This window comes from Caloenas nicobarica, chromosome 3 (assembly GCF_036013445.1).
Source record: "Caloenas nicobarica isolate bCalNic1 chromosome 3, bCalNic1.hap1, whole genome shotgun sequence".
Lineage (NCBI taxonomy): Eukaryota > Metazoa > Chordata > Aves > Columbiformes > Columbidae > Caloenas > Caloenas nicobarica.
Genome location: NC_088247.1, coordinates 108575482 through 108681243, shown reverse-complemented (window position 1 = coordinate 108681243; position 105762 = coordinate 108575482). Strand labels below are relative to the sequence as shown.

Genomic DNA, 105762 nt, shown 5'->3' with positions numbered 1-105762 from the left:
TTTCAAGGCACAGACAAGCTTCTGGGGCAAGTCAGGCTTTGTCAAACCTCTGCCACATGCCCACAGGCAGCACGTTGCGTTTCTGGATATTGTGATCTTCCCTGGATCTCTCCTCACCACAGGGTCTGTGTGGGAATGGCAGGACGTACCGCTTCAGCCACCTGGAAGATAAAGATCAATACTAACATGACCATCTGGACGGTCAAAGTAGACTAATACTAAAATGATTAAATCACAGCAATCAGTCAAAACAAGGCAGCCTTGACAGGTTACACAGGATTGTGTGTTTGTGAAGGAGTGATATCTCGGGCTGGAACACCGCCCTGAGGATGTATGACGTGTGAGTGTTGGGCCTGGGTGTGTGTGTTTGGAATAACAGTTTTTGAAAAAAAGATCCTGTTTAACCTCTTGGTCCAGGCCCGTACCTGTAAAGCTGTAACTGGAGAAAGGCTAATTAAAGAAGGCTCAGCTCAGCCTGGCTCTGCTCTCACTGCTAACAAGAACTCTGTGTAAGCGTCTCTATATGTGTCGTTCTCACCGCTGCAGGCCTGAGCACTGAGGTTTTCCCAGCAGGCTGGGGTACAGGTTTCCGCACGGGGTGATGAATCACTGTGCCCTCAAGCCAGCTGTGAGGGAAATGCAAGCTCCCGCTTCTTTTCTGGGAACAGCAAAGGAGGAAAATCCAACTTACTGGAACTGGGCATGTTTGAAAGCAAATGCCAGCAACGAGGTGTATGAACAGCAAGAGCTGTGCTGTCAAAGGGTGTGTGTCCTCAGCCCAAACCCAACCAGGAAAATGGTGCCAGTTGGTCCTTTCCAGTTTCCAGCCAGGTCTCTTCCTGGCTCCTTGCCCCAGCCAGCCCTGCCTTGTCGCTGGCCTGGGTGGCCTCACAGTTTTGTGGGGGGCTGAGAACTGCGGCAAAGATGAGGCCACTTGCGCCTTGCAGGTTTGTTTTGTTTTGGTGCCTGTATTATTAGTAAGTTGTTATTGATAACCTTTTCCCAGGAGTTTCTACACCTACAAAGGCAACCCTCCCTGCTGAATGTGATAGCACTCCCCAAAGCCGCCGAGCACCCTGAGGGCAGAGCTGGTTCCCTCATCCCGTAGCTCAGCACTCTGTTCCGGTGGGGGAATGTGACTCCTCCTCCCCCCTATTTAGTAGGGGCATCCTGTTTGTTTCCATTCCAACGCTGCACCTGGCGCCCTTAGTCAAGATGGCTTCTCTGACGCCGCTGCCTCGCCATGTTTGGTAGGGTCACTCCGCTTCCCCGCCTTCAGAGCGGCGCGGAGGGTGCCCTTAGCCAAGATGTCGGCGGAGCCTCGCTGGGGGAGGGTGGGGCGTGCTGGTGCAGCCATCTTGCCTGCGGGCACCCCGCACGGCTGAGCTGGCCTTGCCGGGCGCGCGGGGCCTGCCGGGAGAGAGCGGCGGCAGCGGGGAGCGGCGCGGCGGGGCCGGTGGGTGCTGCGGGACGGCCCCGGGGATCCCTGTCCTGTGGCCGGCGTGGGGACTGCGAGTGGTGGTGTCCCCCCGGTGTAGCGGGGCTGGGGGTTTAGTGGTGTCTCCTATATTAGGGGGTGTAGGGGTCAGTGGCGTCCCCTGTGAGGGGGAGCCTGGGGACGGGGGTTCGGTGGCGTCGCCTGTGAGGGGAGGTGGCGGGCCGGTGGTGTTCCTTATGGGTGGGGGTTGTGGAGGTCAGTGCTGTCCCCTGTGCGGGGGGCTGCAGTGGCCCTTACAGAGGGGCTGGGGACGCTCAGTGATTCCCCTGTGGGAGGCACTGGGGCGGGTCAGTGCTGTCCCCCCACAGCAGCGCTTGCGTGGGGATCAGCAGCGTCCCACAGAGCAGCCCGGGGGCTCAGCCGTGCCGCTGTGGCGCTGCCTGGGCCGCGGATCGGCACTGTTCCCTCCGAGGGCGCCGGGGCCTGGCAGTGTCTCCCGGGGCAGGACTGGGCTCAGCCGGTGCTGGGTCAGCAGTGCCGCCTGCAGCGGTGGAGGGCTCAGTGCTTTACCCTGTGGCAGTGCTGGGGACCCACGACGTAGCTGTCAGGGGCGGCCCCTATGGCTTCACTGGGGATCCGTGGTGTCCCCTGTAGCTGTGCCGGGTGCAGCAGCTGGGGGATCTGTGGTGTTACTGACAGCCCTGTTAGGGAGCAGCAGCATTGCCTGTGGCTTTGCTGGGAGGGGCGGGTCAGCCGTGTGCCCTGTTGGCAAATCCTGTACAGAAACTGCAGTGCTGCCACCATTCATCTGCTGACGCTTCGGTAGGGTCTGTCCTCTCCTGGACAGGGGCTTTGGGACCTCGCCGTTGCCAGGATGGGCCCTGGAGACGACTGCATGACTGGGGCTGGAGGGCCCCGCTCTGATGGGGAAGCTGGCACATTGGGCAGGCACTTGGCCCTAAACTGGCCTTACGTAGTTCTCTTTGAGTTGGGGGCACCTCCCCTCCTGCTCTCCTGACCCCAAAATAGGGCTGCAGCCCATGCCAAACCTGGCTGGGGCTTGGCCTGGGACAGGGGAGTGGTGTTGGGCTGCCGTTGGAGGAACATGGAGTAAATTTGCATTGCAGTTGCACTGCATACCTGAGATGTCAGATGTTTATCTTGGTCTTCTGCTATGAAGGATCTTTTACAGACAAGCTCAGCTCTGACTTTTACCCTGACAGACCCATTTGTGGTGGGGATAAGTTGCTGAACCCTTCTGTTTTTCTGTCTGGAGGTGGGAGTGGAAATACAGGGCAATGCCCATGAGTTCGATTTACATCCTTCTTAGCAAGGAAAAAGAAAACTTTGATGAGTTTGGAGGTCTGTAGGAAAATGTTACATCAAAACTTCCTCTGGGGGAGGTGATTCTTCTGATTTCTCATGCCTATGGCCCTCCCAAAGCTCCTGCTTGCAGCGTGGACCAGGAGTAAGGTAATCCTGGAGCATCTGCAGGCGAAGGTGAACCTCTGAGCTTCCTTGTCTGGAGTGGGTCGTGGTGCTGCTGCTTTTGGCTCTGTCAGTTGCTGCTAGTGCTGTGTGGTGTTTGTGGGCTGGATTCAACAAGTGGGTTTTTTTCTTAGGCTCGTCCTTCCCTTTCTTAGAGACAGGAAAGGTAATGATGGCCTGACTTTGAAGAATTCAGTAAGGCAAGTGACTTCTCTGATGTGTTGGGGATACCCCTACTTGAATGGCATGTCTTTTCTGAAGTCTGCTGGACTCTCAATTCCTCCCTTACTGGGAGTGGGACATGGTGCCATGCACAGAGGGTGTCTAAAATCACGAAAGACCTTTTTTGACCTTTTTGTCATGTGCTCCTTTCCATCTGTAAGCAAGGCAGGCTGTCAACCAGATGACATTTGTGATGAGTGTTTTGGTCTCAGATTTGGCCTCCTTATCTCCCCATGAGGTTTTAGCTGAAGGCTTCAGGGTGTCCTGCAAATCTGACCCGAGTCAGGCAGGATTGCCTTGAGGCCAGCCTGAGGCTGAATGAGTACTGGGATGTTAAATACAAGAAAAAAACCTTGCATTCTGGCCTTGATGTCAGATTTCCTTGTTTCTTCCTTGGATTTGGTGGGGTTTTAATTGTCTGGGGTGTTGATGAGAGCACTGGCCAGAAAAGATTAATGCAGTCACATGGTTCAATTGATAATGGGATTAACTCATTATAACATATTGGCTTTGTCCTGCAATGTCTTGTGCCTACATGTAGTTGATCTGCTGACCTCCTTTGCAGGACTGTTGTCCAAACAGGCAACCACTGCCTGAATGTGTGTTGTTTATGTCCTTTCAGAGCTTCTGCAGTCCCATGGCAACATACCTGGAGTTCATCCAGCAAAATGAGGAGCGTGACGGAGTGCGTTTCAGCTGGAATGTGTGGCCCTCCAGCAGGCTGGAGGCCACAAGGATGGTTGTCCCCCTGGCCTGTCTTCTGACCCCGCTGAAGGAGCGTCTTGATCTGCCACCTGTGCAGTATGAACCGGTGCTTTGTAGCAGGTCAACTTGCAAAGCGGTGCTCAACCCACTCTGGTATGAATTTCTTCGCTGGGGATGTTCAGAGAGGCTGTTTTTTATCTGAACTTCATTACTTCCTTATTTCCCTTTTTCTCTGTCCGGCTTCTGGCAGCCCCTTTCATTTAGATGTGGTCGGTTTGTTAAAATCCATGCATGCCTAATGAGATATGCTGAATGCCAGCCTGTTACTAGAGATGCCAGAAAGAGATGAGACAGGATATGAAAATGACCAGTCCTCTTACCATCCCAGAGAATTTTGTGGTGAATGATGAAACTTAAAATACAAAGGTGCCAATTGTAGTGATATTGTTCTCTGGGCTTAGATGTTTGCTTGGTTTCCTGCTTTATACTACACACCTTGCTACTTGTAGGTCAGTTGCAGTAGGAGGGGCATGGTTTTCTTCGAAGTTTTGCTAAGAATTTAAGAGGAATAATCAGGGTCCCAAAATCATGTGATGATCCTACATACTCAGAGTGTAACATTGGACTGAGAAAAAGCAGGGAAGGCCAATAAGAGGAATTAAGAAGAGATGAAGCTCATGAAATAAGAATATGGCCAGGCTTTACTGTACCAGCAGTTACAGGATGCCCTAATGAGATTAGGAGAGTAAACTCTTTGGGGCAGGGAACAGCCTATTTGTTCAGTGTTTGCGCAGGATCTGGGTGAACGGCTCCTGCTGCTCTGTGACTGGAACACTTGTGTGCTACAGCTGTACAAACAATAAGATGACTGAGATAAGGCAAAGCATAGTGAAAGAGTGATTAGACCCAAGTCTGGTGACAGAACACTGGAACAGGCTGCCCAGGGAGGTTGTGGAGTCTCCTTCTCTGGAGAAACCCGCCTGGACGCCTTCCTGTGTAACCTCACCTAGGTGTTCCTGCTCCGGCGGGGGGATTGGACTAGATGATCTTTTGAGGTCCCTTCCAATCCCTAACATTCTGTGATTCTGTAAAGTCTTTATCTGACAAAGGCTAAGCTCTGGAGAGCTGTCAGTGGTCCATCATGCTGACAGGCCTGGAAATGGCAGGGCTGGATGAGCTAATGGACTTTGTGGCAATAGAACATGAGCCTGAATCCCTAAAACTCTTGTCATTCAAGTTGGACTGTCCGATATTCTGTTTCTTCCTCAGTGCTGTGAATGAGCATAGATAATTGTGAAGCAGTGCTGTAAAATTGTTCCTGTAGCTATACTAATGCATTTTCTTTCACTTGCAGCCAAGTTGATTATCGGGCCAAGCTTTGGGCTTGTAACTTCTGTTTTCAGAGAAATCAGGTGAGCTGGAAAAAGCATTGGCCCTTTCATCTTTCCAGTCAAGATTTTATTGATTCCCTCCCCTGGCAAAGGATGTTAAGCATAAATTCCACTTTTCTAGATTCCTTCCCTTGGCCTTTTTGTCTTGTCAAACCCAGGCCAGAGTACTTGTTAATGGGTCTGTTCTACCTGATATCTTGTCTGTTTTCAGTTCAGTTTTGCCAGTGATTTTACCAGCATGCAGGGCTTAGGAAGGAGATAAAAAGGTTATTTTGTCCCACGTGTTTCCAGCATGGTTTTTGCACTTAATGTTTACTGTTCTTGCTGAGTATGAAATTAATCAGATTTGCGTAGACTTTTGCCATCAGAAACTCTTGCATAGTGAAATGAATTTCAGCTAATGCATGGTCGCTACTTTAGTCCCACCTTTTATTTACACTGGACTGAGCAGCTGTCTGTACTGCTGGCCACTTCTCTGTGCTTAGGGAAACAGCAGTATGGGTCTCTTGTCATGAATTAATAAAGTTGGTGCAGTGGCAGTAAATAAAGAGTTGAATAACTGTGTCATGAGCAGGGAAGCCTCTGTACTGCAGAAGAGGGTCCTACATTTCTGTCCTGCAACTTCCTTGTCTTATTTTTTTGTTCTCTTTTTCAGTTCCCTCCAGCATATGCAGGCATATCTGACATCAATCAACCAGCAGAGCTTATGCCTCAGTTTTCAACAATTGAATATATAGTACAGGTAAGAGAATCATAGGCAATTTTCAAGCTCCCAGAATTGTCTTGTTTGTGACAGCTTATGTATGTATTAGATTTACTTAAGATAATGCAAACAAATAACGTTTCTGCAAGGTGCCTAAGACAGGGCTCATTTTATTGCTTGTCTGGAGGTATTATAAAGTGTCACCTGGCATATGCACGTGCCTAGTAAATACATCTCTTTCCACATTAGCGAGGTCCGCAGACGCCATTGATCTTCCTTTATGTTGTCGACACATGCTTGGAAGAGGAGGACTTGCAGGCGCTGAAGGAGTCCCTCCAGATGTCCCTAAGTCTACTGCCTGCTGACGCTCTAGTGGGGCTTATCACTTTTGGCAGAATGGTCCAGGTTCATGAGCTGAGCTGTGAAGGGATCTCCAAGAGCTATGTGTTTAGGGGCACGAAGGACCTGACAGCTAAGCAGATACAGGTATGTTCTGCCACGTCTTAGGCCAGTGGTTTGTTCCTGTTAGCTCTGTTGACACCACTGCTGGTCTTTCAAGCTCTGCGCTCTCAGGGAGGAAGGAGGGTTCAGTGCTCTTAACTGTTAGTGTGTTTCCCTCCCAATATCTGTCCTGTCATTTTGCCTTTGTAAATTCCGTGGAAGCTTGTCCAAGATAGAGTTTCTGTACCTCGCATAAAGGACCCTAATGAGAGTTCAAAGATTAATGTTAATAATTTCACAGATTTTAGTGTATTTAATGCTATAGTGTTGCAGGCCTCAGTGTATATTGCTTGACAGTAAATAATACATTTAGTGTTTGGATAGTACATCTCCTCTGCTTCCTCTTTGCTATTTTCTAGGATATGCTTGGGCTTTTAAGGCCAGCTGTCTCCATTCAACAGGGAAGACCTCTTCAAACTCCAGAGCAACCTGCTATTTCAAGCAGGTAAGCTGCACTTGCATGGCAGAAGAGCAGGGCAGATGTTTTATGCCTGTTTGGGGTCACGCTTCTAAACCTGGGTTTCCCAAGAGGAGTCCTTGTAAGAAGATTCAGATGGTATTGTCTTGTCACGGTTATTTCCCTACATCAAGTGATATATATGGATGGGATTTACTAGAGCTGCAGGCGGTGTATTAGAATTCTATCGTATCTTGATTTCGCAGTTGCAAGAACATGATTTCCATTCAGGCTAGATTTCTGCTTGAAAAACATAGAGTAGCTGTCTTTGGAAAGCATATCGCTCAGGAATTGTTTAGAGCAAGGGTCTGCCTTTTTGATTCACCAGCCAATGGGGGACCTCGTCTATGCACAACAATCCTACATACCACTTTCTACCCCCTGACCCAGCAAGTCCGAAAAATGATTGACAGGCAAGCAGTGACCCCTGAACAGTAAAGCTGTATTTGCCTCTGTTGAATACCGTTTTCTCTTTCTCAGCCTCTCTTTTTCAGTGGCAGCTCTTGTGTGTTTTGGTAGACTAAATAACAATTGAAGTTCTTTCGTACGTTTCATGTGACTTTACCTTCTCGTGAGTTCCTGATGTATTGCTTTGATGATTTTTGTTATTTTGCACAGGCCTGTTATCTTGTAAAGTTTGGATGTAAGAAGGGAACATGCCATGTGACTTTTTTGCTTCTGATAACTATCTCTGCAATTTTTGCATGCTAGGAACAGAGGCACTTTCTTCTCTAAACTGGAAGGACTTCCAAGCAGGAAAATGTTTTATTTGAAATTTTGCAGGTTTCTGCAGCCAGTACATAAGATTGACATGAATTTAACAGATCTGCTTGGAGAACTGCAAAGGGACCCGTGGCCAGTCACACAGGGAAAGAGGCCTTTACGTTCCACTGGAGTAGCTCTGTCAATTGCTGTTGGCTTATTAGAGGTACTGTTAGTGCTGTTGTGTGAGATGGGCTGGTGTCAGTCCAGCTTGGTATGTGGTCCAGTTATGTTGAGCTGCAGAGGTGCAATTTGTCTCTGTTGATATTTGACATGAATTAGCACCAACTAGTGTACAGTGGGCTGGGAGTTTACATCTAAATGGTAAAATACGCAGGTGTTTAAAGGTCTCTTGATTTTTGTGTGTATTGCCACGTGGAGGTGATACTATGCACTGGGTTTATCTGAGGAACATCTAAGATGTAAGTAAAAAGAACAGAAAGTGCCTGCTTCCTCTTTTGAAGACATGAGGCTTGTTGTAGCTTGTCTAAATTTGGGAGTGCTGTGACTGTCAGGAAATGCATCGCTATTTGTCATGGTGGCCTCTAGCAGAGACAGATCCCTAATGATGTTGCAGAAACATATGTAAATGCTTCTCTAAAGAAAGCGTTGTTGCCATTTAATAAGTCTCCCTTTTTTCCTTGTTTTTTCACTCTCTCTGATATATGTCTTTCTTTTTATTTTAGGGCACATTTCCAAACACAGGAGCCAGAATAATGCTGTTTACAGGTGGGCCACCAACACAGGGACCAGGCATGGTGGTAGGAGATGAACTGAAAACACCCATCCGTTCTTGGCACGATATAGAGAAGGACAACGCAAGGTTCATGAAGAAGGCCACCAAAGTAGGTGCTAGAGCTGAGCCTGGCTACTGCTGTAAAAGGCAGCAAGAAATGTTTCTATAAATGTATTATCAACAGAAGGAGAGCTAAGGAGAATCTCCATCCTCTGGTGGATGCAGGGGGAAACATAGTGACGGAGGATGAGGGAAAGGTTGAGGTACTAAATGCCTTCTTTGCCTCAGTCTTTCATAGTAAGACCAGTTGCGCTCCAGGTACCCAGCCCCCTGAGCCAGAAGACAGGGATGGGGAGCAGAATGAAGCCCCAATAATCCAAGGGGAAATGGTTAGCAACCTGCTACACCACTTAGACGCTCACAAATCTATGGGGCCAGATGGGATACATCCGAGGGTGCTGAGGGAGCTGGCTGAGATGAACACCAATACACTTTCCATTATTTATCAGCAATCTTGGCTAACTGGGAAGGTTCCAGTTGATGGGAATTTGGCAAATGTGATGTCCATCTACAAGAAGGGTCAGAAAGAGGATCCGAGGAATTATAGGCTTGTCAGTCTGACCTCAGTGCTAGGGGAGGTCATGGACCAGATCATCTTAAGTGCCATCAGGCGGCACATACAAGACAATCAAGAGATCAGGCCCAGTCAACATGGGTTTATGAATGGCAGGTCCTGTTTGACCAACCTGATCTCCTTCTATGACAAAGTGACCCGCTTAGTGGATGAAGGAAAGGCTGTGGATGTTGTGTACTTCAACTTCAGTAAGGCCTTTGACACTGTATCCCACAGCATTCTCCTGGAGAAGCTGGCAGCTCGTGGCCTGGATGGGTGTACTCTGAGATGGATAAAGAACTGGCTGGAGGGCTGGGCCCAAAGAGTTGTGGTGAACGGAGCCAAATCCAGTTGGTGGCTGGTCACGAGTGGTGTTGCCCAGGACTCAGTATTGGGGCCAGTTCTGTTTAATCTATTTATCAATGATGTGGATGAGGGGATTGAGTGCACCCTTAGTAAATTTGCAGATGACACCAAATTGGGTGGGAGTGTTGATCTGCTGGAGGGCAGGAAGGCCATACAGAGGGGTCTGGACCGGTTGGGTCATTGGGCTGAGACCGATTGTATGAGGTTTAACAAGGCCGTGTGCTGAGTCCTGCCTTGGGTCACAACAACCCCAGGCAGCGCTACAGGCTCGGGGAAGAGTGGCTGGAAAGGTGCTGGGAGGAAAAGGATCTGGGGGTGTTGATTGACAGCGTCTGAACATGAGCGAGCAGTGTGCCCAGGTGGCCAAAAAGGCCAACAGCATCCTGGCATGCATATAAGAATAGTGTGGCCAGTAGTACTAGGGAAGTGATTGTCCCCTTGTACACTGGTGAGGCCCCACCTTGAATACTGTGTTCAGTTTTGGGCCCCTCACTGCAGGAAAGACGTTGAGGTGGTGGAGAGAGTTCAGGGAAGGGCAATGAAGCTGGTGAGGGGCCTGGAGCACAAGTCTGGTGAGGAGTGGCTGAGGGAACTGGGGCTGTTTAGCCTGGAGAAAAGGAGGCTGAGGGGAGATCTTATCGCTGTCTACACCTACCTGAAAGGAGGTTGTAGCATGGAGGGGGTTGGTCTCTTCTCCCAAGTAGCAAGTTATAGGACAAGAGGAAATGGCCTCAAGTTGCACCAGGGAAGGTTCAGATTGGATATTAGGAAGAATTCTTCCTGGAAAGGTTTGTCAGGCATTGGAACAGGCTGCCCAGGGAAGTGATGGAGTCACCACCGTGGAGGTGTTTAAAAGGTGCATAGATGAGGCTCTTAGGGACATGGTTTAGTGCTAGAGTTAGGTTATGGTTGGACTTGATGATCTTGAGGGTCTCTTTCAGCTGAAATGATTCTATGATTCTAGCGCTGACTGGGTGTTTTTCGAAACAACAACTGAATTTCATGTCAGAACACTAAATGGAGGCAAAGGACATAACACAAAGGACATTCACTGCTATGTTGATAGCTGGCTGTTGTCCTTCCCCAGGAACTAACATACTCCGTTCTCTTGGTGTGGGAACAGTATCTCCAGGTATTTGTGTGGCTGTCCTTGAAGTGCCTGAGCCTTTTGTGTACGTTAAATTGTGGCAATGGTCAATGGAAGAGTAAAAAAAGACTTCCTTCTAGTTACTTCTCCAGTACAGTCTTGTGCCTTCTCAGATAAAGGGTACTTGGAGGTAAAGGGGCCTAAGATAGCTGTTTAGCATTCAGGGGCTGCTTCTTCCAAGCTCAAGATCAGAGTGTCCTGACACATAGGAAGTCAAGGAAGGGAGCCAGGAGACCTGCGTGGTTAAACAGGGAACTGCTGGGCGAACTCAAGTGGAAGAGCAGAGTCTACAGATCATGGAAGGAGGGACTGGCCACTTGGGAAGAATATAAGGCTGTTGTCAGAGAATGTAGGGAGGCAACTAGGAAAGCTAAGGCCTCCTTAGAATTAAACCTTGTGAAAGGGGTCAAGGACAACAGAGTTTCTTCAAATACATGGCAAATAAAACTAATGCTAGAGGCAGTGTAGGCCCACTGATGAATGAGGTAGGTGCCCTGGTGACAGAAGATACAGAGAAGGCAGAATTACTGAATGCCTTCTTTGTCTCTGTCTACACTGCCAGAGGCTGTCCTGAGGAGCCTGGTACCCCTGAGGCCCCAGAGGAAGCCAGGACAATGGAAGTGTTTGCCTTGGTTGATGAAGACTGGGTTAGGGACCAGTTAAGCAATCTGGACATCCATAAATCCATGGGTCCAGATGGGGTGCACCCGCGGGTACTGAGGGAGCTGGCTGAAGTCACTGCTGGACCACTCTCCATCATCTTTACTAAGTCATGGGAAACAGGAGAGGTGCCTGAGGACTGGAGGAAAGCAAATGTCACTCCGGTCTTCAAAAAGGGCAAGAAGGAGGACCTGGGTAACTATAGACCGGTCAGCCTCACCTCCATCCCTGGAAAGGTGATGGAACAACTTATCCTTGGTGCCATCTTAAGACATATCAAAGATAAGAGGGTCATCAGGGGCAGTCAACATGGCTTCACCAAGGGGAAGTCGTGCTTGATCAACCTCATAGCCTTTTATGAGGACTTAACCAGGTGGCGAGATGATGGCAAAGCAGTAGATGTGGTCTACCTTGACTTCAGTAAAGCATTTGACAGAGTCTTCCACAGAATCCTTGCTGCTAAACTGAGGAAGTGTGGACTGGATGATCGAGTAGTGAGATGGACTGAGAACTGGCTGAAGGAAAGAAGCCAGAGAATTGTGGTCAATGGGGCAGAGTCCAGTTGGAGGCCTGTATCTAGTGGAGTGCCTCAAGGGTCAGTACTGGGACCAGTATTATTCAATATATTCATCAATGACTTGGGTGAGGGAATAGAGTGCACTGTCAGCAAGTTTGCTGATGACACCAAACTGGGAGCCAGAAGGCTGTGCTGCCATCCAGCGAGACCTGGACAGGCTGGAGAGTTGGGCAGGGAAAAATTTAATGAAATGTAACAAGGGCAAGTAGAGAGTCTTGCATCTGGGCGGGAACAATCCCAGGTACCAGTATAAGTTAGGGAACGACCTGTTAGTGGGCAGTGTAGTGGAAAGGGACCTGGGGGTCCTGGTGGACAGCAGGATGACCATGAGCCAGCACTGTGCCCTTGTGGCCAAGAAGGCCAATGGCATCCTGGGGTGTATTAGAAGGGGGGTGGTTAGTAGGTCGAGAGAGGTTCTCCTCCCCCTCTACTCTGCCCTGGTGAGACCACATCTGGAATATTGTGTCCAGTTCTGGGCCCCTCAGTTCAAGAAGGACAGGAAACTGCTGGAGAGAGTCCAGCGCAGGGCCACGAAGATGATTAAGGGAGTGGAGCATCTCCCTTATGAGGAAAGGCTGAGAGAGCTGGGTCTCTTTAGCTTGGAGAAGAGGAGACTGAGGGGTGATCTCATTAATGTTTATAAATATGTAAAGAGTGAGTGCCACGAGAATGGAGCCAGGCTCTTCTCGGTGACAACCAATGATAAGACAAGGGGCAATGGGTATAAACTGGAACACGGGAGTTTCCACTTAAATATGAGAAGAAACTTCTTCATAGTGAGAGTAACAGAACACTGGAACAGGCTGCCCAGGGAGGTTGTGGAGTCTCCTTCTCTGGAGACGTTCAGAACCCGCCTGGACGTCTTCCTATGTAACCTCATCTAGGTGTTCCTGCTCCGGTTGGGGGATTGGATGAGATGATCTTTCGAGGTCCCTTCCAATCCCTAACATTCTGTGATTCTGTGATAAGTATTTCAGTGTTGTTTCTTAGCTGATGGTGAGAGGAGAGTTTCTTCGTTGACTCATTGTATCTCCTTCTGGGGAGGGAAAAAAAAAAATCTGTCTTCCAGAAAGCCTCCTTTGTCTTCCTGGCCTATGAAACAACAGTTAAAACAGAAAAAATGTCAGGCATGAAATGTACCTGTCAGATTAGACAAAGCAGTATGACACTTGTTCTCTTAACTGTCACCGGGAAACCTTTGGGTTTCCACTAAGTTGTCACAGACAAAGATCCCATGCAATTTATGCACTCTCTGTATTGGTGACATGCAACTCAAGCTCATCCAAGTGCAAACATCCTCGGAGGGAGAAGTGTGCTCCAACAGAGCAGTAGGAGCAAACTGCTGTTCAGTTACCACAGCACTGGTAATTGCTTCATTTTACTTTGCGTTTCATGTATTGCCTCAGCTGGAGAGCAGTAGAAAAATTGCCCATTGTGGCATCCTAAATGCTATGTGTGTTTTCCCCAGTACTACGAGACTCTGGCGAATCGCACTGCAGCCAGCGGGCATTGCATCGACATCTATGCCTGCGCCCTGGATCAGACTGGACTGCTGGAGATGAAGTGTTGTGCAAACCTCACCGGGTATGTTCATAGCAGGAGAGCACAAAGTTGGCACCTGTTTCATTGTGTGGTTTTTTGGTGGTGGGGTTTTTTTTGTTTGTTTGTTTGTTTTTTTTACCGGGAGAATGGTTCAATGGTTCAGAAAGCAGTTAAGTTCGCTGTCAGGGTGAGGTTTTTATCATTCTATTCTAAACTGTGGTTTGAATTTGCCAGGAATTATACGGCAAACCTCCCCTGATCCCAGACCACATTTCTGAAGTCCCAAAACAGCATGTGAATTAGCACTGCTGGTAGAAAACTCGGTGTCCTGCTTTGAGAAAGGTATTCTAAAGCATGGTGCAACAAGTCTTTTGCAAATGCTTTCTGCCTTCTTGGGACACAGCAAGTATCCTTTCCTGAACTGATGAGATAGAGATGCTGTGCTTTGTGGTGTGTGCATGACTAAGTTTCATCAGAAGAGCAGAGCTTTGGGCATGGTGGGTAGAAGCTTTCCTTGTGTGGGCCAGATTTTCTCTGTTTAGTGGCTCACTTGCACTTTCTCCAGGGATTCTTGGCTTCCCTGGATCTAGCTCGAAGTGACATCTCTAAGGGGTAAATATCTGTATTCCATATTGATGAAAACCTTATAGAATCATAGAATAGTTTGGGTTGGAAGGGACTTTCAAAGGTCATCTAGTCTAACCCCCTGCCATGAGCAGGGACATCTTCAACCAGATCAAGTTGCTCAGGTCCCCGTCCAGCCTGGCCTTGAATGTCTCCAGGGATGGGGCATCTACCACCTCCCTGGGCAACCTGTGCCAGTGTTTCACCACCTTCAGTGTAAAAAATCTATTCCTCATGTCTAGCCCGGATCTCCCCTCCATTAGTTTAAAACCATTACCCCTTGTCCTGTTGTAACAGGCCCTGCTAAAAAGTCTGTCCCCATCTTTCTTATAGGCCCCTTTTAAGTACTGAAAGGCTGCAATGAGGTCTCCCTGGACCCTTTTCTTCTCCATGCTGAACAACCCCAGCTCTCTCAGCCTGTCCTCATAAGAGAGCTGTTCCAGCCCTCTGATTTTTGTGCCCTCCTCTGGCCCTTCTCCAACAGGTCCATGTCTTTCCTGTACCGAGGCCTCCAGAGCTCGATGCAGGACTCCAGGTGGGGTCTCACTAGAGCAGAGAGGCAGGATCACCTCCCTCAATCTGCTGGCCACACTCCTTTTGATGGTCTCTGTGAGGAAGGATGTGTGCTCAACTGGGCCTTTTAGGCACTCATAATATGTTTTATTGGCCATTTGAAATCTGCTGCCTCTAGGGACCAAATTATAGTGTGGGCAAATGCAAGGTATTTGTAAATAATCACATAATGCTCAGTAAGCAGAAGAGAGATTGTTTGACCCTTTGGTTGTGTTATTGAGCCCCATCCGATCAGGCCTGGCTTTACCAAGGCACTTAGGGGAGACACAGCACAGGTCCATGCACCCGTCCTTGTGCTGCAGCGGTGCAGCCATGCACTCTGTAGCATGGGTGGTTCCAGATGTGCACCAAGCCTTGCTCAGGGGAAGCAGGGTGAGCAAAGCCTTTTCTGGGTTGAGATGTTTCTAACATAGGCATTTTTAAGGCAGCTAAAGGGATGGCAAGAAATATAGTTGAGAAAGCAAGCTGGCAAAAATGGAGCATTAACTTGTCTGGCTTTGGAGGAGGTGTCCATGAATCTGCATTCCCTGATGTGAATTCTACCTATTCAAAGGCATGCTTTAAAACAGTTTCTGCATGTGTTTGCATGCACGAGAGTTAGTGGTACGTATCCTTTATGCTTTACTTCTGGTTTCCAGTTGCTTTAGTTCCCTTGTGTATTGTTTTTTCTTTTGCAGAGGACACATGGTGATGGGAGACTCCTTCAACACTTCTCTCTTCAAGCAGACGTTCCAGCGGGTATTTAACAAAGGGTTCAATGGGGAATTTCGGATGGCTTTTGGTGCAACTTTGGATGTGAAGGTGAGAGATTAGTTTCATTGGATGACATTAACTGGGAAATGCAAGTGCTGTTCATTCACAAGTCGATTAAGTATCTGGGGTGTAGAAAATTCTATATGTTTGAGGTCAGCTGTAGTGCCTGTTTTTGGAGAAGCACTGTTTGGAGTGGAGGGATCTTTGTTTGAAGGCTTACTAAATTTGTGTTGTGATGGGTTTTTATTTACTTATTTATTTTTTAAAAAAGCAGCAGCTGAGCTCAGCCTCTCCTCACTCAGCAAGGAGCATTTCACACTATCTTGTGGTCACTGTAACTGTGTCTTCATTATTAAAATGTGACTAGGTAGATTCTCTTACCTTCACTAATTGTAGCAGTAGGTGATCTGGGAAACTACTGAGAGATACTTACCCTGACAGTCGTGTGTACACATCATCTGATCAATGCTGATTTAGACTGTGTGTATTCTATTGGACTGACTTGATCGGGAAAAAAAAAAAAAAAATCCACAACTTTTTTTACCTTGTTCTAGACCTCTAGGGAGCTGAAAATTGCAGGAGCTATTGGACCATGCATATCCCTGAATGCTAAAGGGCCATGTGTCTCTGAAAACGTAAGTTTCTGATGTGGAAAAACCTTTAACAAAGAAGTAAATAAACAGTGCAAAGTTTCTGTCTGGACCTCAGCTCAGCTAGAGTGTCAGAGTTTTCAGGGAGAAAAACAATTTGGAAACACCCTTAGTCTTTCCTAGACTAAATTCTTGCCCCGTAAGGCTTTATTTTAACTCTGTGTCCTTCAGTAACTTCATTCACAGCCAAAAGATAAGAACTCTAGAAGGCCTGCTGTAACTTATACTTATGATCAGAATTTAACATAAGCTTGCCTTATGTGCTCTAGAGACAAAAATGCTTTCTTTTCAATTATGTGCAGGAGCTTGGAACTGGAGGAACATCTCAGTGGAAAATTTGTAGTCTGGATGCCAGCACAACTCTGGCCATTTATTTTGAAGTGGTAAATCAGGTCAGTCCTGGCTTCTTTTTTTTGTTGTTGTTGTTGTCTCTTTTACACACCAAGGTACTTGTTTATAACAGGGCCAGGAAAAGCAATGACATCCCCTGTGTTGCAGATGGATGGTTGCAAAGCAACCAAGTGTTTTTGTGCCAAATAAATAGTCTCAGAGTTTCTGTTAATATGCATAAGTTGTCTAATATTTTTGTTCTGTACAAAACATGCATTCTTTCCTTGTCTTCTTCCTGTGATATTTTTTTTAACAAAGAAAAAATTGTCTTTTTCCCAGTACATGCTGTGGATAATGAAAGTATGAATACCTTCAAATTCTTGGAGAATCGATCCTCCAAGTTGTAATAACTTGATGGTTCAGGAACAACTTTCGGTTGTGGAAGTTTCTAAGCATGTGGCATCTAGAAGCCAGGAAGGCCACCCCAGAGGAATTCTATTCCACATGTCTCTCATTGTCTTCTCTGCTGTGTGGGCTGGTTACTGTTGGGAATAGGATGGTGGGCTCACAGGACCTTAGCTCAGACCTTGTACTTCTTATGTTCATTGCTATAGAGATAAGTTGCAGCTGTCCTTAAATGGACAAGCTGATAAAGTTTCAGGCACAATATTAAATGAGCCCAGCACCACTTGACTCTGAGGGCTGCTGGAAAACACACTAATAGATGTGTCTTCCTTCTCTGGTCCTTCTCTAGCTTGTACATATTCTATGACTGCTCAAATGATGCTCTGGAGTTCTCTGTAGTGTACAGAGTTATGGAAAAGCCAGCCCATTCTGAAGGCTTACTTTGTTTCGTTTGCAGCACAATGCACCAATACCTCAGGGAGGCAGAGGGGCAGTGCAGTTTGTCACTCAGTATCAACACTCCAGTACGCAGAAACGCATTCGTGTCACCACTATAGCCAGAAAGTGAGTATCTCATGCTGGTTCTTTGGCAGGATGGCAGAAACTTAAGCTGCAGTCTGTGCTGGAATTTTTCTAGCTTTTTGTTGCATGCATTTGCCACAGAGTATTTGGCACAGGGAGGATGAATTTGGTTTGGGTTTTGCTGAAGGTGAATGTACATAGCACTAACCCTTTACTAAACCTGTAGCTGGGCAGATGCACAGACTCAACTCCAGCACATAGAAGCTGCGTTTGACCAGGAAGCAGCTGCTGTGCTGATGGCACGACTAGGAGTATACAGAGCTGAATCTGAGGAGGGACCTGATGTTCTGCGATGGCTGGACAGACAGCTGATCAGACTGGTAAGACCGATAGACTGCAGTTGGATGCATTCTTCATTCTAGTAAAAATGGTCTCTGAGAAAGAAAACACCATTCTTTTTCCAAATTGATTTGCTTCATTTGTGCTGTGATCACAGTAACATAGTTTAGTATGCAATAGGTCAGAAGCCACTTTGATCAGGATATGTAAACGTCCCATAATGCTGAAAGGGTTAAACCTGCAATTAAAGAAGTGACAGCAAAATACAGAAGGGACCTCTGGAGGTCTCTTGTTCAACTCCCCTGCTCAAAGTAGGGCCAGCTTTGACGTTAGAGCAGCTTGCTCCAGGTCTTGTTGAGTTGAGTTTTGAAGATCTTCAAAGATGGAGCTTCTCTTGCTTCTCTTCAGAGCCTATTCCAATGTTTGATCACAGTTACTATAATTTTTTGTTTTCTTTTCTCCTCCCCCCATCAGAACTTCCATTTTTCCAGCTACCTGTAGATGTAGACAGCAATATGACTCCCTGATCCCACTCTTGATCAGGCTGAACAAACCCAGCTTCTTCAGCCTCTCTTTTTACATGAGGTACTTCAGCCTCTAACAGGCTTGGTGGCTCCTGCTAAACTCACTCCAGTATATCCCTGTCTGGCTTGCACTGGGGAGCTCCAAACTGTGCACAGGATTCAGGTGTCGGCTCACTGATGCCAAGTTCAGGGCAGTAATCACTTCCACAACTTCATACCATCTCTTTCTTGGAATTTCACAAGCCTGAATTGCCTAAATTGGTTCTGGCTTTGTGCAAACACCCCAGTGGAGTTGATACCAAGGAATGTGGCACGTCAGACACTGAAAAACAGGGCCAATATTGAAGAAAGGTTTGAGTACCAAAACACACACGGGCATGCTGCATGCTGAAATGGTTGTGGAGCCAGTTATAGTTAAATTGCTAAAACCATTGATGCTTCTTATTTTCAGTTAAGCAGTTAGTGAAATGCCAGTCTGGTGCTGCTCTAGAAAGAAATAAAGTAGCTGCAAAAGTGGTTCATAGTGTACAAAGAAGCTTAAGTATAACATAGTATCCCTGATTTAATGGAAAAAAAGGGTACTACTAGAAGCACTATTTCCTTCATTCTTAAATAATTTCAAATCTAGATTTAATATATGTATATAAAATAGATAAATAGATCATCAAATCATCATTCTCATTCCAGTAAGATACAGAAACCACAGACTTAAAGAGAAATAACCTGTAAATTTTATATTACTAGTTATTTTCATGTTCATGCCTTGGTTGCTCTGTTCAAAAACAACTAGAAGAACACCCTTCAAAAAAAAAGTGTTAATTTGAAAAAAAAGGAGAAAAAAAGAAAAAAAGAGAGAGATAACCAAAGTATTCATTTTGCTTCTAACAGTGTCAGAAATTTGGACAGTACAACAAAGATGATCCCAACTCCTTCAGATTGTCAGAATCATTTTCTTTGTATCCCCAGGTAAGAACTTCGCTTCCCACAGGTGTGGGAAAAGTGCGCAAGGGTGAGTGAGAGTGATGATAAAACATCTTGTGCCATTTATCAGATTCAAGAGGGAGGAACAGATGATTTTTTAATTTGGTGGACTAGTCTTCTAGTTCAGTGCTGCAAATGTCTGATAAGGGAATAACTCGGAAGAGTTAATAAAGGGTAGACTTTTTTTTTTCAAAGAATTTGCTGTTCAGAAAGATTGGACTTCGCTGCAGAATTTTTGGCACCTTACTGATGTTTTTCTTCTCACTCTTCTTTCTGGTGCAGTTCATGTTCCATCTGCGACGCTCCCCATTCCTGCAGGTCTTCAATAACAGTCCAGATGAATCTTCTTATTACCGTCACCACTTTGCTAGGCAAGATTTGACCCAGTCTCTCATTATGATCCAGCCCATCCTTTATGCTTATTCTTTCCATGGACCTCCTGAGGTGAGTGCTTGTTCAACAGGACGGGGTGGATCAATCCAAAATGAGTATTCACTCAGAGTGACATGATTTCAGCAAAAAGGCCTTTGTATATATTTTTTTAATCAAGGTAATTATTAAATGATGCGATGTAGCAATGTGAAACATGAATTGTGTTTTCATTAAACTTACAGCTTTGATTAAATAAAAGGCAAAACAAAACAAAAAACCCCACCAGAAAAGCCACAACCCCTGCCTCCAAACATCTGGTGAATCTTGCAGCAGCCGTCAGTTGTGCTTTTGCTTCTCTGCCACAGGCTGTCATCTGCACTTTGCAATTCAGCAAACCTCAGCACTTTCAGGTCATATTATCTCTTACCAGCTGCTTGGTTTCAGTTGTTTATGCAGCAGTGTTTAACTATGTGCAACTATTCAATGGACAGACTTGGATTCCCTTACACTGACAGCTTCCTTGAATTAGGAGCATCTGTCAGGAAAGAAATGCAGAAGCTGCCAGAGTAACATTTTGCAGTGAGCTGTTTGGCCAACCATGAAAGTTAATACAGTTCCGAGGACTTAACAGTGACTGACTTTCTTCTTTATTTTCCCCAGCCAGTGCTTTTGGACAGCAGCAGTATTCTTCCTGACAGAATCCTACTGATGGATACTTTCTTCCAGATCGTTATCTACCTTGGTGAGGTATGGCGAAATACATTCTCTTTCTCTGTTTGCACTCCCTCCCGCCAGCTGGGTATGCAGGCGCTGTCACGGTTGATATGAAAAGAGCTGCTGGCAAATCCCACACTAGCATAATGACATCATATACGTGCTTCCAGTTGTAATACAAGTACCACACAATCTGACTTAACAAAAAAATCCTACCGGAGTCACTAAGGATGTATTTGGCACTGAGGAGTAGCTGTCATGTTAGCTTGGCAATGAAGATAGTCCCTTACCATGCTTGGAAAAGGCCAGAGAAACTTGAAACTTCCTTAACAAGGGCAGAGAGCTGCAGTTTGATTTTCAGATAAGTGATATACTGGTTGCTGGGTTTTGACACTTAAAAACTGCTGCTCTTAAAGAAATCAGTTACCAATTTTTCCGGTTTTCTTTTATATATTGGACATTTTTGACAGTTGCTCCTATATTCCTTCAATCGTGACTGAGGTAAGTGCTTAGGGACTGGCTTCTTCTGAACATCCAGATTTATACCAGTATCTAAAGCCTTGGCTTCCATAGAATCATTTTGGTTGGAAGAGGTCCTCAGGATCACCTCAGCACTAAACCATGTCCCTAAGAACCTTGTCTAAACACCTTTTAAACGCCTCCAGGGATGGTGACTCCACCACTTCCCTGGGCAGCCTGTTCCAATGCCTGACAACCCTTTCCGTGAAGAATTTTTTTTAATATCCAATCTAAACCTCCCCTGGTGCAATCTGAGGCCATTTCCTCTTGTCCTGTCACTGGCTGCCTGGGAGCAGAGACCAACACCCTCCATGCAACAGCCTCCTTTCCAGTGCCTCCTCAGTACGCAGACATGTAGATCTGTATTTCAGTCCTGTCAGGTTTTGTAAGTGACTGGTGTGCTCCTGTAGCTGCAGAATGGAAATGTCTCACACCCTAAAGCAGCTATGGGATGAGGAATGTAGAGGAAGCTGGCTTTCCACTTTTTTCCTCTGGAAATCTCCCTGTTCCTTCATGCCCTTTTTTCCCCTTCTATCTTTTATAGTCCTGCTTGGGGAGTGGCCTGCATCCAGTTTCTTCTACCTGAAAATGGCACCAGATTGAAGTATTTTAAATAAACCCATCTTAGTTTATGGACAAACATTCCTGTTTGTGAAAACTTTTTGTGACATGTTTTAACTCTTCCCTTTCTTTTTGAACTAAGCTACTTCATTTAATGACTTCTATTAGAGTGCTGGAAGTTTGGTACAACAGTTTGCAGCAGTTCTGTTATTAGCTCTCGACTTCCCTCCATATAGGATTTGTTCCCTTTGAGAAGTGAGCAGGGATATCCAACTGATGTGAACAGGATTTGAACGCTTGAGTCTCAACAATGACAGTAAATCTTCCAGTTACCTTAAAATGTTCCTACCTACTCTTGCAGAGCAAGACACTCAGCAAGTGGGTGAAACTTAGACAAAGGAAGAGCTAAGTGTGTGACCTGCATATGTATAGAGCAAATGTATAGGTACATAGGGTCAGGTAGCTTGAAAATACTGTAAGGCAATGGCTGCTTAATTTAAGACCAAGTCAGATATAAAATATCAGTGATTTATAAATGCTTTGTGTTTCTGTGTTGACGCAGGCTGAAACATAAAGGCTTGAAGATCACTTTCAACTAATTGCTCTTGCACTGCACGAAGTGCTACCAGCTTTTGTGTTGAATGCTGGTTCTTAAATTCAGGGACAGAAACCAAATAATGTGATTGCCAGAGTAGTGAAAGTGTGCGTTTGCCCTGTGATCTGTAAGCAGAAGTACATGAAATGTTCTGCTGTCTTCAGATGTGCACATTAAAAAGCGGAAGCTTGCAGACATCTCTAGTATCTTTTCATTTCCTCCCTGTCCCGTCAATAGACTATTGCACAGTGGCAGAAAGCTGGCTACCAGGACATGCCTGAATATGAAAACTTCAAGCACCTACTGCAAGCCCCACTGGATGACGCCCAGGAAATCTTGCAGACTAGATTCCCGATGCCGCGTTACATCCACACTGAACATGGGGGCAGTCAGGTAAGGAGGTTTATCGAGGAACTCCTGTTGTTCAATAGAGCAAATACCTGTCTTTTTCTGCTTTACTGAAAGTATGGTTCTGTAAGTTAAATACCGTGGCTTCATATTTTCTCATTAGCTGTTACTATAACATTGTCTTTTAGTAAGTCAATTACTGGATATGCTTTTGAAACCTGAGGATGGAAAAAACCAAAACAAAACAGAAACCAGTGAAAAAGCCAGCTTTAATTATCTTTTTATTCTCCAGAGAGGTGGGAAAATTATTTGGCTGTGTATCTAAATTTACCCAAGCCAGGGAGTGCAGTTAGCTTGCTAGGACAGTAAGTTAAGCTGAATGATTGACCATCTCTTCCTTTATTCTCAGATGCTGAATGAGGATATAAAATAGTTCCTATTTTTCCTCTTCCTGGAATAGCAGTTGTGCAATGCTTATCTGTCTGGCTTGTTTTTAGACGCAGAGAGGCAGGAATTGATGCTCAAAACCAAAAATTTGGTATTAATTTCTGATGAGACCGTCTTATGCTGATTCTCCAATGACCTCTTTTCTAAAGAGGGGGTGGGGACATGCAAAGGACCATGCTGGTGAGATGCCTCTATCATATGGAACTAGAGCTATCCTGCCAGGCGAGTGCCACTTGCTGTAACAGAGTACTCTGTGCCCTTTGGAGACAAGTCATCTGTGGAGCAGGGCTGTTTCTGGGCTTGAAACCTCTTTGAGTTAAATTAGTATCTTACAAAACCAGAAGAACATCACTAGTCATGTATCTAAAGCGATAAGAAATCTTGAGGGAGCTGACAGGTCTGTAATTTTACGTAACTACTTCTCAAATGTTTTCTCTGAATAGGCCCGGTTCCTCTTGTCTAAAGTGAACCCTTCCCAGACTCACAATAACCTCTATGCGTGGGGACAGGTAAGCGAGGGAAGAGCTGCTTGTGTTTGGGAATACTGTAAAATGTATATTTACATATTTGTCTATGCAGTAGCCATTCTACTTCACCACAAGGCCACAAAACATGAGGTTACATTTGTCCTCTGTTTCTTACCCAAGAGCTTTTTTCAGACATGTGACTGGATTTGAAAATCTTACAGTGCTTTGCAGTGCAAAGAAACGAGGTTATTTCTGTGTATCAAAGGATCTGATAATGGAATTGCCAGCGGAGACAGAAATACTTGTAGGATTTTAAAAGACACAACTGTGATTTATTAGATTTGTCTCTAAAGCTTAGGCAGGTTAGATTTTTACTCAAGCTGTTTATTCAAGTCCATGGATGTTGATAAGACAAACAGTACTGGTGGGGAACACTAGATGACAAGATGGTCAGAATACAGTTTTTAAGCCTGGATGACTGAACTCAGGTTATTGTTCTTGTACTGAATGCTCCCAAATTTTTAGCAAAATCCAGTTGACTTTGGGGCTTTTTCTGAATGGATCCCAGGAATGGCTGTCCAGATGGAGGTGCTACCAGAACAGCTCAGTACCTCAGCAGCTTGATTGCAGATGAGTGATCTCCTCAAGGAGTTCTTTGCTCCTTGTATCTGCTTCCTTGTATCCTAGCTACACACGGGGCACAGACGGACCAGGAGAATTTTCTCTGGTGGCTGCTATTGAAGGAAGCAGCTAATTTGATGTAGAATATGCTCTTACAGGTTTCAGATGACCTGATGTAGAAATGTATCCCTGCAAATATGATTTAAATCTCTTAGGTCCAAGTGTATTTAGTATTCTGGAAAAAGTAACTAGCATTTAGATACATGTAGATCTAACTTATCTGAGAATACTAGACCTTTATATTCTCTTTACCTTGTTTGAGTAGAGCTTTAGGCAGCAAAATTCCTAATGCCTTAGAAATAAGAGGCTTTATTTTTTCCAGTAGTTTAGATTGCACTAGAGGATAGTGTCAGAGCTGTTGCCAAAAAGTAGCATCTTTCTACTAGATCTGTCCTTTGCAAGGAAAAATTGTGGTTGATTTAGCAGGCAATTAGTTCAGAGTGCTGACATCTGATTTGCTTCCATTTAGTCCCCAGTGTTGCCACCACTATTTTAGGCCTTTTTTTGTTTGTTTTCAGGAATCGGGAGCTCCAATCTTGACAGATGATGTCAGTCTCCAGGTATTCATGGACCATCTGAAAAAGCTGGCAGTTTCCAGTGCATCATGACTTTGATCTAACCCAGAAGCAAGAACAGAAGAGTTACATAGATCATGTTGATGACAGAAGTGGAGCAATTTATTTACATTTCCTTCTGTCTCTTTTAGACTAAGGTTTTTAAGTATGAAACAAAATAAATATTTGGGGAGAGTTTTGTACTTGGCCCTTCTAGCTATTAATTTATTGGTATTCCCTTTTGTCTATATTCTGTTTCCTCCGCTTTATCATACATTGTAATTGAACCTAAAGGATGTTTTAGCCAATATAGATTTTAACAGTCTTTAGCTTAATTTTTAATCTTACGTTTTCTTAAAAGGTATATTTTATCAACCAGGGACTGTATTAATGAAAAAATAAAACAGGATAAGAGCATTACTATTTAGTGCTATCCCTAACTCAGGTGTATGAGTAGTGAACTTGGTCTACCTCCTTTTCATTTACGAAAACATAACACTGGGGTACATATATGCTATATAAAATATTTTCAGTTGCTGTTACCTGACACTCATCAGTCTCTTTTCACCACGGGTCAAAGAGGTGTTTCTAAGGGTAAGACAGTGCATAACAAGTATTAGAGGGTGGGAATCCTTTGACAGACGGAAGGAGGGGGTGAGTTTTACAACCCGGGCTTTGAGAATAACAGCAGCCCGGTGAGAGCGTGGCCTGTATCACCGTCACGCAGGGGCTGACAGCCAGACCCGCCCTTCTCTCACATTACCACAGCATTAATAGGCTTGAAAACCGACAAGAAAACGGGCGATGCAGCTGCCGCTGCCTCGGGCTCTGCGCCGGAATGAGACGATTTCCCGGGGGCGCCCAGGGCCGGGCCGAACCGCCTCAGCCTCCTCCGTGGCGGAGCTCCTGCCCAAACTCAGTTCTCAGCCGCTGCCGTGCACGCCGCTCGCCCCCTTCCCTGCCGGGACCTTCGTAGCGCACCCAGTCGCCGTGTTCTCCGGGAGGAGCGCGGCCCCGCTGTCACCGCCGCCTCCCTCCCCCGCCGCCATTTTCCGGCGGCTCCCGCCCCGCACCAGGGCGCGTGCGCGCGGCGGCACACTTCCCTGCCCCTCCCCGCCGCATTGGCCGCGGGGTTCGACCAATGAACGCGGGCGTTGCTGGAGGACGATGCGGGCGGCTGTGTGGAACACACGGGCGGCGCTGCTGTACTCGTTGGGCGGCTGGACCATGCTGGGGGCCATGATCCACTACAACCGCACCAGCGGCGGCGACGTCGAGGGCGGCGGTCAGCCCGGTACGGGCTAACGCGGCTCCGAGCCCGGGGACACCGCCCGGGGTCACCTCGGCGGGGCGTGGCGGCGGCGGGTCCGTGCGGGGGCTGTGGGCGGGCCTGGCTGAGAGGACGGGGCTTGGCTGAGGGAAGTTGGCTGAAGGGCGGGGCTTGTCTGGGGGCGGGGCTTGGGCACCTTCCAGGGCCCCGTGGGGCGGGCGCTGCTGGCGGTCGGGCTCTCTCAGCCCCGGTTCGGCTGTTCCCTCGGCCGAGGAAGGCAGCGGTGCTGCGTGCGGGGGCTCTGCACAGGACGGGTGAGCAGTCAGGGCCCGAGGCGAGCTCCTGCTGTGTCGGCGTGCCTCCCGGCATCCCGAGGAGGTTCCCCGTGAAAGAAGTCTCGTGCTGATGGGGAAAAGCATCTGCTTTATCTCTGGTGACAGGAGGGAGGTCTAGACACTTTCCAACTTGTTGCTTTTATTTGCACTGTGGGAATGGTTCAAAGCTGCAGCAGGTGGGGTTCAGACTGGACATTAGGAAGTGTTTCTTTACCGAGGGAGTGGTCAAGCATTGGAACAGGCTTCCTAGAGAGGTGGTCAGTGCCCCAAACCTCGCAGTGTATAGGAGGCATTTGGACAATGCCCTTAATAACATGCTTTAACTTTTGGACAGCCCTGAAGTGGCCAGGCAGTTGGACAAGATGGTTGTTGTAAGTCTCTTCCAACTGAAATATTCTCTTCCATTCCATTTGCTCTGCATTCCTCTTGCTCTTCTTCAGCAGCCTGCTGTTTATTAAGGTGTAGTAATGTGGAGCTAGCTGTAAGGTGGATAACTTGGAAGCCAGCTGTCACTGCTGCTGCTGTACTACTCATACTAGTCCAGTACCAGCACAGCAGCCTAATTTACTGTAATAAATAACTTTTTTTTTGTCTAAACACTCACCAAATCTTTGCTATTTGTCAGAAATTGAGAAAAAACAAAAGAAAACCTATGTAGCTGCTGTTTTGCCATGATGAAGGGATGAAACCTTTTTATTGCTATGCTCTTTTTTTTCCTCCCCCTTTACCCCTTTTATTTATTTATCCCCCTCTCTCTTTTATTCCTTAGAGAATGAAGGTGATCCTCAGGCACAACAAGGACCCCATCAGGAAGTATTTGTTAGAGACACAGCTTTAGGACTTCGAGTGACAACAATAGTAACATACAAGGAAGTTCAACCTCCTATTACTCGGCTGCTCAGGCGTGTGAAATCATTCTTTTATCCTAATGATGTCCCTCCTTCTGAAAATTGAGTAGTCCAGAAGCTCAGGACTTTGTGCTGGAGCTGGCTTGGCTTAGAAAGTCATCCCAGTGCCTGGCACCATACTGCCGGTGGAAAACTTACTCTTGCATTGCTGAAGTGACAGCTCCATCTCTGACAACTTCACAGAACTTGCAGACCTTATCATCTGCTTGGATCACTGCTATTCTTTGCACATGTATTCAAATTACTAAAACGTGAACTGGGTTGTGAGATGTTAATGAGTCTGTGTGCTGCCCTGGTATCTTGTGTCTGGTAGTCTGACTAAAGCTGACTTCGCTTTTTATGAAGTTGATTTCCCAGCTGGTGTGCAGGATGTATCTCTGTGATCCAGGATGTATCCAGATGATCCAGGATGTACCCGGAATGGCTCCTCAGCTGATCAGCTCTGAAACTGATACTTTCAGGACGATTAGTGAACAGGAAGTAATGTAGTTTAATCTTTCGGGTACGAGAGTCGTTAATTATCCTTCAAATAAAAGCTTACGAGAGGTGAATTACAAGTGCAGAAATGCTACTGTAAGCTGAAAACTTACTAAGTTTTCTGCTCCAGGCCCTCCAGCAGGCACTTGTTTCTACTGGGGTTCTCCTGGTCCTTATACATGCAGCCTCCCCTTGTAGGGTACCACCTGCCAGCTGCTGTGGCTGTGAGTAACTTCCATTCTGCAGGGCTTTCCTTACTCCTTATGCACATCGCCGCCTTTCACAGTAGGCTGCTTCTGGCTGCTGTTGTCTATAGGTGTTTCTCCCAGCTTCTCACTGCTGGCCCTTGTTGATATAGGGGCTCCCTGCAGTTACCACTTCCAGAAGGGTACTTCTAGCCCCTGCTTTCTACAGGGAGCTTCCCCCTATAGCCGTAGCCTCCCTTTAGAGGAAGCTGTCCCAAGACCCTGTACAAGCAAACTTTCCTTTCTGTAGGGGCTTCCCCCTGCTGACACCTCCCAGTTTCTGTAGGGGCTGCCCACTCTCTATACAGCCTTCTCTAGGACACTCTCCCCCACCATGCCACCACCTGTTTCTGTAGCATCTCCACACTGCCTGCAGACAGCACCTTATATGGTGTATAGGAAGCTGTCTTCAGCTCCTCTGCCTGCACGTCGTCTTCTATATGAGCTTTTGCACGAAGAGCCTCAGCCCATCCTCCTACAGACCCACCTTTCTATATGTGCTCCTCTGGTCTCTATAGCCACAACCTCCTTTTGCAGAAGGCTCCTCCCATCCACTAATTTTCTATGAGCACATCTCCATGCCCCTATAGTCATTCCTATACAGGACGCTGCTCCGATTACCTGCAATTGCTCTTTTCTGTAGGTGGACCCTATAGGCACCAACTCCCTTTAGAGGAAGGGACCCCCTCTGCACGCATAACATTTGCAGGCACCTCGCCTGCCTTTACTCACACCTCCCTTTCCTACAGACGCTTCCTATAGCGGAAGCCCCGACGGGCACCGCTTGTGCCTGTTGTACCGCACACACCCCGCGGGCCGACAGCGGCTCTGACCGGGAGGCTGCGGCAGCACCTCCTAGCCGCCAGGGGGCGCTGTGAGCAGCGCGCCCCGCCAGGGAGCGGCCACCGTTGCCAAGCGCCGCCGCTTTCCCCCCGCACCGGCGCCGAGCCTGCGCTGCGCGGCCGCGCCACCATGAAGGCCATCGTTCAGCGGGTGGCCCAGGCCAGTGTCACAGGTCAGTGTATCGCCACCGAGGCCAGAGGAAGGGGGATGGCGGGGGCGGGCGGAGCGCGGCTTCTCCCGCCCCTGCCTTCCATCTTGCCCCGGCCGGGCCTTCCCTCCCCGCCTCGGCCTCCAGCGGCCCGTCAGTGCCGTCCCGCGGTGGTGTCTGCGTGTGCGTGTGCGGGCAGCGCTGTCCCTCTCGCTTTCTCCCACGGCTGACGTGCGCGGGCAGTCGGGCTGCCCCCACGCTCGGGGAAGCGTCTCGTCGCGTAGCTGTGTGTGCTGGCCGGGCTGTCCTGTCACAGGCGTGCGGGGCTGTGTCCGTGTCGGCACTGCCGTCCCAACCGCGCCGTGTCGTGGTTTGCATGTGCTGCCGCGACAGTCACAGTCATTTGCATTGCTCGTTTGTGTCGGCAGTGCTATTGTGATCACCTTTTCCTATGGCTTGCATGTATTGGGCACAATAAGAGTTGCCTCCTGGCATTGCTTCCATGTGTCAGCTGTCCCAGTTGCCAGGGACATAGTTTGCATGTGTTGACACTGTAACCAGAATTGCTTCTTTCATTGCTGTCATGTGTTGGCAGCGCAGTTGCAATCGCCTCCTTGCATTGTTTGCATGTGGTGGCACTACAGTCACAGTCATCTCCTTGTATTGCTTGTGTGTGTCAGCAATGCTATCCCAGTGCCTTTGCCCATGTGTTGTCTCTATAACAGGAGCTGCTTCCTTGCATAGCTTTCCTGTGTTTGCACTATGATTGCAGTCATCTCCTTGCATTGCTTGCTTTGGCAGAGCTGTCCTAGTTACTGTTGTACATTGCTTGCTTGTGTCAGTGGAGCCATCCCAGTTGCCTCCTTGCATGGCTCACACGTGCTGGCACTATGGTCACAGTTGCCTCTTTGCGTTGCTTGTGTGTGTCAGCAATGCTGTTGCGATCACCTTCTCCCATGACTTGAATGGTTGGCACTATAATCAGAGACACCTCCATGTGTTGCTTGTGTGTGTTGGCAGTGCCATTCCAGTGACCTTCTCCTATGTCTTGCGTGCATCGGCACTACAATTGCAGTCTCCTCCTTGCACCACAAGCATATTGGCAGTGCAGCCTGACTCACCTTTTCGTATTGCTTGTGCATGTGGGCAGTGCTGTGCCTGTTACCACCATGCATTGCTTGCATGTGATAGCCCTGGTGCTTGCCTAGCTGCTGCTAGGAACGATGTGTCTGATGGTACATCCCTGCTGTTGCACTGGTTGGATCTTCTGTGTTCAAGATGCCTGAAATCCCCGAGAAATTGGCATGTGAGGCAGTAAGTGTGCCTGCTCTGGGGCCCAGGGGTGAGGTGGTGTGCAGCAGGATAGCCTGTGCCTTAAATAAATAACCTCTGCTTGCACATGGATGGTCAGTAAGCATTGGAAGAGTGTGGCTGTGATAAGGAGAGCAGCTTTTGTGCACAGCTGGTACTGCGTGTACAATAATGGTCAGACCCCATTAGCACTGTGATTTATTGCCACATTTCTGGGTAGAATTGAAACCGTCGTTTCTGGCTGTTGAAAGAGTTTGGCATGTCACAGAGGGAGATAGTGCTATGCTTAGTGGGAGTATAGAGTTCTGAACTGGAGGGCTCATACCCAGATTGGATGGAAAGGAGGATGTTTTGAGAGGAGTTTTCCTCCCCTGGTTTGCTTCTGCCCATTGGAAATAGTCCAGATCTGGCCACTGGTGCACAGACACAGGCCTTCAGCTTTTGCTGGGGGACTGCTTTCCTTCCCTTTTACAGAACTTTTGAGGTTTTTTTTTTCCAGTTGCATAAGCCTGGATATAGTTTTAACAGCTGCATAGCTGGCACTTATCTCAGTTTTAAGACCTCATTTAAATCTTACTACAGTCATCGCAGCCTTAACCATGTTAAGATAATTCAAATTAAGATAATTTAATTAATTTGGGATAATTTCAAACATTTCTTAGGAAAACACAGTGGATCTGTGATGATTTGTGTTTTATTTAAATGTCATTAAAGAGATTGTGTTCCCAAGTAGGAAGGTAGAATTTGCAGGTTATTCAAAGTGGTGTTTGAAAAAATCCAAGAGGACTATATCCAATAGAAATCAACCTTTTCACAACTAATGCAAAATATGTAAGGAATAGTGGAGTAGAGAAATTGAATACACTTATTGATACCAGGTGGATAATTTTTACAAGGACTGGAGAGAGTTCTGCCAAATCTCTGTTTAGTGCTTATGATCCAGTTGTAATAAAGAATCTTTATACATTGTTTTTAAATGCTGGAGTAAGCATCTTGAGCTAGTCCCCCACAAATAAGTCACAATGTTGGGAAGACTTTTGAAAGGGGGCTTCTACATGATCTTTACTCTCTTAAGACAGAGAAGAAGAGTTTAGAATGATGTTTTCTTTGGTGGTTGTACAGTTGCCAGCTGAAGTCAGTACTTCCTTATGTCATAAAACAAAACAGTGCGTTTAGCCTTACTTTTCTTTTTCCTTCCCTTCCCCAGTGGGTGGTGAACAAATAAGTTCAATAGGACGAGGCCTCTGTGTGCTGCTGGGCATTTCTTTGGAAGATACGCAAAGAGAGCTGGAGCACATGTAAGTCAAAGATTTTCTTTTGCCTTGTACTCTTTTATTTGTGCATTTCTGGCACTGAATCAGTGATGCCTGTGCAATAGCCAAACAAATGGGGAATTCCTCTTGGGAAACACAGGTTTGCCTGTTAGTTTCTCTTCAGATTTTACCTTGAATACAGGTTTATTAGTTAGAGTTTTCTTTTTACGTTCCATTGAGAAAAATCTGTTTCCATTCCCGATCTCTGTGTTTTTTTATCAAGAACAGACTCAAAACCAAAGAATCAACATGTTGGGTTTTTCTGATCTCACTTTTTAAATATCTGTCCTTTTGACTGTATGAATTTACCCTGAAGAGCTCCATCCTTCTAGGATGGGATGTATCAGAACCTCAGACTCCCATTTTAGTTTGCCCATGAGAATTTTTGTTCTTCCAAAAGGCTGGATGGTCTTATGAGTTACTTTTCTGTAAAGGTGAATCAGTTTTGGCAGCCTGGAGGGTTAGCTCTGGCTATCTTTTCCACAGCCACAAAATATTGTCATTCAGCTGGCAAACACATGTAATAGAGAGTTCTCCAGGGTCATCTTGTGTCTCATGTGGACTGTTTGTTGTTCTAGGGCTGACCTCAGTTCTTGTGAAGGCAAAAAAGAAATGGGTAATAGAACTAACTGATGTTAGGAAGAGCAAAGGCTCAAGCAGCAAAGAGAGGAGAATGTGAGTGAGAGTGAAAACAGCATTTAGCAGATGCAGAAGAGAAAGTAGAGAGTGGGACTAGGTAAAGAACTGGCTGGAGGGCTGGGCTCAAAGAGTTGTGGTGAATGGAACCAAATCTAGTTGGCGGCCAGTCACAAGTGGTGTTCCCCAGGGCTCGGTATTGGGGCCAGTTCTGTTTAATCTCTTTATCAATGATCTGCATGAGGGGATTGGGTGCACCCTCAGTAAGTTTGCAGATGACACCAAGTTGGGTGGGAATGTTGATCTGCTTGAGAGTAGGAAGGCCATACAGAGGGATCTGGGCTGGCTGGATCATTGGGCTGAGGCCAAGTGTATGAGGTTTAACAAGGCCAAGTGCTGAGTCTTGCACTTGGGTCACAACAACCCTGGGCAGTGCTACAGCCTTGGGGAAGAGTGGCTGGAAAGCTGCCTGGCAGAGAGGGATCTGAGGGTGTTGATTGACAGTGGCTGAACATGAGCCAGCAGTGTGCCCAGGTGGCCAAAAAGGCCAACAGCATCCTGGCTTGTATCAGGAACAGTGTGGCCAGCAGGACTAGAGAATTGATCATGCCACTGTACTCAGCGCTGGTGAGGCCCCACCTTGAGTTCTGTGTTCAGAGAAGGGCTGTTCACTACGAGAATGACATTGAGGTGCTGGAGAGAGCTCAGAAAAGGGCAACAACGCTGGTGAAGTGTCTGGAGCACAAGTCTGATGAGGAGCGACTGAGTGAGCTGGGGCTGTTTAGCCTGGAGAAAAGGAGGCTGAGGGGAGACCTTATTGCTGTCTACAACTGCCTGAAAGGAGGTTGTAGCATGGAGGGGGTTGGTCTCATCCTGAGTAACAACTAGTAGGATGAGAGGAAATGGCCTCAATTTGTACCCAGGGAGGTTCAAACTGGATACTAGGAAAAATTTATTCACAGAAATGGTTGTCAGGCATTGGAACAGGCTGCCCAGGGAAGTGATTGAGTCACCATCCCTAGAGATGTTTAAAAGACATTTAGATGAGGTTCTTAGGGACATGGTTTAGTGCCATGAGAGTTAGGTTGTTGTTGGAGTTGATGATCTTAAGGTTCTCTTCCAACCCAAATGCTCCTATGATTCTATGATTCTCTGATTCTATAAACATGTGAAACTTGTAGAGAATTGCAGCAAAGCTGAAAGTGTTTTTATTATGACATGTTCCATTGGCTTGCCTTAATGTTAGCTTTCTCAGTGTGTAACATTTGCTCTATTGTCATGTCTCATTCCTGCTTTGGTGAATGTGAAAGATACTTCAGAATATTGCAAGTGGGTGATCTGTAGCAACTGTGCTTGCAACACCAAGTTGTTGGAATGACTGATGGAGGAAAGGCAGGAAGCCAGCATCTGAAAAAAAAGGAATGAAAGAAATCAGCTTAACCAGCTCTTCTGCTGTAAATGAAGCAACAAACATCCTTATTGTTAAAACATAGCAGTGGCAGTGATTTAAGCCTATGCGCTGGAATCTTCCAGGCTTTTAACTGTCCACTTCGTTCAGGAGTCTATTCTGTTTGTCTTTGACAAGCACAAATTGGCAAAGATGGTTGCTGTTAGTCTGCCTCAGGGACGTTGGACTAGATGACCCTTTAAGGTCCCTTCCAACCCAAACTATTCTTTGATTCTATTCTATGACCATAAAAAAGTCTCACCTTTATTTTATACTAACTGCCTCACCTCTACTGCAGTGTAAAATGTCTGACTGATGGCTGCAATTGAAATGCTTTTTACTTGATATGCTCCCTTGTTCATAGATGCTGCAGATTTGTAGAAGCTAAAAGAAGAAACCAAAGACAGGAGAGTGGCATGCATGCAGTCTTGTTATCAATCAAAGTCCAGCCATAGACTACGTTGCAGGTCTGCCTGCTGCTTTTCAGAATCTATTTGTGAAAGTCTCCTTGTCTTCTCTGAGTATTCGAACCAGTCAGTTCTGCCCCCCAGATCCAAACATCCACCTTAATACAAACGCGAACATGTCCCAGTCACTGCTTTGCTGCCACCTGCAGTTCTGGACTGTTCCTTGTCTTCCTCCTCTCATCTGTGACCAGCAGGTGGATGCAGGTGATTCTGCCCCTCTACTCTGCTCTGGTGAGACCCCACCTGGAGTCCTGTGTCCAGCTCTGGAGCCCTTAGCACAGGAAAGACATGAACCTGATGGAGAGGGGCCAGAGGACGGCACAAAAATGATCAAAGAGTTGTTCAGCCTGGAGAAAGAGAAGGCTCCAGGGAGACCTTATTGCAGCCTTTCAGTACTTAAAAGGAGCCTATAAGAAAGACGGAGACAGACTTTTTAGCAGGGCCTGTTGCCATAGGACAAGGGGTAATGGTTTCAAATGAAAAGAGGGAAGATTTACATTAGATATAAGGAAGAAATTTTTTACTATTAGGGTGATGAAACACTGGCACAGGTTGCCCAGAGAGGTGGTAGATGCCCCATCCCTGGAGACATTCAAGGCTGGGTTGGACGGGGCTCTGAGAAACCTGATCTAGTTGAAGATGTCCCTGCAAGAGTTTGGGCTAGATGACCTTTGAAAGTCCCTTCCAATGCAAACCACTCTATGATTCTATGATCCAGATGAAAAAGTGCTGTCCTCATCTGGCCTGTGGGGCCTGGTTCAGGGGGAGTCCTAGGAGGTCACAAAGCTGGAGGAATATATGTGAATCATGTTTGGAAACAACCATGATCATCTCATCTTGTTTCATACTGAGTGTGATTTCCCAGTGTGGTGGGAAGATTAAATTTCTCAAAGCTATTCACAGGTTAAATAATGTTGTGACACATAAAATCAGATAGTACAGAGTAAGTTTCTTACTTTCTATGCCATCTTCGTGTCACCCTGTAACTTGCAGTTATTCTGTCCTGATCTCATGCTCTGTAAAATGATCATATTAATGAATGGTCTGACAGTGTTGTGTGTGCTTTCTTGGTTATCGCTCTGCCTAATGTGCTGAGATTCCCATGGTTTAGGAAGGAAGGGACAAGGGCATCCTTTGTTATGTGGAGACAGAATGAATATTCACCTGCCTTCACTTTTATCTTATCCTGTGTAGTAGGCATTAACTTGTACCTGTTGATCCTACGTGGGACAATTCAGGAATTATCTTTTTCTTCTCCTAGGGTTCGAAAGATCTTGAACTTGCGAGTATTTGAAGATGAAAGTGGGAAGCACTGGTCCAAAAGCGTGATGGATAAACAGTATGAAGTGTTGTGTGTGAGCCAATTTACTCTGCAATGCATCCTGAAAGGAAACAAGCCCGACTACCACATGGCAATGCCCACAGAGCAGGCGGAATGTTTTTATAACAACTTCCTAGAGCAGCTAAGAAAAGCCTACAAACCAGAGCTTATTAAAGGTAAGGGCAAAAGGTTGGTGAGGTCCTTGATGTGACCAGTGGGCTTTGTTTGTATGTGCTCTTACCTGATTGTTACTTTTTTTATTCTGTGATTTTCCGTCTATGTTGCAAAGGAGCTGTCTTTACATGGCAGTAGATGAGGGGATATTATGGTATTTTTACTAGCAGTCTGGCGAGGTGATGACTCCAGTCTTCCTCTACCCAAGCTGTTTCCAGGTGTTCCTCTGGAAATTTTGACATGTAGATGCTTTTGTATTGTTATCGGTTGTACAACACGAGCAATGACTCTGACGACGTAACCCAGAGGGCCTGCAGCCATGAGAACAAGCTTTGGGGTCAGGTTCCCTCGAAGGCTGGATGCTTTGTGCTGTGTAGCCAGATTAATTAGATTAGGAGCATTTTTTCTGAGGCATATGTGGTTAGTCAGGCTCGGAGGCGTTGCCAGTGTGTGTTGGACAGTGTAGCTCCATCTGTCACTTTAGTTCTACATTCTGTTAGATGGTAATGACGACAGTGGGAGGTGTAATGTACTACTTGAGAACAGTGTTTGACTTAGACTGTCTTTTCTCAACTCTATGCCGTGTACGCAACCGTTTTCTCTTTACCAAAAAATGCTTGGCTTCCCTTTGCATTTGTGCTCTATCCACCTTAATCTTTTCTGTTTGCTTCTCTCTTTGCTTTCTGGCCATTTTCGTATTTAAACTCTAATTTTTCATACACTTGCCCAGAAAACAAGTGTCTAGAAGACTATTTTTTTAATAGGGGCTATTAATAGGTAATGGTCAACCTTACCTTCCTTATGAGGAAAAAAAGGAGAAAAAGACAGAGAACTGATAGCTATGGAAAGACTTAGAGGTCAATTTCCATACAGACTGTAGATGAAGCTAATTAATTATACCAGTGCTTTCCAAGGAGGTACAGTGAAATGCACACATGAAATGTCCATCCTGTGTCAGCTTTCCAGCAGCTTGATATGTTCTTCCAGTTGACATTTTTTGATGATAAGGAATGTGTTTCTGATATCCCTTCTCTGCATCCCTTTCAGTCTGTAACATAGCTAGCTTCTAGTGAATTCAGAGTATGTGCTTTTTGAATCTTTATCTTTGTTATGACTAAGTTAGGACCCATTCGTGTGTTTTTGAATCTTTATCTTTGTTATGACTAAGTTAGGACCCATTCCTGTGCTTCTGAAATTGATAACAGAACTTCTGGGAAATCAATGGGAATAAGATTTGCCCTGATAAGATTTGATTGAGTTGAATCTTTATGTCCTGGTAAACTAAAAGCAAGTATGGACTTTCTTCTTTCACTTAAACGAGATGTTGAAACATTGATATATCTCTGTGTATCTACATCTTTTTGCTTGGGCTTTGGAAAATACTCTATTTCTGAAATACTTTGAATCAGTTTATATTTTGACAGCAGCTTTTTGAACTTCTCTTTTCAGTGAATAATAGTTATGCACGTGAAATGAATAGCCACTCTTGTTAACTGCCCATATTTGAGCACTTGTTTGCCAATGCTTCTGGCAAAACCAGCTTTCACTTCTGCATTTTTTTTTTCATGCTGAAAACATAGATTTAGAAACCCAAGAGTGACTGCCTGTGCTATTGTGTCAGATAACATATGCATTTGAAACTAACTGACAGCACTGGAGCCACCTGTTCATTTCTAATTTTGCTTTTTTTTAGACTGTGCCAGTCTACGTTGTGCTGCATCCAAATCTATTAGACTCTTATGATCGAAGTTTCTGTTGTGCCAGTTGCTTTGCCAGTGTTATTTTTGTTTGTTTGCTTGTCTTATCTATTTATTTTTGTGCATACAAAGTTTCTGAAGCTTGTCAGTTTCATGGATAGTAGACCAAGTCCTGTGGTTTCATCAGCAGAGTTTACAGTTTCCCTGAGCTGAGGTGTATTAGAGCACAGAGCCTTTACATGCTGGCAGGCTGTATGTGAGCAGGACTGCTTGAGTGTAAGAATAAGTCTAGGAAATTGTCATACCTGGGCTGTGATTTAATGTGGCGTGCAAACATATTGAATTCTGCCCTTACTTTGAGGGTGACATAGCCCTGGAACAGGCTGCCTGGGGAGGTGGTGGAGTCTCCTTCTCTGGAGACATTCAAAACCCACCTGGACACATTCCTGTGCAATTTGCTCTGGGTGAACCTGCTTTAGCAGGTGGGTTGGACTAGATGATCTACAGAGGTCCCTTCCAACCCCAACCATTCTGTGATTCTGTGAAAAAGTCCTAAGGAAATCAGAACCTGACCTGTGGGAGGCTGTCCTACATGTTACTGTGTTACGAAGGGTCATGGGAGGGCACTGGAAAGGAGCACTGGTGAATCAGCTTCTGGACTATTAAAATAGGTTTAGTGTATCAGCATGAGGCTCTGCTTTCTACCTTCAAAGTCTGTGCTCATGTATTTCCCCTACACATGCACACACACCTACACACAATTGCAGTTATTGGGAGATGAAAGTTTGGTTCTCTGGATTTCTGTAGGTGCCCTTCCCTTTGATCGTGCAAATTGCTTAATGCATTTTAGAGGAATAATTTAAAGTGGAATTTGTTTAGCCAAGTCAAAGACAGATAAATAAATGTCTTGCCATATTGCTTAAGAGCCATGTTTTTTCTAGTCCCTATGTTTTGTCAGTACATTAATTCGGCTGTTGGAAATTGAGCTACTACGTGTGCCACTGTTGTAGGTGCTGGGCAGGCACTTCCTCCATCTCGTATCTGGTCTATCTGGAGCTTGCCAGCTTGGAGCTCAGAATGGTAAGTGTTCCCCAAATCGAAATGCAAACCATTCTTTCACACCCGGAGCAGGGGGACGTTTGACAAAACAAAGTCTTGGAGAACTCTCAGAGCTGTGGCTCCTAGATTAACGCAGATGTCTTAAGACTGCAGATGGACACCCATGTCTAGGAAAGAGAAGGCTGTATCACAAGTCCTTGCTTGTCTTGCATTCTTGTTGTTAAATTCATTCTTAAACACCTCACGCCATTCTGAGGAGCAGAGCTGGTGAATGCAGGCCTGTGTACTCTGTTGTGCAAGCTAATATCCAAAACCTAGGCCTACCGACGCTTCTCCTTGTGTGTCAGGGCCTTCACTCTCTTTCTTGAATGTGCATTTAGTCTTCTGAAGCAGTAAGGATTAGCATGACAGAGAGTGTGAAATATCTCATTCCCTTAATATCTGAGTAAATATGAGAGGACTGCTCCACAAGGCAGAGTTTAATTCAGATTAAGGTTTTAGTTAAAAGCAGTGTTATTCTCTCTTACTAAGTGCCTTCGAGAGTGTCGTCACTTTGGAATAAGTACTCTTATGTGGAGCAAGAGTACCGGCATGGAACTAATTAGGAATAACTTTCCAAGGAGACAAGCTTAGAAATAACTTCTGAATAAAACCAGTGTGAAATTTCTAGCTCATGAAGCTTGAGATATATCCAAAAAATATTCTGAAAGTAAATTGTATCTCATTTTCAAGTCTTTACATCTTAGATCTGGCTTGTCTGTCTCACCTCAGATCAAGATCTTCTTGCCTCTGAGGAAGATATGTATGGCAGATTCTAAAGGGAAAAGGAATGTGAAGACATAGGTGTCCAGCAGAATAAACTTCTCACTTTAATTATACTTGTAGGATCCTACTTTATTGCAGAGGTTATTGCAAGGAGGTGCCTTGGTCAGTCAAGAAGTCTTAAAGTGGGGAAAGGTACTTACTGCGTTGATGAGCATTGTGATATAAGAAGCAGGAAAAGAAACAGTATTTAAGGGTAAGTTACTGGTGTCTCTCATGGACAGTACAAGTTGCTGGGGTAACAAGCAACATCCAAAGAGGGTGGATTCTTTCTCCTCCTTTCCTTCTAACTGAAAAATGAAAATCAACCCAGACAGACTCTTGGGACAGAGAGATGGAAGAGATGATGTCTTCAGTTTCTTTGCAGTCCTGTGCAGAAGAGGGATTTGTCTGCATCAGAGTTTGAGAAGTTGCACTCAAGGGCAGGATAATCAACTCCTTTGCAGCCTGTTTGCTGCAGAGGTGATGTATTCTACCGGTATGCTCTCAGGTGAATGCAAAATGGGGAGTCAGGCTTGTCTCTTAGCTTGCCTCTGCAGGATGCCATAACACACAAATGAAAAGTGCCTTCTCTGGCAGGTTATATGAATTGCCATATACTGAAACTATGGTAGACACTGGGGCAAGGGAAGGAAAGCAGGAGCGTGTTTTTAAGGCAGGCAACCAACACTAGGGGAAATTCTGCTGAAAAAGCATCTCTTTCTAAGGAGGGTTTAGGCATTGATTAGGAAGAAATTGTGAAACTAGGTTTAACTGTCCCAGTGGACCACTGGAACCATTTGGTTTGTTGTATAAGGGAGTGGCCAGTACAAAAATCAAGAAGTGTCCCGTGAGGAAAGCACATACTGTGCAGGGACCATGGTCCCTGAAACTACAGGACAGCTCAGTTTGTTATAAGGGAAGACGACAGCTGCTTCTGTGAATAACATCACCTTTGTGGTATGTTTGAAAGCCTCAAGATGAAGGTGTGTGGTGGTCCAGACCAATAAAGGGATTTTGGAATCTGTGAAGAAATTCTCCCTCAGTTGGCTTTTAAAATCCTTTGAGACAATGAAGTTGCTGAGACAGAAACTCACACTGCCTTTCATATTGTGATGGTTGCAAGGCATTGAGACCCTTTCTGTCTTTCAGAAGAAGGTCTGGAAGATAGAGGCTATAGAGGAAGGCATTAACAGACATGTCTGTTTTTAAGTACTGTTTCCATTAGTTCTAAATCTTAAACTTTTTGAGCTGTGATTCACCTTGACCTTGCATCAAAAGGCTGGAAATTTAACTGAGGAGAATGGGAGAGAGTGGTTATAGAAAGATGTCCCTTGACAGTAGTTCTGGTGCCAAAGATAGAAAGTGCTTGTGACATTGGAGTGCTTTGAGTGTTCTGGTAAAGGTATGGGCTTATTTGACTAGTTTATCAGCCTTTGAAAAAAGGGGTCTGTTTATTTTTTTTAAGGTCCAGACATTTATGGGAAGTGAAAAAGGTACTAGTTTTCTGAGAGTAAACTACAGCAGAGGGATGACACAATGTGTAGAGATCTGTTTGAAAAGCTGTGCTCCCGCTAATAAAGTTTAAGATGGTATTTTTAATTTATTATTTTGTTAAAGAAAGATGCATTAGTTTTGACTGGTTTATGTGATCAGTGTATAGGTACATCTCTTTCCATATACACTCTAAATATAACAATGATCTGCTTGATCTTCCTAAAGAAGCAACGTAAACACTCTATAAGCATGTCAGTAGATCCTTCCCTCATGGTCTGTAAGAAGGTATAGAGTCTTGTTTTATTGTGCTTCTCAGATGCAGAAGCTCTCTGTTTCTGTACAGGAAACAATTCTGTGAGATTCCTGTGCTGTAATTGGTATTTCTTCTCTAAGAAACTCTTACACATTATGGTAGATAAGACTTCAGAGGTGCAGATACAGCTAACGAAACCCAAACATTCTTCAAGCTTTTCTCAACTGAGAGGCATCTTTGAAAATGTGTATCTACATGATTCACCAGTGAGACCATAAACTACGGGTTTAGGGAGAAGCTACCTGGGTTTTCTCTGCAGGTTCTCATCTGTCATGGGTGGCAAAGGTTTTGAAAACTGTGCTGGAAAATTAGAATCACTAGTATTTTGATTGCTCTGACATCTTTTCTCAGTGTGACCCTTTACATGTTCCAGGGTCCTGCAAATTTATAAAATGAGAACAGGTATTTTTGAATTTTTTTACTTGCTTTGTAATACTTTTGTCTCTTAAATTTTCTGTCATTTTCTGTAGTTATTTAGTAACTCTCTTCTTTTTTCCTTCTGCACTGTTAGCTAGCATTCAGAACACACTGATCCTTTCCTGAAATACTGACAGCTTCATGGTATTTCTGTTTACCCAAGTTACCCAGTCAAGTCAACTGCACCTTTGAAAAGCAGTAGCTGTTGATGTGGCAGTAAATTGTAATGTGCCATTCTTTGATGCCACTGCAGCCTCAGTTGTCCCCTCTCTCCACAGAGTACTGACCCTACATTGGAGCTGTCAGATGAGAAGACATTTTCACTTCTGCTGCAGTTATTCTCCTCAGGTTATGTGATGCAAAACTGGTTTTCACACACAGAAAGGAGCACAGAAGCAGGCAGGGAAACCCAAATTCTGGACTTGGAGGATTGTAAACCCTGTTCAGGCCCTTCCCAGGGCTGTCCTGGGGGACCCTCAGTCCCATGGTCCAGGTGTGATGCCCATCCTGGGGAGTCTCCAGAGCACCTTGTGGACTGAGGGGATCAGTGCCTAGGGATACGGGGGCACATGCAGGGGGAGAGCATTTTGGGGTAGCACAAGACCTATTATGGGATGTTTAGGTGAGGAACCGAAGCCAGGGAAGGGAGTGGGTCTAGGTGATTTTGGGAGGAACAAGCATGGGAATGTAAAGGGCTATGGGTATAAAAAGGGCCAGCCACATGCAAGCAATGACTGGTCAGTACGCTTGTGTCCATGCCCTGCACTTGATCAGCGCAGACTGCCTTGTCTTCTTACATTTCTAACTATTTGAGGGACCCACTGTTTTGTCCGCGTGTGTGTGAATGGGAGTTTGAGTGCAGCAACTGGAGTGGGACCATGGGTCTGAGGCTTGTGTCTGTGAGTGAGCAAATACGGAGCAGGATGAGCTGGCAAGGAGCTGTGGTGACCAGAGCTGGGTCTGGGTGTGTGTCTCCAAGGGTAAGACCACAGCAGGAACTGGCTCCTGGAAGGACTGGAGGAGTCCTGGCAAGCTAGTGGAGAGAGCAGGGGTCTCTACAGACGAGACCTGTGTGTGTGCATGAGTGTGTCTCTAAGGGTAAGAATGGGGAGAGCCAGGAAACTGCCAGAGAGCTGGAGGGAGGTGTGTGTGTGTGTGTGCGTGCATGCCAGGGGGTCTGTACCAGCAGCAGGAGCAGGGCTGCAGGCCTCAGGGACTCGTATAGCCAGGTGCCAGCACCTGAGGAGGCCAGGATCCATGGGCAAGCTACTGGACAGACTGAGTGTCTAAGCCTAGGTACTGGAGGGGTCTGCATTGTATATATGTACATATTTCCCACTAATGGACCTTCATCCTGATCAACCAGTAGGGGTTCGAGGTGAGGCTGTAGGTGCTGTTTGTGTTCCTTTGGGTGCTGAGTGTGTCTGTGTTGGTATCTGTGCACTGGCTGTGTGTGTTGTATATATGTATGTGTGTGTGTACCATGTATGTGTTCGTGCATGTGTGCCTACTGGGAATACATGCTCAGCCTTGCTACTGTTTGGACCTGGCGGTGTGCAGCTACGGTAGCTGTGCCTTTGTTGAGTTTCTAGATTCAACACCCGTAACATCTCTGCACCCATGGGAAACATTGAAGAAGATCCATTTGATCAAAGGAGCCTGAGTAGAGACAGTGAGCTGGGACACTGGGTACAGGTTCTCTTCTGCTGCCTCCTCTGTGGGGCAGAAAATGGCTGAGGAGTGCAGCTGGTAAAATTCTGCAGCTCTCTGTTTAGTAAATCACATTCCTTTTCATAAAAATACTTCCTCAGATCATGCTCTTGCACCTTTCCATTGATGTTTCTGTTGTAATGACTCTTCAGTGGTCAGTCCAGGAACCTTTTCCTTGGCCGCTGGACCATTGCCAGCAGACTCTTGGGCAGAGCTTTAGTTTTTGGCTTTTCCAGAGCTTATGTCTCTAGGTCATGGGGTGGATTGTGGCATGCAGCCTTTGGAAAAGCACTTGGGCAGTAGGTCTCATAGAAACAGAGTCATAGAATCATAGAATGTCCTCAGTTGGAAGGGACCCACAAAGATCATCAAGTCCAGCTCCTGTCCCTGCACAGGACAACCCCACAGTTCACACCATGTGTCTGAGGGCGTTGTCCAGTCTCTTCTTGAACACTGTCAGGGTTGGGGCCGTGACACCTCCCTGGGGAGTCTGTTTCAGTGCTCCACCACCCTCTGGGGGAAGGACCTTTTCCAAATGTCCAACCTAAACCTCCCCTGGCACATCTTCCTGCCATTCCCTCAGGTTCTATCATTGGTTGTCAGAGAGAAGAGATCAGTGCCTACCCCTCCTCCTCCACTTGTGAGGAAGCTGTAGACCATGATGAGGTCTCCCCTCAGTCTCCCCCAGGTTTAACAGACCTAGTGACTTCAGCTGCTTGTCATATGGCTTCCCCTCCAAACCCTTCTCCAACTTTGTAGCCCTCTTCTGGACACTCTCCAGTAGCTTTATATCTTTTTTATCCTGTGGCGCCCAGAACTGCACACAGTGCTCCAGGTGAAGCCGCACCAGTGCAGAGCAGAGCGGGACAATCACCTCCCTCACCTGGCTGGCAATGCTGTGCTTGATGCACCCCAGGACATGGTTGGCCCTCTTGCCTACCAGTTGAGCCAACATGAGCCAACTTTTCTATCTGTTGCACATTTATCTCCCTAAAAATCATTATTAAATATATCTGAACTAACTTGCCTTCTTGATGAACTGCAGTCATCCTCTCTGGGCAAGGGGCTAAATCGTCATGAGCTGCAGCACACGCTGTTCTGCACTTGGAGAACGTGTTCAAAGAAGTGAAGCCATGACTGAAAATGACTTTGCCCTGGAGCTTTACTTCCACCTTACTGCACAGTGAATATCAGAAACTCACCCACAGATGTCAGAGACTTTCACTCCAGAGAACGGGAAACAGCCAAAAGTTGGCTCAACTGTTGGCTCATATTCAACTTGGTGTCGACCAGAACCCCCAGATTCCTCTCCACAGAGCTGCTTTCCAGCATCTCATCCCCCAGTGTGTATGTACAGCCGGGGTTGCCATGTCCCAGGTGCAAAATCCAGCACTTGCCCGTGTTGAACTTCATGCGGTTGGTGATTGCCCAGTTCTCCAATTGTTCAGATCCCTCTGCAGGGCCTCTCTGCTCTAGAGAGTGTCAACAGCTCCTCCCAATTTGGTGTCATCAGTGAACTTGCTTACTATTCAAGTCCTGTGTCTAAGTCATTTATTAAGACATTGAAGAGTCCTGGCCCTAAGATGGATCCCTGCAGAACCCCGCTAGTGACTGGTCACCAGCCCAACATAACCCGATTTACTAGAACCCTTTGAGACCGGCCCGTCAGCCAATTGCTCGCCCACTGCACTGTATGTTTACCCAGCTGTGTGCTGGACATCTTATCCAGGAGGATGTTGTGAGAGATGGTATCAAAGGCTTTACTGAAATCCAAAAAGATCATGTCGACAGGCTTCCCTTGGTCAACTAGATGGGTAACCTTGTCATAGAAAGAAATTAAGTTGGTCAGGCAAGACTTTTCCCTCATGAACCTGTGCTGGCTCAGACCGATGATTACATTGTCTTTCAGATGTTTTTCAGTAACTCCCAGAATAATCTTCTCCATGATTTTGCCAGGCACAGAAGTGAGGCTGCCAGGCCTGTAGTTGCCGGAGTCATTCCTGTTGCCCTTCTTGTAGATTGGGACAACGTTTGCCACCTTCCAGTCACCTGGGACCTCTCCAGATTCCCAACAGCATTGAAACATCATGAAGAGGTCTCGCTATGACGTCAGCCAGCTCTTTAAGCACCCTTGGATGAATCTCATCAGGCCCCATTGACTTGCGGGGGTCTAGCTGGAGTAGCAAATCCCATACAAGTTCTGGATTGATTGGGTGTTTATCATTCGTGCAGGCATGCCTCTCTAACGCAGGGCTATGGGGGCTCCCGAGTCCATCTTTGGTGTTGAAGACTGAGGCAAAGAAAGCATTAAACATCTTGGCTTTGTCTGTGTTGTGATATGGTCCATGTGTGCTGGCCAGGCCTGAATATGCCTTTTCTTTTTCCTTTTTCTTTTAAGCAAATACCAGACTTCTGTCTGATTCATGTGTGCCAGGGGGAGACTGAAAACTCTTCCAGAGCTCGTTGTCCCCGATAACACATTCATGAAAAATCAGTACAGTTTGGTTTGACCTGTCTTCGGTCAGGAACATTACATGTTGCCATGGAAAGCTGCTGTGTAGCTCTACAGTGTCTTATGCAAATATTCCTAGTGGGTGGTTGCTCTGCTGCAGTTTGAATTTACTGCTTTCAGCATGTTCTTGCTTACTGCTTGAGGTGGTACTGGAAGAATTTTTGGTTGTGTTGCTGAGGAGGCTCCAGATCTGCCTTCCCAGTAAGTGATGCTGTTCCAGTCTTTTGGTACCTGCTTTCTGCTTGCTGCAGCACACATTTTTTAATTCCATGCATTTGTATTGATATAGTAGTATCTGTTCGTTTTGCTGTCCCTGACAGGAAGGTCTTGAAAGGCTACTCAGGCGTGCATGGCAGGAGTAGAGAATATGTAGGAGCAAGCAGTCAAGTTGGCTCAGCCAGGGGTGGGGTGAGTTTGAGGAGTAGAAAGCTGTACTAGAAAAAATGAAGCCAGGAGTCTTGCACAAAGAAAAATGAGATTGAGGAGAAAACAGCATACAAAGAGATGGCTTTTCTAGACTATACAGGATAAAAATCTTAGGAGTCTCTCGTGATGCAAACTTCTCAAATGCTTACAAAAAATGTGGTGTGTGCTAATAAATGCTATTGATGAAAAATGGCATAGACATTTCTGGTTTCAGAAGTACATTCCTGTGAAGTAGGCAGGGTTGAGGGAGTAGGCACTGTCTTTTTTGGCAAACTCTGACAAAGAATGGCCTGGTTTGCCATTCTACAGGAATGTAGAAATTACTGTAGCAGATTGGGACTGAACTGTACACCTGTATCCCCCGCTCTAGACTATTCAATGTCAAGTGCTTCAGAATAGACTTTGAATCTTATATAAGATTTATTGAAAAGATCAACTAGTTAGCTGGACTGGATCCCTAGACTTAGCTGTTACATCCTTTAAAATTTCATCTCCTTGCCTGTGAGAACTATCCTGCCCATCCTAAACTGTGAGCACCTTAATTATCTATAGACTTGTTTTGTGGACGTCACTGTACTTAGCTGCATATTTATTGTCTCTGAATGTGAGACCACAAAGCTGAGTGCATATAGACTTTTTTCCTTAGTACTTTTCTGCAATTTGTTAGTTGGCTGTCCTTCTATGCATTTATTTTTCCCTTTTTAGTAGCAATTTTGGGAAAGATTGCAGTATCTGTTATCCTTCCAAGAGCCCTCAGAACTTCTTGTCTCTTCCCTTTTCAGATGGCAAGTTTGGTGCCTACATGCAGGTACACATCCAGAATGATGGTCCTGTAACAATAGAACTGGAGTCCCCGGCTGCCACCGTTGACCCTAAACAGGTAGGTGAGCCAGAGGGCCTGTCTGGGAAGGGTGAATCTATAAGCTGTGCCTCCTCTGCAAATTTGTATCATTCCTGTTATGAAGCAATCTAGCTTTCCTTAGGCATGAGGACCTTGCGCTTCCTGTGCAGCCTCTGAGAAATTAAATAACTGCGTTGTTCTCTTCAGTTCCCTTGCCTGTTGATAGCTGCCTGCTGTCCTGGTAAAGGTTCTGTGTGTGTAACGCAAACCAAATTTTTACAGTTTATTCTTCCTTATCATTAAAGTTGCTGTTTAATCATGACTCATTAACTATATTTTTAATGTGTCTGGATCTGCCCCGCCCTCCCCCTTGTTTTAGTGAAGTTTCGTGACGTTTAGGGGTTTTTGCATGGGGGTAGCTCAATGGAAGGATTAGCTGGAGAGCTGTGTCTTTCTTAGAAACAAGAGAACAGCAAATTTAAGTCCTGAATTTAAGTCTGGAGTGGAGAGGAGAGTTAGCTCTGCTGAGGAACAGCACAGGCTATGCTGAAAGCTAAATGCAGTGATAAGGTTTTCTCATTCTCTAAACACAACAGTGACCAACTTTTACAGCCTGAAATAGAAGCGGGGGGGATTGTTATTACCAGCTGTGCTTCAGCAAGGTCACACCAACTCTATTTGTATAACACTTCACTTAACCTTGTTGAAATTATTATTCCAGTTTATAAGAAGGCATAAGGAAAGAACCAGGAAACTACAAACCTGTTAATCTAACCTCAGTACCTGGAAAAATTATGGAAAAGATTATACTGTGTGCTACTGAAAGGCATTTAAAGGACAATGCAGTCATCAAGCACAGTCAACATGGGTTCACGAAGGGAAAGTCCTGTCTAACTGATCTGATATCCTTCTACAATAATGTCACCTGCGTAGATAATGAAAGGGAGGTGGTAGATGTTGTTTTTCTGGATTTTAGTAAGGCTTTTGATATTGTCCTTCACAGCATCCTTCTGGACAAGGTGTCCAGCTGTGAGATGAGCAGGTATGCAGTGTGCTGGGTGAAGAACTGGTTGAAAGGCAGAGCTCAAAGGGTTGTGGTGAATGAGGCTACATCTGTCTGGTGACTGGTCATCACTGATGTTCCTCTGGGCTCAATTCTAGGGCCAGTTCTGTTCAATACATTTATGTGTGATCTGGATGCAGGAGTTGAATGCACCATTAGTAAGTTTGCTGATGATACTGAACTGGGAGGTGGTGTTGATTCTCTTGAGGGACAAGCTGCCTTGCGGAAGGATCTGGATAGATTGGAGCACTGGACAATCATCAATGGCACGAATTTTAACAAGAACAAATGCTGGATTCTGCACCTGAGATGAACTAACAGTGGGAACAGGTATAAATTGGAAGAGGAGTGGCTGGAGAGCAGCCCTGCAGAAAGGGACCTGGAGGTGCTGATCAGCAGCAGCTCAGTACGAGGCAACAATGTGTGCCCTGGCAGCCAGGAGGGCAAACTGCATCCTGGGGCGCATCAAACACAGCATGAACAGCTGGTCAAAAGAGGGGATTGTCCTGCTGTACTCAGCATTGGTGTGGCCCCACCTTGAGTACTGTGTGCAGTCTGGTCCCCACAATTTAAAAAGGATGTGGAAGTCCTTGAATGCATCCAGAGGAGGGCAACAAAGCTGGAAGGAATGTCCTGTGAGGAGTGGCTGAGGACTTTGGGCTTGTTTAGTTTGGGGAAAATGAGGCTGAGGGGTGACCTGATTGCTCTGTATAGCTTCCTGAGGGAGAGGATGTGGAGAGGGAGGTGCAGAACTCCTTGGTATCCAGTGATAGGATGCATGGGAATGCGTCAAAGCTGTGCCAGGGGAGGTTTAGACTGGACATTAGGAAGCGTTTCTTTATCAAGAGGGTGGTCAAACACTGGAACAGGCTTGGTTGATGCCCCGAGCCTGTCAGTATTTAGGAGGCATTTGGACAATGTCCCTAACAACATGCTTTAACTTTTGGTCAGCCCTGAATTAGTCAGGCAGATGGACTAGATGATCATTGTAGGTCTCTTCCAACTGAATGGTTCTGGTCTAGTCTGTTCAGTTTTTCTAGCTAGAGTTTCTCCCATGTACTGTGATTCTACAAAATTACCTGACCAGTTGACCAGCAAGATAAAATCACTTTGCTGATGGGGTCTGTCCTTGAGTCTCCATCTGACCATCACTTTTCTGAATTAAAAATCAGACATTTGTTTTTTTCAGCCAGCCATGTATATTTACACCTGCTCTTTAAAAGCCTGCTTACAGGTTCTGTGATGACTGCAGTACATATGGTGGCTGTATTTGGTGGGAATTCTGCGTATCTCAAAATATCATACTAAAGGTGTTTGGAGCCTAATGGGAAGAGAGCATGAGGAAGCCAAAGGAAGCATCTCATATTGCCTTAGAGACCTAAGGTATCTTAGTTTGGAGTTGGTTTTGTTTTACCTCCAAATTTTGTTCTGTATACTTTTGTGATGTTTTAGCCCCTGAAAGAACTACATCTGCTCCTGGTCTTTCTTTTTGTACCTGCACTGCTTTAGCGCAAAGAGTTCTCAGCCCAAAACGTGAAAGATTATCAGCAGCAGCTCTGTCTTTGGAGTAAGAACTGCTTGTAGATGTAAGCACTCACATTCCCACCTGGAGTAACTGAGCTGCTGCCCGATTTGCCTGGGAAATAGTCTGCAGAAAGCTGGATGGCAGAGAACAGAGTGCTTTGATGTCCTCTTTGAACTGTTCACCAATCCTCCAGAGAGTTATAGCCCACTATTTTCAGGTGCCATGGTTATGATATAGACTTATGAAGGCTGAGGTTTAGTTCTGGTACTTGTGACAGTATCAACCCACTGCTTTTACCACTCCAGCTCTTTGTGGAACAGGAAAGGACGTGTTCCCACCATGCCACCTCCGTGCACAAATTCTCCATGCTTTTGCATGGCTCTGTCTCAGCTGCAGGAGGCCATCTCCTTTGTATAGCAGCATATATTGTAGCCTGCAGTTGAGGGCATTAGTGGCAGGATGGATAGCAGCATTGTGTCTTGCTGCCTGTGACTATGAGATGGAGCCTCATGGTGTCTGGTCTCTGGTGACCAGTCTTTTTTTGCTCAAGCAGTCAGTGGGAGTCACTGGAGTAAGGGTAGGTGGATCACTGGAGGATGGCACGGTGCAGTTTCTGACTGAAATGGAAAGCCACTGAGAGAGCTTTTACCCCTGCTGTCCTGTGTGCGAGTGTAAAATAACCCAGGAGGAACCACCAGGGCTCCATCTTGTTCTTGGGGAATGTTGGCTTGTTTAAGGATTTTGTCCTCAGAGTTCAAGGCTGCCTGCTTTTCTCATCTGACAACACCTTCCTGCTGGCCACAACATGGGCTGAAGACTGGGAAGGATGCCTGTTTTCAAACTATCTAGCATGAAATCTTTATTTAATGTGAATGTCTGATTCTGCTTCAGTCTTACGTGCCGATTGCCTTCTATTCCTCCTGGATGGTGGATGTGAAGGTGGAGATTTATCTGGTGGATGTGAAGGTCTGGATTTATCTCTGTCTATCTGCTGTTTTGTTTGCCCTCTGCACTACATTGTTCTCAAACTAATTAGCTGCAGAATTAGGTAGCATGAAATCATTTGTGATAAATAATACATGTCATAATTTTGGAGACCATCTGTTGCATACTGTTTAGGCTATAAATGCCACTCCTATATGGTCCCCTTGTACATCAGACTATATGTACACATATATATTTATTTTTATAAAACTATATATACAAGAACTGTATATACTTCAGAAGCCTTAGTGAGAATGCTATTTGCCCCCAAGACCATGTTGGAAAATGGCCAGTGTAGGCATGTTTGAAGTGGTAGTATGGCATGCTATCATATATTGAGCCATTTCTGTATCTATATGTAAATTATATATAACAAATATACATTATGGATGTGGATTCTTTATTGAATAGCACAAGGTTCACAGTGTGAATACACTACTGTTTTTCATGTTTTGAAAATCCAGGGTTAGCTTTATTTGGTTAGCTCACAGCCTTCTCAAAGATAAAGGTAACTCAATTTAAACTATTGGTGTTGTGTCTTAGGCTTTTTCTTCTGTAATAAGAAGCACTAGTTAGAGAAGAGGGGATATCATGCCATTCAGTAATCACATTATTGTACAGAAACAATGAAGTTTCATGGAGTTACAAATTTCAGAGCTATAAGGTAACAGGATTTTTTTTCAGCATCATTATTGTTGAAAAAGATTTGCAAAAATAAAACTCAACTGCATAGAGACTATGGGAGTACCATTAATTAAGTTTTAATACCTTTAATACTAGGAGCTCACAAGCTTCTGTTTCCCTTCCTGCAGATGCATTTGCTTTCTTGATTACCTTTAACATTCATGTGCTGTGTATAAAGGCTCGTTGACAGAAGAGTAGTGCACGTGTTGTCAGACATGGGAGTTAAAATATTGCCTGTATCACATCCAATGTGTTTGTTACATCTATGCACGTGATTTGCAGACTGGATTATGCTAGACAAACAGGTACATCATATTCTGTCATTCCACTTAGTAAAAATAAACTATTTTTAGTTTTGAAATAGCCAGCTAAGAATATTCTGTGTTAGGCTAGAAGCAGATGTTCCAAGGAGGGTGTATGTGTGAGATAAGGTACAAGTGGATGCTGTGCATCCTTCCAAGCCTCTGCAGTCTGCACTCTTAGCTCTTACTGACTTGGAGCTCAGATTTACGTCTTTGTATGCATCTTCCATGAGCCTATCTAATTTGTAATCAACATACATGATCTAGTTTATTTTATTCTATGAACATTTCACCTCAGAAGAGACCTTCTGGCCATGAAGCTATGAGTTATGACTAGTATGCTTTATCTTGGGGAAATTGTGGAAGCAGTAGAGAAAAACAGTAGATTACAGAAATTATCCAAACAGATAAACTGCACAAAGTGTAGTGATTTAAATAGCTATCAATATGTAGTGTCCCCAAAACTTACTGCAGCCTGCATCTCTGGCAAATGGGAAAGAGGTGTACAAGTGACAGCTACGAGCAACTTAGTTTGACTCTTAGTAGGACTGAAAGCATTTCTACTGAGAGGTGGCAAGGCAGCGTTAGCTGAGGGTTTTGTCCAAGCTGATTTGAAATGGTTATTCTGTATCCTAGGTGATGCTAAGGCTCACATATCTCTTTTTCTGGATAAAGAATAAAATAAAATTATTCTTGTGTGCCGGATGGATGAACATGGGATACATCTGTTGTCAGCAACTTTGAAACCACAACACTGCCATTTAAGACCCAAAACAGAAGACATGGAATCCAGCTCTCCCTTTTGGTCTTTGTGTTTTATTCTTTTCCAATTTTTCAGATTCTGTTGGGTGGAGAAGGAATCCTGGAAAGCAGAGAATGGTCCTTTGAATATGTACACTTCTCTCTTATACTTGGGGGTGATCATGTTAGCCTATGATGATAGTTCGTAGTCTTCTCTAAGTTTCTGAAAATCCAAGCCTCGGGCTTTTTTTTTTTTTTTTCTGTTTTATTGATATGTCTATTGGTGGTGTGAATTTTAGTTGCAAGTTTTATACAAATGCTCATATTTACAATTTTTAGACATAGTCTTCTGAAATTATTTTATTCCATGAGGTGTTTTCTCATTCTGCTTTGTGAATAGCTGACAAAACTTGAAAAACAGCAACAAAGAAAAGAGAAGACTAGAACCAAGGTGCCCTCTGAGTCAAGTAGAGAAAGAAATGCTCCCCGTAACAAGGATGACCCCAGCGCAAGCAGTGGAGCAGAAGGAGATGTGTCTTCGGAAAGAGAGCCTTAGCACACCCAAAGCAGGCCTCAGGTTTGGCTTTTCCACTCTTCTGTAAAGCTGTGTCCTCCTGCTTGGCAGCCTCTAACCCTGGGCGCTTTACTGAAGCAGCACATGCAGAGAGTTGCATTAGAAGTGCTGAAAGGTGAAATTCTGATAATCTTGCTGGTGGGTAACCTCCGCTTATGTCTGCAGTTGGCACACCAGAATGTAGAAGTGGACGAAAACCTCTTCCCAGCTGTGTGCTCCGCTGGAGGTGTGTGTGAGTCTGGCCCAGCACAACTGTTTCCAGGTTGACTCAGGAAATCTAAAATTTTGATCTTATAACACAGCAGTCACTTAACTCATAATCCTGCTTTGTGTTCTTCAGAGAGGGGATACATGGTTGTATCCATGCCGGCAGGTAGCCCTGGAACAGCCGCCACGGTTTGTAATACCCAAATAACACATAGTCCTCAGCAATGGAAGCGGAAAACATTTCAGAAGCTGGAGACAGGCCAGAACTGCAGCTTCCTGTCATCATCCCTCCCTCCCCCTCCTCAGTTTGTTCTTTCCCAGGAGGATTTGATAATAGGCTATTTCATACACCTTCACTGTCTAAGGAGGACATTAGGCCAGGCCTAATGCTGCTTTAATTCAATGTGAGAACTGGGATTTCTTCTCCCTTTAGGACACACTTGGACATGAGTGAATCAATTAGACTCAATGTAGATCTGAATCCTCTGTCATGCATTATCTACATGTGTAGATATGTATTTATCATACTCTTCCAGTCAGTTTTAAGTCTTCAGGACTTCCTCTCCCTCACCCTCCAAAAAGCTACATTGCTGATTTGAACTTTCAAACATGTCTAAGTTCTCCCTCATCTGCACACTGAAACCCTGATCTGGCTATGCAGTTAAATTATTAACAGCTTTGTAAAATTAAAGTCTAACCTTTCTCTTGTTTTCCCATCCCTAGAGTTCAGTCTGGCTTGTTATTTATACAATTCAATATCACACATTGCTCAGAAATTTGCTTTAAAAAAAATCCATGAATTACCCTGGTGATCAGACATTGGTGATGATTTCTGTTTTATAGAAGTTTGTATTACCTGTCTGGCACTAATACAAATGAACTTGCATAAAGCCTTGAATAGATTTCTGGAAATATGCTTATTGTTTTTGGATTGACCTGGAAAAGGGATCAAAGAAAATTTCAAGTCCACGGGCTTTTTTTAACTGGCCTTATGGAGATAAGCTTCAAGACTGGTGTGAAATGGTTCCATTCATTAATTGGGTTGCAGGCAAAGGTGGATTGTCATATTGTACAACAGCTGGAATCACATGAGTTCTGCTCTCTTCAGCTTTATGCATGGTGCACCTGCCTGTTTTAATCCTGGAGATGAGTAGGGGCATTGGAAGGAAAACATATTTTTAGAAAATAACACAAAGGTGTACTTTTTCTCAGCAACTGTTGACCTTGCTTCTGTGCTACAGGAATACAAGGCTTCCCCCACTTTTTCTGGGTTGTGCGTTGAAATAAGAACATTTTAGAGAGCAGGAGTTTGCAGGCCTTCTAGAGCACTTACGGTCAGTCTGACGTTTCCAATAGCATTTGAAATTCTAGGGAGCTGCACATTTCTAAAATTGATGTACTGATAACCTAGCATTAATTTTCATGCTGTGACAACAAGTGAAGATACTTTTCTCTATGAAATTTGAAGGAATCATACTCTATTTTTAGACTACTCATAGTAATGTGTCTGTTTGCTTGCCTTCCACAGTTTCTCATACAAAAGCTACACTGGATTCTTGAAGAGAGAGACCCAACAGAAATTCACCTCAGCACCATTCTTCAGTGACTTTGGAAAATAATGGAAAATGGGAAAATAGAACTAAGGCATTAGAAACTTACATCATTCTGTATTGAAACAACCAAAGCAATGCTATCAGATTCAGTTGTTAATGTGTAGTATCAGTAGTAAAAAGGACTTGTACCACTTTTGTGTATGTGTTTTCACTCGACTGCTGAATAAAAGGTGACTATAGACAGATTGTAGCAGAACATTCACTATCAGTACATAAGCTCCATTTCAAAAATAAATCAGGGGTTTTCCTTAAACTTACACTTGAATTCTGAAAAATGATCCAAACAGGCTTGTATTTTGATTCTCACTCTATGGTGTCATGTACTACCTGTTTCCATGGCAGCGTGTAGATCTGTGTATATTTTGGTATATTGTTTAGATGCTATGTAGCACCAAGTTAGGCAGTCCAGTCTTTCTGCATGGATTGTTACTAAAAGGAAAAATCAGCCACTAGTTGTTTATCATGTGGAACATATCTGTCTTGTAAACTTTTTTAAAAACAGAAAAGACTTTATTAAACAAATTATGCTAGCTGAGTGCCTGGTGGTGTTTGTGTATTACATTCCCTCATATATAGCCATGTGTGTAACAACGTGTGCAACACAGAGGAAAAGCAACAACCCAAGAAGCACCTACTAATGCTACCTCTCCTTTGGAAGTCTGGAAGTCAAGTTGATGTCCTGAAATCTTTGCTCTTTCCAAAACATCTAAGTCCTTTAGTGACTCTACGGTGGCCACAGAGATGCCGCAGCAGCTGCTCCACATACCACATCATGTGCCTGTTGACATTTCTGTCACATTCATCAGAGGCAGAACAGCTTATGGAAGCTGCAAGCAACCAGGAGCTGAGATGCAGCTGTGAAACTGCTCTCCTATGGGTGTTAAAGCTGGGGAAGTTTCAGGGGAAATGCAGATCATTCCAGGTTTGACTTCTTTCAGAGGTGATGGCAGTGCCTGTGATAGAGGGTGTTCTTCAGGCCTGCCTTGGCCTTATGGTCGTCACTAGCCACCTGCCATGGCCACCAGCAGAGCCAGGGTGCTTGTTGCATGGCTGTCCTTGCCTGATTGTAGGGCTAACTCACTGATGATGGCTGTTCTTAATCCAAATGTGCATCATATTTACAATACTGCAGAGTGTGCAACCACTGGGTTTTTTTTTGTTGTGTTGTGTTTTGTGTGTGGGGTTTTTTTGTTTTGTTTTGTTTTTAAACTTTCCCATGTTGCATTTTGCTTGTAACTTTATTTAGTAACGTATCAGTCAAACCAAGACAGGAGAGTTTCAGAAGTGCACCCTGACATGGCTTTTTAAAATACATGAAGCTTAAGTAAAGTTTTGGCAAGCCACATACCTATTATAGCATTTAAACAAAAATGGTGAGTAACCAATGGAGGCAGAAATGTTACACTTAGTCTTGCCTTTAATAATTTCATAATTTTTCATCTGGCCATTATATTCAATTTAGCTTACCTGAAGTCATGGCCTTATTGCAAGCAGTGCTTTTCACTTCTGGGTACATGTGTTGTGTCTTGTCCCTTCAGAGTCTCCCTCACCTGGGCCTAGAGGCTCTTGTCAGGTTAGTGCTTAATTGGCAGCAAAAGGCAAACTTGGTTAGGAAGAGAGCAGTGTCTACCACTTAGGTGTTGACATGGCTTGCTCCAGCGTCTTTGTAATGTCGTTTGCTTTGCAACTTGTTCTTCAGAAGGTAAAGGTGTGAAGAGAGTCCTGTAGCCTCTCTGCACCCTGAAAGTTAAGTTAGTAGGAGCTAAACTACAAGGAATAATAAAGGTTGAAAAGTAGAAGTATCATAAATATGTCTCAGGGGAGGCAAGAGGTGATATTCCATCTGTGTTTAAGGAAAGATAAATGGCAAAGTGGCTGTTGGCCAAAGATGGGGAGAACCTGATGCTTGGCTCCCTGCTCAACCATGCTTTCTCTGAGTGACTGATCTACGTGGTCTTTCTGAGTCTCCTCTAATCAATAACATTTTCCTGCCTTGTGTGGGAGATATGAGGACAACCTTACCATAAATTGGGATGTGGTCATGGTCTGCAGTGATGGAGGCCTAGGAACTGGAAATACCCAGGAGAGCTGTGTGTTTTGGACACATGCTGCCTGTTGTCCAGTGCCCGGCGTATTTTCATGCACCATGGTTTGTTTCAGGACTCAAGAAAAACCCAACCAACTCACTTTGTTAAAAGTGCTGTTTAAAAAGCTACGGCCCTGTTTTACGGGCAGCAAAACTTGGAAAAGGCTGCTTTTCCAAGTGCAGTTAAATGGTTTAGAAACTCGGTAACTGTTCCGTGGCTTTTCCTGCTTGTAGCAAGCTGTTGGCAAAAACCAGAAGACTTGAATTCCTGTCTCTGTTCCTCTGCCTGGTATTTCTTAGGCTTGGTTGGTCAGCTTTTGTTGTTTATTTGTGAAATAGATGAGGTTTTTAGTTGCAAGGAATGTTACTTATTTTTTCCTAAATGCTGAAAATGACCTTATTTAACAAAGAGGTGCATTTGTTTCATATGTATATGAAATGTTAAGAGACAATATTAATGAATGATAAGTGACTGATTGTTATTCCCTTTTCTACAGATTTAGACTTACAGACTTTTCTCCATTTTCCTGTCCCAGTTCACAGAGCAGTTTTGCTCATGTTTGCTTCTTTGTGGTTTATGGGCTGGAGTCAGAAGATGATAATGCAGGAGGGCCAGGGACAATGTTTGTAGCTATAATAAAGCAGCTCCTGATTTAAAGACCCTGCAATGTCTGGTCTTTAGCTGCATGTTGCTTGCCCTCAGGTTAAAGTCCTGCAGGCAGAACTTACAGGGTGGACATTTTGGGAAGCGCTCCAAAATCAAATGTCATGGGGCCGTTCATCTTTGTGATGTTGCTGAATCTTTCAAATGCCTTTCTGCTTCCTCCTGTGCTGTTGTCTCTTTACTTTGTGCTGTCTTGTGAACTTGGGCAAAAATTGTCATCTTCAGAGAAATGCCTGGGGAATCTCTGAGTTCCGTTAAAATAATAAAGATAACAAGCAAGGTTCAGTATGACAGTCTTTCAGCAAAGAAACTTCATTAGTCTTTCATTTTGTTGTGGCTTCAGTTGTTCACAATTCAATGTATTTTTTACAGTCTCTATAGACCTATGATGTGGTCAACAAGTGATTCTGCCTTTATAATAAACATGCACATAAAACTACAGAAAATATTATTGGTAGGATTTCTGCAAATTGCTGGTAGTGTTTGTATGTGAATGAGATCTGCAAGAGTCACCCAAGTCACGTTGGGTTTTCCCATTTGAAAATCCCAGCAGGTGTCTGGGAGACAATCTAAATCTGAGTACAGATACTTTCTGTAACTGCTCTTTGAAGTACTAGCTAACAAGGGAGTGTCTGCAAGTCATTCTGTATTGAAACTCTCACTCAGACACTCCGCTGCAGGTCTATTTTCCTTCCAACCTTCTTTTCTCAACAGAAGACTCTCCAAGGAAACCTCCCTGATAAGGAGAAATTATGCTAGGACTCCTTTGAAAATTTGCTGCTAATTTTCATTGACTGCTATAATGAGGAAAGACAATAATTATAACAGTAAAAAACCTCTTGTAGGTATTTTGCAAACATCTCATTCAGATACTGAATCTATGGGCTACATTGCTTTAAAGAGTGTGGTTTTAAGAATGGAACAGTCGGAATAAGCGATGGTCCTACAAAGCTATTTGGAAAAATGATAGGATTATTTTAATTTGGTGTATAAATACAAATGAATTAAAGGCAAAATAACTTCTGACTATTGATGGAAATGCTCAGTGGATAAGCTCACAGTTCCCAATTGCAGAAGCTAGTGCAGACAATGAAATAGGAGTGGCCTGATTTACTGAGACGCTGGTTCCTGGAGAGTCCTTGTTTGATATGTTGATGGTAGCTCCCTCTCTCTGCTCCAATCTGATGGCCACATGATGATGGGTTTCAATCTCAAAATAATTTTCTACACTTTGTTAAAATACATCTTCCTATGGTTCACCCACAGGACTGGGGGAATTTCAGTCAATTGCAAACCACACTTCAATAGCATGCCAAGGTAGTGGTGCAAGGATAAACACTCAGGCGCATTTAGGGGCTTGCAATTAAAGCAGATCTGCAATCCTTTCAGTGGCCACAGTGCTATCGACTGAACAGAGAGAGATGGAGTTTGCAGAAGAGGAAGGAGGGCAGAAGCACCTCTTCATGGTATGGTACAAAAAACATAGGGTTCTAATAAAGAGGGAAACCTGCTTTGCTGGCAGCCCGGCTGTTCCTGTTTGCCCCCCAGCACCCCCACTCTGGCTAACGGAGGGTTTCCATCTTGCAGCATGTACCCAGCGAAGGGGAGCCAGACCTCCTGGAGCAGGTTTTCAGCTAATGAAAAGTGTCTGCTTTTCGCTGGCTGCTGGTCCCCCCCAAGCATTTGATTTTGCACTTGTGTGGTTAGAAAGGATCAGCTGTCAACTCAGCTGCATGTAACTATGAACTCTGTAGGCCACAACAGTTTGGTGACAATTAAAAAAGAGTCTCCTAAACTTTTTGCATTTATTAGTGATTTTTTTAGTGAATTTTTTAGTGCATTTTTTTGTGAAAGTGAGATTGCAGACCCCTGGCAGGAAACAGAGCAGATTGTGTGACAATGCAACCTAGTTGTCTGAAATAAGGTGTGAAATCCTAAGTCTGGTCACTTTTCCATATTCTGGAGAACCCATTCTTTTCCCTGCCCACCTTAATTTTATCACAAGTAATGCTATTCCCAATGCCATAAGAGAAGAGCGCACTGTCTCCTCCACTGTCCATGATTTGCTAGGCTAAGTCATGTCTTAATCTTTCCTATGAAAACTGGCCTCCTGTTATCCTGTTCACCCTGGCATAAATAGCTCCAAGCTGAAGCCTTTTAAAGGGATAAGGAGGCAGGGTGAAGCTTGAGTGGTTGATGACAATATCTCTGTCCCTGAGAATGGATCATGGAAATCCTGAGCTGTGGCTGATCCTGGATTCCCACATCCAGCATGGAAGGGCTGATGGGGCAGGTATAAACCCAACCAAAAAAATCCCCAAACCATTTCCCTCTTAACATCGTGCAAGTTATTGGCATGGGATATCTGAGGAAGCCACAGATGTAAATGGGACTGAGATCAGAGCAGCACAGCCTTGGTGGATACAGGATATCAGGGGCTGGAGAAAGCCCACAGCTTAGCAGGGTCTGAGCATCTCTGCTTGGGTTGGCTGGGACAGACAGTGAGGGCAGGATGTCCCTGTGTGTGCTGCAGTCATTCCATCCAGGCTTCTGTGTTCACCACAGCTCCTCAAGAGTGAGGCTTGCTGCTGGACACCTGGATTTTGGGGCAAGCTCAGTGAATAGATGTTACTTGTGCCTGTGCATCCCCATTATCTCACATTCCTGTTGATGCTCTGTGTTTGTGGTACCCATTGCAAGGACCTTTGCCAGGCCCTCTGATGCTGAGATCCACTACTCTTCCTCAAAATCTTCCAGGTTTTATCATGTGCCAATCAAATCACTTCCAGTGTTTCTACAGAGACACGATACAAATTCAGCACAGCAGGGACAGCTTCAGTATTTAGAGTCAGAATAAAGGCAGTGAAACAGCAGGAATTCAAGAGAAGTGGATCTGTGAGTGAAACACTGGTGACTTGGGTGCCATGAGCAAGACAGTGCTGCCTGCTCTGCCTCCCACCCTGTCTCAGCACTGGGTTTTCAGGGGAAGGAACCAGGAAAGCCAAATGCCTTTGTCAGGGAATTCCCTCAAGCTGGCTCTTCACAGTTCTCTGAAGACTTTTCATTTCTAATTTGTTTACGCTTCATGTTTGTTATTGTTAACCTACTAATCTTCATTAAAGGAATGCTTGGTAATGGTAATTAACACCAAGTGCTTACACAGGCCAGGCTGCACCAGGGAATGGTGCTGGGGCTGCATTGCTAAGAGATTTTAACAAAGGAAAATGTGTGTGGTCAGGTTTTCTGGGCTGTGGCACGTCTCTGTTCCAGACACCAGAGCTATGAGCTAGGGGTGCTCACTGTGTGAGCTGGTGCTCTGGGGCTCTGGAAGTGACACGGGCGGGTGGCTGCAGCCATTGTCACAGCATTCACCTTTACACAAGGAATGTCTCCAATGGCATCCTGGGGTGTATTAGAAGGGGGATGGTTAGTAGGTCGAGAGAGTTCTCCTTCCCCTCTACTCTGCCCTGGTGAGACCTCATCTGGAATATTGTGTCCAGTTCTGGGCCCCTCAGTTCAAGGACAGGGACCTGCTGGAGAGAGTCCAGCGCAGAGCCACGAAGATGATTAAGGGAGTGGAGCATCTCCCTTATGAGGAAAGGCTGAGGGAGCTGGGTCTCTTTAGCTTGGAGAAGAGGAGACTAGGGGGTGACCTCATTAATGTTTATAAATATGTAAAGGGTGGGTGTCATGAGGATGGAGCCAGGCTCTTCTCGGTGACATCTAATGGTTAAGACAAGGGGCAATGGGTACAAACTGGAACACAAGAGGTTCCACTTAAATTTGAGAAGAAACTTCTTCTCAGTGAGGGTGACGGAACACTGGAACAGGCTGCCCAGGGAGGTTGTGGAGTCTCCTTATCTGGAGACATTCGAAACCCGCCTGGACGCCTTCCTGTGTAACCTCACCTAGGTGTTCCTGCTCCGGTTGGGGGATTGGACTGGATGATCTTTTGAGGTCCCTTCCAATCCCTAACATTCTGTGATTCTGTGATTTGTGGCAAAACCTTGAGGATGAATCAAGATGCTACAGGAGGCCCTGTCAAGAAATGTCATAATGAAAAAATTAGTGTACACATAAAAAAGTAAATCCAAGATTAGTGTTTGAAACAAGCTTAGTGAATAATGTCGGAGCTGCTTATGAACTCTTATACTTCCAAAGTCTCAATGAGACTGCTGAATGACAAGTGTCTGTTTTGTGGTCTGGGATGTGCTGTTGAGGATCACACAAAAATACACTGCAAATATCCTTTTAAAATATGTATTGGATAAATGCACTGTAGTGTTACTGAAGGCACTTGTGTAGCAAGTAAATATTTTTTCAAAATATTCAAGTATTTTATTTTTCCATGCTAATTTGTTTCAAAGAGCTCCTCTGATTTAATAAATACTTAAAACTTGCAGTCAACATCACAATGTTTTCCAGTTGTTCCATTTATTGCATTGACAAAAAACTATTCCTGTTGATATAATGAATATATTGTAATGTTGATGTGTGGGGATTGCAGCTCAGTCGTGATGTAAGGAAAGGAGATTTACTCTTTGGGTAACAGAGTACTTTGCTATCCATGCCTATTTAGTTTATTTTTTTTTTCCTCTTGTGTTTTTGTTACGTGGACAACCTTAACCAGTGCCTGCTGAGGTAAGATGGCAAACTTTTTTTTCCTACTAAGAGCTGGGTGGTTGAAAACCTTATGGCTCTATACAGTGAATATGTAGCTTTTTGTTATTTCTTTTGTACTAATACGAATGTATGCAAAAGATTGAAGTAAGTGGGGGTGAATAGTTCATATGGTAGTTGTTACTATTTCAAGGCTGAACGTGTAAAAGACTTCCATAGCAGCTTTTCTAAAACTTTCAGTATATTGGCTTGCAGTGATAGAAATGCCAAGACAGTTTTTGGAGAGGTTAAGGGATGATGTAGCTGGCAGAGCAGGAACACGAGTGTCTTTATTGTTTTAAGGCTCTTCTCCTGTGTGCCACCAGGTGACAGCAAAACCTAAGAAACCGAAAAACACTGCAGTCGCTTAAGGCTATTTTCCTTAAAGTCTCCTTCCTTAAAGGCAAATGGTAACGTTGGCAATAATTGAGATAGTTGTTTTCTTTAGAGAGTGTGTATTTGCCTATAAGTGGGATTTGTATCCTTTTCCAGATAGCTGCTGTGTTCAAAAACTGTAGAATACAATAATTTTTTGCGTATTCATGAGATGGTTTGCATTACATTTGTGCAAAACCTTCAGCTTTGCAGTGAGGCTGCAGGAGAAATGAGCAGTAACTGGATTAGAAGTGTCCACTGCCGTAATTTACACTGCCCTGGTGCTGGCACCACTATTTTCTCTGCTGCCTTTATGGAAGCCTTAGTCTCTGAGTTTAAAGCATTCATCAAAACAGGCGGCAGTGATTTCGGCAGTGCCAATATATACAGCACAGTTTTAAAGGCAGAAGGTGTTCTTTCCTGAGATAAATTCAATGCTTACAAATACTGTAGCCACTTCTTGTGACTGACAAATTACCTACCTACAAAAATTGGAGTGTGCCTTTTGAATAAAAACAGAATAAGATTGTACTCAAATACATGGGTACAAGTTCTCTGTTGAGGAGGAGGTTGCCATTGCTCCAGGTAATCTTCTCTGGACATTTTATTTTTCCGCTGCATGTGCAGATGCATTGCAGTTTAAATTAGGCGATGAATACGTCTTTCCTTATGTTTCAAGAGTTTGTTTGAGATGCCCTTGCTGCTCAGAAGCCAGACACTATTCATTGTACAATGGATTTTTGTTTGTATGTGCAGAGAAATAAAAGGCTTGTGACAGCTGCAAATAAGTGATTTCTTGTTTTGTTTTGTTTCATCTGCGTTAGGAGGATATGAGACAGATTTGTTGTTAATCCTAAAATACATTCACATTTTAAAAGTTATCATTTCAGGATAACACTTCAAAAGGGTGGTTAGATGGAAACTTTCCAGTGACTCTCTTGAGAATTAATTGGTGTGTTCTTTGGGATGTTTTGCTATGGCCTCCCAACTTTGGGGCACTATGCACAATCAAATGAGTGTTGTAGGGCTGTTGAGCAGTATTAGGAACAACTTTGTGAAGCCTGGCACAACAAATAAACTCCCAGCAAGCGTGGAAAATTTCAAAGAAGCTGACAAATGTTCTAAAAAAGTGACCTGAATGAAAAAACCCAAACCTGCTGAAATGGGTTCTGATATGCTAATGCATAATGAGGGTTCCATGGAAGGGGAAGGAGGGTGGAGCAATGGGGATGTTTATTATTTATTATTGTAAAGAATAACAATGAAAAGTTTAAGTTTTAGGGAATTTGTTGGAACACAGCCGGTGGGCTTCGTAAGCTCAGTTGTCCACTGCAACCATCAAGTGCTTGTTTGCCTGCTGCAAAACTGCCTCTGTGTTTCCAGGGGAAGAGACAGGCAAGAAACTCACATTTATTATATTTCTCTTATTTTAAAGTAGGTAGATTTTTAACAGGTCTAACTGAAAATTTTATGACTATATTTCCATTTCCCCATCCCTATTTTGGGGAAATCCATTTTTCTCTACTATGAAAACTGATTAGAAATATTACAGATGGTAGGAGGAATTGTATATTTTCAATTATGTTCCTTCGTTAAAAGTATATTGAGCTAACCAGAATGTTCCTATGAATAATTATAGTGAAATACAATGCATTATTGATTAAAAATCCATAAAGAAAATCGATCAGAGTATTTATCTCCAGACTAATGCCTTCTCTCTGAGATAAACCATTGTTGAGTTCACTGAGCATGTAGTTGGCTGCTGATAAAACTATCTTGAAGAGCAGCATTGTGCATTTTTGCAAGAACAAATATGCTGAGATTAAAACTGAAACTGATTATGTTGAACATGATTTAGGAGAAAGGTTTCAAAATTAGCCCAGAAATTGTGGCTACAAACTCTTATCTTCAAAGCTTTTTTGCCATGGTCTGCATTGGCATTTAAACTGTGCTCTGCATTCATGTGCTTTCACTTTTTCTTCGCTTGTTTCTGCTGCAGAAACCTTTCAGGGACAGGAGAAGCGGTGCTGCTCCTGATGCAAGCACCACTGTTGGTTATCCTCTGGTCTATGCTGGAAACGGCAGAAAGATTTTGCATGTTTTAATATGAGGGCAGTCAACAATTTTTTGCAAGTATTTCCTACTTGAAATACTTGTATTTTAAAGATAAACACAGAATAGATTGAATTCCTGTTTTATGCCTAGTGCCTCATAAGGAAGGTCCCAGCTACATTGGTTTTGAGTACATTTTATTTGCCTTCCAGCATCCTCTTTCCCCATGATCAGGCTGATCGGCTCCTGTTCGTCCATAGTGCTGCATCTATTGTAATATTGTGCTGAAAGATGGACCCATCCCATCAGGGCTTCCACAGAAGCACGATTTCCAGCACAGTTTTGTGTTGGTTTTGGAAATATTTAGAAGGATATAAAAATAACATAAAAGTTACTGTAAAGGCAGAAAAGCTACTTACCGGTGCAGTTATGAAGCATTTTGGTGCCCCGGTGGGGTAATGGGGAGGAAAGGGAAAGGGAAGCAGCTGGAAGCTTGAGTGGTATCTATGAGGTTTTTCTTCGGAGGGCATCAAGTGGAGTAAAAGGTGCCTTGTGTACAAACTTCATGTTTCCAGACTAATGGCAGCGTGCCCAATAATGCCAAGTGTAAAGGCCATAGGAGATGAATTACATGCACTGCAGAGATGTTCCCAGAATGGCTGTTGTAAATAAAGTATAAAATACATTGACCTGTGGACTGAAGATCTCTGAAGTGGAGGCTGTAGGTTCACCATCTGCTCGTGTCTAAATGTACATGTAGCAAGAATCTGGAGTATCGACATTTTTTTGTGTCTTACTAGAATGCTAATTTAATGCGATGCACTCATTTTCACCAGTCAGTCCCCAGTAATTGTACATCTCTGAAGTGTAACTGAGCTCTGAGGTTCGTCTGCCAACCCACCTATGCTGCTTTTGTTAAGTCTATTTTATACCAAGCCCCAAACCTACTTTGGACATGTGTGCTTCCTGTGGAGGCCAAAAAACTGGTGGTGGATGATGGTGGTGATGCCAGGGGGATGAGGAAGAACATATCCTGACCTTTCATCCCCAGTGTCCTGTACAGGTTCTGCTATTGTTCCTCTGTTCAGAAAGCACAGGAGATGCTGATAAAGACCTCTTGGGCCGTGATTTTATTCATATGATAGTGATCTATCTCTGCTGCTTGTCCAATTCAGTTGCTCCAGTTTTCTTGTGTCACCAGCATCTAGGCGAAGTAGAGATTAACTTCATGAGTGTGGGTTGGCAGAGGATTAATTTAAATTAAGATGAAAATGTTGCTCCTGATGGGGAAATTCAGTGGTGCTGGTGAAACTGCAGGCACTCTTTGTACTCAGGAATTACACTGTGCCTGTATCAAATCAGCTTGGGTTATGGAATGTAGAGTATCGGTATCTCTTGGATATTCAAAGTAGCAGGGTTTCATATAGCATTTATCTTTGTGATTGGTTTGAGAGTTGCCAACTTTTCTCCTTCCAACAGATTGTGCTGGAAGATGCATATATAAATATATGCATCTGTCACCTCCAGGCAGGGCTGCTCTGGCACTTTCTTATTAAGAACAACCTTAAAGGTCACTTGGCAGCTTCAGCTTGTGCTGATGGCATTAGAGATGTGCTTGTATAATAGCCACGAGCAGCTCCAGCATGTTTTTGCTTCACACTGTGTGCTGAACTCTCTCTGTTTCTGTTTTCCAGTCTGTTTGGATCAAAAAATCCTCTCTCAAAGAGCATTTACTTCCATCCTTGCTTCAGTCTCCCAAGCTGTGCTGCTTAGCACAAGGGTTTCCCTGAAGTTGTACTGCTCATTTCTTGGGACCACTGGCTTCAACTCACCCCACCTTGTCTGCTTCTGGAAGAGAATCCCAAAATGCACTGTATAACATATAACACATAACAGATAACAGATAACGCATAACATATAACATATAACATATAACATATAACATATAACATATAACATATAACATATAACATATAACTTATAACATAACAATACTCCAAGAGATTTTGACCTAGACCTGTATTATCACCTATAGAAACACCGTTTACAGAAATACTAAATAGCCTTTTCTGTAACAAAGTGGAATACATGGAATATATTTAGACCCTTTATGTTTTGCTGTAGTAGCTTCATTTATCAGAGCTGATAGGAGCAGTTTTATGTGTTCCTTCACTCCAAAGGCTCCAGAACTTGGTCTCCTTGAGGGGTGCAGTGTACATCAAAGTTTACAACATCTCTTTTTATTTTATAAACATTCCGGTTGTCACTCATTAAAACGCTAGCATTGCTCAGCTGGGTTGCCAGCTTTTGACTCTGTGTTGTGAACCATGCTGGTCCCTTGCTTTCCCCGTTCAACAAGACAGATTAAAAGGAGAGATTCAAAATGACTGAGGAAACAGTTGCGTTTTTCGTATAAAAATGGGTGTTTTTTGCATGTTGACTTTCCAAGACGGTTGTGTGGGCCCTTGGGAGGCTGTGGTCCATCGTTGTGGATGCTGGCTACCAGGCTGAGCTGCTCATCAGGGCTGGTTGGGTTAGACTCAGCATTGTGCCAGGATGATATAAGGATTTGGGATCAGTGTTTAGTCACTTTTGCTGACTGATGCCTCTTCTGGTATCTCAGTAAAGCTCAAATAAGACTTGTGGGCTGAGGGTTATGATGGTTTCATGCAATGGATGATACCTTTAATCTTTATTGGTCTCTCTGGGGAAGCCCTCAGTGTCTAGGAAAGGTCTTATCAGACACTAAGAAGTCTGTGGCTTTATTGAGCCTGATCCCTTGCCTCAACTCTAAGGTTTTGCCTTTTTAATCTCTCCTAGTAGGTCCATGAGAGCTTTACTGGCTGTGGGACAGAGCAGTCTGTCACTGCCACAATTGTTAATACACCTTGTGTTACACAAGGCACATTTTTTTACAGACTTCTGGGTAGCAGGATGTAGTTTTTCCTTCTTTTTAATTTTTTTTTCCCTGTTAACTGGTCCTTGGTTTTACGTGTTTGTGTTAGCGAGCACATGAGCAAGCAGCTTTGCTAGAACACCTGCAGGAGCTCCAGCTATTGGGAGGAGATGCTTCTGAAAGCAAAATTGAAGAAGGAGAAATGTTACATCAGGAGAGATCAACTTTAGATAATTTCTGGACAGTTATGCATACATTTGTATTTTTTTCTAATTCCTCTCTGTTGATGCCACAGTGAAACCTAAGCCCTCTTTGGCACCTGTCCTGGAAACTTTTTGGAGTTCCAAGGCTTCTTCCATGCAGATATTTCTTAAGTTTCCTCATGGACTACTTCTGGTGAATTCCTTGCTGTTTACTTTGGCTGCCAGTACTTTGAAATATTTTTTCTAATTTAAATGTGTCTACTAGATTTTTTTTTCCAAACGTGCTTATATAAATTCCAGAAATGCAGCATACCAAACCAAAACTGTAGCTAGCTTTCTACTATTTTAACAGCCCCACTGAAATATTAGTTTTCCTTTGGAGTAATCCATGCTAATAAGCTGAGGTACAAGAAAGGTGTCTCAGCATTGTTGGGGTTCAGAGCATTTTAAGACAAAGGCACATCTTGTGGAATAGTGTTTACCAGGGCAATTCTGTGATGTCCAACATGGACTTCTTACAAGTCCTGTTGCTTTCCACTTTCAGGCCTTCTGAAAAGCTGCACGAAGTCTATTAAGCCTTATACACCAACAAATATATCTTAAACTTGCAAAATGCAGATATGTTTAATGTTCACAGTGTCTGATCAGCAGTAGATCTAATGAGAGAAGGGTCTCCCTTTCTTTCAGTGATAGCTTTTTGGGGACTTAACAGAAGGTTTTCTCATATATTGATTGATATCTCAATTTGTATCAGCAGCAGATGTAGTTACATTTTGCACATCCTCTTTAGTATGAGGGTAAATAATAATAATTTCTAGCAGTAATAGGACTGATTCTGTGCTCACCACCTATGGTGTAAATCAGAAGTAAAACACCTTGTCACCTGCGGTTTGCATTGGCAAGATTTGGGTCAGGCATGATGGACGTGAGGAAGGTGGCTGATCTGAAAGGTTATGTACATATTCAGACCATTACATCCCATGCCTAAACCTAAGAAAGTTCCTACAGTTTCAAATGGCTTTTTACACTGGTCTGATGAAGTTCTAATTAAGCAGAAAAATAGCATTTTTTTAATGAACACAAACAGATAATGTTCTTCTAAGTACTTCTCAAATATAATCAGATGGTATGCTTAACACGAATTCTGACTGCTTTGCACAAGTGATTGCCTGTTTTTATTTGCAGTAACCTCCAAATATAAATATTGTGTGTGTGGGTAATGAGTGTTTTTAAAATAAAGTGCCTTAATTCTAAGAGTAAGAATTTAGGTACTCATACATTTACTTGACTGTGATTTCTATTGCTATGCCTCCTGAAGAAAGGGGAATGTCTTTTCTCCATTCACTGACCAGACCTGAATTTTCTTCTCAGAGCCTGAAGAATTTTGTCCTGTCTCTAAACAATTTAGAAAATAATTTGTTTTCATGAAACACAACAGAAGGCAGGATGTCTGTGTGTTTGATTTTTAGGCCAGACTACAAACAACCTGGTATTCAGCACTGCACAGTCGTTTAGGACTAATTAGTTTTGGTTTTGAGAGGGAAGAGTAAAAGCAGAAGAATTATGATTATTACAGTGAGAATTTAGTGATGAAACCATTGAATTATGCACTCACTTCTTTAACTATATCAATTATATCTCCTTATGAACAATCATTGGTTTTTTCCTTGTTGTGTTTGAAGATGCTTAAAATAGGCATGCAGGCATTACTAATTTTCTGTTTCAACGCGGAGCGAGTATTAATGCACACCATCCTTGGTGCAGACGAAATTCTTTGCACCAAGCTTCATTTCAGGTAACCTGTTAAGTCTATAATCTCGTTTCCACGTACTGCTGTATTCTGAATGATAATTTGTATACTACAGGTGATTTTTTTCCTAACTTATCCTGACAGCTATAAGGCAGGCTAAATGCTAATGGAGTTGAAATGCACTTAAAGAGAGTATTTAAACTACATCAGCTGTTAATAAGCAATAATTATTTAAGTATTATAAATATTGCATGTACTTATGAGTTCATTTATTATATTTGGGAAGTTAATATGTTATGAGTTTTTTTGAAAGAGTTCTGTTCAGTATCTCTTAGTGAGATACATGACCTATTTCCAGAACAGAAATATGTTACCTTAAAGGTTCTAATAAACTAATTTAATTTCCATGTCTATTTATTGCGTAAATGAGCAAATACAAAAAATTAAATTAAATTAGTCTAATTTGTTCCACCATTAATATTTCAGTTTATATTTAGAGTATTGAATATATTGCACTTTTCTAGTTTCTGGTTTGAATGTGTGGGAAAAAATAGGCTATATAAGTTCCTCAGTGTTTTTTAAGAGCAAAAGTTATTTATTTTAGGGATACACTGATAATATAAAAATATTTCTGGAGAAAGGAGGAAGCAAGGAATGTGGATTTTGAATTACACCTTTCTTTGTTGCTGCTCAAGCTGGAGAACTTATGAAAGCTTCTACCACATGGTAATGCTCATAATTCGTTTAACTTGGGGTTTCAAACTTGCATTGAATTGTCATCGGATATAGTTTTACAGTTTTAGTTCTACTTTTAGACGTTGTAATGTCAAATTTCAATATTTTCAACTTAATTTTAGTTGCAAGCAGGTATGCAAAACCATTATTAATTATTTAAGTAATTTGATGTATTTCCCCTTAAGTAATAGCAAGAAATAGTAAATAAAACCTGTGAATAGATCAAAGACCAAATTTCACAGTATTATTAATTACCCTTAGTAGCACTAGAAAAGCGGTTTGATTCTGATGGCATTGCTCCTGTAACAGGATATTGTTCATTGAAGATAGTATCTCTCTGGTCTTTAAGTGACAGCAATAGTTTCATTCATAGACATATAAAACTTGTTAAGTGCAATTATTCCTTTCAGCCAGAATTAAATGTATTACTATTAAACCTGAGGCTGCCCTAACCTTACCAGAGAAATCATATTAACTGGTCTGTCAATACCTATTGGGGTAATACATATATATTAAAAAACCAAGGTGTGGCAAAGAAATACCATCCCTCCCTTTGCCGTTCATCCAGCAGTTGTTTATCTGCTGTTGACCTGATCTTTCATGGAGCTGGACTGGTTGCCCCCTGGTCTTTCTTCTTTCACAGTAGGAGTAGAAAACCACACGTAATGCTTTAGTAGGACTGTAGAGAGTAATAACCAATGAATGTATTTTATGTTTCCACTTCTTACATATTTTTTTATTATTAGCATGCAATATACTGCTGGTAATTTGTGGTATATGAGCCTAATGCTCTGTCAGCTGAGGAAGATTACTGGTATGTTGAATAATGGCAGTGCCCACTGCAGTGGAGAAAGTTGTTCTCCTCTGTAATATGTTATTTTAGCACAATTTTAATAGTGCAGCATAAATAACTAATATCTAAGGATTACTCTTTTTTTTGCTGCACTGCATTTTTTAATATTTGTGATTAATTTAGAAACAGAGTGATCAATATGGTGTGTCTTCAGCAGACCACTGTGCTGGTCTGAAGAAGGTGCACAGCCCCAAATCTTCTTTAAAACATTGTTTTTTGAAGACAAGTTTATTCCTTCCTATGTAGAAAAGAGAAAAACCTGTTGCCCCAAGCCACACATGTAGAAGTTGGGAATGTCACCTGTACCAGTAGTGAACTACCGTGCAGTGTATCAGCTGCTTTGTCAGGTGCAAGTGTCAACTGCCAAGCCAGGGAGAAAGCGACCACTCTCCGGATGACAGCACAGGATGGCCATGCCAAGGGGCAGATCCAGACCCACCAGGCCTCTGCTGTATTTATAGATGTGCCCACTCTCCATGAAATAAGTAGCTTTTGCAGGAGAAAACGAAGAGTGGAAAGCAATTCCCAGAGTAACAGGTCACCACAGAGAATCTTCTCCTGGGAACCCCATGGTTTGCACATGGCTGGCAGCCCTTACTGACAAGAATATTTAAGGCAGGCTAAAGATATCTGTAACTGCAAAATTATGAGCAGATGCTTGATCTTAACTGTTAGCAAAAGGGGATCATCAGCTGAGCTGTCATTGAAGCTGTGTGTCAGGCTGAGGACTCTTCTGAGGACGTCAGGCTGCAGCACATATTGAAGAGAGCTGGTTTTTTTCTTCAACATTTCAGGAATGAAAGATGGGTTGGCAGAGCTGTCAATACTAGAAACATCCTTAAATCAAATCATGGCTTTGTAGCTCTTCTAACAATATGTAGCTTGCAATCTCTGAGCAGCATCGATAAATCCGAGTAACAAAGGAACCGATGTTGTCCACTGATCCTCATTAGCTGGGAAGGATGTGGGTCAGAGGGATGAGTTATGAAATTGTAAGATGATTTTTCTGCTTCAGCATCTTGGTGGATGCTGTTGAACAGAAGGAAATATTCATTTTGTCTGCAGCTCACATGTTCACTTCACCTCCGGACTCAAGAGAAGCCTGGATCTAAATGTGCACTACAGGCATCCAGTATTTCTGTAAAAGGGATTTCTGGGTAATATAAACTATCTGTCTCCAGGTCTAATTAAAACACATTTATTGCTTTCCTACTTAGAATAATGGAATACAAGACTTCAGAGGCACCTGAATCTGTATGTGGCAATGTAATTTATACAGCCAGTCAGTGATGTAAATCAGTGCTGAAGCACACTGTTCTGAGCATGTTATTGAGTGATAAATGCTATTCTTTTAAGAAAACTCAGTAGAGGAAAAAACAGGTAGGTTTTTGTTCTTAAGGTGGGATTTCTGTTCTTAATGGCCACATGAGACATGGCCAGAAAATTAAAATGTAATTGATCCAGAATGCCTCACAAATAATTAGTGATTTTAAATATTTGCATTATTCTGGAATTGCTAATGCCAATGAGACCTGTGACAAAGGATCAGATGAAGTGAGCCCCATGTGTTCAGCAGTTTATGGTGGTGATGAAGAAAGCTTGGAAATGTTACTTAAACTTTCTTTTTGGTTTGATGTGCAGAGTTTTCCTGCCCTCCTTCCTCGACTCTTGAGATGACAGAGTTATACCTTTAGTACCTGGATGATGCGCAGGAATGTGGTCACAAGCAGGACCTAAAGAACTTCACTGAAACCTCCTCTGGGAAGCTTATCTCTTTGAAGAGGAGCTTCACAGAACATAATTGCAGTCTGAATTTTGTGCTTTCAAAAGTCCTCATCAGCACTTCTCTGTCTTCTGGGAACTTGGCATGATGCTGTAATTGAATCAGACTCTTAATTAGATTATTTTCAGTAAGGATGAATTACTGGAAAATACTGATTTACTTTCTCTGCATGCCAGCGTTGTGCATGAAAACAAAGCTGTATGTATTTTAGACATACCTTTATAACAAAATTTCCCCCCCCAACACATTTTGTACTTTCTCTGCTTCGTTATTCTTGCAACAAGACCACTGTGCCATGTGAGAAGATCAGTTCAACACAATAGCTCTAATGATGACCTGAAAATATTAAATGATAAATTCTTTCAGATCATGACCCAAGTAATTTTTTTGCATGGCATGTAATGCACACATGCTTGCTTTACAACAGGAAAAAAAAGTTTGTTTTATAATGCAACATCTATAATTGCAGAGGAAAAATAATAACATATAAACCCCTTACTCCTGAATATACATGTATACATGGTCAGAGAGTTGCCTTCATGTCCTTATCATTGATTTTTCCTCTAATACTACAGATTCTTATTCCTAACTCTACAGGAATTAATTCATGGCAAAGTACAGTATTACTCTTAAAAAAATTATGTTACTGTCTCTGAGCTCTCCTTATCCTCCTACCAAACAGATTCAATGTATAAAATACTATTCAAAGGATTAATTATCATCACAGCTCAGATCCAGATGTAGCATCAAATCTCAGCCACCTCTTGGACGTTTTGAGCTTTGCAAACTGCCTAGAGCTACACCATCAGTGAGTTCACAGATTTTGATGGTGACTCAAGTTCAAGCGCATCAGACTGGTTTATGCTGGAAGACAACAGAAAAAGCCAGAACTTTGATGTAGTAGAGAATACATTTGAATTTTTTTTTTTTTTGGTCTTTGGTTACCTGCTGTTTTTCATGTAATATTTTGCTAGGATTCAATTTAGTTCATCTTTTACAGACAGTTCTCCTCAGCATTATGAAGTAACATAGGTGGCTAGTATACCTCATGAAGGAAAACATCTTCATAAATCTGCTTTAAACTCAAATTCTAACACAGTATCTCATGAATTTTTGATAGCATTGAATATAGTTTATCCCCCATTTATAAAATATCCAACAAGTTATGCTCTTGATCCAAAACCAGAGCTCTTGGGGCTGGCTTACTCTTGCAAAACCTGATTTCAGTGTCTCATTTTTTCTTCTTGTCTTCCAGATGTGACTGGCTCTGATTTCCTTTATTTAAGGAAGAAAAATGAAATTAAGCAATAGTTTAACTGTTATTAGATTTCAGAACATTTTTATCTGTAAAAATTCTTAGCCAAAATTCTGAAATTTAATGTAAGTGCCTCTGCATCCCGATTCCTGCCATGAAGTGAGGCCTGAATGCAATAGATGTGGAGAAGCTATTTGAGAAATTAGCTGGTATAAGAAAAGCCTGTTCTTGTAAAAAATTGAGGTCTTGAGGTGATGCCCTTCTTTTCCCTGAGGAAAACTTTTGAAAGAATTAGCATGTCTGTGATATTCTTTGCTGAAGTTTTCAGTTGCTTTTGAAGTTCCTTTAGTGGATGTGGATATTGAGTGTATTGATCTCAAATGTTAAGTGAGCTATAAAGCACTTACAAGTAAATACGTGTTTAAAGTGATTGTATTTCACTCAAATATTCTTGAGAATTACCTGCTAGCAATTAATAGGAATGCACATTCTTACAATTGGTTTAGGAAGTATTTTAAAAACACTGCCACATGTAGGACATCAGTCTAAGGATGGTAACTGAATGCAATAAATAACCTGCCAGTTTTGCAGTTTTTCTAAAGGGAAAGAGACCATGGCAATGTTTTGCTTCAATTTATCCTACTTCAACTAAAAGTACTTATTTCAAGGGAGAAGATCAGCAAGAGGACAGTTGTTTTCCTTTTGTTTGTTTGTTTGTGAGTGGCTTTTCTTAAATTATTTTTTTATTTTATTTTTTTAATGAAGCATGTCTCCTTGACTGTGCCTGTAGCAGCCTAGCATGTCTTGGGCCAGGCTGTGAGTGGCATTGTGTTGCTTGAGGCAGGAGCTCATCCACATCATGAACTGCAGATGTGCATTCACACATCTGCATAATAACCAGAATGGGCTTTACAGCATCTCCTATAAATTATATGTAAGGTTTGCAATGAAGTGAAGGCTTAGGATTTGTTGCTAATGATTTTCACTGCAAACTCCTAGATGGTGTCTTTAAACATCTCTAGACATCACATCCTGTCCTACTCTTAGTGTTGATAAAATAATTTAGAGAGACCTGATAACTGTGCTAAAAATGTGCTATGGGTGAGGCAGGTAGTTCCCAAATCACTTCACAGAAGTTATGTGCAGTCAAATTATTAAATAAAAGTGAACATAAATTACTGCTGATAAAATTAATCCAGTGTTGTATTATAATTAATGCAGAATAATGAAGAAAATGTTGAAATATGATTTGCTGCCAATTGCAATGAGGACAAAGGGAAGCAAATTATTTTGGCAACATCCTTCTTACTTTTACTGGGCACAAAGGAAGGAGTTACAACATGAGTTGATATAGACTCTGTGGATTCAGTGACCTTGTGGGTACATACAACCTTCTGGTCTGTAGGCCTGGTTATAAAATTGACGGTAGAGGAAATAGTACTTAAAATCAACCTCTTGCCTGACAGCTTTTGAGTGCTTAAACACCATCACTATCTTTGCACCCTGTAAAATTATTTCAATATTCTTAAAAAATCTAAAATTAGCTTTTTTTTTTTTTAATAAATGTTCAGTGGGTTACAGAGCCTCCAACAAACACTGCTCAATGTAAATCTTAAAAAAGTTCCCACTATTAGGGTAGTCCCTAATTCTGAGATGCAGTGCTTTGATATTTAATGTGACACAGAATTAAGGTGAAACGTAAGCAAGCAGGGACAGTGTCTGTTCAGGACAAGCCTGCAGCAGGGAGGATCACAGGAGCATCCCTGGGTTGTGGACACAGAGTTTTGTTGGTTCCCTTCTTCAGGCATCTGAGGTGGAGAGTGGGAATTTCGGTAGCTCCAGTTCAGCCAGACAGCTCCACTCAGACACTGGGAGAGCACAGCTGGTGGCCTCAACCCTGCCAAGGCAAAGAAACAAAGGAATTTTTTTTTTTAAAAAAACCCCAAAACAAAACCAAAACTTAAAAAAAAAAGAACGTGTGTTCAATGGCATCTTCAAAACTAGTTTTTCATTTTAAGCTGATGCTGCCTAGAAATATCTGCAGTCATGAGGGCTTGGTGGGTCTTTCTGTGCTTTGGAGAGACCTTTGGAAATTTGCTTTCTTGATGGTAACTAGCAGAACTGAAGTAGCAGATGTTGTCTATGATACACCAACAGGATGTCCTGCTCCTTGCATTTCTAGGTTTTTGTTTTAGTTAATATACTCTTGAAACATGGAATCCCCCTACTTTGGATTAATTCTGGATATTCCTTGTAACGACAATTTTAATCTATTTTGACACTTCTTATGCAGCTGAAGCACATGAGCAGCACAAGGAATGGCTCTTGTCTGCTGTTGGGTGGTTTTGAGCTTGTGAATTTACTGTGCAGATACTGGTAAGCAGACAATTCTACGTTGCTCATTTAAATACAGTATGCTGATCTCCAAAGCTCTTGCCTGGCTAATTTAACATGTGCTTTCAAAGGATATTACATGATAATCAGTTACCATGATCAGGAATAGTAAGGGTTATAGAAAATCTGGAATAAAAAATTAATGGGTAAAGAATAGATTCAGTAAAACAAATTTCTTCCTACTTTTTAGGAAGACAGCTGTAATTAAACTTGTTTTATTACCATCCCAGAGAAAAGCATTCTTTGTCTGTTCTTAGGTTGAACACCTCATATTAGTCCCCAAACTTTGTTGAGCAACAAGAATAATTTCAAATGCCAAGAAAAAGGTCTGAAGATATAGGCGATCAAGGTAAAGTGAAGCTGCGCTGAGGTTATGAGGGAAGGAAATGGTTATGGTTGGAGACTGTGTGAAACAAAACAAGGCAAAAATACCAGTCTGATTTTTGTATTTTTCTACATAAAAATAACTGCATGGTGACGATTAATTCTTAAGGCACTGTGAAACTAAGTGGGTATTTAAAATTATGGAGTAATTGTAGGGTTTTTTTCTTATTTTTTAAAAATAATTTTTGGTTTTTTGGTCCATGAAGAGATGCTTAGAATTTACTTCTATATTTATGAGCCTTTACCGAAATAATTTGAGATGCATAATCTCATTAAACTTATCAATTATATGAAAGGAGCAGGATTTAAAATTTAATTTAGTTTTAAATACCGATTTACATTTCAGATATTGCTAGGAGTTCAAAATGTATTTCAATAAAACATTTTAAAATCTAAAAGTAATATTTAAAAATGCTTATAGAAGTTTAATGTTATGATTTTAGTGGTTTTAATTGCATTTGGTTTTCATTTAGTGAAATTCTGTCATTCATTGGCATTCATGCCTTCCTAAGCAGCAGTTAGAGCAGCATACTTAAGGCCTGGTCTAACTGTGGCTGTGTATTTATATACAGAGCACTAAGTGTACTTGCAAAATTAAACATTCTGCACAATTGCAATTCAGGGACAAACATACCTGGCTGTCCATTTATATCATATATAAAATGCCTTTAAATATTTTGTTATGTAATGTACAAATGCTTTTTATACAGATTGCTTGCCTTGTTGCAAAATCCGCTTTTAAAAATAGTGTTTATCACATCATAATCTAGAAAACTGATATTTTTGTAAGCTCAACTGCAATGTTAGCTGTTTCACCCTGGAAAATTGCAGGACATAATTGACATTTATGCATATGGTTGATTAACTGTCTCTGGCTCACTGTGCAAAGCTATTGTACAATCACGTACTGGTCAATCTAGTGCACTGGTAATTTTAATGGCACTGTTACCAGCGGGAAAGCAAAATCACCACTTGCTTAAACAGAACTAGGCATTTGGATCTCTCCCCTATATGTTTGTTGGCAATCGTATAAAAAATTATTTTCTGCTGGTTGTAGTCACCCATGAAGTCCCTTAATGTTTAAAAATGAAATAATTTTTAAAAAACACACCAGTAAGTGCATAAAATAAGCTTTGTCATGAATCTCTTGAAAAAACCAAATTATTACAGATTTTTAGCCTGATATTTGTGTGCACTTAGAGCATTTAGTTTCCTATTTAGATGAAATTCAGGCATGTATACATCTAGGCGAGAAGTTATTCTGGGAAATTACACAGCTTTTTATCATACATAATACTGTAACAGTTGCTCGTACCTTCTCTGTTACCCTCTTACCCAATTAAGCTACTGTTAAAAGTTCTTCACATGTTGATTTGACGATAAATAAAGATTTGAAATGTAAGTCAGATTGATTTCTGAATATACATAAATGCAATCTCTGGTCAAAAGAAAGTTTGAAATACTTCTTAATTCTGTATTTAAAAAATTCTAAATATACTTAATCTGGCTTTTTTTTTTTTTTCCTTTCCTTCTCCAAATGTGATGGAGACATTTATAAGTCCTGGTAACAGGAGACCTTATTAGAGCTTAGGTGGAGGAGAGGAGAGTGTTGCCTATTGCTAAGGCATATACATTTGTAAGCAGATACCTCTTCTTCCAGTCTAACTTACTTTAAAGAAGTAACGGGAAGATCTAATTGCATTAGCAAGGGTTATGCTGTCAAAATTACTTTAGAAATGTCTTTGATGTTTTTCTATCCTTAGGATGTAAGTTGGTAAGGATTTATTAGAAAATAGCAAAGCCTTCTATGTATTATCCCCATTATTTTTCTGCTATTGTGTAAAATGTTAACATTTTGGAGTCTCTTTTTATGTAAGATTTACCCTACGAATGAGAATGCCCTTAATTTCATTCTGGAATTAATGAGCTAGGAGGGACTCCCTCCAGCTGTGGAGCAAAACCTTTCAGACCACACAGAGAAAGCCGCCAGTCCTTTTGGTAAGAGGTACAATTAGCAAAAAAACCCTCTATATACACTGTTTTCCAGAATTTGTGTGGTAAACAGCTCTTTGTGCTATGCACAATAGCAAGAGAAGTGAATAGTAATTTTATGTCCAGAAACTGGATGCATTTGAATGCATTTCACTCATTGTGGTGTTTAATTAATACTTGGCATTTTTTGAGGAGGTATTTTGATATGGGCTATTGTGTCCACTTCAAATCAATGTGTACATACCATGTTGAATGCTACAGAAAGTCACTGAGATAATCTCTCACGAGCCCCCATATGCCTGAAGACAAGGGGATGGTGGTGTTGTAAGCATGTCTGTACAAGTATGTTCGAAAACATATGCTCCCAAGGTCAGTTCTCCGAGCTTAGATGAGGTGAGGAACTAGGAGATGGTGAAGTGACCTTTCTCTTTTTTGGGTTCCTTTGATACCCAAAGGGAGCTGCTACAGAAGCACGCCAGAAACTAGGAGGAGTTCAGATGGGAAACACAAAATATGGGCAGGGAATGTAAATTAGCACTGCACCTTCCCAACATGATTTGTTCAGCCCCTTGAAAGATTTAAGAGAAGATAATGAATAGTATTTGATTACATTTTCTAGACAATATCACACTGACTTTGCTTATTAGTTCTGGAATTTGATTTGTATTTCCAACAAAGTGTCTATCTTGCGATCTTAGCACCTGATAGTTATTAAAATACAAACCACATAAATTATCGTAATAAATATTTACAGGTTATCGTCAATCCTATAATCAAAATGTCAGCCAAGAAGATTCAATAGCTGTTTGTTTGCAAATGCCACCCTCCAGAAAAGCAGCTTTAATATATTGACTTTGTAATATGACTTATGTATTGCTATTGAAAAATTGTGCTCAAATGTTTTTGGTATTGATTCAGTTCTAATAAAATTCTTCTTTGAAAGGTGCAAAAATTGTGTTAATGTTATTAAAGAAGAGTTTCTATTTAATGCTAAGTAGCTTTTTTTTTTTTGAGTGACAAAGGGAGTTGCTATGAGAGGTTTAATTGGAGTTCTTTCTTTTTCTTTCTTTGTTTCCTTTACTATTTGAAACTCAACATGTGAAAAGTATGGATATATGCATTCATTTTTTTGTGTGTGTGCAAGTCGCTCACCTTGGTGGACAAAAGCCATGAGACTGAGTCTGTAATTAACATTTTTGAAGCAATGTGTTTCGTGAGAAGCAAGGACGTGGTGTGCAGGCTTTCGGGAACCATGCTTGGTATTCTTGCTGAAATTACAGCAGAGGAGGAGCTACATCCTTCCACAGCGGGCTCAGTATCCCATAACCAAACATGAAGAGAGGAGGCAGAGAGGAGACGGGGGGGAAAAGTCAGAAGTTTTCTCTTTTTCATTATTTCAGACAGTCAGGGTAGGCAGCCAGCTGCTGTGCTGAGATACAGCCTTTCCTACTTGAAAAATACAAAGCACTTGAGTTGAGATAAACTCATCACATGGCTGAGAATAGGAAATTAAAAATGAAGGCTTCGTGCTGACAAGTTCAAGAATTGGCATTCTCACCTCCAGCTGATGTGTGTCTCTGACATACTGGATTTACAGCACTGTGGAGCTGTGCATCTGCCATCGTGACCCCTCTATACTGAGCAACCAGCTGCTGTTTACTAGCACCTTGCACTAGCTTGAGACCAAGTTGCTCATGGCCAGCCCAGGCTCTGCTGTAGCGAGGATGTCATAGAATCTTAGAACAGTTTGGGTTGGAAGGGACCTTACAGACCACCTAGTTCGAACCCTGTTGCCCAAAGCCCCATCCAACCTGGCCTTGAACACTTCCAAGGACAGAGTGTTCACAATTTCTCTGGGCAGCCTGTTCCAGTGCCTCAGCACCCTCACTGTTAAGAATTTCTTCCTTATAGGTAACCTAAATCTACCCTCTTTCCATTACCCCTTGCCCTATCACGACATGCCCCTGTAAAAAGTCCCTCTTCAGCTTTCTTGTAGGCCCCCTTTAGGTGCTGAAGGCTGCTATAAGATGTCCCTGGGCCTTCTCTTCTCCAGGCTGAACAACCCCAACTCTCTCAGCCTGTTCTCATAGGAGAGGTGCTCCAGCCCTCTGATCATCTTCATGGCCTCCTCTGGACTAACTCCGACAAGTCCTTGTCCTTCTTATGTTGGAGGCTCCAGAGCTGGACACAGTACTCCAGGTGGGGTCTCACATGAGCAGAGGGGGAGAATCACCTCCCTTGACTTGCTCCTCACAATTCTTTTGATGCAGCGCAGGATACGGTTGGCTTTCTGGGCTGCAAGTACACATTGCTGGGTCATGTTGAGCTTCTCATCAACCACCACTCCCAAGTCCTTCTCCTCAGGGCTGCTCTCAATCTATTCACTGCCCAGCCTGAATTTGTGCTTGGGATTTCCCCAGCCCATGTGCAAGTCCTTGCACTTGGCCTTTTTGAACTTCATGAGGTTTGCACGGGCCCACTTCTAAAGCCTGTCAAGGTCTCTCTGGATGGCATCCCTTCCCTCCAACGCATCGACCACAGCACACAGCTTGATGTTGTCAGCAAACTTGCTGAGGGCGCACTCAGTCCCACTCTCCATGTCGCGGGCAAAGATGTCAAACAATGCCAGTCCCAACACTGACCCCTGAGGAACACCCCTTATCAACGGTCTCCACTTGGATATCGAGCCATGGACAGCAACACTTTGAGTGCGACCATCCAGTCAATTCCTTATCCACTGAGTGGTCCATCTGTTAAATCCATGTCTCTCCAGTTTAGAGACATGGATGTAATGTGAGACAGTGTCAAATGCTTTGCACAAGTCCAGGTAGATGACATCAGTTGCTCTTCCCTTATCCACCAATGCTGTAACCCTGTCGTAGGTGGCCACCAAATTTGACAGGCACAATTTACATTGGCAGCTCTCTGTTTATGTACTTCAGGTTGTTGCAGCATTTTCTGCCCAGACTTGGCATCCAGACCCTACCACACAGAACAATGGGATGGCAATGACCCCTGGAGATGTGCATCCTCCAAAAAGCTAAGGAGCTGTTTGTAGCCAAATGGCTCTGCACACAGCCAGCTTGGATCCTGCATTGCTTATTAGTTCTGGAGTGTGGCATGCACTGGCATCCCCATCCTAGCTTCTCCAGAGCTACCCAGCGAATATGCTTCAACAGGCATGTGTGGAGCTGGTGAACATCCCTAACAGCCAGCTGAAGGGCAGATATTTGCCCTCTGTCACACAGCAGAAGCAAGGTCTTAGGCATTGCTCACTTGGGTATGTAAGATGTATATGTAAGATGAACCATGGAAGAATGATGACATTGATGCCTAATTTTAAAAATTATTTTTACTCCTGGAATGCGATATCCATGTTAACAGCAAGTAGGTATTGCTTGTGGCTTGCCGCTGCTGGAGGATGTGCCAAAGAGAACACAGTGCAGCTAGGGCTTAAGAGTAAGCTATCATCCAAAGTTAAAACTGAATTTTACATACCATTTAAAAAAGAGGAAAATCAAGTTGTGAAAGTATGCAACTGTGAAATATTTCAGAAATATGATCTCTCAGTTTGCAGAAGCTATTCAGGGCATTTATAAGTGGTATTACTAGTTTTTAAATTTTCCTTTTCTTTTTTGAAATCTGTCTTAACGTTGCTCATCAGACATAATAAATAAATCTTTGTCTTACAATACAAGGAAGTTACTACAGAATCTACAGTACTTTTGTTTTGCTTCTCTATCAAGGTGCCTGGAAGCAGACTTTTGTCTTCATAATAGAAAATACCATTTTGTTTCATGTGTATGCTGTGCCATGCTTAAAGATGGCATAGTAAAATTATTCAATTTTTTAAGAAAAGTTAAAGATTTTCTTTGAACCCCCGAAATATTGTAAAAAAAAAAAAAAGTTTTTCTTTGAGAAGATGCTGACTTCTTGCAGCTGTTGCATTGCTCACCATTGTCCTTGTAAGAATGAGTTCAATCTGTTCTTGACTTTGGGCTTTTTTAGGAAGAGGTGGCTGTGTTCTTACAGAAAAAGAGTGAATCTCTTCCCTTCACAATTAGTGTAACTTCTGAACTGCACAGTACTTAAAATCTGATGAATTGAAAAGTTTCAGTGCAATCTCCATCTTCTTTTCTGCCGTAAAAGAGCTGTGTTTAGTGACCTAATATGTATGCAGTTGTCTTCAAAGTATGCTATTATGACATGAAATAGTAAGTGTGCAATGGAACAGTTTCCCAAGAAGCTGAATTCTGCTGCAGTCCAAAGTAGGACTTTCATTTTACAACACAAAAGGTATTGTAAAACATATTACTATTATGATTGAAGTGAAGCAAACATCACTTTTGAAAATCTTTTATTTATTTTTTTGACTGCAAATACAACTGAATGGAATTGTTTTGTAGAAGCAGTGAATAAAGCTGAATGCAGGTCATTAGGGTGGCAGGCTGGAGCTAAGATTTGATTTTGAAAGCTACTGCCTTTTTGTTTGAAAGCAACATCAAAGCTACAAAAGTGCAATAGGCTTTAGTGCTTTTTGGAGACTGCCATAAGGAACTACATTTTTATTGGTGACAATGTGCTAAAATCCCTAGCTTTTGATTCACAGTATGATAGCAGTACGATGCAGAGATCCTACCCTTCTTGCTGAGACAGCTGTGCTTTATTGATAAGTGCTATGACTTGGTGTTTGCCACTGGGAGTTCCAGCATTAATCCCCTTATTCAACACAGGAAAGTAAGCAATGCGTATCTGTAGTTATAAAATGGCATTAAATGTGCAGCATATATATAGTTCCTATATATAGCAGCATATTATATAGTTCCTATATGCAATGTTGTATTCAATTACATATCATGAAAGGTCTGATCTATGAAACGGACCCTGCCTCAGTTTCTGGGAGCATGATTATGAGCTGTTGACAAGCTGCATTAATTGTACTTTGGTTTCTGTAACAATAAAAAACTTTCTTGCTGAAATCAGGTGGTATGTAATTAGGTATTGTATTTGGGTTATAATGACAATGCCAACAAGCTCTGTTGGATATTAAAGTTTTTTCATTAAAAAAAAAGGGACTGTTCTAAAATTCTGAGTCATTGGAGTGATGATAATAGATTTGGCTATAGATAACAGGAGACTGTTGCTTTTCCACAAAGAACACAACTATTAATTGTCAAGAACTATCATTCATAGTACAGTGTTGCTTGCAGATAAACAGTCTCCACACTTCCTCTACCAATTTCAAATTCAGAAATATTTTGAAACACAGGAGCCATTTGGATATCAATTACAGGCTTTTAGAAGGTGTGAATTTTAGCTCGAAATTACTCCATTCTCCCCTGTTTTTCCCTTTTGGTTAGGAAGTTAAATGAAAATTATGATTTTAAAACAATGAGTTGAAGAAATGACTGTTTTTTTCTTCATGCTTTGAATATTTATAATTCATATTTTCATTTTCTCCAGTTCCAGGAACAGTACTTATTCTCATGTGATCCATCTCAAGAGCCAATTTTTTTAACAAATGTGTATACCAAATGTTATATAACCTGTAACAAATGCCATGAGATTTATCAACCTCACAGGTAAACTATATTTGGATATCAGCAGATTAGTCTTTTCTTGGGAGGGATGGCAGCTCTTACAACCACAGTTTCTTTGATATAATTAGAATTTCAAAGAATCAGGTGAGGCATATAGATTTACAGAGAGAAAGTTGCTTCCCAGCACAGGCGATAAGTAGCATCTTTAACTTCTTAAAAAAAAGGAAAAATGCAGAGATACAGTAAATAAGTAAAGAATACTGCTTTCTTTAGAAAGTCTGCAAAGTGGAGATTCTAGATGTCCCTCTGCAATGTGAAGTGCTCTTTGTTGTGGGGAGCATCACCGCGGCGTGCCACTGAAAGTGCATATTCCATGGGATGAGCTTTCCAACTGCATGAGGAAGATGGGCTTGATCATAGCAGATGCCTCTCTAGTCTGAACCATATAAAATTAAACAAACTGCACCAGATTTTTTTCAAAAGTAAGGCAGAAATAATTGAAGAAAATATTTTCAAATTCTTTGGATAATCCAAATGGGGAAGCAATTCTAGAGGTGTTCAGAGGCACTGGAGTGATTGTTCATGTTAATTGGTTCCCTGAAGTATGTAATGTCAGGCTCATGCATGACAAAAGCATATATATATAGAGAGAGGAAACCACAGATGCCATTTTCAAATGAGAATATATATTAAAAACTGCCAGTTTATTCTTGACTCATACCATATGCCCTGGTTTTTGCTCAGATGTCTGAGTTATTTGTCATGACTGGAGCAGTATTTTTGGAATCAGTCTTCTTAATTTTAGATCATTGTTTTTAATCATCATTTTGGGAAAAAAACCCGCTAAATAATATCTGATTTTGGTATTAGATGAGCATTTGTGAGGGTGATAGCTTGTATACTGACATTAGTGCTCTCCTTCAGGATTTGGGCTCAGTGACCTTCTGCAGCTGCTCCCTTCAATCTTCCTCAGACAGGTCCTTTTGACTCTTGGCTGCTCACTGGTGGCTACAGTCAACACAAAATATGTCAATTTTTGAAAACGACTATTTTCTTGGGCCGTTGTACTGTCAAGGGAGGAGGTGCTTTCCCTGCCAGGTTAGCTGGCAAACCAAGGGCCATCAACAAGGTGGGACACGTGTGTAACCCGTGTTGGTCTTGGGAAGAGACACGAAAGGAAAGGTTGCAGCAAAGGGGACAAGGACTCCAAAGGCGAGATTATTCTAACTATTTTACTTTCCCGTGCTGTATGTTGGAGACAATAACAGGGGCTTCCCCCCTACCCCAACAAGAATTGATTGAGTCTGTTCAGAGACAGAAAGGGCTTCAGGCTCATCCTATCTGGGCATAGCGGACATGCATACAGTTTTGTTTTCCAATTAAAGCTCCCGATTACATGCATTGTTGTATCTTATAAATGTTCTTGTTGCTCTGCTGCACTCCCATTCTTGAAGAAAAAGTAAGTCCATTACTTATGGAAACCATGTAACCACAGACCAGGCACTTCGGGGAATGGATAGTGAAGATGCAGTATGTGATTGTGAGTTGCTAAATAGACAAACAACAAGATGAAATACCACCTTTTAATAATGAAAAAAGGGTTAGGGTTATGGCCAGGGGTTAGGGTTAGGAAGAGGGTTAGGTTTAGAAATCACAAATTGTTTTTATTTTCCAGTTGGTCAGCAGAAATGAAGTAATCTCTGCACCCAAATATTTTGTTAATAAAATTAGGGTTAGGGTTAGGTTTAGCATTAGCCTGTCCGGCCTCCACCCCCCTGTGTGACTGTGCTGCGGTTTAACTCCTCAGGCACCTGAACTCAGCCCTGATGCCGCTGGCAAGGATGCTGGCACAAGGGATGATCCCAACCTTCTCCCTGAGCATGCATTGCCAAATAACATCTCCCCAGTCCAAAAAATCATACGGCAGACATAGTCAGAACAGAGAAAAAAACCACTTTATTGTGAACATCGACCACGGGGGAGTAAACATTTTAAAAACACTTTCTTGTAACTTCCAAAACACTTTATTGTGAACAGCACCATGTCTAACATTCAGTAACAGGAAAACGGGACCTGCAACGAGAGAGTCAGAAAGCACTGATAAACCCACAAAGGCAGGAAAAGGCAAGACTTGGTTCCCCTTTCCTTGGGGAAGAGTGTTTACAAGGAATTGTGGGCAGCCCAGCAGAGAGAGCTGTGGCTGCAGTGGCTCCGGGATGGCTCTGGCGCCTCATCCCCGTGGGTGATGCCCTGGGAGACCTGTGCCTGTGCAGAGATGCCCAGTGCCCCTGTGCCATGCAGCAGGCCTCCATCGGGAGTCCCTGGGGAGCTGACGCCCACTTATTTACAAGCCCACACACCACCATCCCTCGCCGTCCCTCGCCAGCGAGTTGGACTCACTAAGAACCATACTGAGAGCTGGGAAAGATGGGCAGCAGAGCCTGGTACACACCTGGGCTTTCTGACCCTCTGGACCTTCCAGTATCTTTTCCTTGCTCTTTCCCCAAAAACGTTGCCTCTCTTCCTCCTCTTCCTTTTCATGTCGTTGTCACTGTCATCTCCCCAGGTCTGTCTTCTCTTCCGGTTTCTTCCCTTTTCCTTGCCCTGGGGAGCGCCTGCAAACCTTTCCATCTCACAGTGCTATGAGTTAGGGAAAGCCACATTCGGTCAGTACTGATTTTAAGCAATGCGAGCTTGTTTTACCTTCTGTCCTCTGAAAGGCTCCTCAGCTCTTCCAGAGGCTCCAGGGACTCTGCTGCACTCTTCGGGGTGATTGCAGTCAAAGCCTAAACCAGAAATTTGGGAGATAACAGGTTGGCAAGAGAAGACTTAGACTAGTAAGCGACTTTCTGCCAAATTGCTTAGCTCTACGGAGAAGATGCTGGTATGCATTGTTCACAATTTGCACAGTCCACTCGCCCCAAAAGAGACTGGAAGAAGCTGTGACGAAGTAGCATCTGAGCCAGAAGGAGCCACAGCAGCTCTTTGGCCTCATCAGAAACAAACCTCTGACCCGAGACACGTTGTCCCGGTGTTTGGGGAGCTGCCATACCTCTGCCGTTTTGTCCTCCACCACTGTGTCTCCCCCACCTTCCTTCCGGTTGTCCAGCAGAGACGAGGGTGCATCCAGAAAGGTTTTTTCATCTGCTCTGCCTGTAGGGTCTCTTTGCTCTTCCAAATGCAGGCCTAGAAAGCAAAAGCATGTGCAGCAAAGTGTCTTTTTGGAATGAAGCAGCATATAAAGCAAAGCCATGCCAAAGCCCTACACCAGTTGTCTCTGTGACGCTGAAGTTTCTTGTATCTCAACCCCAGTCTCTGACAGCCCTCAGTCTCTCCTCTTACCTGCCGATCTGTCCATGGGTGCTGGTGACTCCTTGGGAGATGGACCAGCTGTCTCCTTCCCAAAGATGTCACCGTAGTTCCCCATCATAAACTCCACCAGCACGTTCACCTGTACACATCAAAGCCTTGGTCTCAGCCCAGCTGCCTGAAATGGCACCAAGCAGCCTTTCCTGCTCCCGAGCCTCGCCTCTGCGCAGAAGGCTGTGGCTGTGGGGCTGCTCTTCCAGGCAGCCACCCCACTAGCATTGGCTCCAGGGAGGAGAAGGCATCCCGAGAGCTGCGAGCAGCCAAGCTCTGATGGGCTGGGAAGGCTGCAGCCGGCTGCTCCAGACAGCGTACCTTCTGCGTGACCTCCAGCATGGCCTCCAGCGGGAGCAGCTCCTCCTCGGGTGGGCTCAGCAGATTGGGCCCAACGCAGATGGCCAGGTTGTTAAAGCTCATCTTGCTGGTGGCTGCGTTGTGGCCGATGTGCTGCAGGAGGGACAGCAGCTCCTTCAGGAGGAGGAGATTGGCCGCTGGCAACTTCTCGGCCACCCTGAAGAAACAGGAACATAAGGTGAATAAAGCACATGTTGCCCTCAGTTTCCAGGTGCTCCTGACCAGGAGACAGGGCTTCTTCTCAACAGGCAGACTGCTGCCTGCACTTACACTTTCAGCTCCTCCATCTTCTGCTCCGTGCCGGTCTTCTCCATGGCTGCCATCCACTCCTCATACAGGTCGGTCATGAGGAGCTTGGAGGGGATGTTTCTGAGGAAGTCCTGCAATGGCAAGGGCTCCAGGTGAGCCCTAGAACATGCCAGGCCAGCCAGGAGCTCCTCCATCTGCAGGTCAGAAGCACCCACCTTCAAGATGACGGCCAACAGATCTGCAGGTTGGCTTTGCAGATGAATGTCCAGGCCATGGTCCAGGGCCTCACACAGCTCCCAGATTTGTGTCCCGCTGGCAGCTCTGCGGAATATCCCCTCCGTCGATGGTCCTTCCTGATGCAGGACAGCCAGCAGCTCCTGCAGGAGAGGCAGGAGAACAGATGTTTGGCTGAAGAGGGGCCTTCCAACTGTGATGGCCAGAGCCAGAGCTCTATCCCAAACTGGACTGGGAACAGAAGAGTGAGCCATGGCTGAAGAGCCCACTCCTCAATCTGGGAGCCCCTGGGGAAACCCAGCATCTCTGTGCAGCATCTGGAGGGAGGGCTGGGGAGCCCCTGTCCAGGCTGCTTACCTGGATGGGCTGGGGCAGCGTGCTGTCCTCCCCGCAGAGGGCTGCCAGGGGCTGGCCAAAGAGCGCCCTGCTGCAGCCAGAGCCCGCCTGCCCTGGTGCCTGGGCAGTGGCCGGGCTGCGCCGCAGAGCAAAGGGCCAGGGCAGCCCCCTCCTCCTCCTGCTGCCGCTCCCTCCTGCTGCAAAGGAAAACAATCCCATCAATGGAGCCTGCCTGCCCTGCCCTACCTGCCCTGCCTGCAGCGCCATGCTGAGCACTGCAGCAGGACGGGCAGAGAGCGACAGCTGCAGTCAGGACTCTGGCTCAGTGGATCCGGTTCGGAGAATCCTGAGAGCCAGCGGGACAGCCTGGGACAGCCCTGGCCCTGCCCTCCTCCAAGCTGTGGGCAGCACCAGAGGCTGTATATCCTGGCAGAATTACGTCCATCGGCCCCTGGACAGCAGGTGTCCTTGCTCCTCCAGCTGACATCCTCCCTTGGGCTGCCCATCCTGCATGGTGACACTCAAGGAACAAGTGAGTGCAGCTCGACAGCTTGCAGGAGGTTGCCTTTCTTGACAAAACTCACCTGCTGAATCGCCAAATATCTCTCTGTTGCCAGATGGGGCTGGCAGAAGCCCTTGCTTGGGATCAGCCTGCAAGAACCAGGTTGCGTTGAGAGAGCAGCCCCGCAGCACAAAGGGCCACCAGCGACCTGACACCAGCACCAGCAGCCTGAGCGCGGCACAGCTGGGACCATCTGCCTTCCCCGACTCTCTGCTCCACACAGCAGGTTTCCTGCCAGCAATGCCAGACAGGATGTGTTGGTGTTCCTGGGGACTCCCCAACACTATCAGCTCCCCGAGTGGCACTGCAGGACTGTCCCTCCCCCCACCACAACCTCACCCTCCTTGCTGCACATCCCTGGCACCCCAGCACAGACAGAGGCAGGTGAAAAGCAGCCATTCGCACCTTTGCCTGGCGCTCCATCAGCCTCTCCAGGCTCCTGGTGTTGAACATCTTCCACTGGGCGAGAGAGAAGGAGGGGAAGCAGGTGAGCAGCCATGGCTCTGCTGCTGGGCTGGAGGAGCAGCGCTCGGGGACAGAGCCTAGGAGAGACAGACACTCACAGCATAGTGGTGCCTTAGCTCCTTGTCCAGGAACTTCAGTGATGGCAGGCGAGTCACTCGGGGTCTCTTGGTGCCTTCAGTTTTCCTGTGCACTGGGAGGTGACAGGGAGACAGCTGAGTGAACCCCGAGCCACCCCTTCTCTCTCATCAGGCAGCTCTGCCCGAGAGCTTCCCGCAGTCGCGGGGTCACCTCTCCGCAGCTGGGGAGCTGTGTTCCCCCATCCATCTGCACCTGGAGCATCCCCCCTCCCTTACCTCAGCAGTGTCCCCAGCCACAGCTCCTTCAGCACCCGTGAGCTGCAGAAAGAGAGGAGAAAGAGCATCAGACCCTGCTGCTCTGCAGTATGTGGGCACAGTTGGAAACGTCTCCTGCCCGGCCACAGAAAGTGGCACCACAACTCACCCAAAATGCGCAACGCAGGAGCCAGTGGGCCAGATGAAGATGAGGCAGCTCCCACCCTCATCGCTGCTCTTCTCTCTCTCCTCTTCTTCCTCCTCTTCTTCCTCCCGCGCCGCCTCTTTCCCGCCGCTCAGCACTCACAGCTGGTCCAGTGGCAGGCGGAGCTGTGCGTGCAGGGTGCTGCCACGTCTGCGAGAGGAGATGCAGGCAGTGAGCTGGGGGTGGCCTCCCTCCTTGCGGTCCCCCCGGGCACAGCCCTGTCTCCCCCTGCCCTTGGCACGGCCATTGGTGCACCCAGCACCTGGGGCTGGTGCCAGGGTGGCCCTGCCCGGCTCCCAGGGCCAGGGATGGGGGAAAGGCAGCTGGGCTCTGAGGCTCTTACTGCAACTTGGCGATGAGCAGCTCCTCCTGGAGGAGGAGAAGGCGCCTCTCGCTCCTCTTGCGGCCCCGGGTCAGCTGCACGTCCGTGCTCAGCACCGCCTCGGCGTCGCTGAGAGCCTCCCTGCCCAGCAGAGAGTGGCGGGCATGAGAAATGCCACTGCTGCGGGGCCCGGCCGTGCCCACGTGTCCCTGAGCCGCGGGGGGAGCCCACCTGGAGCCGCAGCAGCAGTTGGCCTGGCCCATCCCACCCGGGACAGGAGGACCCTGGCCGTGCAGCAAGGACACGGCGCAGACGGCCACAGCGAGGATGCGATGCGGGTGCTGGTGCTGGTGTCGGTGCTGGGGCAGTGCTGCGGGGCCAGACTCTGCCTCCTGGCAGCGCTGCTGGGTGCCAGCACAGCTCCGTCCTGCTGTCTCTTCTGGCTGGTGGCTCCAACTGCCCAACAGCCCCAGCCCAACGGAAAGTGGGAGGGGCCTGGGGGGGCACTGGCCTGGGGGTTCTCTCCACTATGGCCATGGCTGCCTTGCACTGGGGAGCCCCGAGCAGGACACAGCCCAGGGGAAGGACCACCTCCCTCCACCTGATGCCCATGCTTTGCCTACTGCAGCCCAGGAGCCGCCTTTGCCCCAAGGGCACTTTGTCAGAGAAATCTCCAAAATCTACGTGGAAAATCCACATTGTTTTGTATTACATATACAGTGCTTCCCGTTTCTACTCCTGCAAGCTCTGAAAAGCTCTTCAAACCATCTCATTTCTGATTTGAGCTTTGCTTCTCTTCATAGTGCTGATGTTCTGTGTTACATGGGATGGGGATGTGTCTCCCCCACCTTCTTTCCGGTTGTCCAGCAGAGACATGCTAGAACATTGCCTAGAACATTAGGTAGGAGGCAGCCTATACTGTGAAATGGTAGAGAGCAGGTTATCTGCATTCATTGTGCTAGCCCAAGTGACAGGAGGTGTCATTGAGCTCTTGAGCCAAAGGAGAAAAGTCAAAGGTGTCTACTGAACCCCATGGGCTATGGACCAGCAGATTGAATTTACCATGCTCCAATATGAAAAGATATGTGATAAAGGCGTATTCTCTCTTGACGGCTACAATGTATAGTTTAGGATCTATGAAGATAAATAAACCATGCGACTCCTCCTGAGACCGTTTCTAAAAAAAAAACCCCAAAAAACCAGGAAGAGAAAAGACGACTCAACTTCTAGAGCAGTCAGGCTTTACATAGCCAAGTAAATGTCCCTATATCTTCCCATGCCATGAGCTACTTTGTCTGACATCCTGCCTTTACTTGCTACCAAAATGAGACTCTTCTAAGAAAAAGTAAACAAAGAGAAAAACATGCTGTTCTGCCATTTACCTGTGCTATGCTGTGGAAGATGCAGAATTCCTCTCTGACCCACTACTTTCCACATACAGCCAAAGCTGTGGTGAAGTTGTCCTCCATCTCAACCACTGCCTGGTGTCTCTTCCCCAGGCAAAGTCCTTCCTCTGTCGCCCCGTGGCCATCACTGGTGGTGGGCAATGCAAGCTCCAAGCCTCAGCCACCGCCCGAAGCCACCGTCCTCCTTTAGCTGTGGCCAAGATCTCAAACTCCTGAGCTATAAGAGAAGGGATGAACATGGCACAGCCTGTTCCAGAACAGCCACAGCTGCTGAAAACTTTCTGTGTCCTGGATTTGCAGGACCAGCTCCTGCCTCCACTTGCACCGAGGCTGGCGACAGCTGTATTTCAGACAGGTAGTTCAGGTCTCATCCTTTGTCCTGCGACCATCCCCACAGGCTCAGCAGCAGGGGAACTCACAGCGGGCTGCGTTTGAGCAACCTGCTCCACAGGACTCGTGGCAAATGTTGTGTCTGCATCCCTGCTGTCACAAGGGCTACTTGATTTCTTGCTTGTAGGGATGTATGGACCTTGAGCTTGGAAGAAAGTGATGCTTGAATATTTAACAGCTCTCTTGGACTCCCCTGCCTTATAGAGCCCAACCCACTGAATTCTTACAAGTAGGACCTTGAAGAGGTCAAATTTCACCTTCCCAAAGTCCATGGACGTAATGCTACTTATTGCCCGGCTTCCTCCACGCCAGATCCTGAACTCCACCAACTCATGGTCACAACCCACACAACTTCAAGCAGTCCTTCGAGGTTTGTTAGGAAGAGGACGAGCAGCACAACTCTCCTCCTTGGCTCCTCCACCACCTGTATCAAAAAGTTGTAATCGGTGATCTGCAGCGAAGTCCTGGACTGTGTGTGCTCAGCTGTGTTGTCTTCCCAGCAGATGTCAGGGTGATAGAAGCCCCCCACGACAACCAGGCCTTGTCATTGTGAGGCTACTTCCAGCTATCTGCAGAAGCCTCATCAGCTTCCTCTTCCTGATCAGGTGGCCTGTAGTGCACACCCAGGACAGTGTCACCCTTGTTAGCCCGCCCCTTCATTTTTACCCATAAGCTCTGCACTTGTTCCTCCTCCCCTGCCAGAGGGTTCTATCCATTCCAGCGCAACTCCTCCACCTCGCCGTGCTGGCCTCGCTTTCCAAAATGTACAAAGCCTTCCATGACACCATTCCAGTCCTGTGAGCTGTCCCACCGTGTCTCTGTAACTGCACTGAGAACCTGGCCCATAGTTACCTACCAATGGTGAGAGTGCTGATCCTTCCTCCTGTGTCACGGTGAGGGTGTCCCCATATCGCACTGGGGTGCACGAAAACCCCAACAGTTTGGCTGCTGTTGGAGCTGCTTCAAAAGCTTCTTGGCTGAGCTGAGGCATTGATACCACCGAGCATGCAAGTTAATCTCTACCATTGCCACGGGTTAGCAGTGTCTGAGGAAACTGCCCCACAATCAGCGTGCAAGGAAGATGTCTGCAGGGGACAGCAAGCTGCAAGGGACAGTGGCTGCATATGGACCTTTAGCCTTTCCTTGCCACTGTGCCCTGCCTGCATCTTGCTCCCACTCTGACCTCCTGGAACTGCTCCCAGCAACACTCCAAACTCAGCAGGACGTGGTCCTGGGACACCTGCTCTAGGGGAGCCAGCTCGAGAAGATGCTGGGCCAGAAGAGCTCCACAGGCCCCTTCCAAGCTTCACCCTCCTGTGTGACTCTGTGCTTTGGTTTCATTCCTAAAACACTTCGAGTCAGCCTTGATGCCTGCTGGAAAGGATGCTGGCACAAGGGACTATCCCGAACTCGTCCACGAGGACTCACCACAAACTAACCATTCCCCAATCCACCATATGCTGAGGCAGACAGAGTCGGAAGAGACAAAAGATTAATGTATTGTAAAAATCACCTGCTGCCAATAACCCTTGCCTTTGGGATCACCACTGGTTCCTGGCCTCCAACTACACTTGGTATCACTGGGCACCACGTTCTGTCCCTGGCCATTCTGACAGTTTTCCGTCCCCTGCACTGCTCATCGCCCCATGTGGTGTTTGCTTTCTTCTCATCTCCAGGCACATCTCCCTTTTTGCCTCCTGGGTCCATCTACCAGATCTCTCAGCACTTGAGGGTGCACCCCAGCAGGGCCCATCAGTGACTTGGGCATTTTCCTCAAGTGTTGCCTAATCTCATCTTCTTTCACCTGGTCCCACCAGATCCCCTTGCACTAAGGGTACCTCTTCTTTGCTCCAGCTTCTCTGCCAGGTCTCCAGGGTCTGGAGTGGCTGAAGGCTGGATTTGCCAGAATCTTCGTGATCAAAGAGGGTTGCCAGAACCTAGAGCTGCCCAAAGTACTGCCATAGCCTAGTTAAGGCCAGGAGAGCTTGGAGATTGAGCAACTTAAGTCCCCAAATGGGAGCCTCGGATGGTCTTAATCATTCCGGTTCTTCCTAGGGGCTTGTATGAGGCCATGCTTTGCATTAGTGCTGAAAACTGCACTGCTAACGCTGGGATGTGTTAATTACTGCTGAGCAAGACTCGCGCAGCACTAAGGGCTTCTCTGCTCCTCAGGCTGCCCTGCCAGTGAGCAGGCTGGGGGTGCACAAGACCCTGGAAGGGGACACAGGCAGGACAGCTGACCCCCACTGACCAGAGGGATATCCCAGAGCACATGGCCTTGTGTTCAGCAATGAAACTGGGGCGTGGAGGTTGGTGGGGTTGCCCTTGCTCAGGGCCTGGCTGGGCATCAGTCGGTTAGTGTTGAGCACTTGTTTTCCTTTGCATCACTTGTTTTGCCTGGGCTCTTGTTTTCTCTCTGTTTCTTGTCTGGCTGGTTTATCATTTAAAATCTGTAATTTAATTACTAATCAGTTGTTATCTCAAACCAGGACTTTTCTCCCTTTTACCCTCCTGATTCTTCCCGCCATCCCCCTGGTGGGGAGGGAGTGTCCGTGTGGTGCTCAGCCACCGGCCAGGATTAAGCCACCACAGCCTGTGAGCAAAAGCGTTTGCTCGTCCATGGTTAGAATGTTCGTCCTTCCTCCTCTGTCAGGCTCTGGGCATCTCCTGAATCAGACCGAGACACACAAAACCTCAGCACACCGGTCGCTGTTGGAAGCACTTTTGTGGGTTTGGGCTGCCCAGCATGGAAGTTTGCTTTATCCCATTGCCATGAGGGAGGAGATTGTGAAGAAACTGCCCGACAATCAGGATGCAAGAGGGCGGCTGCAGAGGACAGCAAGGTGCAGGTGACGTTGGCTGCACAGAGACCTTCAGCCGTTCCTGGCCACCGTGTCTGCCGGATTGTTGCCCTCGCTATGAGCTCACGCCGCTGCTCCCAGCGCACGTCAGGCCTTAGCAGGAGCTGTGTGGTGCCCACAATGCCAGCAAGAGCTGAGGGAACACTCCCACCTCCAGAGGTCCTGTCTGGCCTCCACCCCCCGGTGTGACTGTGCTGCGGTTTGACTCCTCAGCCCTGATGCCGCTGGCAAGGATGCTGGCACAAGGGATGATCCCAGCCTCCTCCCTGAGGATTCATCGCCAAATAACATCTCCCCAGTCCAAATAATCATACGGCAGACATAGTCAGTACAGGGAAAAAAGGCCCTCATGATGGCAAATAAAGATCCAAAGTCAGCTTGGATGGTGTCTGTCTCCACAGCTTGGCTAGAACCTCTCCAGAGCATCCCTTTTCCAACCCATGAGATGCTCTGTGTGACAAGCTAATGTACCCCTTGAGGTAACGTACGAGGCCCTGCTGGGGTCCCATCAGGCTCCTTTCACCTACCCATCTTCCAGCTGCCAATCCAGCTGGGGGCCCGGGGTCTCACATAGGTCCCCAGGCCATGTCTTATGTACCCAGAGACACTGAAAACAGGGGAAGACTCCTTTACCTCAGTTGTTATTATTATTAGAATGTCCTTTCTCCCCCAGGAAGGTGTTATACACCTGGAGATTAGGTATAACTATTCACCACCACCTATTTAAAATCAACTGGTATTATCTCCAAGAGCAGCAGCTCGGCTTTTGGCAGCTTGGCCTCACTGTGCTTTTCAGTTTGCCAACCAGGAACAAGTTAACCCACTGTTGAACAAGCCATGTTTCCAGGGAGTGCCATATTTAAAAGTTGTGCTTCTGTTTAAAGCCTTCAGAACAAACCTGTTGTGCTTTAGGTGTCCAAGTAAGGTAGCTGGCACCTCTGCAATTGCTGTAGCTGTCAGTGGATGCAATTAGAACAAGAGCTGCTTTTCATGACAGTAACAGAAATTACACTCTCTTTAGCGGGCACAAATTGGAAGGCAAGGTAAACGAGGCCCAAATGCACAAACCCCCAGCCTTCAGATGTCTGATGCTCTTCACAGCAGCATTTGCTCCTCCTTGTCACATGCAGTTTGGTAGCTCAGTTTTCTTTAACCGGTGACTCTGACTCCAGAAGCACTCCCAGGTGCTAACAAACGTGTACATTCATTCCCAATTAAAAAGAGCATTTTGACATGTTTGCATTTTGACGTGTTCCAAAATCCCCCAGAACAGACAAGCTTGCAAGGTCCATGCCTCCTGTATCAGCCAGGTACATCCCCCTGAAGCAGCTGCTCCTACTCACTTCACACAAAAACCTATTTCCATGCCCCAAGTGAGGGGAACAAGTAATTGCAGGGTGGGTCACTGGGGCCAGTTCACATCAACTACCTACTGCTATTTATCAGCTTTCTTGAGGACCTAGTCAGAAAAAAGATGTCAACAAAGATTTTAACTCTCAACAGCTATGCAATCCGCAACACGCTGACTGCAACAGAAACTGAACTTGAAAATACATCCAGGTCTTGTTTGGCAGGAGGCGAACAAATAATTTCTAAACCACGATCTACTGCTGAGTCTGTGCTTCTGAGGAGCTACGGGCTGAAAGATGGCAGCACCTGTGTAAGAGGATAGTAGAGCAGCTAAAGAAGAACGGCTAAAGCAAGCAGGCTACCATGCTTTCTTCCCTTTTTGTCCCTCAGCCCTGGCAGCCCTAGGAGTCTGCATGGTAAAGATTCCTCTCCACAGCCATTTCACACTTACAAAATTCATACTCAGAAGAGGCACAACCCAGTCAGCAGAGGTTAACAGTTTATTTTTGCTACTTGTTTTCAGCTGGCACCTCTCATGGCATCAGTAGATTTTCCTAAGAGCAATGCGCTGTGAAAGCTGGGGAGAGCGGGAAGGACAAAGGGCACTTGCGCCATGAGAAAACTTCCAAAAGCCGCCATCATTGTAAATGACTACAGAAGGGGAAGGATAACCGAGTCTCGGGCAATCTGCCTCCAAGTGGGCAAGGAAGACACGTGGGACCACAGGCAGATACTGAAGGAAAGCAGTGCATCCTCTCCATTACAGCCCGCCTTCATGGCAGTTGACAAATGGCAGCACCTTCCTCCCTCGGTTGCTGCGCCAGCAAGAAGTCATGTCCCCCATTATGCAGCTCTCACCGCCAACACCTTCCCACCAAGACAAGGACTGTGGTGGACTCTTCCAACAGTTGTGAACTTGCGCCATCTTCATACCTTTGTCAATAACTTTGTGTCAACACGACCTGAGAGACCCGAAAGCTCAGGACAGGAGGACACTCAGTGCAGGTTGTCAGCACACACACAGGTCGAGCAGTGGCTGCGGTCCTGCTGTGCCACTGCTGTGCGGAACACGGAGCATCCAGCCTGGCTGACACACAGGGGCATCTCCAGGCGTCACCTCAGTGCTCCCAGGACCTTCCTGGCCAGAACTGCGAAATTCACAACCTGCTAATTAAGCGCTCTGGCACTTCTACACCAAACTGCAACGCACGGCTCGTGAAGTAACCTGGCTGAAGACTAATATCTCAAACTTCTTATGTGAGATGGACGACTTCTGAAAAAATCCAAGAGAGGTCCAGTGGAAATTCTCCTTCTTGTTTCCACCTGAGGAGAGGCTGAGAGAGCTGGCACTCTTCAGCTGGGAAAAGACTGTGAGGTGCAGGGGGTGTGTGTCTGATCAATGTGTATAAAAAGCTGCTGAGAAGGACAGAAGCTGAGGGAGCCAGGCTCTTCTTCGGAGTGTGTGCTGAGAGGACCAGAGGAAACAGGCACAAATTAAAACGTGTGATATTCCAGCTGCACGTGAGAAACCAGTATTTTACTGTTGGGGTCATATATTTGAGTGGCTCCGGGTGTACCGGCTTGAGCAGAGGGGTTGGACCAGGTGACTTCCACAGGTCCCTCCAAAGCTCAGCTGTTCTGTGTGATTCTGTGCTTTGGTTCCACTCCTAAAGCACCTCAAATGAGCCCAGATGCCCACTTGAGAGGATGCTGGGACAAGGGACTATCCCAGACTCCTCCCAAGGATCCATCACAAAAAAACTGCTCCGCACTCAAGGACACAGTCCTCTCCACTGGCAGGCACAGTCAGAAGAGAGAAAAAAACCCACTTTGTTGCAAACGTCAGCTATGGGCGACAAGAAGTTCAGCCGGTGTATTATGAATCAGCACCTGCAACCACAGAGTGAGAGAGATCTGAGAGAGCCATAAAGTCAGGAAGAGACAGGATTTTGTTCCCCTTTCTTTGGGGAGAAGAGAGTGCTGTGGCTCTCACTGGCTGTGGGATGGCTCTGGCTCGTTAGGAAAGAAAACAACTGACCACAGCAAACAAGGGCTCCGTCCCCTTTACACAGAGCAGTCTAACACGGGATTTCACTCATCCACCACTCAGTTCCTGAGGTTTCTGACTGACAAGCTCTCTCATTCCTGACTCACAACTTGGAACTGCTACCCCTGTGTACCGCTTTTGGCTGAGACACTTAAAATTCAACCTAGGAGCCTGTACGTGGCTGTGTTTTGCATTTGCACTGTGAGCAGTGTTGCTAACCACGAGATGTGCTACTTATTGCTAAGCAGGGCTTGCACAGCACCAAGGGCTTAGCAGGAGCTGTGTGGTGCCCACAATGCCAGCAGGAGCTGAGGGAACACTCACACCTCCAGAGGTCCTGTCCGGCCTCCACCCCCCGGTGTGACTGTGCTGCGGTTTGACTCCTCAGGCACCTGAACTCAGCCCTGATGCCGCTGGCAAGGATGCTGGCACAAGGGATGATCCCAGCCTCCTCCCTGAGGATTCATCGCCAAATAACATCTCCCCAGTCCAAATAATCATACGGCAGACATAGTCAGTACAGGGAAAAAAGGCCCTCATGATGGCAAATAAAGATCCAAAGTCAGCTTGGATGGTGTCTGTCTCCACAGCTTGGCTAGAACCTCTCCAGAGCATCCCTTTTCCAACCCGTGAGATGCTCTGTGTGACAAGCTAATGTACCCCTTGAGGTAACGTACGAGGCCCTGCTGGGGTCCCATCAGGCTCCTTTCACCTACCCATCTTCCAGCTGCCAATCCAGCTGGGGGCCCGGGGTCTCACATAGGTCCCCAGGCCATGTCTTATGTACCCAGAGACACTGAAAACAGGGGAAGACTCCTTTACCTCAGTTGTTATTATTATTAGAATGTCCTTTCTCCCCCAGGAAGGTGTTATACACCTGGAGATTAGGTATAACTATTCACCACCACCTATTTAAAATCAACTGGTATTATCTCCAAGAGCAGCAGCTCGGCTTTTGGCAGCTTGGCCTCACTGTGCTTTTCAGTTTGCCAACCAGGAACAAGTTAACCCACTGTTGAACAAGCCATGTTTCCAGGGAGTGCCATATTTAAAAGTTGTGCTTCTGTTTAAAGCCTTCAGAACAAACCTGTTGTGCTTTAGGTGTCCAAGTAAGGTAGCTGGCACCTCTGCAATTGCTGTAGCTGTCAGTGGATGCAATTAGAACAAGAGCTGCTTTTCATGACAGTAACAGAAATTACACTCTCTTTAGCGGGCACAAATTGGAAGGCAAGGTAAACGAGGCCCAAATGCACAAACCCCCAGCCTTCAGATGTCTGATGCTCTTCACAGCAGCATTTGCTCCTCCTTGTCACATGCAGTTTGGTAGCTCAGTTTTCTTTAACCGGTGACTCTGACTCCAGAAGCACTCCCAGGTGCTAACAAACGTGTACATTCATTCCCAATTAAAAAGAGCATTTTGACATGTTTGCATTTTGACGTGTTCCAAAATCCCCCAGAACAGACAAGCTTGCAAGGTCCATGCCTCCTGTATCAGCCAGGTACATCCCCCTGAAGCAGCTGCTCCTACTCACTTCACACAAAAACCTATTTCCATGCCCCAAGTGAGGGGAACAAGTAATTGCAGGGTGGGTCACTGGGGCCAGTTCACATCAACTACCTACTGCTATTTATCAGCTTTCTTGAGGACCTAGTCAGAAAAAAGATGTCAACAAAGATTTTAACTCTCAACAGCTATGCAATCCGCAACACGCTGACTGCAACAAAAACTGAACTTGAAAATACATCCAGGTCTTGTTTGGCAGGAGGCGAACAAATAATTTCTAAACCACGATCTGCTGAGTCTGTGCTTCTGAGGAGCTACGGGCTGAAAGATGGCAGCACCTGTGTAAGAGGATAGTAGAGCAGCTAAAGAAGAACGGCTAAAGCAAGCAGGCTACCATGCTTTCTTCCCTTTTTGTCCCTCAGCCCTGGCAGCCCTAGGAGTCTGCATGGTAAAGATTCCTCTCCACAGCCATTTCACACTTACAAAATTCATACTCAGAAGAGGCACAACCCAGTCAGCAGAGGTTAACAGTTTATTTTTGCTACTTGCTTTCAGCTGGCACCTCTCATGGCATCAGTAGATTTTCCTAAGAGCAATGCGCTGTGAAAGCTGGCGCCATCTTCAATACCTTTGTCAATAACTTTGTGTCAACACGACCTGAGAGACCCGAAAGTTGAGGACAGGAGGACACTCAGTTAGAAAAGGAAAGGAAAGAAAATGAAAGAAAATGAAAGAAAAGGAAAGGAAAGGAAAGGAAAAGAAAGAAAAGAAAAGAAAAGAAAAGAAAAGAAAAGAAAAGGAAAGAAAGGAAAAGGAAAGGAAAGAAAAGGAAAGAAAAGGAAAGGAAAGAAAATGTAAGAAAAAGAAAGGAAAGGAAAGGAAAGGAAAGGAAAGGAAAGGAAGGAAAGGAAAGGAAGGAAAAGAAAAGAAAAAAGGAAAGGAAAGGAAAGGAAAGGAAAGCAAAAGAAAGAAAAGAAAAGGAAAGGAAAGGACAGGAAAGGAAAGGAAAGACCATGAAACACAAGAAAAGGAAAGGAAAGGAAAGGAAAGGAAAGGAAAGGAAAGGAAAGAAAGGGAAAGGAAAGGAAAGGAAAGGAAAGAAAAGGAAAGGAAAGGAAAGAAAATGAAAGAAAAGTAAAGAAAAGAAAAGAAAAGAAAAAAGAAAAGAAAAAAGAAAAGAAAAGAAAAGAAAAGAGTAAAGAAAGTAAAGAAGGGAAAGAAAAGGAAAGTCAAGGAAAGGAAAGGAAACGTAAGTTGCAGAAAGGAAAGGAAAGAAAAGAAAAGAAAAGAAAGGACAAAAGGAAAGGAAAGAAAAGAAAAGAAAAGAATAAAGAAAAGAAAGGAAAAGAAGGGAAAGAAAAGGGAAGTCAAGGAAAGGAAATGAAAGGAAAGGAAAGGTAAGGTGCAGAAAGGAAAGAAAAGAAAAGGAAAAGAAAGGAAAGGAAATAAAAGAAAAGTAAAGAAAAGAAAAGGAAAGAAAAGAAAAGGAAAGGAAAGAAAAGGAAAGGAAAGAAAAGGAAAGAAAAGGAAAGGAAAGAAAATGTAAGAAAAAGAAAGGAAAGGAAAGGAAAGGAAGGAAAGGAAAGGAAGGAAAAGAAAAGAAAAAAGGAAAGGAAAGGAAAGGAAAGGAAAGGAAAGGAAAGGAAAGGAAAGGAAAGGAAAGGAAAGGAAAGGAAAGCAAAAGAAAGAAAAGAAAAGGAAAGGAAAGGACAGGAAAGGAAAGGAAAGACCATGAAACACAAGAAAAGGAAAGGAAAGGAAAGGAAAGGAAAGAAAAGGAAAGGAAAGGAAAGGAAAGGAAAGAAAAGGAAAGAAAAGGAAAGGAAAGGAAAGAAAATGAAAGAAAAGGAAAGAAAAGAAAAGAAAAGAAAAAAGAAAAGAAAAAAAGAAAAGAAAAGAAAAGAAAAGAGTAAAGAAAGTAAAGAAGGGAAAGAAAAGGAAAGTCAAGGAAAGGAAAGGAAAGGAAACGTAAGTTGCAGAAAGGAAAGGAAAGAAAAGAAAAGAAAAGAAAGGAAAAAAGGAAAGGAAAGAAAAGAAAAGAATAAAGAAAAGAAAGGAAAAGAAGGGAAAGAAAAGGGAAGTCAAGGAAAGGAAATGAAATGAAAGGAAAGGTAAGGTGCAGAAAGGAAAGAAAAGAAAAGGAAAGGAAAGGAAATAAAAGAAAAGTAAAGAAAAGAAAAGAAAAGGAAAGAGAAGAAAAGAAAATAAATGAAAAGAAAAGAAAAGAAAAAGGAAGAGAAGAAAAGAAAATAAATGAAAAGAAAAGAAAAGAAAACAAAAGATAAGAGAAGAAAAGAAAGGAAAAGAAAAGAAAAGAAAAATAAAGAAAAAAGAAAAGAAAGGAAAAGAAGGGAAAGAAAAGGAAAGTCAAGGAAAGGAAAGGAAAGGAAAGAAAAGAAAAGGTGACGAAAGAAAAGAAAGGAAAAGAAGGGAAAGAAAAGGAAAATGAAGGAAAGGAAAGGAAAGGAAATGTAAGGTGCAGAAAGGAAAGAAAAGGAAAGAATAGAAAAGGAAAGAAAAGGAAAGAATAGAAAAGGAAAGAAAAGGGAAGATAAGAAAAGAAAAGAAAAGAAAAGAGAAGAAAAGAAAAAAAAGGAAAGGAAAGAAAAGAAAAAAGAAAAGAAAGGAAAAGAAGGGAAAGAAAAGGAAAGGAAAGTAAAGGAAAGGGAAGTCAAGGAAAGGAAAGGAAAGGAAAGAAAAGACAATGAAACACAAGAAAAGGAAAGGAAAGGAAAGGAAAGGAAAGGAAAGGAAAGGAAAGGAAAGGAAAGGAAGGGAAAGGAAAGGAAAGGAAAGAAAATGAAAAAAAAGGAAAAAAAGAAAAGAAAGGAAAAGAAAAGAGAAGAGAAGAAAAGAAAAGAAAGGAAAGAAAAGAAAGGAATAAACAAAAGAAAGGAAAAGAAGGGAAAGAAAAGGAAATTCAAGGAAAGGAAAGGAAAGGAAAGGAAAGATAAGGTGCAGAAAGGAAAGAAAAAAAAAGAAAAGAAAAGAGAAGAGAAGAGAAGAGAAGAGAAGAGAAGAAAAGAAAAGAAAAGAAAATAAATGAAAAGAAAAGAAAGGAAAGGAAAAGAAGGGAAAGAAAAGGAAAGTCAAGGAAAGGAAAGGAAAGAAAGGTAAGGTGCAGAAAGGAAAGGAAAGAAAAGAAAAGAAAAGAAAGGAAAAGAAAAGGAAAGAAAAGAAAAGAAATGAAAAGATAAGAAAAGAAAAAAGAAAACAGAAGGAAAGGAAAGAAAAGAAAAGGAAAGGAAAGAAAAGAGCAAGTGAGGAAAAAAAAGAAAGAAAAAGAAGGGAAAGAAAAGGAAAATCAAGGAAAGGAAAGGAAAGGAAAGGAAATGTAAGGTGCAGAAAGGAAAGATAAGAAAAGGAAAGGAAAGAAAAGGCAAGGAAGGAAAAAAAAAGAAAAAGAAAGAAAAGAAAAGAAAAGGAGGGAAAAGAAAAGAAAAGAAAAGGAAAGGAAAGAGAAGAAACTAAAAGAAAAGGAAAGAAAAGAAAAGAAAACAAAAGAGAAGAAAAAAGAAAAGAAAGGAAAAGAAGGGAAAGAAAAGGAAAGTCAAGGAAAGGAAAGGAAAGGAAAGGTAAGGTAAGGTGCAGAAAGGAAAGGAAAGAAAAGAAAAGAAAGGAAAAGAAAAAAGAAGAAAAGAAAAGAAAAGAAAAGAATAAAGAAAAGAAAGGAAAAGAAGGGAAAGAAAAGGAAAGTCAAGGAAAGGAAAGGAAAGTAAAGGAAAGGAAAGGTAAGGTGAATAAAGGAAGGAAAAGAAAAAGAAAGAAAAGGAAAGAAAAAGATGGGAAAGAAAAGGAAAGTCAAGGAAAGGAAAGGTAAGGTACAGAAACGAAGGGAGAGAAAAGAAAAGAAAAGAAAAGAAAAGGAAAGGAAAGGAAAGGAAAGGAAAGGAAAGGAAAGGAAAGGAAAGAAAAGAAGAGAAAAGTAAAGAAAAGAAAAGGAAAGAAAAGAAAAGGAAAGGAAAGAAAAGGAAAAGAAAGAAAAGGAAAGAAAAGGAAAGGAAAGAAAATGTAAGGAAAGGAAAGGAAAGGAAAGGATAGGAAAGGAAAGGAAAGGAAAGAAAAGGAAAGGAAGGAAAAGAAAATAAAAGGAAAGGAAAGGAAAGGAAAGGAAAGAAAAGGAAAGGAAAGGAAAGGAAAGAAAGGGAAAGGAAAGGAAAGGAAAGGAAATGAAAGAAAAGGAAAGAAAAGAAAAGAAAAGAAAAAAAAAGAAAAGAAAAGAAAAAAGAAAAGAAAAGAAAGTAATAAACAAAAGAACGGAAAAGAAGGTAAAGAAAAGGAAAGTCAAGGAAAGGAAAGGAAAGGAAAGGAAAGAAAGGTAAGGTGCAGAAAGGAAAGGAAAGAAAAGTAAAGAAAAGAAAAGAAAAGAAAAGAAAGGAAAAGAAAAGGAAAGAAAAGAAATGAAAAAATAAGAAAAGAAATAAAAGAAAAGAGAAGGAAATGAAAGGAAAGAAAAGGAAAGTAAAGAAAAGAAATGGTGAGGAAAAAAATGAAAGGAAAAGAAGGGAAAGAAAAGGAAAATCAAGGAAAGGAAAGGAAAGGAAAGGTAAGGTGCAGAAAGGAAGGAAAGAAAAGGAAAGGAAAGAAAAGAAAAGTAAAGAAAAGAAAGGAAAAAGAAAGAAAATAAAAGGAAAGGAAAGAAAAGAAAGTAAAAGAAAAGGAAAGAAAAGAAAAGAAAACAAAAGAGAAGAAAAGAAAACAAAAGAAGAGAAAAGAAAAGAAAAGAAAAAAGAAAAGAAAGGAAAAGAAGGGAAAGAAAAGGAAAGTTAAGGAAAGGAAAGGAAAGGTTAGGTAAGGTGCAGAAAGGAAAGGAAAGAAAAGAAAAGAAAAGAAAGGAAAAGAAAAGGGAAGAAAAGAAAAGAAAAGAATAAAGAAAAGAAAGGAAAAGAAGGGAAAGAAAAGGAAAGTCAAGGAAAGGAAAGGAAAGTAAAGGAAAGGAAAGGTAAGGTGAAGAAAGAAAGGAAAAGAAAAGGAAAGAAAAAGAAAGAAAAGAAAAGAAAAGAAAAGAAAAGAAAAAGAAAAGAAAGGAAAGGAAAAGATGAGAAAGAAAAGGTAAGTCAAAGAAAGGAAAGGAAAGGTAAGGTGCAGAACCTAAGGGAGAGAAAAGAAAAGAAAAGAAAAGAAAAGGAAAGGAAAGGAAAGGAAAGGAAAGAAAAGGAAAGGAAAGAAAAGGAAAGGAAGGAAAGGAAAGAAAAGAAAAGGAAAGGAAAGGAAAGAAAAGGAAAGAAAAGAAAAGAAAGGAAAGAGAAGAAAAAAAAGAAAAGAAAAGAAAAGGAAATAAATGAAAAGAAAAGAAAAGAAAAGAAAAAAGAAAAGAAGAGAAAAGAAAAGAAATGGAAAGAAAAGAAAAGAAAAGAAAAGGAAAGGAAAGGAAAGGAAAGGAAAGGAAAGGAAAGGAAAGAAAAGGAAAGGAAAGAAAAGGAAAGGAAAGGAAAGGAAAGGAAAGGAAAGAAATGGAAAGGAAAGGAAAGGAAAGAAAATGAATGAAAAGGAAAAAAAGAAAAGAAAGGAAAAGAAAAGAGAAGAAAAGAAAAGAAAGTAATAAACAAAAGAAAGGAAAAGAAGGGAAAGAAAAGGAAAGTCAAGGAAAGGAAAGGAAAGGAAAGGAAAGAAAGGTAAGGTGCAGAAAGGAAAGGAAATAAAAGAAAAGAAAAGAAAAGAAAGGAATAGAAAAGGAAAGAAAAGAAAAGAAATGAAAAGTTAAGAAAAGAAATAATAGAAAAGAGAAGGAAAGGAAAGGAAAGAAAAGGAAAGTAAAGAAAAGAAAAGGTGAGGGAAAAAAAGAAAGGAAAAGAAGGGAAAGAAAAGGAAAATCAAGGAAAGGAAAGGAAAGGAAAGGAAAGGTAAGGTGCAGAAAGGAAAGAAAGAAAAGGAAAGGAAAGAAAAGGAAAGGAAAGGAAAGGAAAGGAAAGAAAAGGAAAGAAAAGGAAAGGAAAGGAAAGGAAAGGAAAGAAAATGAAAGAAAAGGAGAGAAAAGAAAAGAAAAGAAAAGAAAAAAAGAAAAGAAAAAAAAAGAGAAGAAAAGAAAAG

At 44.0% G+C, this 105762-nt stretch overlaps 2 protein-coding genes and 1 long non-coding RNA gene across 3 annotated transcripts; 2 read left to right on the top strand and 1 right to left on the bottom strand.

The window, feature by feature from the left end:
* The first annotated feature begins 1386 nt into the window (after positions 1–1386).
* SEC23B (SEC23 homolog B, COPII coat complex component) lies at positions 1387–24628 on the top strand. The gene is made up of 20 exons (XM_065631355.1): positions 1387–1456; positions 3771–4006; positions 5208–5265; positions 5900–5986; positions 6197–6433; positions 6808–6893; positions 7689–7833; positions 8354–8512; positions 13235–13350; positions 15183–15306; positions 15813–15893; positions 16211–16300; positions 17101–17207; positions 17392–17545; positions 18917–18994; positions 19292–19453; positions 20042–20128; positions 22008–22163; positions 23009–23074; positions 24232–24628. Exons 2-20 carry the CDS (start codon positions 3786–3788, stop codon positions 24319–24321), a joined length of 2304 nt encoding a protein of 767 aa, XP_065487427.1. The 5' UTR covers positions 1387–1456; positions 3771–3785; the 3' UTR covers positions 24322–24628.
* LOC135986862 (uncharacterized) lies at positions 23383–25317 on the bottom strand. Its single transcript, XR_010605936.1, has 3 exons — positions 25059–25317; positions 24811–24855; positions 23383–24328 (listed from the first exon to the last, which is right to left on the bottom strand). It is a non-coding gene; the product is annotated as an uncharacterized LOC135986862 (long non-coding RNA).
* A 3083-nt stretch (positions 25318–28400) lies between these two features.
* DTD1 (D-aminoacyl-tRNA deacylase 1) lies at positions 28401–54690 on the top strand. The gene is made up of 6 exons (XM_065632170.1): positions 28401–28517; positions 31012–31102; positions 34929–35164; positions 46377–46474; positions 52135–52311; positions 54044–54690. Exons 1-5 carry the CDS (start codon positions 28475–28477, stop codon positions 52288–52290), a joined length of 624 nt encoding a protein of 207 aa, XP_065488242.1. The 5' UTR covers positions 28401–28474; the 3' UTR covers positions 52291–52311; positions 54044–54690.
* Positions 54691–105762: the final 51072 nt, after the last annotated feature.

Coding starts and splice junctions, on each gene's coding strand:
- SEC23B (XM_065631355.1), top strand. CDS start 3,786: ATGGCAACATACCTGGAGTTCATCCAGCAAAATGAGGAGCGTGACGGA. Junction 15,307..15,812: donor GTGCAACTTTGGATGTGAAG/GTGAGAGATTAG, acceptor ACCTTGTTCTAG/ACCTCTAGGGAGCTGAAAAT. Junction 17,208..17,391: donor GTCACCACTATAGCCAGAAA/GTGAGTATCTCA, acceptor CTAAACCTGTAG/CTGGGCAGATGCACAGACTC.
- DTD1 (XM_065632170.1), top strand. CDS start 28,475: ATGAAGGCCATCGTTCAGCGGGTGGCCCAGGCCAGTGTCACAG. Junction 28,518..31,011: donor GGCCCAGGCCAGTGTCACAG/GTCAGTGTATCG, acceptor TCCCTTCCCCAG/TGGGTGGTGAACAAATAAGT. Junction 46,475..52,134: donor CCACCGTTGACCCTAAACAG/GTAGGTGAGCCA, acceptor CTTTGTGAATAG/CTGACAAAACTTGAAAAACA.